Source organism: Prinia subflava, chromosome 2, assembly GCF_021018805.1.
Source record: "Prinia subflava isolate CZ2003 ecotype Zambia chromosome 2, Cam_Psub_1.2, whole genome shotgun sequence".
Taxonomy (NCBI): Eukaryota; Metazoa; Chordata; class Aves; order Passeriformes; family Cisticolidae; genus Prinia; species Prinia subflava.
In genome coordinates, this window is record NC_086248.1 from 11,829,203 (window position 1) to 11,973,381 (window position 144,179).

Sequence of the window (144,179 nt, forward strand, 5' to 3'; positions counted from 1 at the left end):
GTTTCTCCTTACATCTTTATACTTCTGTCAAAGAAAATAATCAAATTCAGGCTATTTTATATGATAGGAAAAATCAAATTCAAGCATTAGTTTTTTTATACAGTTATGCATACTGTATAAAGAACAAGAACCATTCTTGTGTTATTTGGGGACCAAGACGTGTTGGGGTGGAAGGCAAAGTTCTGAAAGGTGGCATTAAAAAACCTGATAACTTTCAGGTAAGGTCGACTCAAGCTTTTAATCTACACAGAGAATTTCTGGTCATTTACTGAAACATGGTTGAATTTATTTTCTCTATTTCATACACAGTAAGATAAGACAGTAGATTTTTCATGTAAGTAAAAGATTTACTTAAGAACTTTTATTTCAAACCCTGAAAGGTCAATAAAGCATTGGATCCACAAACTAATAAAAATCACAAGTGTGGATTTACAATACACTGTTTTCTTTTTATCAGCTGTCCACCTGCAGTCTTACTCTCAGGAAATAAGATGTGGCTTATGATACTTCCATCAAGATATGGACTTCTCTGCACTGACTGTAAGGGAGAGTAGATAGGAAAAAATTACCTCGGAATAATTAATGAGTAGCAGGTTCATAAGGTAGTTTATCCTACTTATGCACTTATTGGTCTGCAAGGTCATCACACCCTGAACTAAAAGGGAAGTTTCCAAGGTCCAACTATCCCAATATTAAGGTCAGAGATTGGAGCTAAATTAAACTTTTGCAAAAACGTTTTAATTTTAAAGTTTTTAAAAACATGCAGAGGTAATTACCAGTGATTCAAAAGCTATTGCTAATATGGTAATTTATAGCTGTGTTCTTTTGAATGTCTCTTTACCTTCTTTGCTACACAAATAAGGTTATTTCCAGAATCGTTCTAACCTAATTAAATATCCTATTATCTCTCAGCCAAGCATAATTCACACCCTATTCTCAACATCAGCCCTGACAAGCATTACAAGAAGTATGCAGTGGAGAACATTTCAGTGGAAAAAGCTGGTGGATCTCAGCTTTCTACATTCAATTACCTGATATTGTGGTGAATTTAAGGAGTGTAAAAGAGAGAGGGAGAGAGAGACAGGTAGAGAGATCACTATGTGATAGGAGGTGGTTTGATAGAATGTCAATTAATTAAGGACAATTATGTTCAGTAAAGATTGCCATTGGTGAAAGATAAAAGCAAAAAAATGTGGTATCATGAGAAGAAAAAGTAAAGAATAGAATTTTAAGCCAGGATTTCCACTTAATCTTTGCTCTGGTTATTTCTTGGATCCTACATATCTGCTACTATCTAGGGATGTAAACAGGAGATTTTATTTGTGATGCTTGAGACAGACATGCACAGCAAAAGGGGCATACATCCACGGAAATGAACAACTTCCACATCACTGACATTTATTGTACCAGACGCCATTTCTTTTTCCTGTCTAGGTAAAACTAAACCCAAGAGGTGCAGCCTGTCTGCTAGATAGTACTGGCAGCAACCAGCATTGTGTCTATTTTTATATTCCCATCTCAAGGATACTTCCATACTCCCAGTATGGGAAAATAAAAAAGAACAAAGAAAGCAGCCTTTTCCTGGTAGTCTTCCAGGAAGGAAGTGGCTCTTCTCTGCCTAGAGGCACACTGGAGCAGAAGAACTAGACTGAAAAGAAAGAGAACAAGACCAAACAATACAAAGAAACAAAACAACAACAACACCTATCGGGAGCTCAAGTATATATGTAGTTAAGAAACCTCAAAATAATTCCCAAGGCCTCTGTTTGACGTGGTCCTTGAAGCCCAGAGTATGTATCAGCATGGATAACCCTGGAAATCCAATACCCATTCTATATGTCCATCTTAGCTATGTCTCTCTCAGCTGCGCATCCTGTTCTCCTAAACATCTTCACAGTCTTCAGACATCCAGGTATTTATACCCTTGGCTTAAAAAGGCACATTATCCCTTCTACCTGCTTGTCATTCCAGCTCAACCTGCTGGGTGCTAATTCTAAAGAATGGGGGTTATGAATCAGACATGTTTCTTTCTGTTTCTTTGCCCCTCTTCTCTTACACATTAACTGAAGAAGAAGGGAAAAAAGTTTTCTCCTTCACTCCGTGCCATGGGACTCAAGTTGGATCTGAGCCTTGCCAGCAGTAGGTTCCTATTCACAGGAAGACAGTGATGCCTGGAAAGGCTGCCTAGAACAGAGGCTAGACAGAATTAGAGACTAAAGGTGGGTATTAATTGAAAGGTCTCCAAAGGGTACACCTTGGGCAGTGCAGGAGCCTCGCAGAGGCTACGCCCAAGATGGACAGTGTTTTTCAGACAGATAAAAGTTTGATCTCTTTGCATATTAGAGGTGAATTGTCCAATTACAGCTTCAGGTAATGAAGTCACCTACTCCAAATTTTCATCCAATTCACTGTTGTTTACATTTTCTCAGGCCTGAGACAGTAAGGTGTCCTTGAGTTTCAGGCCTAGAGAGAAATTGTTTTGTCTGAAAAAAAATGGGAGAAGATTAGCTGGCAGGTTAGGGATTCTTAGAGTTATACACTAAAGCATTACTGATCTGAAAAATATAGAAGTTAAAACTCAAGGCATCAACAGCAAGGATTCATATGGATTTCAGCCTTGTCCTTCAGATGTCCTTGTATTTTCAGGGTATTGCACCATGTATTGTGTGTCAAAATGACACTCAAGGACAATGCTGTAAAACTGATTTTGCAAACCTCGCAGACTACGTCATTCCTTAACGAGATTTGTCTGTGAGCAGTTGTACATTTTTAAGAGTTTTTTTTTTATTTGACTGCCAATGCCTCTAGTATACTTTTGGCATATACCTGAAGAAGAAGTAGGAACTGAATGACATTTTAAAATCATCTTTGGTTTGTAAGAACTTTCAGTGGTTTGGACCTTAGAGCTTGGAGCAGGACTGAAATGAGGAAGGGGGAAAAGAAAACAGAAGGGATGATGAAAGACATACCCTTAGCTTAGTTCAACCTTTCTATTACTGCTACACAATCAATAAACAAAATCATATTCAAAAAGGAGAATATCCTTCAGACATTCAAAGGGTTAGTTTGGGGAGTACTGGTGGGGATCCACCTTTCCATATGGTCTCTTCACTGAGGCACGCATGGATTCTCATAAGGTCTACTTTTTATTTTTTATTTTATTTTATATTTTGTGGGTTTGATTGTCTGGTTTGATTTTTCCCCCACAAATTTCCTTCAAACTGGAGTAAGCTTTCCTAAAACTGTTGGTGGGAGGAAGAAGAGAGAGTAGGGAACATCAGGCTGTCAAAATGATGTGTGGACAAGGAGGTAACTTAGCTTACCAGTGCAGCTAGCTCTGTAGCCAAGGGGAGAAAGCTTGAGATAAACGATCTTTTTCCTCACTGGCCTGAGGCCCTGGAAGTATGCTAGGAATGCTGTTCTCCTTCCAGAGGAGCTGATTCAGTTTCACTCGTGGCGGTTTAGTTCCCACTGTCATCACTCTCGCAGTGACAGTTGCCATAGTGAGTGAGAGCGCGCCTTGCCTGGCTTTGGGTACTAACACAAAAGGCTGCCTGTCTCCTCTGCAATTTGGCAGGAGATCCTTTAGTGTGGGATGATGTGTAGCTGTGCCCCTGCTCGCTGCAGGCCTCTCTGGAGCTTACTGGCACATTCCTGGAGAGAGCAAGCGAGCCCAAGCCGTGCTGACCGGGCCGTTTTCCTCGCAGGAAACCTACCACAGCTTCTGCACATGGCCCGCCTGCTGTACCAGCTATCCCTCAGCTCTTGGTAGGCTTTGTACCTGTTGCAAAAACAGAAAATATTTATTCTTTTGAATAAAGCATAAAATTACTCAGATGGCTGCCAAAGATCCCTTTGCACAAAACCTGACCAATGTTGAACTCAGTGGTACGGAACAGCCTTTTTGATGCATTCAGTAAAAGACTGCACTGCTCTTTTTGGGGGGGGTTCATCTTCCAAAACTTTATTTTACATCATTAATCTCCCTGTACAGGAAGAAACATTAAAAAAAACAACCTAAAAAGATACAGATTTAAAAACAGGGAACACCAAGTCCTCAAGCTGCCATTTAGCACGAGCTGAGGATACAGGCTTTCTCTCTGCAGTGAGGTTAGATGTATCCATCCACAGAGCCAGAAAGTTACTGCAAAAGATCTAGTGTGAGTTGCTATTTCATGTAGGTGATCAGTGCTTTTGTTTTCAAAATGTAATACACTACCCTACAGCACAACGTGGAATTTTAGAGACGGGGCCACTCCCACCTACCAAGGAAACCCAGTTTCTATCCCTTCCTTAGACAGAAAAGTTCAAAGTTTTATTATCCCATTTAGAAGAGTAGAAAACCACCAAAACAGAGGTTTCTCACGGGAGGAAATTTGGTGACTTCCGTAAAAGCAAAGAAGAGTCATTTACCTGTAGTGCCATGGTCAAGGGCAAGATGCACAGATTCCAAAATTCTGAGATGAACAGTGAACCTGGAGTGAAAAGCTGGCACTTCTTTCCCAGTGGAAATGAAAGGATTGGCCTTTTTCAGATCCTGCATTTTAGTATGCTCTGAGAATACCTCCATACTAAACATTTCAAAGAACTAAAATGAAAGGATATTTTACTTCTAGCCTCTGAAAAGACTGTTAACCCTCCATTAGACACTGAAACCTGATGTGTTGAAACATTTCAAAGTCAATTCCAAGGAAGTCAGATTTTTTGTTGTTATTCTTGTTGCAAAATGAAGCCATTAGCATCTATCTACCTCTGGATTTGGGCAACAACTGGACAAAGACATTAATATTTGCTGCTAGGAAACATTAGTTTAAAATATCTTGACTCAATTTGCAAAAAAGTTGTTTAAGCAATTTTCAAGTCTGACTCATTTTGGAACACTTAACACTGATGCTTCTGAAAATATTCTGCTTTTCTGGTTTTGTGTAAATTGCTTTAAAGAAGAAAAAAAATAGAAAAAGCAGAAGAAATGTACACCTTCATTTTACAAATACCTGACCTGAAATGGAACAAAAGAATGGCCCCATGCTTAAGGCACTGAACAGTTATTCAGGAATGACCCTGAGCAAGTCATTTAATCTGTCTCTACTCGGTTTCCATAGAGAAGATCTCTTTTCCTTCCCCAGCAATTTAAGCAGTAAGCTTTTCATGACAGACTTTGTTTTACTTTGTGCCTTTCTATCTGTGTTACATGAGAGAACTTCTTTTTGCAAAAGCTTCTAAGCACCATCTCGTTACAAAGATATATATATAGAATATAAACATAAGGTAAACTGGGCAAATTTTATAATCATTTCTGAGGACAACACTTTAGATTTTGGTAAAACGGGTTTTCCTCTGAATATATTTCTGATGATGTGCTTTAGTTATATATATCAAATATTGCAGAATACAGTTTCATTTGCACACATCTCAGTTTTCTCCACTCTAAATGAACACTGTAATCTGGAAGGATGATCTAATGCCATCCTCATTTGGTGACAGTTTATCATGGGTTATATTCCCTGAAAGCATCATTATTGGAAATGTTATTATTACTGCTATAGAAATTAAATTATCTCCAACAAGGAGCTATACATTTAAAATGGAATCAGAACCCCCTTATCTTCAGCAGTATTTATAAGTTATCTCACTGACTCAAATTAGAATATCAAAGGAATTTGGCAGTGGAAAACAAAGGAAAGACATAAACCTCCTTATGACAAACCTGATACTTCATCCTTGCATGTCAAGTAGGCACTGCCCTTACCACATAACAATCAAACCCCACATCCTCAGCTGATCCCAGTCAAGCTCTGTCTGCCAGCGGAGCCCTGGCCACTCACCCCAGCTGAGGATCTGGCTCACACCTAATTTACTGCGAGCTGTCATGCCCCAGACTATGCAGCAAAGGGTCTTTATTCAGGGATCCTTGTGGCAGTCATGATCACATTCATTGAAATGTGGCAATTAGGATTTCTATGCATGGAAGCAAAATTTTGTTTTGTTTAAGCCAATAACCTGTAAATGGACACTTCAGAAGTTTCATGGCTTAGTATAAAGAGCTGAAATAAGGTAAGTGGGTAGAAGGGTAAAAAATCCACTTTCTTCAACATTATTTATGACTGTATTAAAATAAACCTCACTGTGTAGCAGGTCTGCTGCCAATGCATCACTTGGCAGGAACTGCTCTGAATATTTTATTAACAAAATCAAAACTCAAATAAAAAACTTATGCGCAAATGACATTAAAACTGGCAACATTCCTATTTCCACTTTGTTTTATGCTGAGTCAACTCTGAACCTGAAAGCTCTCCAAGAAAGTCATCATTTGCAGAAATATCAGGATGCAGCCTTTTGCTCAGTAGTCTAAAGGTCAATGTCTTTGCCACAAAAATGGGACATTTGACATCCATGTCCTCTTCAACTTGAGTGGGTTTGAAGTTCTTGTGAGCTGAGTCCTACCACCAGTTGCCTATCCAGTTCCCTGGACAGGAGTGCTCTGCTCACCTCCAGCTGAAGCTGGGCCACTCTGTATACTGTTGAGTGCAGTAAGTAGATAAAGAAGACTTCCATCCGTCTCAAAATCAAGCATATTCTTCACCTCTGACTGTAATGCTCATTATGGAGTCGGAAGAAAGGGGTATGGCCAGGAGCAAGTATCTAGGAATGAAAACTGACACTGAAAGAGAAACCAAAATTCACAGTTGTGAGCTGGGAAGTCCAAGTGACTGGAATCCCCTTTCATAACAGAAAGATCCAAATAAAATTTGAAGTCCTGTAGGAGGATTTCATAGCATGCAATTGTATCAGGCAGCAGAGGCAGTGATATCTGGAGCCTGGTTTGCAGTTCTTGTTCCTCAGGTGCAAAACAGATTAATTAAAAAGGAAAAAGACAGAAAGAAGGCTACCAAGGTGAGAAATTAGAACACCTTCCTCTGGCTGATTTGTAAAAAAAAAAAAAAGATTTTTTTTTATAAGCATGTCAGTACCAGGAGGAGAAAAAAAAGATGTTAAGCTAACAGTGTTGGCACAGGAACAGTTTTATATAAATTTACTAAAAATATACTGAACACTTCACTACTGCATCAAAGGAGTGAGGTTCTGGAATAGCTAGCTATTCAGTAGCTGTTGTAGAGACAACCCCTCCAAACCAAATCAGCAACAAAATTAGTTTTTAAAGGACTTTGACCATGTCATAAAAGAACTGACCACCATAGCTGACTGAGGTAGCAGTGCATGGATTTCTGTGATCCAAGAGGGCCCTTTCAAACTTTCATTACTCTGAATTTAGAAGTTGTTACCAAAATAACACAAACACCTTAAGGTAATTTGAGTACTTAAGCAAATTGGTAGATTTTGTTCCATGTGTCTAAGACTGCTCATTAGCACCACAATGATTATCTTTTATCTGTATTTAAAAGGAAATGTTTTTCCATTTCCCACTGTTAATCTTTCCTTGCTGCCTGTATTAATTATTAATGTCTGTCTTTTAGTTATTTTTTCAGTCTTCTTAAATTTGTTCAGTGGCCAGTTGCGTTTGCCCAAGGGACACTGAGAGATGGATGAATCAGCTGCTATTATTTCAGCTAGAAACCACGTTCTGTATTTGTATTTTGATCTGATCAAGTTCACAGAGCTTAAGCTGTAACATAAAGAAAGAAACTTAAAAAAAAACAAACAACAACAACAAAAAAAACCCCCAAACAAACAAATAAACAAAAAAAACCACAAAAAAACAACCAACCACAAAAACCCCCTCAAACCAAACAAGCAAAAAACCAAAAAACAAACAAACAAAAAAACCCCAAATAACCCCAACCTAAAAAATGTAGTGGCCATCAAGTCATATCTGAATCTCTGTCTACCATACCGAACTGGCATATTTCCATCTTTATCAAAAATGTTATCATTTTGAAGTTTATAATGTCAGGAGACATAAGTTACTTTTGAACTTAGAGAAATCTCTACTGTTCTTCTGCACTCTATCAGTGCCTGAAGGCTTCAGGAACAGTTTTGTGACAGTGGACATGACCCAAGCCCTACGTACATATATGCTGGGTGGCTGCTGCATGTAGTTACCAACACCTTTTGTCTGAAAGTCACTGATTCCCAGCAGAAACAATGTGGGGAGCACACAGAAAGTGAGTAATTAGATTACAGTGCTTCCTTGTAGCTGGAGTTTCTGGTAAGCCCTGGCCATGTTTTGCTTTCAGCAGCAGCTTGTTGGAATCACATTACCCTGTAACAGACCCGGTTCACTTTAGTCATGAGCAGCTGGATCTTAAAACCTCACATTGGCCCATATGTTCATAGTACTTAACAATGATATCTTTTCCCCCCTTCATTTATTTGTAGTAGAAACCTCTTCTGAGCAAATTTTCTAAGATTTTCTTCAGCTTCAGGAATCTGGGCATGATGAGCAATGCATGAAGTCTACTACCTTCTTAATTTTATTTCAAACAGCAGTAAACTCCTCTCAGTCTGAAGAAAGATATGATAATGGGTAGTCATCTCCTCTCACTTATGTACTGCATTCCAGTTAGAGCAAGAAATTGCAGTATAATGGAACAGGATGGAGGTTGTCAGGACTGTGAAGTAAAGGGAAATGACTGATTCATGGACTGTTTAAAAAATTGGCAGCAACAAAGTGCTGGTGAGCCTATGTCCTGGTGTAAAATTAATCCAGTCTATGAAACTTTTCTTGCTATTTCATACATTTAGTACCCTTTTGTAATGTTTGCACATACATAGGCTAAAACTAGGTTTATGCAGGAATATATTTTAAGTTCTCTGCATTTTCAAAAATATTTATGTTTGTCTGTTTTCTTCTCAGAACCACTTGTTCTTTATAAAATTTGTAATGCTATTTTCCAGCAGAAACAAATAAATCAGAAGACCAAGAATATTTTTTGTCCCCTTAGGAAAATTGATATGAACATACAAATAAACAAAATTAGGCTTTGAATGAAGCTACAAGCTAACTGAAACTACAGTTTCATATAGTATTTTTGAATAATCTATCCTTAAGTGATTTTTGAACTATAGGTTTTCAATCAAAAATCAACAGCTGTTTATCAAAAGTCCTGAGATGGAGTAAAATGTTGTATTCAGGTCTTCTGGTTCAATCCTCCTCAATCCAGCTTCCACAAAGAACAACTTTACACCAATTTCATTTATCTTAAACAGTTGGGCAGGGCTGCCTTAATTTAATTTCATTCGTGTGATTTTAATATTATTGTCTCTATTTTGTGCAAGTTTATTAATGATTAAGAAATGCTGGTAGCTATTCTGGATTTTATAGTAACAACAGATGCTACCTGCAACTTTCTAATAGAAATTATTGAAAATTCCTACAAGGCAGTACTAACTGTCCTTAAATATTTGTTTAAAGACTCAAAATGCATTCTTGAAGCTTAGGGGTTTTGTATCCGCTATTTCTATCAGAAAATGTGTTGGATCCCTCTTTTTTTTTGGTTTTGTGGTTTTTCTTGCCTCTTGGCCAGTTTTCTTTTATTTTTTTTCTTTTATTTTTAATTTTGTTTGTTTGTTTTGATAGCACAGCCATTTATTTTAAAGTTTCATTTTCCCCCTAACTGCTGCATAATCATTTTGTTGAATCAACTGCTTTATTACCTTTTCTCTTCCTTAATTGTATTTAATGTAATAATCTTCTCCAGTAACTATCTATCCTTCAAATAACCATTCCTTTAAGATTTTTGTAAGACTTGCTAATCTGTTAATAGGTAATCATTGACCATTAGCAGCAGAACAAAGCCAAAGTTTTCCTCCAGAGAAAGATTTCCAGACATGCTCTTCCAGTACTTTTAAGGCACCAGTTTAATGGCCACAGAGAAGAGGTTAAAAAGTGTTTCTTGTTTATATATTTTTTTTAACTGGATGACAGACTTCAGGATTACCTAACTGTGAGTAATGAATTTATCAGCACTAAGAACTATCCCTAAAAGCACAATGTCATGTGGGGCATCTATTTCTGATGGATCTGCTAAAGATATAACACAAATACTTTTTTTTCCACTTAGAAATATTGGAATTTAAGGAAATACAATTGGAAAACCTGAAATATAGAATTTCTAGATGAACCAGAAAAGGCACAGTGTTTGCTGAAGGAACCTGCTGAACTGAATTTTAAAAAAACTCTCTCAACCTTGTGAATCAAATTCAAAATGAATCTGTCTTTAGTGGAGTCACATAATATATCAAGTTAGAAGGAACCTTTACAGTTCACCATGTCCCATGTTCTGCTCCTCACAGTAATACTTAAAACTGAACTAATCATCTAGATGCTCCTTATCTTTGACAGACTTTGCTACTGTGACCACTCCCCTGGGCAGCCTGTTCCAGTGACCGACCACCCTCTAGTGAAGAACATTTTCCTCATGTCCAACCTGAGCTTTCCCTGTGCAGCTTCCTTCCATTCCCTTGTGTCCTGTTGCTGTCACTGTGAAGTTGGGCTGCACATCTCTAGCTCATAACCCTCTTCCTCACCACCTTCACAGGCAAGGTTAGTTTCCAGGCTATTTCAACCCATCACTTAAGTTTTAAAAAGTGTTCATAAAACCAATGCATTGCAAAACCTGGTTTGGTGTTAGAGGGTTTTTTAATACTCAGAGAACTTTTGTACAAATATAAGCACTTAGGCTTTGGGGTGATTCTGTGAATTGAATTGCATCTTTGTATAATTCATGGTTTGTTATCACTGCTCTGTTCACACCAAGCTGTGTGGAAGTTTACAGGAAGTAACTCCCTGTGGTGCAAAATGCAAATGAGCTTTGCTTTAAGAGCAAACTCAATGTGAAGCAGTGCTTTATGACTTTCCTATCAAGTAAGGTGTTCTGCAGGTATATTTGATACATGCAGTCAGGTAATAATAAATCATAAAACTTTCAAAAGCTTTCCCTTTTATTTGGATTCCTTTTTTTATTTGTAGTATTACAAGCTTGCATATGCCTGTACAGCAAAAGCCAGGAAGCCTCTGTGGATTTAAGCAGCATAATATATTTAACAACAGTGTTTCAGTGTGTGGGAAAAAAGACACTTTTTAATATGGTACAAATGAAAAGAGTGTAAATGAAATAAAAATAATTTAGAAACAAAAAACTATAAAGACAAAAGGAAAGACTACTATTTTTGAAGTGAAGCCTATATTTTTCCAAGTACTCTGTTGGCAAGGGCAACTCCCTTGTGTAACACATTTGAAATTCAAAAGCAGGTTTCTATACTCAAACTGCATCAGTTAGTCTAATAGTAGATATATCCATTTTTTAAAAATCGGTTTTGCAGTCTTAGACATCCCAGAAATCCCCTTCTTTTCCCTACTAAGTGCCCACCAAGCCTGGCACAGAGATGACACATGAAAAGCCACTGCTGTCCAGGGAGAGAGGATGTGTGAGGAAGCCCTGAGCCAACTCCAGATCTGAAATGAATTGCAGGATCCTGACAGTATGGCTACAGATAAATCCCTCCTGTTGATTGACTATTCTCTTGAAGCTGTTTGGTAAACTGGAATGGCAAGCCATGATTTAATGACATTATTGGGAAACTGTTTTAATCAAATTTATAGAATTCTTTTATGATTTGGGGATATATTTACACAGAACTAAGAAGTGTGATGACTTCTTTTTGCTCTGTTGCTTATCTTGTTTGAACTTAAAAGAACAGAATTTCTACCTCAAAGTTACAAACTTTGTTAAATGACTAGATCTAGCTCATTTTCTGTGCTTCCAGATTATCTTTCCTAGAGAGATCTTTGTGCAATTAGTATCTAGAACATATCTGTGGTTTTCTTGTAGAATTCCCCGGGGAGTTTTGTTTATCAAATAACACAAGGCTCTGACAGAACACAAGTTAACAAAACTCCCCTGCCTCATAGGCAGGCTGTGGGAATCAGCAGCATTAAATACCTGAGGTACTCAATAGTCTGGTGATTAGGACCATATAAGTAGTTGCATATTCAATCTCCCTATGGTTAGAACGTTGTTAAAGTCTGCGCTCCGTGTATCTGTGTCTGATGTGACATTTTCCTAGTACCAAATTATCTGGAGACATTACAAGCAGAATTTTGGAAGGATCAAAAACAGCTCGAGTGGCTCACCCAGTCTCTTGTTGCAAGATAAAATGGCATGCAGCTGACACAAAACATCTCAAAGCCCTTGATTTGCTTTAGTGCCTTTCAAAGTACTTCTTCTGAAGAAGGAATATGTGTGTGCACACAGGAGTTATTACCAGCTAGAAACTCTGACTGCTGATATCCCACCTTAGAACACCGCATGTATCTATTCTAAAATCAGATGAGACATTGAAAAAATATTTGAGAGGTATGTTTGTCTTTTGATCTTTATAAATTCCTCACATACTTCTACTGATCGTGACCTTCCTGCTACTTTCAGAGGTGTACAGAAATGAGAACCATCCCTTATGTGCTGCCAATTTTTATCTTACCAGTGAGCAGTGATAATTTTTTTCTTTTTGTACAGGGGGTCATTCACAGGCCTACATGGGAGTCTTAGCTACATCAACCAGAAGAATAACAGAATCATGATTATTAATGTCACATGTAATGGCTGGTCCTTTATATATATAACTATATATAATAGCAAAGTGGCTTGCTGTCTTGTGCATTAATATTGATTTTGAGATGAGATCACTTGCCACTGAATTTACTGCAGCTTTGATTTCAGTTGCAAGTCAAGTTACTAAAGCATGCCTTATTTTTAAGAGCAGGCCCTTTCAGCTGCCATAGAGTATTTCTCAGTGGTTGATGCATAAACTGGTTCATACAGGAAATATGAGATCATTGGAGCTGTTGCAGTTTTGGGATGATGACAAGCCTGATAAGCAGATGAGAAGCACATTTGTAGATGCTCTGTATTGCTTCTCTGTCAAAGCTTTTAATTTGTCCACTTACTCTTTTGCTTGCTTGTCCTCTTGCTTCACCAAGCAAAAATCATCAGACAACTTTGAAGTGGAGTAAGAGCTTAAGTTTAAAAAATTAACAAAAAAGGCCAATGGACACATATTTTTTCTGTTTGCATCCTTTTATGTGAAGAACTGCAATGCCGTGATGTCTTCCATATAAGTTGTGAAACCACCAATATTTAAAGAAAATAATCTATTTGTATTTTCTAATGTATTTTCTAGCAAAACATTTTGTGTGTTCTTCAGATCATTGTCAAAAGTGTTGTATGGTGTAAGAGCAAATCTGACACATTAAAACATATAAAACTGTTATATCTCCCTGTATCTAAAGTAACCAGATGCACTCATTTGATGTCAAGTTGCTGATTTTACTAATCACTGTAACTTCTTAATTGAAATGTTGCCTAGTTCTGAATTTAATACTTTGCTGGAATCTATTGTAGCAGCAATCTTGCTTGTAAAAATTAAACATTCAAACTTGGAATTGATTTTTAGCTGGTCACATGGTTTTTATGCTTTTTAAAAAAATCTATCTGAGCTCATTTTCTTAAATTTTTGTATTAAATAATCTTCCGCTACTCTATTTTGCACCAGGGTTGATGTCAACCTAATAGACTCCTTATTACTCGTTCAAGGAAACTGAAATGGTAACGAAATGTTTGGGTGGCGGTGACACTGTTTGAGTTTTTTTCTCTGCAGCTTCTTCAGGTTATCGTAGAGTCAGTGAAAATCACTACCGAGGAGCCCAAGGGCCTTTCTCTAGTGCATCGTCTTGCTGTAGGTCAATTATCAATACCTGCCAACATCAAAAATTCTAACACAAATTGTTACTGTTTGCCATCTTCTGAAGATTCTTCAACTGGAAAATGTGTGAAAAGCAAAATATAGTTGCCTTTTCCTCTTCCCTGTCTTTTTAATCTTTCTGCCCAGCAACACAATAAAGAAATTGCACTTAAAGTAAAATAAATTTGCAATCTTTCAGAAGGTCTTAATGTGCATGCTTGATGGTCAAACATTCTTTCTACTTCTGACTCTCTTATCAGTTCCAAAATTCTACAACAATAATATAAAATTTATTACTGTTATTAGTAATATCTTCTTTTTTACAATCAATACGCACTGTTTGCTCATATGTGCATACATATGTGTGAGAGAACTTTTGCATATATATATGTGTAGCTGTTTTCATTTCCAAAATCAGCTTGTATTTTCAACCACTGTGGCCTTTCACATATGTGAAAGTGTGTATTTCTGAATACTTATTAAAGTTCCTGAACAATTTCTGATTATTATTTGTGTGTTTTTAATTAAATTCTGCCTCCTGCCTGATCTGGTTCATAACTGTTTTCAGCCTTTTGAAACTGGCCCTTTGAAAATATCAAGTGTAAATATTGCTGGTTTGGACTTCCTTCATTTGAATCATTGCAAATATTAAACAAAAATCACCTCCTTCACAGGCTAATGATATTCTCTATGAAGAATAATTAATATCAAGTAAATTGTTTCATATCCTTGAGATTCTTGCATTTACATTCTTATCCCTGATTGATTTATGCAAATGAGTTTGGGAAGAATTAGCATGTTGTAATGCAGCTTGGGTAAAAGTCAATGCAAAGTAGAACCATTTAAGGAGCAGCAGAAGCCAAGTTATTTCTGAGGTGAGACTCAAGATCAGCCTTTTTCTTAGGAGACCTGACATTTTCACTGTTAAGGTTAGTCCTGCACTGACTACCTGCCCTCCACACTCATGTGTTACCAGCATGCAAGTCTCGTACTTACATCTTTTAAAAGTATTGAGTCTATAATTTTTCCCTAAACACTGTAATACAAATATAATCTTCAACATCAAATGAATATTTTTATGCTCTTAAAGAGATACAAGTCAGATGCAAAAGTGGTTTAGCTTGGTTTGGTTTGATTTGATTTTTGTAACCAAATTCATGAAAGCTGAAAACTTGGATGAGGAAGATGCTTTTCTGTGATGACAAAATTACACAAGTATTTTGGTTTCTTTTGATAAGGCCAAATCAAACAGAGCTCTCAGAATTTTGTCTTACAGTGATAACTGTCAACTTTGGTGTGTTAGAACCATTCTGCAGGAATCTGACATACGTGGAGAGCAATGGAATGGAAAACGTAGACTTATTTTTCCCTCTGAAATATCTGCATTTTGGGTAGATCCTTTGATCATGCATTGAACTCTGAAAGACAGAAACTAATGGTACAGTAGACATAAATAAGCCCAGAGATACCAGCATGTGGTAAAAATTTTCACAGAAAATCTGCTCTTCCCTCTTCCACCTGTCTGCAGGTGCATTAATTTCCAGCAGTGCCCTCCCAGGGAGATCTCCAGGTCATGCTGACAGTACAGTCTGGAGTTTTCTACTCTTCACTCAAAGGGCCTTGGGCCTCACACTCAATGAAGTCCATGGCATCTGCTGGTAAATGTGTCACCAGTTCACCCTTTGATCCACCTGGTTGGGGTTCACAATTGCTTGGTACTCCCAGACCTGAACATCTTCCACTAAAATCTCTCCTTCACAGGATGGACATGACAAACCAAAGCCCACAGCTGTAAAGAGAGCTACAGTAGAAGAAACAGGCTGGTCGGACAGACATGGGTGGGTTTTGCCCAGGTGCAATGCAGAGGAGGAACAGTGACTTAGAGGACCACAAACCTCCATCTGTCACACAGTGGGTGCCTAAAGTGGGTCTACTGCACTCAGCAAAGAGTCAATAAATAAAATAGATGCTTAAACATGTATCTGTTGTGTTTTTGCCTACCTGACTTGTGTGGCCACAAATCCTTGCCCTGGATGACAAGGGTGGGAAATGGACAGGTGTAGAGTCTGGCTGTGTCAGGCATCACAGCTCTCACAGGCTGCCACTGGAAGTGCAGGGAGCAAAGGTGAACTTGGAAATAAAAATCTTGATCTCTGCCACATGAAAAAGACAAAAAAAAAAAAAAAGAGCACATTATGATGTAATTTTAAAGAAAAGGTTTTGCTTCAGCTTTCTTGAGATGAAATTAAAGCACTATATTTTGCAGAAAAGTGTAAGATCTTCCAGCAGAAAAATCTTCAGTCAGCTGTAATGAGGAGATTTCCCAGTTCCGTCCATCTCTGTTACAGCTTTCTGCACTTTGTCTGTGACTTAACATTTTAAGAGGAAAAAAAACTACACACAAAATCTGTGGCTTACTGAGTCATTTACTGGCACAGGGCCTTGTTTAAATATCTTCCTGAAGTGGTTGCCTTTTCTCACCCTTTCTCTGAGGATTCCTAATGGATTTCTCTTCCTGAAATTAGGCCAAGTAGTTTCCTCAAAAGAATTGAAAATTTTAAAGGGTCATTACCATTCCTTTTCAGTTTAAATTTATCTAAATTTAGCTGATTTCACCCATGGATTTGTAATACTCTTCCCCCTGTCCAAATAATGGGTTTGTGATTGTGGTCTACTGCCTTGCCTCTGTTCTGAAAATAACCCAGAACCTCTGTGGCTGTTTCTACGCTGATGGGGCTGGTATTCACCCGTGAAACAGATGACTGCTGCCTCAGTAACACAGCATCAGTTCAATAAAACACTTTTCTCAGTTTCTCACACAGTTCCCTAGAGGATGGTCAAGAAGTGGAGCAGGCTGCTCAGAGCGAGGATGCCCAGCCTCTCTGAGCAGACTCCATCCATCCTTTGAGGGCTCCAAACCCTGCACAGCCTGGTCTGACCCCATAACTGCCCCTGCTGTGAACCCTCTGGAGGTCCATTCCAGCGTGCAAGATACCACAATCCTTTCCTAGGTGTCTGTTCAGCAACTGGTTTGTTTTTATTTTAATACAGTATTAGAATTCATTTATAGTTGAAAGCCTTTGTCTATATCCTGAAATTCAACATTGCTTCCCAAATACACATCTATGCAAACATAGATCACTGCATCATCAAATTATATTTTGAGATTTACTTTGTGTAAAATTAGGTGAATTATCAGAAATATCTGGACACTGTCATCATAAACATAATATTTCTCTTAGAAGCTCTATATAAATTCACTCACTTGGCATTTTTACCCACATGATTCTACTGACAAAGAGCGGTAGCACATAGTGCTATGATATAAATTGCTGTTGAGCTGAAACTCTGTTTTCCCATAATGAAAATCTGCTTCCACTTTTACAGATACACTCTTACCTTTGAATCTAATACTTTCTGACACTGTCTGGGAGAGTCTAACCAAATGTGTTTCTCTAGATTTTTTGTCTTCAAAAAGAGTGTCAAATTTTCTTGTGGCAACTGATTCTCACCTCAGAAACATAAATTAGCCAAGCTCATACAGGTGTCTACAAGAATGAGCACATTGTCCAACTCTACAGGAATATTTTCTTTGATATGTGCCTAAAAGATTTGCTTTGCACTTGAGATGTTCCAAAGCAATTACTTTTACAGGCCTGTTAAGAGGATATTAAATAAATTATAGAATGCCAAATACCAAAGCCCTTGCTAAAGACTTGATTGCACCAAAGTGTCAGAAATTATTATCATAATGTACACACATGTCCAAAATGGGAGGATTTGTAGAAATTCCACCTCTGTTTTTGAGTTCTGTTTTATACATAGAAACACTATTCCAAAGAAAATTCTCTGAAATTTTCAGGCAATTTGCTATGTGTTCTCTTCTGGAGAGAAATATAAATATCCAGTACTGTGAGGATTTGCATACAGTCAGTTTCTGCTGTTTATTTCAATCTCACTACTTCTCATAATTTGTTTAAAAATTAATTTGAGTATAAAACTCCAGGAGAAGTCAGTGAGTGCACTGCTTATATCTTTGGTGTGTGCTAAAAGTTTGCATTTATTCTGCTTAGGCAAACTAAAAATATAACCGGTAATGTTGAAGAGTTGATTTTTACTGGAAGACACAAAACATAGTGAATGTATCCCTAAAATATTTGTTAAAAATAGTTCTGGAGCTTGTAGAAGACCACTTCCAGTTCTATATAAAACATCTAACACATTTATACTAATTATGGTAATATGCAATTACTTATATAAAACCATAACAAAATCCTGGACTTGTGAAATTGGTATGATTTTTGGCATTCATTTCAGAGAAAAAAAATCATTCAGTGTGAATTTCCAAAAATAATACAATAACCTTTGAAAAGTGATAACATACTAGATCTTAGCAAATTAATCTGTAGTTCAAAATATAGGGTAGAAGAGGAAAAAGGTCTTTAGTAGGACTTTGGGTCTATTCTGTGCAACAACAAATGTTCTAAAGTGTAAATTATTTAAAAGTGTTGCGCACGATGGCATTTCTTTAGTTTCAAATCACTGAGTTTTTAATGGAGTCACTTCTGTAGACAGAACTATTTCTGTGGGACGTATGCAAAACATGTCTTCACCAAATTAAAAAATGTAGCAAACTGTGTGATGTCCAATGAGACCACCCACTAACCTAACCTGTCAGGGAGCCATTGACTAAAAAGGACTGAAAAATTCAACCCAGTTTTTCTCTGTCAGCAGACACTAGGGGACCATGAGTCAGGTGAAGACACTCAGTCCTTGATTCTGCTAAATCTACAGAATTGTTTGATGTCATTATTATTTTTCCTTAAAATGCTATATTATATAATACTATATAATACTGGGTAGCTTTTATTCTTTTTGCTCTATCTCAAACAGGACAGATACCTTTATTGGTTTTATATAAAGAAAATATTTATTTTTGTTACATATCTTAATATTCTTATTTCTATTACCTTATATTGCAAAATATATTTTAAAAATTCTTTATAAAAGGAAAATAAATCAAGCCAGAGAGGAAACGTGTCAGAGTATTCCTTTTGATGGTGGGACTATTCATATTATTACAGTTCAGTAATTCTCCAGGCTTGGCAGAATCCAGGTTGTGATTTGTGTCTATCGAGGCACTGGCATTGAGATGTGACATTTCTATCAACAAACCCAGCACCATCTTCTAGGTATAAGCACATTTCTATCAGATTGCTACTTTGAAAAATGTTAAAGTAGAGAACACATACCTTTATATTTTTTCCTTCAATATTTATAAACCTTGTCCCATTGGGCTAGCAGCAGGTTAGTAAGAATAACGAAAGCTTTTCAGTATGTGGAAAGAAAGTAGTCAGTAGCTTTCATTTGCAGCTGTCCCTCATGGCACTTAAATGTCATTTCAAACTTCACTTCATCACCTTGGTGAGCTAATGCGCTCTGCAGCCTCACCAGATGTATTTTTTTGAGATGCAGTAAGTACTTCACATGGCTTCACCCTCACACCCGGCCTCCTGAGAAACAGTCTTGAGTGGTTATTTAGATGTTAAATTGCAGGAGAACTATGGATGAGAAATACCAGTTCTGGTATAGCCTATGAACTAATCTACATTTCTTTCAATGCAGTGAAATGGGGTCACGTAGATAGAAACACACAAACCAGGGACAAAAAAACCTATTGCAAAACTGGAGCCAGATGCCAAGGATATACTTGAAAGAGAAGCAAGCAATAAAACAAGAGAATTATACTGGTAAAATCAAGCAAAACACTTACCTGTCTCTCAAGGTACATTTGCAGTCAAGACTTGATTGTGTTCTGAAATGTATTGCCTATAAATATAAATCCATTGACTTTAATTGTATTTATTTCTGGTTTTACCAATCTGGTGAGTGATAGAGTTTCATGTACTGGTGCCCAACCATTGTCTTTTCTTCTAAGATCAATACTGCCTTTCTATCAGTTGTGTCCTTGGGCTTGACTTCTCACAGAATCATTTAGGTTGAACAAGAGTTTCCAGATCATCAAGTCCAACTGTTAACCCAGCACTGCCAAAGTCCACCCAAGATCCCACCACATGTCCCCAAGTGCTGCCACATGTCTCCAAGTGCCACATTTACACCTCTGAAATATGTGCAGGAATGTGACTCCTCTACTTCCTTGGGCAGCCTGTTCCAATACCTGGAAGCCTTTTTGATCAATATTTCCTAATACCCTGAATCTCCTCTGGTCTCCTCCTCTTGTTCTGTCGCTTGTTGCCTGAAGAGCCCAATCCCCACCTGGCTACAACCTACATTCACGGAGTTGTAGAGAGTGAAAAGGTCACATCTAAGCCTCCTTTTCTCCAGGATAAACACCCCCTGTTACCTCAGCAGCTCCTCATGTGACTCAGTATCTAGACCAGCTCATGGCCCTTCTGGGGACACACTTCAGCACCTCAATGCCCTTCTTGCAGTGAGGGGCTCAGAACTGGACACAGCACTCGAGGTGTGGCCTCACCAGTGCCAAGCACAAAGGGACAATCACTCCCCTGATCCTGCTGGGTCCATTATTTCTGATACAGACCAGGATGTCATTTGCCTTCTTGGCCCCCTGGGCACACTCTGGCTCATGTTCAGCTGCTTTTCCTCTTGGCAACTTTCCAGCCACTCTTCCCCAGCCTGTGGCACTGCAGGGGTTGTTGTGACCCAAGGGCAGGGCCTGGCACTTGGCTGTTGACCCTCGTACAATTGGCCTCAGCATCAGTAAAGACTGTCCAGATCCCTCTGCAGAGCCTTCCTGCCCTCCAGCAGATCAACACTCCCACTCAATGGATGTTGTTTGTGAACTGAGGGCTTCCTCAGTCTCCTCATCCAGATCATCAGTAAAGATATCAAACAGGACTGGCCCCAGTAATCAGCCCTGGGGAACCCCATTAGTGCTCAGACATCAACAAGATGCAACTACATTCACCACCCCTCTCTGAAACTTGCCATCCAGTCAATTTTTCACTCAGCAAAAAATGTACCTGTCCACACTAAGGGAAGCCAGTTTCTCCAGGGTAATGCTGTGGGAAATGGTGTCAAAGGCTCAACTAAAGCCCAGACAAACAACATTCCCAACTTTTCCCTTATCCTCTCAGCAGGTCACCCTGTCATAGAGGGGCATCAAGTTTGTCAAGCAGGAACTGCCTTTCCTAAACCCATGCTGGCTGGGCCCGATTCGCTGGTTGTCCTGTACATGCCACATGATGGAACTCAAGATGATCTACTCCAGGAACTTCCCCAGCAATGAGGGTTGAATCCTAGGATTCTCCTCCCAACCCACTTTCCCCAAGTTCCAGCCAAAACTCTCTGTTCATCTTTGGCTGGACAAAGCTGTTCAGTCAGTTCTCTCCCTCACTAGCTGCTCTTTCAGCACATGAAAGGAGATGAAGGCACCTGTAAGATTTTCTACTTGACATATGTCGTCAGTAGAAGACTTTGATGATCTGGGTAGTTTTTGAGCAGAGCTTCATTGAATTGCATGCATACATGGAATAAATAGGTGTAGAATTACCAAGCAGCTGTGACAGCCTAAATCTGGCCAGACTTCCTAAGTGCAACACTGTCTGGGAACAACTCCAATCAAATCTACCGTGAGCACTTCAGGTGTGGACACCACACTTATTCTACGTGGGAAACAAATGAACAAATTAAACAAAATCCCCAACATTTAAATTTTCTTAAATTTTCAGATGATTTTATAACAATGTTACAGACACTGTCACAGGAGTGTGCTATGCCATCATGCCATTATTCTATAAGGAAATATTTCAAACATAGGCATGCACTTCCTCAAGAATGTGCAACATAAACCCTTTATTATTTGCCTTATTCTTGAAATACACTTTTATAACAGCTCTTGGAGTGGCCATCAAGCATTCCTTTGTTGAGGCAATTTTGAGAAAACTTATAAAAATATGTTAAAAATCCACTCTTTTTGAGATGATTGGACAATAAGTGTTGACTTTGCTGACAGAAATTGTGTCTTGGCAGCAATCCACATGCCTGGAGACAGATTCTTTCATGGATTTGAGATGGAATTGTTCCGGTGCTATCTCCATTCAAACCATCTAGGGGCCTGGACCACAGCTAAACCTCAGATGTACTTATTTAGTTTGCTGCCTACCTAAGGTGTGTCATAACTACAAAGGTGTGTACAGTTCTTTATACCATGCTCATAATCACTGACAGGAGCAGCAGAGCAAATAATGCTTATTAGAAACTTCTGTAAATTAGATACATTCCTAATATCTGAAGTACAATATGTTATTAACTCAGTAAATAAGTAACAGAATATAGGAAGATTTTAACAATTATAATGTATTCCCAAAGCAAGATTAAATAATCTCAAGAATGTGACATGGTGTGTAGCCAAACGGATTTATTCGCAAGCTCAAGTAGTTTAATGACTTTAACAGCCTGTGAGACAAGGCTACAAAATGAAAATCAAATATTGCTTTTTTTGTTTACTTTCATTGTTTTACCTGTTTTCTTCCACTTTTTATCAGCTCTAACATTAAAAATTATAAAAGTGAATAACAGTGATTAAGAGAGCACTCTCATGCAAATTTGCACCTCCTGCATGATCAAAAGCAACACTGTAATGTGCTACTGCTGGCACATAGCCCATAGGTGGATTTTGGTAGTTTTAGAAGGAATGCTGGAGTCAAAGCCACTGACCACCACTCTCACTGCCTTTAACTGTCCAGGTGGATAATGCTTCCTAAACTGAACTAGAAAGAAACTATTTTCTTTTACTTATCCCTTAGATGAACAAAAGATGATCATTAGTCTGTCAGCACTTATGAAACAGTCATTAAAACCTGTCCCCAACTCAGGGGCTCACTCTGATTTTACAGGAATCCCAAGAAAATATTTTCAGTGGAGGGATATAATAATTTCATGGAAACTAGTACCATTACACTCATTTATACTACCTAAAGAGATAAGCTATGTATACTAGTTTAAAATTGGGTTTTGTTTCTAAACCACCAAGAAAAATCACCATGAAAAGGCAAGTTTCTGGTAAAAGGATTGGACAGAATGTCCTGTAAGGGGCAGCTGAGGGCTCAGGGTTTGTCTAGTCTAGACATGAGGAGGCTGAGGGAGGATCTCATTACTCCTGAAGCTTCCTGAGGAGGGCAAATGGAGAGGGAGGTACTGTGGTCTTCCTTGGATCCAGTGGAAGGACACAGGAGAAAGGTTCAGTGCTGAACAAGGGAGGTTTGCACTTGACTTTAGGAAGCATTTCTTTACTAAGACAGTGATCAAGCATTGGAGCAATCTTCCTAGAAATGTGGTCAATGCCCCAAGGATTTAAACCCCAGGGTTTAAAAGACATTTGGACAATGCTGTTAACAAAGTGCTTTGGTCAGCCCAAAATTGGTGAGGCTCTTGGACTGGATGTTCACTACAGGTTCCTTCCAACAGAAATAGACAATTCTGTTCTCTTCTGTATGTTGTAAATGATAATTTTCTTATGGCTTACTATACAGGTGCATCAGGGTTTACATGTTTTTATTTTTTGCAGTGCCACAGAATGCTGTTACAACACTATATTTGAGATAAAAATCCAGCTCCAGAAAACATGATGACAGGCACGTAACCATGGCTGCAAGAACATTCAGTTCAGACATAATTTAAGCAAAACAAAGAGTATTAAGCACCAAAAGGGGCACTTCACATCTTCTGATTGGCATTTGTAGTAGTTTAAAGTATGGCAAACCTGACACCACAGAACAGGATAAAACATTATAATAAGAAAACTGATTGATTAGTTAATATCTGCATAGCACTTTTAAATATGAAACACTGCCAGTTTAATGCTAAGAAAGGAGTCAGATTGCCTGACATGTATAAGCTGAGATGAAAAATAACCCTTCTAATGAAGTAATGTACCCGTTACACTGCAGTATTTAAAATCTCTTTGTGTTCCCTCCAATGATTACTATGGTCAAGCATTTTCTGTTGATCCAGTGAATAAATGATCAATTATCCTTTTGTACAAAATACACAGAAGCAGATACTACAACTGCAATAGATCTAGAGTAAGGTTTATTCATTAGCTAAACAAAACATTTCTCCTTAAAAGGCGTTCTCCTTGAAGAAAGCATATAGGAAATGACAGCTTGCAGCAGCAACTTTCTGCTTCAAGTAGATGGCTAGAGTGATGGGAAGCTTTATGGGAATCCTGAACTCTGGACCAAGGGAAATTGATTCGCTTTAACGTGGTGAATTCCATTTAACAGAGCAAGCAATTGCAAGCCAATACATAAACATCCTTTAGAGTGCTCAGTTTGCAGGGGATAAAAGTAGGGGCAGGGGATAAAAGTAGAAATAATCTATGAGTTTTTTGATCAGACAATTTTAGTAATCTGAATGATACGGTGAATGACCAGTGACTTTCAGGACAAAGGTTTCCAGACAACAGATTAGCAGTTTTTCATAGGCTATCAAAATCTCAATATTCAAGCAAATATTGTCCATATTCTATACTCAGATGTCACTCGCATGACTACAGACATTGCAGTGATGAAGGGCAAATTTTGACAGTAACATACAACATCTTATAACTCATAAAAATTATAATTATGGAATTTTTTAATATAAAATATGCCGCTAACTGAAAGCCTTGCTTTTTTTAATAATAGTGAATTATAGCAGAACTGATGTAATTGCCTATTTTACAGTAGTCAAACTCTGCACTACAAGGAGCTATTATCACATGATTTCTCACATAAGGCTTCACATAATTTCTAAAGTAATCCTTTACTTAATGCTCCATGCTGGGTTTCCTCCTCAGACTAGCTGTTTCTGAGAAATTTCAGACAAGATTGTTTTCCACTTATTACGTTCTGGTAAAGCTTCCTTTCAATAGTTGTGTGGCCCTTTTTTCCTGGATAAAGGCTTGGCAATTTGACAAGTTGTGTGTTTACTATTATGCCACAGAAGTGACAGTGAAGGAGGCCGAGGTAGCAGGCTTTGCACAGCTCTCTCCTGCTGGGAAGGACACGCTGGTGTGGCGGCAGGAGCGCAGCGCGGGCGGTGCGCGGGTGTGTGCGCCAGGTGAGAGGGGGGCCATGGAGCTGCTCCCAGCCCGTGCCAGCAGCAAGGCCCACGCTGCAGACACACCACTGATGCCTTAAACTTTAGCTTTCATATTTTCAGATTCTGTGCTGCCTAGGGGTGTGGTTCTGAACCTCATATTAAATGCAAGTCAGCTCTCTTCACAGAGTAGGGAGACAAAACAAATCCTTCTCCTGCTGAGGACCAAGGACAACTTTCAGCCCAACAGCACAAACAACGGTGGGGTGAAGAGAGAAACAAGAAGGATGAGACCTCACAGCCTGAAGCTGTAATTGGACAATTAAACCTCAATATGCAAATGGACCAAAACTTATAAAAATGTAAGATCTCGTGACTGGTTTGGCATTTTGTGACCATTCTTAGTCCACCCTAGGTGTAGTCCTGGTCAGGCTCTTGTCCTGCCCAAGGTGGATCCTGGAGGCCTTTCAATAAATACCTGCTTTATCCTCCTGGAGGCCTTTCAACAAATACCTACTTTATCCTCTAGCTCTGTCCAATCTCTGACTGAGGTCAGCCTTCCCAAGACATCACCACCTGCAGCATGCTGCCTCCAGCACGCAGCTACCCTGGGCTCAGCCAGACTGCAGGGCTGGTGCTGAATTCGTGCTGAATTCAGACTCTCCTGATGTGATTTTTGTCCAGGTGGCTGAGATTAAGCCAGCATAGGCATGCCAGTCATGCATATCCAGGCTCACACTTTCTGCTCTCAGCCAGGACATGCTGCAGTGACTAAGCACTGATGGAACTCACAGCCTGTTCAACAGCCTTCCTGGAGCTGGCTTCATTTGAGGTTTACCTTTGTTTTGGAAATTGGAGCTATTTTCAGTTTAATAGCAAATACAGCTTGAAAGGAATTCTATATATGTCTGTTCTGATCTCTTCTTTATTGTGGCTTAAGTTATGACCCAGTTCTGTATAAACTCTAGCTTAGTGTCTTCCAGATGGGCAGTAAATCTGGACACAAGGGAGAGAGAGGTTCTCAGCTGCTCTAAGTCAGCACATATCCAGATGAAGTAGCTTGTGTTAAGGGTTATGTATTCCAGGGATTATGAAGCCACAGTTTCTGTAAATTACATACGCAGTCTTGGTGGTTATTTGGCAGTGTGGCAGGTTAGGGAAAATCAAAGGAAAGAAGGCCCGATCTGGAATTCAGTAATGGACAACTCAGGACATTGCAAGGAAAATATAATCTATTTCTTTACCAGGTCGTTAATAATCACTTCTAAGAAAATGTATTACATATTTATATTGAATGTAACAGCTAAGATTTTGGTCCAGGTATAAATTTTAAAAAAATGAGAAAAAAAGTAGAAATAAAAGTATAAATAAAATAAAATGTCACATCAATTCTCTATAGCCACATCACTGAACTATTTTGTTTTTCTGATAAAACACTGCTATCTAGCATAAATGAAAGGTGTAAGTTTAAGGTGTCTGAACTTCACTAAGGCATTCAGTATTGAAAACATGTGATGTTTATGAGCTGAATTTGAGAGGATGGTACATAAGGTACACACAAAATGCAGAAGGAATTAGCCGAAGGAATAGCTAATGACAGAATTATCCTGAAAGGGGAATGAATGATTATGAGAAAGACTATTTGTAAAGTTCTCTGTGGATGACTCTGAAATAGTATTTAATTGAATATTTTCAATATTCAATTGAAATTATCTACATAATCTACATTATTGTAGTGACATCTGCTAATGATACAAACATGAGAGATGTAATGCCTGTGTAGGGACAGGAGTGGTATTTGAGCACAGCTGGGAACCTGGTAAATGCTCTCCCACTTTTGAAATACCGCAGGCACTGACTTGTAAGTGCTCTTTGTTGCTTACTCAAACACAAACCAAATCTGTCTAAAAAAGTAGTTATATGAATAAAACAACATTTGGTTTTCATGCTCCTATTCTGTGAAAAGTTCAAACTATATAAATATCTAATGTCAAAAGAGAACCAAACATGACAATAAACTGAATTAAAATAAATTCTTATGCAGAATAATGCAAAAAGTGTCAAAAATAAGGAAGACATTAGCTCTTGCACCCAGACCTGTGGTGAGCTGAAGTGCATGGAAGAGGATTGTTGAGAGGATTTTTGTAATGAGCCCAGACAGGTAAATTACCTCCATGGTGAAACACACATATTTGGTGAAGCGCCATGGATATCTTTGGAGCCTGGATATATAAAGAGTGATCAGACTTCCTAAAGTGAAAGGAGTTGTTTGGGCCTTACTGCTTAAACCATCAAAGAAGAAAAGAATTTTTCCAAATAAGAAAAGCAGGGTTAACAAAATAAATGTGAGGTGTGAGACTTTACAATATTTAATGATAAAAGACTAAACATTCAGAAGTGGGAATGACTTACAGAAGGAGTAAGCAAGATCACTAAAATGAAACAGTGGAGGGAAATTTAAAGAAGTTTTAAAAGACAAAATTCATGACCCATCCAAATGCAGATGAAAGTGCTGCCAGAACCAAGGGTGAGCTAAAGTGAGAGATCTGACTATTGTTCAAACACTTGCATGGAAAATAAACAATTGTAATTGTACAGGAACAGGGTCATATTCAGCCAGGAAAAAGTCATGCACAATAAGGGCACAGATGCATTAGATTTGCTTTCATATGGACATCATCTTGCAATACAAAAGGGAACTTAACATTACGGAAGATATGCATGAAATGCCACAGGTAATTTGTTAGTATAATTCTGCTACTAAGCCAATCAAAATAGGGAAAATTTTGTAGAACAGAAACATTTACACGGGTAGTACAAAATTACTTAAGGCTCATAGTGTAAACCAAGAAATAGAGCAGATGTGACTAAATAGCTATCTTCATAACTCCAAAAAGTGTGCATTTGCAATTCAGTAATTTCCTTTCAGGTAGTTATTTTGTATTGTTTCACAGGTTTCCTTCACTTTAACATTTTGGATGCTATTTTCAATAGGATAGAAATTACACAGAATTCAGCTTTGCATGATCCTGGAAGGAGTTTAGTCAGATCTCTGCAAGACTTTGACTCCATTCAAGTCTCATTTCGGCCTAGTTGGATTTGCCTAAAACAGAAGCACACCATCCTTATGGATACCCAATCTGTAATGCAGAAAAAACATCAGTAACTAGGAAAGCAACAACATATTTTTAAATTCAAGTTGATTGAATGCAAATAAATACTATAAACTGAGTAAATAATGAATCCTGGACCTGCGCTGAGGGTTTAGAACAGCACTATCCTTCAGAAATATTTGGATTTTAATGTTGCTTATTGTAAGGACATCCTTTTGAGAGGTGACTTTCCTGTGAAGAAAACCTCCACAGAAGTAGGTGTTTCACAGTCAAACAACAAAGAGATAAGTCCCACTAGGCACAAAATGCCTGGGTTTGAATCAGGGCTGTAATATGAATCCCTAGACTTTATAGCTTACACCAGTTATCCCCCACGTTCCTACAAACAGGAGTTGATATGCTGTAGGCAATGAAAAGAAGGAAGGCTCTGAGAGGAAAAAGTGCAGATAAAAGGAAAGAAATATCAAGGAACAACTCCGCTTATATTAAATTTGGGGGGAAATTGTTAGACAGATGCAAAGTTTAAACATTTTAACAAAAACCAGGCCACTCCGTGCTCTCTTTGCGCTAGTGTGAGAACTTCAGTGTTCTGATACCTCCTAAAGTATTTGATGAGAGACTAATAGCCTGACAGGCTAACACTTCACTTCCTTCCAATTAGGAGACTTTAACATCAAAGCCAAGGTCCTCTACTCAGCAAGGGCTTACTTGAATGAATTATAGAGGAGAAAAGTCCAGTAGTTTCTTGGTTGTTTCCCTTGCAGTGACACAGTCCAGCAAAGGCTTTAATAAGATGTTTGAGGTCAAAAGGTTCAGGTTCCTCACTGTGAGCACTAGGAAGCTGCCAGAGTGTTTCAATATGTGTGGTGTTGGCAATGCAATCAGACAAAGCTGAAAACTCTATTACAGTGTCATGTGCCTGACTTCCTTCTGGAGTGCTCTCGTGTCCAGCCAGCAGCCGGGTGTGGGACCTGGAGTACACTGTGGATCTTCCCTGCTGCCACTTCAGCTGCTGGAACAAACCATGCCTGCACCACCTCAGCTTCTGGCTGCCAGGAGGGCTGGGACAATGGCCTCCTCCAGGGAATTGTGCCAATTGGTTTGTTATTGATTGCTAACAGACCTCCAGGATTCAGAGGTTCTCAATGAGAAATTAGGACTGTGCTTGAAATATGATTATTTGAGTTGATAAGATCAAATCTCTGGCAGAATCTAAAAAACTGTCATAAACTGTTTAGCTCCTATTTACATCAAACCAAAAAGTATTAAAATCCCTCTGAGAAAAGCTTAGAAAGTGCCTTGTTTCTTCTTTTTGTCAAAAATATTTTTAGATTTTTTTCTGTACATAATATCTATTTTTACATTTTTTTTTATTTTTAATGTTCCCTACTGTCATGACTACATCTCTCCATCTTTCAGCAACAGCTTTTATTCTGAAGTTTACAAAGTACATGTATCATTGATTGTACAACATAGAACAGTTGACAATGGTTGTAATATAGCAATTGTTTTCTTCAGTAATAAAATGGAATGTGGGGGAAAAAGGGGGGAAAAGAGATAAAGAAAATGTCTTCAGTTCAATCACACAAGGGATTGGATTCACCTCACCTTGCTTTAAATCCTTCGTGGTCAAAGAAGACAGATCAACAGTAGTTAACATCAAATATTCATTCTTTGGCAAACAGCTAAGGTATAACAAAAACCAAAGACCTCTGGAGAGGTAAAAGAAGTGGGAGACAAAAGACCTTTATCAGACACAAAGATATCATAATCAACATCTTGAGAAGAATTTCTACTGTAGAGGATCCCTACCTAAATAATCAACAAATGCTTGGATAAAAATTATTTAAGTAGCAGTTCACTAGTCTCCAAAAGAAATTCTTTCCAGGTGTTAGTTTCCAAACCACAGTATTTAAATCCATGCACTTTACAGACTGCAAAAACAATCCCATCAAAGAAAGTGCTGTTCATTCCCTGCCCCGCAATTCACAGGTAAATCTCTCTTTTTTGAGTTGGTGTTGAGCTTTTCAGTTACTTTTCTGTTTTTATTTTTCACTACATATTCCTAACCCTCATCTTCACAAAAACAAACAAACAAACAAACAAAAACCTAACCCCAAACAAGCAAAAAAGCTAGCAAATCCAACTGCAGTGATACTAACTTGTTTAAACCATTCACATTCCATATGGGAGGAAAAAAAATCAGCTTCAAAAATCAGCCTCTGTGTGAGACACTCTCATAGCAATATTGCTGTAGTCATGAAAGTTTTGGGATAGTATTACTGTTTTCATTTATTTTTGGATTTGTTTGGAAATGAGAGTTCCTAACTGGAATGCCATTACTGATAAAATAAAACTGATGTGTATTCTGTTTCTTGCATTTTCCCTCCAATATTAGCACTCCCCATTAATGCAATTTACTGAAAAACCCTAATTTAAAAAAAATTGCTCAGTAGCTGTAATAAACCAAATACTTTAAAAGATCTGTTTCCTTAGAATTTCTTGATGTATTTGTTAATTTTGTTTCTTTCAATTTTCAGCTTCCTTTCTCAACACACTTGCTTTTCTCTATCCTTCCTTAAATTTTCATTTGAGGAAGACAAAAGAAATAAGATTATTATTTTTCGACCAACAGTTTAGGACAGTGGTTAAAACCAATTAAAACACTTAGCTATCCCTGAAGGATGGGCCTTCAACATGAAGGCTTTGGCCTTGAAAAGACTCCTGGCAGTGCTCATTCAATGTTGTCACACCCATAAAAAATACAAAATTCAGCTTCCAGAAAGTGGTATCATGGATTGCTTCACAGAAGTGTCAGGCCAAGTCCAAGGAAAACCTTAATGAGTTCAGCTGAGTGTTGGAAATATCCAGTGTACATGGAAGAGAAAGAAGGGAATGGGAAGATGTACTCAGCTTCTTTTTATTATTTAAGTTCTTGAAAGTCTGTTTCTTTGTTCCTGAATGACTGTGTGTAATTCATGGGAATTCACCACACATGTGGCTCCCCTGCAGGGGCCCAGCTTCTAAACCACTTTTGATAGAGGAAAATGTTGACAAAGTTCCAGCTGTTTGAAATTCAAAAAACATCTAGTCATAAGGTGGTCTAAATAAAGATCTTTTATAATCTACAGTATCTTGAAAAGCTGAGGTGATGCAAGTGCACAGTTTCTTAAAGGCTTCCCTTTTCCAGTAACTTTTCTTCACAGCTTCTTGGTACAAAAACAAATGAAGTTCCAAAGACGCTTTTATATTTTTCATCAGTCTTTAAGTAGGCTTGTTGAGGCTTCTGACTTATTTTCACACCCAAAGACATTTTCAGTTTGCATCTAACTCGTAAAAAAACCCTGTAGATAAATAAAACTCAATAATAAGAAATTAAAGAAAGTTCCCTTAAGTACTTTAAGAAAAATGCATGCATTGCAGAATGTTCTGATTATCATCAACAGTATACACTTTTTGCCATAAATGTAAATAAATGTTAAAAATTTTTAATTAGTCATCTACTACTGGGTTATTTAAAAAAAATAAGTATAAAGTAATTAATCGCTACTTTCAAGGCAAAATAAGAAAAGCTTTCTTTTCTGTTTTCACCTGTTGAAATCAACAAGAAGTTTCCATAGGTAGATTTTTGAATTTAGAATTCTGAATAATTTTTTTTTTTGTTTTGCAGTGCTGTAAGAGCACAGATAAGACTCGTGCTGATTTTGCCGTACATACATACATTCTTCTGTGCAATAAAGGTTAAAGGTTCTGTGACACTATTCAGATAATATTTATCTGATAACCATTTTTTTTTCTAAGTGTAAATGTGTCTTCAAGGTTTTCCCTTTATTTCAACAAAAATTAACCAAAAGAACTGAGAGTATATTATGAATAAATCCTTGTTAGATATAACTTTAAGCTGATCATGAAACATCCTCTATGGATAAACTTTGCATGTTTTCAGAACACCATGGATGTCCATCTGAGCAAGCTTTTGTGTGATTCCTTGATGTGGCTGGATAAAAGATCATCCTAAGTATTATTTACAGTCCATTTCCATTTCCATACTAATCATATTATTACAGAAACTCAGTCTATATACGCTTGCCAGTCCCCGCTGGTGAAAGACAATCTTTATTACGTTAAAAAATGGACATCAGAAAATTGTTTTTGAAGTGTAATGAAATGATTTAATAACAATGTATCTTCATATTTCCTAAATGATTTTAAAACCTTAATGCACTGCAGGAGTCTGCCTCAATGGCATAATGAAACGGGACAGTTCAGATTGCAACCTGCTGTGTGAGGTTCCCCCCGTGTTACAGAACAGCAGGACAGCTCTGTCTCCTTTCCTTTTTATCTTTCTTTTCCTCTCCTAGTGCTGGGTCATGTTCTCGGAGAAGGGGATGTCACTCAGTATCTCACACATCCAGCTGGTGTTTAATTTGCACAGAGTAAAGATGAGGTACTTAGAACTAAATATACTGCTATAGTTTGATCATGAAAGTTGCCAAAAGATTCAGAATATAGCTCTGCCAACTACAGGGTTAGTGGAAATATTGGCCATTTACTTGTTCCAACCAGCAAATTGGCCTCTCCCCATACACCCCCTGGACATATAGAACAGATATACAGTTTGGCATAAACCTGTATTTAGAGAGAAAGCAGGAGGAAAAGAGATGTGTACACTCAAGCCCACATATGCACTGCTGACATGTTGATTCTATCTTGTCTAAGAATTCAGGCTGCTGTATGGGGAATATGGATGTGAAAAAAAAAGTGTAAGTACACAGCATGAAATAAGTTCACAACAACTTGGGCCACACTTACAATGAACCTTTGGCCTTTGTACGTTTAAATGATCTGATATTCACTGTATTACAACTATTTCCTTGTATATCCATTGGGTATAATCCTGGAGCCTCCTTTTACATGTGACTGTGCCTGGAAACAATAATAGCCTGAAAAGAATATACTGATTGCTGCTGCAGCCTTCTACAGAGAATACTTGCAGAGCACTAACATTCATGAAGGGAGAAAGCAAGAGCAGTTGTGGCTGGAAAAGACTTTAGTAGGGACTCTGAAGTGGTAATATTGACTGACTACACCTGTTAAGCAAATTGTCTCCTTGTAGCTTTGCACTGAGGGAAAAGTCCACCTGAATCTACTGGGCAAGTAACAGCATTAAATTTTAAGTATTATTTTGCTCAAGTGAGCTGAAACACCAGTCCTGAGTTAGAGATCAGGTTTACTAGATATTATACAAATTCAAAATACAAGGAAAATTTTGGTTCCAAACTGTAGAGGGTCTTGACTAGACATTCAGGGCAAAAATTGTCTGCCCTAAATTTAGTGCATAAATTTCTGCACATTATAGGCTCCTGTTTGACTCAAATGGGCATGTCTGGGCATTCCTGAACCTATTTTAGAAGTCTGCTTAAGGATAAGATGGATTGGTCCCTAGAAGGGCCAATCTTTTTTGGTAGAGAGAGACCCTGGGGTGACTGTTTTGTGTGTAGATGGATGAATCCCTACTCATCTTTCCCTAGAGCAGTGCTGCAGCCAGATTAATGTATGTGGTGGCACACTCTCTACGGAGATACATTACTGCATCAGGCTTAATAACGTAAGTGATCCTGCTCCACAAAGAAGGATTTCTTGACTGGAAGAGGAGCCAAAAGTTATTTTAAGTCACATTTTATTTTGTATTTAATAGCAGCACTCTAATGCTCAGTTTTGCTGTGAGGACATTGTATATGTAGCTTTTCCAGTCATTTAATTGACATGAATAATACTTCAGTCTATAGCAGGTTTAATAAAGAGGGAAGAACTTGACATCAGCAGCTAACCTGCAAGTTAAAGACACCTAAAATAACACGTTTTTCATTGCCAACCTGTCCTTCCTGCCCTAAATTGTACCCAATTCCATCATTATTTCTAACACTGGATTGCATCTTTTTTCAGGGCTGCACTTTACGAACACTGTTTAAATAGTGACACATATTGCTTTACTGTGAGGCAGGTGACAGAAGAAGGAATCTACTCCAGACCACTGGACTTCTTGTCAGCTAATTTCTTGTGAAATTTTTCTGATCTAAAGGTCACAAAGATAGTCTTTCCATATATATGAAAGAATCTTAACTCAGTCCCCTAATGGTAACCCTGGATGACTACAAATATTCCAGAACATATTCTCTGCTAGTTTTTTAGACATAGTTTCCTTTATAGGACCAAGAACTATCTGTGCCTTAGCTGTAAGTGTGGAGATACTTTTTCTTCATAAACTTCTACAGCCATGTAGTCTAGTAGGCAACTAGGTGACTTATTTATCTCAAATTATTCATTTTTAATGATTACACTCTTTCTAATATTCATTGCTAGTAGACCCAGACCGGAGGGAATCATAGAATCATTTGTGTTGGCAAAAATCTCTAAAATCAAGTCCAGCTGTTGACCTAACACTGCCAAGTCCACCACTAAACCACATCCAATGGTTTGTCTGTAACCCATATTGCTTTGTTTCAATTCTGCCATTGCTTAATCTTTATTTTCCTTTCAGTTGTTGTTACACCTGTGCTATGAAAGCAAGAAAGGAAGGTAAAATAAATAAATAAATAAATAAATAAATAAATGTGGGAAATATGGTTATTTAATTCATGTTTTATAAATAATTATAGATTGGGAACTGTGATATATATTATATAAAGGTATGTGTGTGTATGCTCAACCCGCACGTTTCACGAACTTCTGGAAAGCACCTCCCTGATCTTCCGGGTTCTAAAAATGGAAGGTGAGAACGACTTGCCCCTGCCTACGTGCGGCTCAATTCATCTGGACTCGCAACAGGTCAAACGCTACGTGCCAGCAAAGACGTGCCAGCGAGGACTTACACCGGTCATCACACACCTCTACGACAGTTACTCAAAGCAAGGACTAACTCTGGACATTAGCATTTGAATATGCCTGGGGACCCTTTCGGGATTTAATGTAAATAAAGTTAATGGCCGATGATTAGAGAAACAATGGGAGGAAGATTGCCGAAGGGAAAGTTAAGGGTATTTAAGTTGGGCCTTTAGGTGGGCAAATTTGTGAACCCAGCTAGAGACAAGGCTGCCAGGTCCTGTGTCTCTGGGGTCACCCTTGGCTCTACTTTTCCCGGGAGAACTTCGGTCAAGTAAGTTTGCTGTTCGTGGGGTTCGTATTGTTTTGTTTTTATTGTTTGAAATTGTTATAATTTGATTCTAAATTTTGTGATTTGGATGTTAATAAACCAAACTATTGAATTTGGCAATAAATTTGTCCTGGCGTTTATAACAATTTTGACGCCCAACAGCGGGGCCAGTTTTGAATATTCTACGGATCCCTGCTTCTGACCAGGGGGCGCCCCGCCGTAAAAAGCGGCCTGGCAGAGCGGGTAAGTCCGGAAGAACGAACTGGCTTTACGAACCCAGAACCCACAACAGCAAAGGGATTAGGCATTAGGACAAGCTAGCTTGGGGGGGCTCGGGAACTCAGCAGGGGTTTTCCCCTGGAACCGCGGTATTGTTTCACTCGTAAAAATCTAAGTGCACGAAGAATCCACGCAGGAAAAGGACCGTAAGTATAGCGTGGTTGAGTGGGGGTGACCAAGTGCTTGAGAACGTGTATGTGCGTGTGAGTGTGTGTGTGAATGAGACGTGATTTATCACGAAGCGAGAGCGGACCTTAAGGTCGCGTTTCCGCTGCTCCCGCGAGGGACACGGCCGACCGACGGGGAAGCGATTGGAACGTGTGATATTTCGCTTCGTGTGTGAGTGTTACCCGACGGGGTGGGGGAGGTCACCAGGGGTCCTGAAGGAAAGAGGACGTCCCTTTTTGAGTTCGGGGACGAGTAAGCCTTCTTGACCGCGACCAGGGAGGTCGCTTAATTTTTTCGGTGGCGGTTACAGAGCCCCGCCGTTAACCGAACATCCACGGAACGGTCATCCGCTGGATCATTAAGTTAACGGCATCGAGTTCGGAAACTCGGGATTTAATTTTTGGTATCCCATAACTTCTGTGCCACGGGGAGTATGGGATCAGATCTCAGCAGAGATCGGGAGGATTCCTTAAGGGAAACACGGAATGAACTGGACTACGGGATAAACTTCTCTCACGGCTCGGTGGCCCCCGTCCTGCCAGCCCCTACCCCTACCCCTTCCTCCTCCCCGGCCTTCTCAGGGGCAGAGTTAGCACTGCCATCCGAGACCCATGCGGAGCCCCGAGCTCAGCGGCCACTCCAGAAACCTCCCTCCCGTTCAAGGAGATTCCCGAGAGGGAATCCTGCCCCCGTTTCTGGTCCTGACCCCGCACCTCGGCCACCGACGCTAAAATATGGAGAAAAAGAGAAGAAGGGTAAGGAAAACGAAGGGTGGAAGAATAAACCAGACAGGTATACACCAGTTAGAGCCCTGGCTAAAACCAGGACCCCCGAAGGAGATCTTGAAGAGCCCGGGAGGGATTCGGGGTGGGACAGTTGGTGTGAGAGCAAGAATGGCCCGGGAGGAAAAATGGGGGAAAAGAAGCATTCCCGTAAGAAATTTGACAGTAGAACAAAACAGAAATTACCAAAGGTGAATTGGAATGCATTAGAGAATAACTAGTGGTGTTGGGAAGCGTGCAAATTAGAAATGCGAAAATTCACGTGAGTCTGCAAAAGGAGAAAAAGATAGAAAAGGGATTAAAAGGAATCTTGCCTACTCTTTTCCTTGGTGGTGGTAGATCTTTTACTTCAGGCTGAATACATTTTGGAGACTCCCTAGAGTTGTGTATTTTGCTTTAAGAGTTTTTTTTCTCCTGGACGAGATCGGCGGAGTTGTTTTTTTTTTTTTCTTTTTTCTTTTTCTTTTCACTAACGTGGGAATGGAACGAAACCCGCCCCTTCCCGCAAGCGGCAGGGCGAGTCAGTCCATGGTTGCCGGGAGACGAAGGAAAGCGGCAGTTTTAAAGTGATTAGACAAGGCTGCCCGGGGCAGAAAACCGCCCTGTAAGGCGAAATAAGAAGCAAAAATAGATAAAAGTATTGAGAGAAGAGACCAAGAATGGGAGCTATACTTATGCGTAGGAAATACCTAGGTGTTTGTTCTTGAAAAGCTGAAAATATATCTTCCTTTTAGTTGTCTGTCTACTGTATGTGAGGATTTTGTGCAAATCAAAAGGTTGATAGTATGGTGGATGTAGCTCGTCTATGTTTGAAACAATTGCTACATTTTGAATTCGGATTGTCAGCTTGAGCAGGAATATGGCATTTGTGTTGGCAGACAGTGTACTGCAAGGGTTTTGTGTGTTTCAGTTTTTCTTTCAAAAGGTTGAAGCATGTGGCCGGTGAAGCCAAAATTAAAGCGGCTGTTGAGAGGCAGGAAACTAAATATTTCTGTCGAGATAGTGTTGGAATGGTAATTGGAGTCAGGATTCTAGTATTAAGTTGGGAAAGTGGTATAATTCTCTGTGTTGGTAGTTACAGGATTTTTCTTTATTCTTTACAGTTCCTATTCTGTATGTATTTTATCTAGTTGGGAACCGGGATTCTTAATTTTAGATGGTTTGTGTTGTCCCTTTGATATTATGTCTTCTTACTTGCTCCTCAATTTGGAGGATGTGAACCTTGAGGTTGCCCTGGTGCCTGTGTTTTTCTGGTGGAGAGTAAGTGATATATGAGAGGCAGCATTTTGTCACCGGTGTTAAGTTTGGTCGGTGTTTGCTTGTGTATTTAAGTTTAATAATACGCAAGAATGTATAGCAAATACAGGAGCTTTACTTTGGGAATTAGGCACAAGTTATCTCGAGTTTGTTTGTTAAGAAAGGCTAAGTTTGTGAAGTTTTTTTGGACTGAAGTAAAAAGCAGTAGTGTTAATGTTCTGATAATTGTACTAGATAAAGCTGTCTGATTACCGGGGCCTGATGTTTACAGTGACTCCTGGCTTTGGAAAACTTCTGGGTTTTAAGTTCCGAATTTAAGTAATGTATGGTTTATTACAGAGTAAGTTCTGCTCTTTGTAATAGTTTCTTCTATTTGGTGTGCTTTGTTTTTTTCTGTCTTGTTAAAATACTCCCCCAGGATTATGGGTGAGGTCTTAAGTTTTTCTCTTAATTTGTACAAATTTTGCTTAAAGTTATCCTTTATTAAGTTGTACTACTCACTGATTGCTTGAATTGGCTCTCTGATGAAGGGAAGAAGTCACTTCAGCTACTGCTGCAGGATTGTATCTTGCCACGCTGAAATAGGGGTCTGCAGCTGATCCTGTCTGTGAGAAATGGTTTGTAGACGAATCTGCATGAGTAGTTGATGGGAACTGCCCCGGTATATTAACCGGGAGTTCCAGCTTTTCGTGGATGTTAGCAATCACACGGCGTATGGAGTTCTTACACAGGAGTGGGCGGGAGCCAGAAAACCGGTGGGGTATGTTTTAAATGGCTTACTGAATCCCGGCTATTGAAATATGAGGCAATTCTGGTAAATTCCCCGGAGTTAGAACTCCGTACTGCTGCTGCTTGAAACCCCGCCCAGTTTCGGTCCTGGGGAGGATCTGAGGAGTGTAGTCACAATTGCTACGAGGCAGTGGAATTACAAACCAAAATAAGAAGTGTCGCCATCAAGTTAACAGCAGAGCTGAAAGGTCCGATAGTGCTTCTGGAATTGTGTTAATTTTGCTGATCATTAGGGGTGGCTGAAGCAAGGGTGAGAAGCAGTTGTGAAGGCAGATGCTTCTTGGAGGCTGAGTGAGAATGGCCATGGCAGGGTGTACATCGAAAATAGGGACAAGGTGGTCCCATTGTCTCACTCAAGTTGCGTTCTTCTTTTGGCTGTGTGTATCTGAGAATGTGCTGAGTAGGGGTCTGGAATATAAATTTGTAGTTCAGTTAATTAGCAGCAGTGCAGACTCATTACACTGAGACTGTAGAAACTGAGTGAGGATGTGTGTAACCTTAACAGCTGATTGTCCTGGAAACTGCTGTTGTCACCGAGCATTGTAGGATACTGGGTTTTATGAATGTTTGTCTGTATGCCAAATCACTCTGAATGTGCTGAGTTTGATTCTTGAAATAAGCCCAAATTGTTTGTGCTCATCTATGATTTTTTTTAAACTGAATTTTTCTTTAAAAAGCTAAAACCTGTGTTAATACTATGGGATTTGGAGTAGTCTTAGTGTTTATTGTTTGCTCGCTATATATCCAGTGGACACTGTCAGAAGTATTGGTAGGATGTAAAAAGAATTGTTTGTATGTTTCAGTATAAACCTCGTTTAATAAGAAGAAAAATTTTCTTTCTGATTTTTCCTGTAACAGTGCAAAAAAGGGGAAAAATTCTGGATTGTATGGTACATTGGGTGGATAGTGAGGTGAGAATCATAGTGATCCAGGGACAAAATTGTTTTTATGGTAAAGGTGTGAATGTACTATTAGATAACTTGTTCTAATATTCAGATTTTCTGAATGGTAGACATGACAGGGATTCTCTTTATACAATATTCTTGTAGTATTGGGCTGGTTTGGAATTTTGTATTAGGTAAATTCAATCTGAGGAAGTTGCAGGATTTCGATGTATATTCATGAGATACAACCAGGAGGTAAAGTACTGATCAGAGCTTGGAAAGCGGTGTCATTAACCCCTCATTAGGAGGGACCCTTTCTTGTCCTTTTAACTACAGATACAGCCATCCGAACAGCTGAAAGAGGCTGGACACACGCCTCCAGGGTTAAGAAACTAACAGCCCCGAGGGAAAACCCCGAATGGAAGGTCATCTCTTCCCCCGGAGATCTGAGGGTCCGGCTGCACCGAGGATGCCAACACCCTGGAAACATTAAGCTGCAGCCTAGAGGAGCCTCAAAGGAAACTTAATAACCACCCGACAAGGAGGACTGAGAGAGGGAAGGGTAACCAGAAGGAAGGTGTTAGAACATCAGGAAGGGTGAATCCGGAGCTCCAGAAATTTAAAGAGAAAGAACTCCAACCCCAGGATATCAGAAACAAATGGCAGAAGAAATATCCATGCGCTGCTCTGAACCTGGATGCCTCTGCAATCCATATATCCATTTCAAATACAATTATTGTCTTGAAATTTGGGTGGTGCACTGCAAGTGGGGGTGGGGGGGCCGCTGGGCTTATGCCCCAGGTGCTCTGAGGAAAAACAGACTCTGACTATGCGATTCTTAAACTGTGCCACACGTTTGGGATTGATAGAACCAAATTATCCCGGGTGGTATTCAATATACGAAAAGGGGTTAAAGGGAAATTGGATCTAAAGGCCCAAGTGTTAGCCACGGAGTGCCGTCGAACTAATGTAGTGCCGTGGGTGGCAGAGCAACTAAAGTAATCTCGGTGGGGAATTTTTAAAAAAGGAGGTGTGCCGTCCAAACCACCCCGAGGGTCCTAGCAGAGAGCCCCTGCTGTCGCGAAGAGAAAAACTTCCCCGTTGTTCGGTTGCAACCCGACAGACGCTGGGCCAGACAGAGGGAAGCCTCTGCAGATCACTCTAGGGAGTGTGAACCAGGCTGTGCGCTCGGTGAAGGGCCAGCCCTGTGACATAAGGCTCCTCCAAAAAGTTACCCCTGTTAAGACACAAGTAACTAGCTGGCACTCAAAGGCAGTCAGGGACATGGGAATTGGAAAGATAGAAGAAAAGCAGAAAAGGCAAACATGGTTCAGGAATCGCTGGTCAGGTGTTTCTCCAAGGAACGGGAAACTCGAGAGAGGAAAACAATTAAGTTAAATACAAAACATGAATTAAAATTATTGACAAAAGAAAAGAAATGGGGGAGTTGTGGGAAATATGGTTATTTAATTCATGTTTTATAAATAATTATAGATTGGGAACTGTGATATATATTATATAAAGGTATGTGTGTGTATGCTCAACCCGCACGTTTCACGAACTTCTGGAAAGCACCTCCCTGATCTTCCGGGTTCTAAAAATGGAAGGTGAGAACGACTTGCCCCTGCCTACGTGCGGCTCAATTCATCTGGACTCGCAACAGGTCAAACGCTACGTGCCAGCAAAGACGTGCCAGCGAGGACTTACACCGGTCATCACACACCTCTACGACAGTTACTCAAAGCAAGGACTAACTCTGGACATTAGCATTTGAATATGCCTGGGGACCCTTTCGGGATTTAATGTAAATAAAGTTAATGGCCGATGATTAGAGAAACAATGGGAGGAAGATTGCCGAAGGGAAAGTTAAGGGTATTTAAGTTGGGCCTTTAGGTGGGCAAATTTGTGAACCCAGCTAGAGACAAGGCTGCCAGGTCCTGTGTCTCTGGGGTCACCCTTGGCTCTACTTTTCCCGGGAGAACTTCGGTCAAGTAAGTTTGCTGTTCGTGGGGTTCGTATTGTTTTGTTTTTATTGTTTGAAATTGTTATAATTTGATTCTAAATTTTGTGATTTGGATGTTAATAAACCAAACTATTGAATTTGGCAATAAATTTGTCCTGGCGTTTATAACATAAATAAATAAATAAATAAATAAATACTGTTCTAAAAAACATCTTGTAAAGTCCAAGCCATAGAAATCTGGAATTTCACCATAACCTTACCCCTAATAGCAATTCCAAGATGCTAAGATTGCAGTTAAGGTGTTGCCAAATTGTCATCTTAAGAACTGATTTCTTCTCTTGTGCATATTTGCATATTTGCACAGATGCACAGCTGATATGCTTGTAAGAAACTACTTGTATGCAGCATGACCTTACTGACTTTTGGGGTTTTTTTGGCTGAGGGCTAGTCAAAAACAAAACACGTAATTTTGTGATGTTGCACATGCATGAGTACAATAATGTCCCCGTTCTAATCAGCTGGGCCAATGCCTTTTTTTTTTTTTAATTGAACAAGAAATTTAAACACCTCAAAGGTGACTCACTCCCTTGAAGGTGTCACTGAAGGGCTGCCTCACTCCTACCGTGCTAATGAAGACAGAGGTGGTTGTGCCTCTCAGATGGGGGTCTGCACTTACACAGAATAACCCCTGGCCGATATTTTGAAGCAGAGTGTAATAAATGACATGAAATAATTCATGTTACTGTGTATATAAAATGTGATTTAAGATATGTTCTGTAAAATAAAATTAACAAGCTGGTCTGGCTTGAAACAAATAAGTTTTAGGATGAACAACAGCCACTGCTGGAATCCAGGATGAACAATACCCCTGCCGGGAACCTGGGAAACACAAAATTAACAAAAGGAAAGAAGGTGGGCCGAGAAACAGATAGGCCCTCTTGGGCAGTGAAACTGTGAACCACACAGCTGTCAAGAATGATATGGATCTCCCATCAATATCGGGGAAAATGCCTCTCCATTCACAAGTCCACCTCCCCATTCAGACTTCCCATTTTTCCCTGGAAGCACCATTCAGCAGACTGGACTGCAGAAAAAGAACTTCTATGATTATGAAGGAAAAGACAGAGGAGAAAAAATTGTGGAAATACTCTGCCCCCAGCTAAATAAACTGTATATAAGGAGATCTGTTATAAATACCAACACAATATTCTGATTAAAATTATAATTTGGTTTATTAACAAAAAGATCGAATTACAGAATTTCGACAAAACCACCCACAGCGGAGATACTTGACTATTTTTACCTGGGAAAATGTCAAGGGTGAACTGGGACGCAGTAGCTGGCCGACTGCCGTCTCCCCTAGGTTCACGAATTGGCCTTGTTTGGGGCTTAGTTTTTATACACTTTATTCCACCTCTGGCAAAAATTTCCTCATAGTCCCTTTGTGTCCAAGCTAGTTACTCACATTCATAGTTGTCTCCAGCTTAGCTGAAAAGAGTTCCTTCTTTCCTGCGAGGTGTCAGTTTCTGGTTTCTATAGATGCCCTGGCTGATGGATGGTAACAGTCTATCTCTCGAGATATGGATGATGATGTTCCTCAAATGCTCGATGTTCCTCAAATGTTCTCGATGTTCCTCAGATGTTCCCAATGCTAGATGCTCGGATGAGGGTGTTGGCTGATGATCTTGATGACTCTGCCATCCAGGGAGGGGAAGGCTGATTGTTTATCTTAATGTGTCTTCTCCTGGTGCTGAGGAGATGGGCCGGTTTTCCTGTAAACCCTTTGTCTCTTTCCGAATGTTAAATTCCAGGGTGGTGCCTGCTTTTGTCTTAACAAATTTTCAAGGCAGACTGAAACTCATATTCACATATATACAGTGATTTTCATAGTTTTAATATGTCACAACCTATAAGAACATGAATTAACATCCCATATTTTTTACAGACCCCTAAAAGACTGGACTTTGGGAACAGAGGGAGTTACAGTGCTCTAGAGGCCGTAGCTAAAGTTCACCCAGTGCCCATCCCGGGACTTGACACTGAACTTCCGATTGCTGGCTTGTCCTAAATTTTTGTTTTGTTAATTCTTTAATTAATAAAAGTACTTATTAATTTGGAATTGGCTGAACATTTATAACAAGAGGAAACAAAATCAGCCCTCCAGCGCATGGCATGGCCCCGGCCAGCAGCAGGGCTGGCCTGGTGGGTGCAGCAGCAGCCCCTGTGCAGGATGGGTGCAGCAGCAGCCCCTGTGCAGGGTGGGCGCAGCAGCAGCCCCTGTGCAGGGTGGGCACAGCAGCAGCCCCTGTGCAGGGTGGGTGCAGCAGCAGCCCCTGTGCAGGGTGGGCGCAGCAGCAGCCCCTGTGCAGGGTGGGTTCAGCAGCAGCCCCTGTGCAGGGTGGATGAAGCAGCAGCCCCTGTGCAGGGTGGGTTCAGCAGCAGCCCCTGTGCAGGGTGGGCGCAGCAGCCCCTGTGCAGGGTGGGTGCAGCAGCCCCTGTGCAGGGTGGATGCAGCAGAATCCCCTGTGCAGGGTGGGTGCAGCAGCAGCCCCTGTGCAGGGTGGGTTCAGCAGCAGCCCCTGTGCAGGATGGGTGCAGCAGCAGCCCCTGTGCAGGATGGGTGCAGCAGCAGCCCCTGTGCAGGGTGGGTGCAGTAGAAGCCCCTGTGCAGGGTGGGCACAGCAGCAGCCCCTGTGCAGGGTGGGTGCAGCAGCAGCCCCTGTGCAGGGTGGGCACAGCAGCAGCCCCTGTGCAGGGTGGGTGCAGCAGCAGCCCCTGTGCAGGGTGGGCACAGCAGCAGCCCCTGTGCAGGGTGGGTGCAGCAGCCCCTGTGCAGGGTGGGTGCAGCAGCAGCCCCTGTGCAGGGTGGGTGCAGCAGCAGCCCCTGTGCAGGGTGGGTGCAGCAGCAGCCCCTGTGCAGGGTGGGCACAGCAGCAGCCCCTGTGCAGGGTGGGTGCAGCAGCAGCCCCTGTGCAGGGTGGATGAAGCAGCAGCCCCTGTGCAGGGTGGGTGCAGCAGCAGCCCCTGTGCAGGGTGGATGAAGCAGCAGCCCCTGTGCAGGGTGGGTGCAGCAGCAGCCCCTGTGCAGCCCCTGCAGGTGCAGGGATGCTGCAGAGCGCAGCTGCCCGGGGACCAGAGCGCACCGGAGCATCCCCTGCCCGACCCCAGCACTCAGGCAGCATCAGATAAGGGAGCAATCGCTGTGTTCACACCTGCTTACATTCAAACTGTCTGCTAACTGCTGACACAAGCTTCTATCTTCCTACTGAGACATCAAGATAAATTCAGAGGAAATGGAGCTGTACAGAAAAAAAAAAAAAAGAAAAGCGCTACTCTTTGCTAAATTGAATGATTCCTCCAGGCTCTGACCAACAGCTTGAGGTCAGCATAAGCAGAAAAGACAAAGGAGAATCCCTCAGGGATTTTTCAGAAGCTAAAATAGGAAATTTGCTCAGCTGTTTATCACCTGAGTTTGACCTCCCAAGCAATATCTTTTTTTTAGAACAAGAAGGCAATGAAGGATTTGGCAATGAACGAAAGGGAGTTCATCTTCCCGACATTTTGTTAGTGACATTCTGAGGCTCTGTTTCTGGCTTACATTTCCTTTGGAGTTAAATCCTTCGGCTTGTCAGGCCTCTTTTTTTTTTTCTTTTTTTTTTTTTTTTCTTTTTTTTTTTCTTTTTTTTTTTCTTTTTGTTTTGTTTTGTTGTGTTTGCTTTGTTTTGTTTTGTTTGAATGAGGTGAGTTTGATGTTGTTTTGTATTTCTCTACACCCATGAACAGCAGTGTCAGATACTGTTTGTCTTTGCAAGGTATGACTGGGGCCGGGCACTACCTGTGATTTTTTTTTTCACAATTCCTTCCAAAAAGGTACATCAGAAGCGTTTTTCCCCCTCATATCTTTTTTTTTTTCTTTTTTTTTTTTTTTTCTTTCCTGTAGTAAATCTGTTGTCATTGAAAGGACTGATCTTACAAGATGTCTCGAATCCTCCTCTCCCATAGATACTCTCACAGAAGCAGGTGCTTGGCATCTCTCAGGATCAAACCCTAAAATGCTAGTTGCCATGGTGACTGAATGTGAAAGAACAATAAAGAGCTGTTTACCACGGAAACTTATCAGCAGGGCTCGACAAAGCACCACAAAACTGTAATTAGGGTTGCGTTAAAACAGCTTTATTTCTGCAGCTAAAACTAGGCAACAGCCTTTGCCTTTGATTTCTTCTAGATATTATCCCTTGCACATCCCTTGCATCCCTTGTGTAAGATCCCACCCAAACTCTAAGTAGATTATAGCAGAGTAGGCAAAAATTAGCATTTTGAAAAATCCATGAAAAAACAAGGCTGCAAAACTGCATGCAAATGACTGTATGAGAAATGATGCTTTGAGAAGCAAAGTGCTTTGAAATATCCTACACACCCAGAGGTTGCTACTCTCCACAGCAATCTGCAGAAGATCGTGATAGTTTAGCATACACATTTGGATGTAAGGATTCTTTTCATATTTGATCGAAAGGGCAATGCCCCAAACAGAACACAGGGTACTTTTCATGTTAAATTTTGGTTGGTTTTTTGCTTCTTAGGATTCCAGTTTCCTGTGTTGTTAGTAATACTGCTGTCATGGCTGACAAGTTAAAACAGATCGTTAATAGTAGTAATCAATGTTAGCTTGGCAGCTCTGTGTCCTGAGTGAATTCGGAGGTGCACTGTGAAAAGCATTTCACAAATGCCTGTGAAGGGAAGGTCTTTACAAAGAAGAGCTTTCGCTTTAATTAGACTAAGCAGATGGTGCTGGAAGGGAAACAAAGGCACACAGAGGTGAAGCATCTTGCTCACAGCTGATCAGTGACAGGTCTCAAATAGTCATTCTTAAATTGTTAGAATTCTGAAGGAATGTCAGTCATCAGCAAAAATGATGGTACACCTTTAGCACTCAGTTTAAACACCGTGTATGGGACGTGTGTCTACAGGTGGAAGGTGATGATATGGAGCACCAGCAGCCCACAGGCAGCTGTTCAGGAGTGTCTGTGTTAGATGTACATCAATGCTCATGTTTCTGCATGTAGGAGTTGCACACTGAGGAAAGTTCCACTCTTCTGTCACAGCATTCAGGAGGATATTGGCAGATTTCAGTAATTCAGCAGAGATATTGGGAAGCCTAATCTAGTCTCATTTATGTGCTAGGTTATGTAATGAATAAAGTAATGGTACAAAAAAAATATATTTAAATAAAACCCTGTATTAAAGATGCCACAGATAATGATCTGCAGCATTCATCCTCCTTCCTCTCCCACCAGGTGTTTTTGTGATGTTTCCATTGTTTCTGCAGGTTGTGTTGCTTCAAACTTTCCTGGTAGTTGTTCACCATGTGAGTCCCAGAAATGTGGAATTGCTTTCTGTTAGTGCAGTGTTTGAATCAGTTAAATCCCAAACACTAACACTTCTATTTTTAGTTTGCAGCAGCAATAGAACAACAGAATAATTCTGCTGGATGTGTAAAAAGTATATCTTTTGCATCATCTAAACCATTTCTTTGTGCATGTAGAAGAAATGGATCATCTTCCAGGCAGCACCTTTTAGCAGTAGATAGGGAATGATCTTCTAAGAAGGAAAAGCTATTTCCTTTGAGCATTCAAATCTTTGAAATTATTTCTTCCACTTCAATGTAAACCTATTGCCTTTGCTTTGGTGTGTTGCAGCTGGATGACAGAGAGGAAGGTCAAATTCTTTGAAGTGATATAACGTGAATTACAAACCAGGTCTGGAAGAGATAGCGGGTGGAAAGAACACAAGCCAGAGCTGATCTCTGCACAAGCTGCAGCTGCTGTCAGTATTTGTACCACTGGTCTCTGATAATTAGCTGCTACGTGAAGTAAAATGTCTGGTATGCCCCAGGTAACTGTTGTTGTTGTGAGAAACTAGCAAAGATAATGATATCTGTTTCCTGCATCATTTCCAGTGCTCCCTCGTTTCCATCCCTCACCTTTGGTAATCACCAGGAAATCTCCTGGGAGTCATTCCTCACCCTTGGCCCGGGGTGCCTTGCCCCGAGGGGCAGGGCATGGGGGAGGCAGTGCCTGCTCATTTCCTGGCACGAGAAAAGACTTGAGATGGAGTGAGAGAGGGAGGAAAAAAAAATACATCCTGGAGCAGTCATGAGTAGGACATGAGATAGGAATTAAATAGATCATAGAGCTAGATCATAGAGCTGCAAGTGATTGTAATATGTTCTCTCCTCAAAAAAGCTGCAAAAATGTTTGTTATTGATTATCTTTTTTTTATTTTGAAGTGATATAACGTGACTCCAGTGCTTAAGTCTCCAAGCTTTCCTGGCAGTGAAAGCAGAGGCAAAGGGCTTCCTCTAAGATCCAAAATACATGGGACTTGGGACCTGCTGCAATTTCACCACTTCACACACAGATGCTGCCTGGTCCTGGTACAGCTATTCAGGACTCCAGGTGAAGTCCTGCCCTATTGGCCCATGTGAGACTTGAAAGGACACGGAGATCCTTGTGTTAGCCCACTCATAATGAATTACACTCACAATGAAGATGATTTCTTATGTCATTTAGCTACACAACATCTGAAATTAATTTTGTGGGAGCAAGGAAGTTGTTCACATTGGGCTTCAGGGGCTGTAGCTCAGTGACTGTTAGCTATCAGAGGCAAATTAGGACAGCATCAAAGACAAAAGAGTTTGGTGCAATGAAAAAATGCTTTGCTTAAGAACAAGAGCAAACACTCAGTTTGGTGGGAGACGTCTCACACTGTTGTTCCTGGTTTAAGTTAGGCTTCATTTGGAGAAATGTTCAAGCTACAATCAGTGATGGCCAGCCAACATCTCAAGTAGTTCACCAGTTTTCAAATGAGGATAATTCTTGTCCTCTACAAGTAATGAAGCAATATCTTAAATCAGAGGCTTGATTTTGAAGGGTGAGATGGATATCATCTTGTAGAAGAGACAAAGTTCTCATGAATGGATGTGTCAGATGAAGTAACAAAAATATACAAGTCAGTGAGAGCTTATCAATTTAACACAATAGGTGAAGCATAAAGCTTCATTATAAATTTTTCTCCAATATGAACACACACACACACTAAACCTTTCTACTACCTACTCTTTTTTTCCTTAGAAGTTTCATTTTCCTCCTTAAGTCAGGAATTTCATGAAAATCCATCCATTTGAGAACTCATAAGGTTCTGTTTAACTGAATGGGCAGCTGAGCCAAGTTGTACCTTGGTGCCTCTGAACTGTATCTCGGACTACAGGATGTAGGGATGGATGGGTCAGTAGTGACAGAAGTAAAGCACTTGACCCACCTACTAGGAATTTGGGATTTTACTCATATGATGTTTTCTTTACAACGAGTCTCCATATGTACACTCACGATGAAGGAAAAAAATCATTGCTGAAACCAGAAAAATAACACAGAAAAAAATTAAAGTATGTGTTGCACTATGTTGAGTGTCAGCCTGTAAAATGGAAGCTATTATTTCTTGGGGAAAACAATCCAAAATACAAATATTCCATGATATATAGAAGTCTGTGAAAGCAAGGGCAATACTGATGGACTAAGGCTGGTGGTAGACAGGAAATTAAACATAAGTTTACAGTGCATCCTAAAAAGACATCTGGGGCTCCATTCAGAAACTTATTACTGCCTCACCAAAAAAAGATCAGGATTTTGTAGGGCTTTTGCTCAAATACTGGTTTTAGTTATTGACACATAGTTAACAGATAAAAACAGGAAAACATCACAGAAATTATTGTGATAGAGGAGAAACTCTCAGGAAAAAGAAAAAAAAGGCAAAAAAGAAACACAATATGTACTTTCTTTCTGCTGCACATTAACTGTGAAAGTCCCACTGAATATCAGCTGCAAGACCTCTGGTCAGCCTGGGTAGAGTATTAACCCCGGTGTGGGGAAGGGGACACAGAAACTCTATTAATATTTGTCAGAAATACAATGTAGGGTGGAGTAAAACAACAAAAGAGAATGGAGCACTACAAGGAGAAAGTGTCAAACAACAGATTCAGAAATCTGAGTTATTTCCCAGATTTGCATAGACTTTCTATATGATGTTGACTAGAATCAACAAATTTGTTTTTCTCAATTCTCAATTTTCTCCTCTCCAAATAACTACATTTTTGTCTTTGTTTTTGGCTTCTAAGATTAGAGTTGTGATCAGTCTCTATCCATGCTCCTTCCCATAATGAGACACAGTCTATATTACTGCTATGACTGCTACCTAATCACTTTCCTTGAGACAAGGGGTAATGTGGAAGAGAGGAAATAAAAGTGTCCTTGTGGGCCCCAGGGGTGCTGCACAACCTGTTGCTACCTTTGTTTAAAACTGCATTCAATGAAATACTGCAAAATTTGCTTTTAAGTGCCCTCTGGCAGTAGGAAATAGGAGACAAGACATGTGCTGACATTTCCATCCTAGGGAAATAACCGTGCAAGTATATCACTCTTTCCAAACACACACTTGCAAATACACTCAAAGTAATCTGGATTATAGAGTGCTAGCAATCAATCTCTGAATATGTTTTTTAAAACCATTAGAAAGTATTATTTCTGAATAGGACAGGAATGAGTGCTATTCTATTTTTCAGTATTTTTGTTCATTTCACTTCAAAAGAAATCCATAGAAATATCTCAAATCACCATATTTTTCTAGTTTTCATTTGATATCAAATTAGGTTTAAGTGGAAAGCTTCTAGGTAGAAAATTTAGTCATAATTAATACACTATCAAGGAATATTAATTAAAGCTCTTCTTCAGACTCCTGGATAAATTCTGCAAGTTTCCCTGTCAGTGATCCCAGAAACAATTTATCTCACAATTAAACATAGTTAGAATCAAACTTCTGAGTTTCCTCATTTGTTGTCTTTCCCCTTCTTTCACTTCTGTTGAGATAAGAAGACAGAACAAAGCTCATAACTCTTTTCTTCCAGAGGATGCTGTTTTAACATATGCTGTGACCTCCAAGGGGGAAAAACAACCCATGTATGCATACACAGAAAAAACAAAAATACATCCCTCAGCTGCCCCCCAGATCCTTACTAAAGCACTAATTCCAGCTTTAATCTGGCTCACATTATTTTCCTGAGCATTCAAACTTTGACAATAAAGGCATTTATAGAGTAAGCAGATTTATTGTTTCACTAAGCACACTGGGCTCTATGGTCTGTACACTTTGAGTGAGCCTAGAAACAACAGTAGAAAAAATGCTAGATTATTATGTTATGCTTCAGAATTTTATGTCAACAAATGGCTTCTACTTTTCTAGCTATGCTACCTGTCTTTCCCTGTCAGCTGTCAATGGCTTGCTTCTTTTTAATGAATGCTGGGCCTTCCAAAGTTCCCCCAGACACACATACATCAAGAAAAATGCTGAGATTTGTCAATTCCCCTAACATCCATTTAGGCTTATTGTCAACATTTATAAATCTATAAGCAAAACATTCCCTTGAGACTGATTCTTTTTGACAGTTAGTTGAGGTAGGTCACCCAGCAGGGGAAATCTTGTTGGTATATGGCAAGGATGTGCTGCCTTTAATGTCTTCTTTTTATCAGTGATCTTTGAGTCATTTGACTGCTTCTAGAGTAGGATTTATCATTTGCCTGTCTGTTAACCCCCTTGATTTTGTAATGGTGTTTGTACATTTATATAGATTTGGTTTGTACTTGGCATGGGAACACAGTATGGAAAGGCATAGAAAAACCTCTGCCATTAAGAGTAACATAGCGGATTTTTAAATTACTATTTCTTGCTAAGGCTCCTGCATAAATGCTTAGCTTGCTGTTTACTTTTTGGTTACAAGTTGCATTGAAACCCAAGACACTTGCTAAGTTAGAAAAAGAAATGTCAAGTAGCTCAGAAATTGTTTTAGTTTAAGTATACTGAGAAATTTTTCAGTTCTTTTAAAAAGGGAAGGGAAAGTACTGCTCTTATGCAGCATTAAGGAAAATGAGGAAACTGATACTGTCAGTTAATGAGGGGTGATATTTGTATTTTACATCTAATATTAGAAATTAAATTTAAAGGATCCCTAATGCACATCAGAATTATTCTGAGATGGCTATCTCAACTTTTTTAATTGCTCGGATATTTAACAATTTACTAGGTTACTAGGAAATTCTCTTGGCATTTTAGTCAATGAAACAAGTTGCTTATTAACAAATATGCTTAGAAAGTCCATTCAGGATCTATACAGAGATCTACAGGTAGAATCAATGCTAGGAAGTGAATTCAAAATCTTTCCAACATCCCTGAACACGCTGATCAATGCAAAGTGTCTGAGAAGAGGTTGAAATAAAAGTGAGAATTCCTAGCCTGTAGAGGAGTCCAGGACAGTGCAAAGCTTCAGAATATAAATGTGTTTGTAATGGTTGAGGTCCAAAGTTCATTCAGCTCAGCAGTCTACCTGCCACAGGAGGAAGAATATAAAGACCAGGCAGGACAGAATAATTTCTCATTTGAGTATGCTCCAGGTCTTCACAACCTAAGGCTGACAGACTTCCTGAGCTGGATGTAGGGGTGTTACAGCTCATCCCTCTCCCCATGTGAAGAGCTGTGTAGCTCAGTTTTGAGCCCCTGTTAACTGTTAACTTCAGTGTCTTAAGTTTGATTTCACATTAAGCAGAATTGTGTGAATTGTCCCTTTGTGAACCTACCATCTATTTGTTACCTAGTTCCTGGGGATCCTCAATGAACCTGATAGACTGGTTTTAAGGAATCTTAAAATCAGCAAAAGAAGAATGGTACAATTGTTCATAGACTGCAAAAAGCATGAAGAATTAAACAAACAAATTGCAACAAAATAGAAGTATAAAATCACTTGAAGCTTTTAGCTGTGTCTGAATGCTTGTTATTAGGAAAAGCAAGTGCCATACCTGCAAAGTTAAAATAGTTAGTTAAAGTCTGAGCTGGGGAAGGAAAATCAAAAGGTTCAGACACTCAATTCAGTGAAGTGAATGGATTGTACATCTGCTTCTTCTCCTGCTAGGATGGGCACACTTTTGAATCCTGGTTCAGAAGTGGTTGTCCCAGGTTCCTGTCATTTTCCTGCCCATCCAGGTTGTTTTTTAAGGATTTAGATGGTTGCTCATGCTTTCAGAAAATCAATGAATGACAGAAAAGGGAAGAGTTACGTGCAACCAGCAAAGCTTGCTTAAGAGTATAGACAGAACTGAACTCAGTATGTGATTTTTCACATGTAAGATATGCAATTTGACTTCAGCATTTCTTACCAATGGTTGTAAGTGAACTTAATACCAACTGTGAGAAATGTCTGGTTACTTGAGATAAGGAAGCTACCAAACCCAGTGTTGTAAGAGGAATTTAATGAGACCTCATATTTGATTGTGAGGCAGCAGGTTTTGAGTAATAGTAGACCTTCTGTGCCTCATCCAACTAATTAAAATTTGTGCCAAAGGCAAACAACTAACAGTGGCATGGAAGGCCAACATCTCAGTGAGGAAAGCTGGGATACACTGGAGAAAATTGCAATATTTGGCAATGGCACTAGCAGAATTTAGTCTTTGTGATGGAGTTTAGTGCCATATCCATAGGGAAGTTCTCAGGGATACCCTTGTAAAGTGCTCAGGCAGCACATTTATGTCTCTGTAGCAAAGAGAAGGGGGAATTGGAGCAGAAAGTGAGGGAGAGAAACTTCAGAGCATGGAGGAAAAGAGAAGCCTTGGAGTTCAGAGAAGGAAAGCAAAGAGAAAGGCATGAAGAAAAATGACCCATGAAAGGTTAGAGCTCACAAAGAAAGGGATCGTGTGTATGGCAATCAGGGGAGCAGAAAGTCCTCCTAGGTTGACTAAGCAGAGACAGTTTAAAGGCATTCAGTCATACTAGTGATTATTAGTCCTTTGAAACCTATTAATCCTATTATGAGGCTGTAGAGTAATTTTAGAATTTAAACAGACAAGCAACTATATTTAAACTTTGCTGCCATGCATTTTCTTCTGCCTTTTTTATTTCATTTCCATGGTTCTTTATTTTCAGTTTAATTTTTTTTTCTCCTTTGCAGATTTTTTGTCTTCTTGTTTCCTTACCTCTCCTGTTTCTTCCTACATTTTATTCATCTAAAGATTAAAGGGGAAAGGCTGTGTGACCTTTACTACCAGCATTCCTCACATTAGGAGGATGGGGAGGCAAAATAAAGCTCCTGGAATCTTTCAAGCAAAGCGGAGTATTATTGCATACACAGTAAAATAGTTCATAAAAAGAATTTAGAAAAAATACAGTAAACACCAGTATAAGCAGCGAAGTTTGGCCTCGGCCCACAAACTCTGCCAGACAGTTGAATACTCATCAGGCAAAATGGCAACATAGCCAAACAGCTGTGTGTTCCTCAGAGAAGCATGTAGAAACACATGGCCTTAGAAGAAAAAGGGGCCTTTCTCTTTAGGCTTACAGACATTCTGCATAACACTCAAATATTTACTCTTTCCTTAAGGAAAGAGTACCTGTAAAGAGTCTCTGTACCTGGAGAACAATTGTTTCATGGACTCTATTTTAGGTAATTAATATTTAGGTAGTTAATATTTTAGTTAATATTCACATGTTTTATTGAATGTGTAATTAGTCTCTAAATTGTAGTGAGGGACACTTTGCCAGCCTGGACACATCCCAGCCCCTAACTCCCCTGGCTGTTGCCACACATTTGTCATCAGTGCAGAATGATCCTTCCCTGGGCAACAGCCACTGTATTTCACTCATGTTTGCTTCCAGTTCGGAGGCCAAAGTCATGAGACACATAGGAAATTATTCTGGATCAATTTTAGTGGCTATATAGTTATATATATTTTATATGTATAGTTTTAGTGGATATTTAGCTATATATGGATATATAAACAGCCAGCAGCTTGCACACCACTTTATAAATCATAGGTAGTGCAGCAAAGATATTCACAGCAAAGAATGGGGGTGCTGTGAAAGGCAGGAGCACTATGCACTGTGATCTGCTGGCATGAGGGACAGCTTGCCAAGTTAGACAAGATCTCCAGGATCTGAGGGGATGACTGGGCCAAAGTGTTCCCAGTCAGTTTGATGTAAGTGTAGGGGGGAGCCATGAGAAGCTGAGGAACACTTCCCTCTCAATCTGCAAAAAAATACATAGCTGCAGGGTTGCAAAAGCAGCAAAGCAGCATTTGTGGAATCCACAAAGGGCAAAGTGCTATTCTCCATAACATGTACATTTATTTTGATGTGGTTGTCTGTGGGCAGCAGTGTATGAAATCAAGCACACGACTGACATTTACATTATGGCACCTGCGCTGCGGTCTGGCAAGGGGCAGAGACCTGAGAGCAAATACAGTAAGCCTTGCTGTCCTCAATGTTCCCTCTTGTTGCTAGGGGTAAATGACAACAAGAGCCAAGCAGTTGTATCAACAGTCCTGTTTTTAAAAGGGAAGGGTCTGATGTGAAACACGTATGACCCTTTCCCCATGCTAATGAATGCCTATGAAGCACATGTATGGGTGAGGATCTCTTAGGTGAGTTCTTACCTGCTTACCACCAATGTCTGTAGTGCTGAAAATGCAGACAGAGGATAAGTGTGAGTCAGGCTGTGCAACTTGCATTCCCAAGACCTTATTAGCCACAAGCACCATTTGCTTGTATTAATTCATGTCTTGGGTTATGTAATAAAAAAAAAAAAAAGTATATTCTATTTCATCTGTAGAAAGCAGTTGAGAGATGAGTGGGGTTTTTTTGTTTTTTGGGGGGTTTTGGGGGGTTTTTTGGGGTTTTTTTTCTCTTTATCTCTTGTAACTCTGGTGGGGGAAGGTGGATGCCTTCTGATAGTAGACCATCTGTTAAAACCAGGTGGGGCAGTGTTTCTCATCTCTTCCACCACTGTCCACCCTCTGTGGGGAATATCTTCTGCAAATGGGCCATTAAGGCTCACCAGTGACATGACACATTACACCATCCCATTGGGAGATGCTCCACCCAGTGGGGAGGAGCCAACCATTCCCCACCCAGATAAAATGGGGACACAGGGACCCCAGATCAGCCAGTTTTGCACTGAATTCTCAGAGGAAGACTGGACCCATCTCACCACCACTGAACCTGTCCACAGGATCATCTCCAAGAGAACCACATCTGTCACTCCAGGAGGAGTTATTTGGACTTATTTGCTTCCAGCACCCTGACAACAGGGTGTCAGGTCATATTCTTGACTCTGTCAGGATTTTCTAGGACTTTTGTTTGTTCACTTGCTTGGGTTTTTTTGGTTTGTTTTTTTTTTGGTTTTTTTTGGTTTTTTTTTTTTTGTATTACTGCATTTTCATTTTTAATATTCCTAGTAAAGAACTGTTATTCTTAGTCCCATATTTTTGCCTGAAAGCTCCTAATTGCAAAATTATATTAATTTGGAGAGAGGGTTTTTTACATTCTCCATTCCACAGGAAACTCCAGTTTTCCCTGACAGATACGTGTTTTTCCAAACCAAGACAATTTATTAATCAATTTCTAGTTTAAAAGACTGTTTGAGAGGGAAAAAATATTCTTTCTACACCACTTGCTCTTATATGTTCTACATTTAAGGAGGACAGAATTCAGATTTCATTTATTTACACACCTAAAAATCCCATTTTCTAACCATGAGTTCTGGATTTTGCCATAATATTAGGCTATCTCAGCTCTTCTGCATGTGTTAATACTTTCCATATGAGAAAGAAGGTACATTTCTGACAGAGTGGTTAGCCATTGGAACAGACTCCTAGTACATTCTGTATTTCCTGGCCTTATCAAAAAAAGGCTATAAACTTTGCCAAAAGTTGTGAAGTTGTTATATTCAGATACAAGTTACTGGTCTCTACAGTATGAAGTAGAAAACATTATTTGAGGGGAAAAAATAAGAGAGACCTGCAATTTGATTAAAATTATTGAACTCAATGATAATCAGTAGACAATGGGCACTAAATATTTTTTAAAAATAAGTGATCCTTTATTATTTAACTAAAAGGGGATTTAACATTTTATCACTGAAATTTATCATAAATATTTCACTATTGTATGCTAGTGTTTAAATGTTTATGGAAGACCTCTAACACAAGAAATTTGGATTGTATTTAGAGTACTCACACAGGACACTAAGGATCTGAATTTAAATATCCACTCCAAATCAGATGGTTAAAAAAACCTTTGAAAGCTAAATATTTGATTTTCTTATATTTCAAAACCAGGAAAGAAATTATTATCTTAAAAAACAAAAGTTATTTCTGTCCCTTGTCTGTCAGAAAAATTTCATAACAAAATCAAAATATTTGATTTCACAACTGGAATTTTGTTTGGTTGACTTAGGTAGCATGTAGCTACTATTTTTCTTTGCTGTAGAAGTGTCTATTTAAAAAAGAACCTGTTTTACTCTGCTTGCTGTATTTTATTGCCAAAATAATGATCAAACTAAATAATCAAGCTTAGCCCAGCATCTGTTCTCTGACAGTGGCCAATGCTTCAGACAAAGGTACAAGAAAATCAATGGTCAATTATGCCCCAGCCCTCCCAAAGCAAATTTTTCCCTCTAATTCTTATTTAGTTAATAGCAAACAGTAGCTTGCTGTTTACATCCCATATGTATACATACATGTAGACATATGGACATATAGAGATGTAGACACAAATATATTTTACATATTTTGTCTGATGGGTCTGAGAGGTTCCCAGTCACCATTCAGAACTTTACAGTCCATCAAAATCCTGTTCTGTACCCAATGTTGACATGTGGCAATGAGTCTCACAGATAACATATACGCTGAAAACATTATATTTCCCCTTTATCAAACAAACAAAAAAATGTAGCCTTTCAATTTAAGTGTACTTCCTCATTGTTTTTAAGAAGTGGTAAGAACATTGAGAAAATACACTGGTGGCAGAGGCAATAGTGGTCAGTTTGGATTTGATTTAGACCTTTGTTCCTGATGTAGGAGGCTTTATCCTTTAGTGGACCAGAAGTAGAGGTTCTCACTAACTTTTTGTGTGTTTTGTAAACCACAATCACTCCACTTCTGTTAAATGATATAAATTTAAGGTTTAGACATCAATGTCCTTTGGTACCAATGGTTAAAGGAAAAAGATGATGCAAAAAAGCATGTTCTAAACCTTAGAGGTGAGGGAATTAATTAACCTTAAGTTCCCTGTTCTCTGAGAGCATCACTACGTCACGTTGTGAAGAGAAAACTGGAGGAAAACTTAGTTATGAATATATTAGTGTTTGTAACTCTTATTTCTACCTTAAATTTTGAACAATACTAAAGCCACTTTTCAATTGTATTTCAAGCAACACATATAATTTCCATCATTAAATGGAAATATTATCACAATCTCCTATAGAGAGTTAGTAATAATGTGTATTTTCAAGGTGTGATTCTCATGGAGCAGGAAATCATGGATGAAGTTTGATCAAGTACATGGATCAAGTATGATCAATGACATAATAATTGATACCTGTTATCTTGTGTGCTCTCTTCCATGTATAGTCATGATAGGCACAGAGGTGTCTTTATAGTCTCAGAAGAGCTGAGAAACAATTTGGGAGTCTCGGGTTTGTAGGAGGTGCTTTCCAGGCACAGACAGGAAAGAGATTTGCATTCTTATGGGTCTCCCAAGGGGAACATTGGGTAACGTGTGACATTTTGAAAGGCCACACTTTTCCTCTCTTCACATGGTTTTGTTTTGGGGGGTTTTTTGGGGTGTGAAAAAAGAGGAAAAGTGTAAATAGTTGAACTCACTAGATACAGAGAGATAGATTCGTAGGCTTTGGATCACAGTTTAGGTACCTAAATAGGGAGCCAGATTCTTAAAAGTCTTGTGCTGTCAGGTGTTGCTAAGACTAGTCTGTTGGGGAAATGGCAGCTGCTGCATCCCAGAACCTGGTCTGTGTGCCACACCAGTTTCAGTGCTCCTCCTATATGGTCAATTAATGAGTTTGTTTTCCCTGATATTTGTGGGGCCTTTGGCATGTCACTGAGGGAGAAAAGAAACATTTCCTATGAGTAATAACAGTAACCAGTGACAATGACTTAAGAATAGAAATACTATTTGACCCAACTTTGAATGTACTATTCACACCACTAAGAGTTGTTGAGGTCTGAAACTCTGAGACAACCTTTTGCTGTTTCCCAGCCTCCAAATCTGAATGAGTGTCCTCTGTTGCCTTCTACGTTACTGGTCCTGTATGAAATTGATGTGAAATTGGTGCAGATAAGACTGGACCCTCTTCATAAAGGATCCCTATAAAGCAGATTTTTCACCCTGCTCTGAGGAAAGCAGAGCTCTTCTGAGCTCTGCACTTAAGCTTCATAAAGGAGGGGCCTAGCCACCATCAGTGGATTCCTGTTACAATAGGATTAGACCAAAAGCTACTACAAAAGATTCAGAATATAATGATACTCCTGATGCTTTCACTTTTGATGCCTTAAAAGCTGTCTTTGCATTATATGCTGCTGGCTCCATTGCACACTCTGGGGCATTAGGGTAAGTGAACATGCAAGGAAAAGGAAAATCAATCTCCAGCCACAGATAATGGAACTACTGGTGCAGATGGTCACTAAACACCAGTGGTTTATAGACCTCACTCTAGGGCTTGAGTTGCTCAGATGATTCCCTGTGGAAAAGAAGGAGAAAAGTTATGAAAAAACATGGAATATCCTTCTCCTTGGGATCATATGTATCTCATTACACTGACTTTTTATCATTTGATTGTAGCCTGCTCTGTACTCACAGCTTGATGCAAGATTGTGAGGGTCTCGGCTTTGTTTGTTTTAATCCCACATTCAACCACTGCTTGTTTCAGGTCTCGGAGACCACAGTTCATGCTGGAAAGTGTCAAACACAGAGCCGGTGTCCATGATGATGGATTGCAATGTTGTGTGAGTTACACAGGGGAGCGCCATTGTGTGCAGTTTTTCCTGTAATTAGCCAGGAACCACATCTTGTTGGGCACATGCAGCCTTTGGAAACAGAGTTTTTATCCTTGCAGTGACCCTGGCCAGAGGTATCACCAAGGTTTCATTAAACACAGCAACAATAAATGCTGATGTTTTTACGTGTAGCAAAAAGATCAGAACGTAATGAGCACCACTCTGTATGGTTTAAACAAGTGAAATACATATTTAGGAAAAACAGGCAAATTTAAAAACATGTTTCCACTTTCCCACTTAGCCAGTCTGATAATTTGAGTTCTTAAGAATAAAATTCAATATCCAAATTCCTTTGGGCTTCCAGTGACTCTTCCTTTACTCAGGCATGTTTATGTATTAATGAATCTAAGGTTTTCCACCTGATTTTTAGAATGGCATTTTCAAAAACACTTAATTATTTAAGTAATAGCAGAGCTATCTCTTCTGTAATGATCTTTGAAAAATCCAGCTCCTGGGTTTTTTCCTTGGGTGGAAGGGGGGGGAAGAAGGATAAGAAGACGAGTAAGATTTAAAGAAAGAATAGGAAGATGCATTCGGAGGACATATTTCTGCAGATTTTTAAAATTTTATATTTCTTTTAAATTTTGGAAAGTTTTAATTATTTTTACAGATTTTACAACCATCACTACATGTATTTTTACATGTAGTGGACATGGAGGTAACTCATGAATAACAGAGTAATAGCTGATTAAATGTATTACAAGTACTTTTTTCTGGTTAAAATCAATGACATTCTCTATATATTGTCATATCACGTGATGGATTAATGAGGACCAGAACAATAGTTACAGAGCTATGCTAATTTGTATTTTCAATTTCATGTGGAATTTCCTTGGAAACAAAACTATTTGCTAAATTATTTTACTGCTTGCTCTGCAATTTTCCTTTATTTTGATATTTAGACTTCATTAATTTTTTAGAATTAAATTATGGAGTTTTGCATATATTCTGCATTTTTTTTCTTTAATGGTTCTTAAAATTAAAATATTCAAGAATGAATTGATATAGATTCTCTTCATTATTTTTATTAAGAATTTGTTGATGCAAAAGTCTTGTTAGAGTCTGGATAATTCAGCTTGTCAGTTTTTGAAGGCCTGTCTGGGTGTTTTTGTCTTCTGATTTTAGGGGGTTTTGGCATCATTTTACACACATTAACACAAACCTGCATTCAAATACAGCTGTAGGGAAGAAATCTCACAAGATTTCAGTAGGTTTTCCTACACAGGGAATGGAGAAAGAGAGACCTTCAGGGGGCAATTCAAAAGTGTGGCTCTTTTCTCTTTCTCTGCTCTGTCCTCAAAGTACTAGTGCAAAATCAAGAGAGTCTAAAAAAATCAATAATAGTGGTCAGAAGCCCAAAAAATATTTCTCACCAAAAGTAATTAAAAAACCGTAAATATTTTAAAAATATACAAATCAGGGGAAATGTGAAATTATATGTTCTGAAAGTCAAAATTATCTGAAAACAAAAGTCCAGGGAATAGGAATAGGAACTTCTGTTTCCTGGAGTAAGAACAAGGATGTATAAGGGATGGGAAATTAAAACCAGAAAAACCAAAATGTTTTTCATGCAGCTTTGTGATTAAACAATGGAATGTAGAGAGTAGATGAGACCAAGTTCTTGGCCAGGTTAAAAAATGGATGTGCATTTATAGGACTGCCAGGACCTCAATTAAGAAAAATGAATAGTTCTAAAGTTTTTTTTAAGCATTCTTAGACCTGTTAGAAGAGAGAATGTGGTGCTGCTGGGGCTGTTTTATTCCTATGTGCTGGCTACAGAATTTTGCTAAGCCTTACATGGTAACAGTTTTAGTCCTGATGGAAAAGGTGCACTGCCATAACCAAATAGGGCTGGCATGGTGCCTGTGTTTAATTTCTAAATAAATACATAAAATTTCAGGTACTTGTATTTGCTGAGATGTGGGCATTGGCCCCAACATAACACAAACCTCTTTGTACATTGGATTCCTCCAGTTTCTCCTGTTGCAGTTTCTCACATGTTGCTACTTCACTTTAGAAGTTTGAGGAAGGAAAGGAAACATCTGGAGCAAAGGCAGAGGGTAAAGAGGTTAACAACTGATGGAAAATAGAGTACTTACCTCCAGTTCAGTAGCCACAAGAACTCCTCTAGTTCTGCATTCCTTTCCACAGGAAAAACTCATACATATGATCACAAAACTCTCAGTGCTTGGTGTCAAAATGCCAAACCTTCTTCTCTTTCTTGTAACAATCTGAATGTTAATTTTTTTGTGTATGTAGGACCCAACTAAGTGATTCAAAGCTGATGCAGTACTTGGTGAGTGGCAAAAGAATTCTGCTCTCCGTTTGAAGTGGGAGCTCAGCAGTCCCAGGGGTGCAAAGGCAATAAACTGGCAGAAACACTTTTTAACTGCATCCCCCAAAATTGACAATGAGCCTTCTGAGTGGTCCAGTTGATAACATTAGTTAATAAAACAATACCAATGATAACATCAATTTATAACACTTATCATTGGAAGGACCTCTGTGATAGGTCTCAACTGGTATTTGATTGTGGTAGTGAGAATAAACACTTAACTATTAAGTGATTTTAGAGCTATTTCCCCCCATTTTTTTCAGGAAACTATGCAATCACTTTGTCTTCAAGGCACTGCTTTCTCTGCTTAAGGAAGTTTTACATTGTCCCCTGTTTTTTACATACTTTAGAAGAGGTGAGAATGATAACATAGCATAATTTAAAATGGAGATGCCTTTTAGACAAACTGCAGTATGCTGTAGACTCACTTTACCTCAGTTTTGATTCCAAAATATCCCTTCTTTTAGCACATTAACTTTGTCAGCCCTGTGTTTTGCTAAGGCAGTCAGGCTGCTCTGGATTTATATTCCCCTCTGAAATCAATAAAATAGTAATGAAGCAACAGTGGACACAGTCAGGGCCCTGCAACAGAGATTCAGACCCCATACTGGGTTAATGTTCTAAGAGATTTTGCAGCAGCCGGATTTTCATTTAATGAATTTCCTCTTTCTTTCCCCCCTTTTCCCTGAACACCCCCCTATTTCAGTTTGCTGCCCTTGCTCTTGTGTGCTTGCTCCCTTTCATGTGACAGCAAGTGGAACTTTACCAGCTGCTGTAAAACAGGGATGTGAGAGGGGCTGAGGGCCAGGAGGGCGATGATGGGTGAATTCTCAGCTGTGTCCGACTGGAAGTCACTGCCTGTCAGCCTGCTGGGGTGTGTGTACAAATGGCATCAACCCCCAGTGCCAGCAGGGATGTGCCTCAGAGGAAAGGTCCCACCAATATTTTTGCATCTCATGAAATGTCCTGGGACAAGAAATAAGGCTTATTACTGCAATGCAGGAGTAGCAATCATTGCTGCTGTACCTAAGGCTGAATGCAATCTTGTTTTCTCTATCCTTGCCTGAAGTGACTTCAAACTCTGTGAAAATATGGCTTCTTAGGCTTCTCAGGCTGAAAACCTCCAGACAAGGGTTGTTTCATTTTGTTAGATATATTGGGGGTCAAAAAGAGTCAAAGAATTTATGATCTTATATGACAATGAAAATTTCTATTTTGAGAAGTGCCATTTCCTCCCCTGGAAAAGGAGAAGAAAAGAAAAATTCCTGTTTCCAGAAATACTCAGAAAGCTTCTGCTGTGTGATCTGCCACGACTGTATTCTTGCCAGCTCTATTACATCTGAGTGTTTTGTCCCTGTGTAGGGAACATCTCTGAATGCTGGGTGTAATCTAAGGCACAGGCACGGAGCAATCCTGTCTCATGTGCAGGGACTCTGACACATCTGGGTGCATGTGGACATGCAGTCCACACACCAGCCACCACATCTGCTCTTGTATAGCAAATCCCACGTTATTTGTGTTTGTTTTAGTCACTGGTAGTCATTGGAGCCCTCTGATAGATATTTCTTTTTGCCTAAAAAATGGCAGCTGGAGAGGCAGGGTCTGCTTCTGAATTTTAAAAGTTGGCAGGCATGATAGATTTGCTGAAACATTGGAAAAGATTGCTGGATCTCAATGCCAAAACATGTAAGCAACACATGGGTGAGAGTAAAGTGTTTGGCAGTGTCTTCTTCTAAGCCTGCATGCACTGCTCACCTGGCTGGGAGAGCCCAGCCCTGCTGCTCTGGGACCACCTGCACAAGCTCCTGCCACTCGAGTCCATCTCTGAAAGCATGGAATATACTCCTCTCATAACAGGTCTACCTTGGATATTCCCAGCACTCAAAACAGGTCATTAAATCAGACTCCTGACCTTAAAAATAGCTTTGAAAGCACAGCACTAGTTCAATTGTCCAGGGCATAAAAATTGTGTACTTTCTTAAATGGCCTATGAGCAACCTTTCACATGGACCTATTTCTGCTACCATAGAAAAAGATATTTCGTTAGGAATCACTGTTGTCAAGCCCACTCTCTTGTTTAATCATCATTGATGCTTTTTGTAGTCTTTAATCCCATTGTGTCGTCTATTTTTGCATATCTTTTTTCACATACACTTTTGCAATGCAACACAGCAATCTGTGCTGGATTGTTAGAGAGGATGGTGAAATCTCACCACTGAATATTTAATTCTCTCATATGGAATTGGACCAGAAAGAATTGAAGAGTGGAGAGTCAAGGGATATAAATCATCTTCTAAAATTATCTCTTTCTTTCCACTTGCAGTAAAGGAAGTAATTCTGGCAACTAGGTTTTCTAAATATGACATGAATAGTAGACTTAGAGAGATCCAGGAGAACAAAATTAGATTGGTAAACTTACTAGGTAAGTAACTGTACTTACTGTTTTCTTGTTAAGTATTTACTCACCAGCTTATGTCAAACTAATTCCTTATTGGAGGCAGATGTTTAATGGGAGAAAAAGAATTTTTTCTCTAGGAAGTTCAGTGATTACCTGGGAAGTAAAAGATCTGGATCTGGCATCCTCTCTGCCCCTCCTACTGTACAACTGGCCAGGAAAACATCATGGGGGAGCACTAAGTGAAAGTGCATCTCACTGCAACACACAAAAAGGACTGTGTAGGGTGCTTTTCCTTATGCTGTTTATATTCATTTTAATCTATGATATTAAAATGAAAAATGCATGAGGATCCTCTTGAGTAAGAAAATATACCCTCTTCTTTTCTTAAGTCAAAGTAGAGGAACCAAAATAATCTGTTTGGCTCACAGTGGACTATTTATCATTGTGGAAATTAGAAAAAAAGTTCCTGGGAAGTTCCTTTTTCTGATGGCATTTAACTACATGTAATTTTATTTCATTTGTGTTTCCCTACCTGTGTATGCAACACTGGAATGCAACAGGGATAAGTTTTAAAAGTAGGTAAGGTAAATGATGGTTTGATAAAAGTTAAACCCTGCCCAAATATATCCAGACCTGTAAGATTATAGATACTTTGTCTCTGAATCCTACTTGTGGCACAGTCTGATGGTCACAAGTCTGATGGTAAATCCCTTGTTTTGCAAGAAATATTTACATGCATCCCTGTCCTGTGATAAACATCAGACATCCTTAGTACAGCAAATTGGGGTTTGACATCCCTGTATCTTGAAAAAGAGGAGGACTGCTCTCTGTAATGAATAGATGCCTTTTACATTAAGATACACATTATTTAATTTATTCTGACAGTTTTAAATGGAACATAGCAATCAGGATATTTTTAAAAAGATTTTTCTTTTATTTAATCTGAATAGAGAACAGCTAAAGACATTCCAGTCTTTACTGAGGCACAACTTCCACCGTGTTTTAAATCATTTTGTCAAACTATAAAATAACAGAAGAAGGCAAAAAACCCCTCCAATAAAACAGATTTACACACACACTTAAAAAAATATAATCAGTAGAGTGTATACCATGTCTTTTAATAGGGATAATACTCATGTGTTTAAAGTTATGCATGTTCTCAAGCCTTAGTGAGAGCAAGGTTGGACAAAAATCTCTATTTTTGTATGTCATGCAACTATGTCATATAGAAGTGCTTGGTATTAATGATCACACAAGTTTCCCATGTGCAAACCATACAATTACAAAATGCCTTTGGTCCTTTTTGCTTTTCAGAAATGTGTCCCACAATACCCCGTCCTCTGTTTTTAGATAAGAATAGTGGTCATATATAGATTTTTTAAACTCCAGCTTAGAATTCATTGAATTACCTTTTCATGTTGACTTGCACATGTATATTTATTCTTTAAAGCCCCATTTACTTTCTTGCTTTTTATATAAGCAAAAAATAATTTTGTAGCTAAAATTGCTTTCTGGTACAGTTTGATTCAATCAGCTTTTAACTGTGCTGATATTTACCGGATGGTCATAAAAAGAAAGCAAAGTGAAAATGACAAAAAGCCCCATGTTTTGCAGAAGTTCACATTCAGTGCATCCAATCTGCAGTCCCTGGAGACAATAAGAGAAAAGAGCAGGTCTGTAATGCAGCTGCCAGTTTAGTGATCAAACCCAACAGATTGCTGTCTGGCCAGATCTGGTGTCCAGATAAAAATGGCATTCATGCTAACCATCTGCCTACAGGTCAGTGGGGACAAAAATTAAAAATAATTACCTCTAATGAATGAATAGACAATGGCAATCCTGTGTGAGGTATGGTATCATCTCTGTGCATGCACACACAGATCTCACACACATATTGAAGAGTCATTGGGTTATTTTTAAAGAATGCTCTCAGCTACACTCTTAATTTATGTTTTACTTTAATTGCCTTACTCTCTGGCTTTATGTTACTGAAGTTTTTAAATATACAGCTGGTTTATAGCAAATAAATTGCACCAATGGTGATACAAATAATTAATACCTCGATTATGTCCAATGCAAGACTCAAAAGTCAGCTTCTTACTTCTAAAATCCTAAAATCCAAGTAAGCAGAATTCTAGACTCCTAATCTCCAAAAAGGGAATTTGGGCTATTTACTTTCAGGTACAAACTCTGTGGAGAATCAGGAGCCTTGAAAGAGTTAAGCTGAGCACTGATTACTGCATCTGGAGCTGCTTGGAGGGGGAAAAGGGAAGGTCTGGACTGGGGTGTGGAGCTGCCTGGGGCTGTCCAATCTGGCTCTCATATCTACAGATCCAAACCCACCATTCAGAGTTGCAGCTGGCATCTATGTGTCACAAATTCGTGTTTTTTCAGAAAAGGAAAGGCTTGTATGTGGTGAAAAATACAATAAATCATGGAGATTCATGAGCGTCTCTTCTTAATAGCCCCTGAAATGGGCCTGCTGTTACTACAGAGGGACTACATAGTTGGTAGTGTAATTTCAAGAGATTGCACTTTTTTTCTTTATTTCTACAGTTATGGAACAAGATTTATTTCTGCATTAACAAATATGTTCTCCAAACAAAATTATTCTACTGTCTTCTATACTAAGCAGCCACTAACTCATCATTTTTCCCAACTATCCTGGAACCAAATGTGCCCTGAAGATATATTCCAACTTAACCAAAGTGCCTTCTTTTTACATCTCCATATAAACAAATCTGAGTGTCCATGTAATTAATTTATTTGTAGAGGAAGCCAATAAGAAGCTTTTAAGAAGATTTTACTGCTGTAAAGCCTAAGGCTTTGAGCAAGCTAAAGGATACTTGTGCCTGTAAGAGGCTTGTAAGAGCCATTATTGACTTCATCTAGATTTAAATTACCTCTTTTCTACATATGTATGTATTACATATATATGTAAAAAGGTGAGTTAATTGATTGTAATAGCCAGGAACGATGGAAAACGTACAGGGAATATCTGTGCAGAAATATGTGCCTAAGCTTTGATAGAAAAAACGTGAAACTGCCAAGAAACAGCAGTTTTCTGAAATCAAGGTGAGCTTGGCTTCTTTATTTGACCTTGCTCTGTGCAAAAGTTTGCAAGAACCTCTAAGCTCAAGCAGGTTGTTATAAATTAGATCTACATCAAAGAAAGATGAGCTGTTTTCTCTCAGCACTCAACATCCTCACCAAGTGAAGCACTCTGCCTGTGCACACCCTGCTCCCAAAGACCCTGCTCACAAGAACCTACCTTGGAAAGATTCAGAGCTGCCTCTGCAGGCTCAAAGGAGCCCACACTGCAGAGGAATTGCTCTGTATAATCAGCTCCTATTTTGTATCAATTGAAGTTCAAAGCCAAGATATTCGGGGCTCATGTCCTTGTCTACAGCTCCCCAAGAGCAGCCTTGCTCCTGTCAAACAGAACCCAGCAGACATTTCCTAGCAAGGTGTGGTCAAACTGCTGAGCTGTGATTTTTTTTAAAGGCTGCTCAGGCCATTGTTTTGTTTTTAGTAGAATATTTTGCAATTGAAATCACAGCTATAAAGAAAAATGAAACAAAAAAATACCACAACTCTTAAAGTTCAAATCAGTGCTAATTTCAAAATTGCCTTCAAATGCTGTTTATTTATTTATTTGGAATTTTTATCTCTGCACAGTGCAGAGAGCAATATTTATGCATATCTGAACAGATGTCCACAGATATTTATATATGAAAGAAAACATATATAAGAAAAAACCCGTTATATTTCGGAGTGAATTAGTGATTATGCATGTGACTCATTTTTAGGATAGGATGAAAGAATTGTGTGTGGCCAATGCCACTGCACTGTGTAATGCACACAGGAGGCACTCAGACATGATAGAAACTGAACTGTAATATAAGAATCTGCACATAATGAAGTAGAGTACTAAATAACTTCTTTAAATATTATTCACAACATTATGTTATGCCTGTCACCATATAAGATCAGGATCTCAGAAATCCACAAAAAATATAACTGAGCTGAAAAAATTGTTTGCAAAACAGCATGTTGAACATGTTCTTCTTTGCAATTTTTTTGACATTTCTTCAAACAAATCAGGTTGACAACCAACCTAGCAACCAAATGCATTTACACATAGCCAGTCCTCAATTAATTCAGTAAAACTGAAACTGGAGACTGTTGGAAGTTTAGAATAGGAATAACATTTCCATGTGTATGCTGTGAAAGAGAATGTATACACCTTGGAGAAGTTAAATAAGTCAAAAAAGTAAAAAAAACCAAAAAAACCCAAAAAAACCACCAAAAAAACCCACCACCACAAAAAAAAAAAAGAAAAAAAAAAAAAAAAAGGAAAAACAAAAAAAACAAAACAAAACAAATTTGGACACAGAGTTTGAACTCAGAATTCATTTTTAGAAGTTTGCCAGCACTTTTGTCTCTCCTGGAAATACAACACAGACTACTTTCCCTTCACATGTATTGAACAGATGTAAGAACTATATGAATGAGGAAAAGTCCAATTCTAACTTAACTAAATTATTTATAGCTCTGTAAATATGTTAGTGTTCAATATATTTTCTTTATTTGCTCACTATATATGTATTCTGATTTGTCCCAAATCATTTTATGGCTACTTGAGATGTTTTTCCCTTCCCTGTGGAGGAAGGAAGAGATTATGTCTCCTTTCTGAGTGATAGGATGTGCAAAGCCTATTAATGGTGAGTCTTATTAGCACAACCTGTAACAAACGTCTAGAGAGTGAGAGGTGGTAGGAATAAGGCCAGTGACAACTTGCAAAGAGCCTGATGTTTGAGAGGAGATTAAAAAAGTGTTGAGAACAGGCAGCCAGGCATGGAGGAGGTGGTGGAAGAAGGAGACAGCTAAAGCTCTTCCCTACAGACTCTGCTGTAGCTCAGAAAAAACAAATGTCAGTAGATATAGAGAGTTCACTCTGTCTTCGTCTGTGTCAGTCCCTATATTTTCAAAGTATCTACTTCTAGATTTGGTAAAACTAGCTTTAAAATTTAATAGCTTTGCCCCACAGGTTTATTGAAAGAGAAAAAAGGCTTTATAGTTTCATCTAAATCACAGGCATCACATCTATATATTCTCTTTTTATTGATTGGTGCTTTTAACTCATCCCTTTTAAAGCTACCTACAAAGAGAGTCTTTCTTTGTCCCATACAGTGAGACATAGACTTGGCAGTGCTGGGCTAATGCTTGAACTTGATGATCTTCAAGGTCTTTTCCAAACTAAATAATTCTATGATCCTGCAAGTTCTCTTCTTTTGTCTTCTAGTTATTTCTCATGCACTAAATCTCATGTTACTGTCTCTCCTGATTTTCACATCCTTTCAGCTGCTGACTAACCAGGTTCTTATCCTTTTGCTGACTGCATGTTTTCCAGGAAATGAAGACCATTTGCTTGAGACAGCAGCTGGTCCTGTGCTCTAAAGTGGATTTTCTGGCTATGCAGTTAGCATTCGTCCATGCAAGCAGTGTCCATCCCCACCTGGTCACACAGTGTGGCACCAGCCACAAAGTTCTCCTCTAACAAAGTAATCACTTTGAGCTGTACACCAACTTGTATGTGATATAATGGTGACCCCAGAGCACAGGCTTTTTTTAGGTAACATTTGCTTTTGGGGACTCAGTAATCCCAAATGATGTATGAGGAGACATTTGTTTCTAAGCTTTTGTGCCATGCTTGGCACAAAATTGAAGCCTGCGACATTTTATATGCAGTGTTACTCATACTGCCCATCTAAACCTATTGTTGCTCACTGTTAATGCCCAAGGCAAAAGTTTTGCCCAGCTTCTGCCTGGGCATCCTGCCATCTCAACAGATGGGTATGAGTGTGACAATCAAGAAAGTATGTTTGTTCATCAAACAAGAGTGGTTGGGGCATTTTTCCCAGTTGACACCAAAAACAGCTGTCTGCCTTGAGCATGCTTATTTCTAGTTAAAAAGTCTGTGATATATTAGTAATTCCTCTCTGAACTATGCAAATTGTCAATAAATAAAAGCCATTTACAATTAGCTGTGGTTACTATGTTTGAGGCTACTTTTAAAGAGTGGCCTCAAACAAGTGCTTATTTTTTGCTTCCAGAATTAGGAAGCGAGGACCAAGTGTCCATGACTCATTTGAGTTGCAATTAAACAGAACTTGAAATGTGTTCTCAGTTCCTGTGCAGCAGGCTGTCCTCTCTCCTGCTCGGTGAGGTGACGAGGACCTGTGGTACCTGTAGTCCTTTGTCATCAGTGCTGTTCAAATACTCCCTAATCCTAAATAAGATGTTTGATTTCCGTTGTCCAAAGAGAGGGAAACATGAAAGATTTACCTTTTTTTTCCAATGAATAGCTTGTTTAATTTCATTTTAACAAAAAGGCAGTTATAAAGTCGTTTGTGGTCTACAGGTACACTTCAAAATATTTTCATGTTAGAGTAACTCACTAATTTTCTCATTTCATAATCTCCACATGTAGCCGTCTCATATTTATATTCCTGGAAAAGGTTTTAGCCAGCAGCAGAAGGGAATTAAAAACCCAACATTGACTCATCTACCAAGACAACATCAGTTCTGCTGTTTCAGGGTGTCATAATGATCTATATGCTTGAGATCTTTGTTGTATAGTATAAAGTGATTTATAGACGTCATGTCTATACAACCCCAAGCACAATGTTTCTTCATGAAATTATTTACTTGCCATTTGCAACTTATTATCACAGATAGTCAAAATTTTTCCTCCTGTAAATTGCTGTTATTGCTTACTAAAGTCAATGAATTCACATGAGTTAAAAATTATGAATATATCCTAATGTGCCTCAGACTACAGCCACCATTGCACATAATGAATGTTTGAAATCTCTGTTGTTCCAAACTATTTTTGAAGAACACCCCAGAAAAAGAACTGAGACACCAAGTTTCAAAGTTCAAATCTCAACAAGCATGCTTCACCTCAAAAGGTCTGTGTCACAGTATGAGCACTGACTGCAGGATACATAACATGCACATATAAAAAAAGAATTCATGGCATATTGTGGTTTCCCACACCGAAACTTTGAGGGCTGATGTTATACAGAATGTTTTCATTTCCCAGTGTTTAGGAGAAGAAGCCCAAGTATAAGAAGAAACAGAATATATGGGGCCACTGGGCTGTCTTCTTAGGATGACAACACTCAGTTTTCTAAGGAAACATGGCACTGTATCTATCACACATCCACATTTGGAACAGAGAGAGCTGGAATATTTACAGTGATTCCCCTGGGAATCAAAGCATTAATTCACATGGCTATTTTCCCACAGGTTTAATGGGGAATATCTTTGTCCTTGAAAATCTGCCAGGACTGAGCCAGGCTCTGCAGCATTTACATCTACAGGGCTGAGTAATCAGAGGGGTGAGCATGCTCCATCTGGTCCTTGCCATCCCACTAACATATGCAGGTTTTGGCTTCACCTAGGAGAGGCAAGCATCCATCCCAGTCCCTCTGGACTCTGGGAGTGCATGGCATGTCCACCAGCCTGTCCTCATCACCCGATTTTCCTGAGTGCCTTGGAATAGAAAAACACTGAAAAAGGGAACTCAGGTGACTCTGGAAAGGATACTGGGCAGGAATGGGACACTGGAGAAGTACTGCCTGTCTGGTTGTCTGGTGAGTGAGACACAGGCATTCTGCAGTCACTTTGTGAATGGAATAAAAATTCCCAGGGAGGGGAAACTAATCCTATGCACTTTTTTTTTCCTTTTTTTTTCTCTTTTGTTAGTCAATATAGCATAAAACCTTTTAGAGGGTTGAGATGATATTGTGTCACTGTATCACAGGCATACTTGCACAAAATGATGAAAGGCCAGCAATTGTAATTTTCCTTGTCTCTCAGTGATTAGTCTCTGATCCTCATCAAATATGGAAGTGGGAGCTTTCTTGAGTAAGCTCATTCCTGAGCTAAGTGAAGCTATTTTAGCAGAACCATCCAGGAAGAAAGGTGGAGCAAAACTGTTGTGAAAGACAAAAAATTCAATCTCCAATCCTTTCTCCCATCATCCATTAACAACAAAGTTTAAAAGGGGAACCTGCTCCCAGTTTCATGAGGAAACCAGCTTCAGGACCACCCAGAGAGCTTTATTCCCTTCTCCTTGTCTAAATCACACAAAGAAAAATAAACAAATGAACACAACATTTGCTTTCTCATCCCTTCTTTTCACTAAAGGGTCAGGAAGGTCGGGATCCTTCTTCTGCCATCTCTGGACACCCTCACCCACTTCAACAGCCAATCCAGATGGATCATGGCCTTTGAAATCTTAAATCCTTTAATCAGTTTCTCCAACTTTCTCCGTTGGCTCCTTTATGTCACATTCCAGGGCTAATTCAGGTACCTTCATGCAGCCTAGGATTTGGATGACAGGAAACACATGGGGAAGTACAAGTCCAGAGATTTGTGCAAGCAGTGGGTTGATTATCCTTAGCTTCATTAGGGTTGCTCAGCAACCTGAGCCTGTATTAATCATGTCAGAGCAGCCGCATCCTGACAAGCTATCGGCACTGCCAGGATACAGAGCCTTCCCTCACACTGCTGAGAAAACATTCCCATGAGCAGTCCCTCTGCTTCCAGAGAGGTAATGGGGGAATGAAATTTGGACTTGTCAAAAATTTAATGAAGAATTATTCTTACTACAGTTATGAGTCCAACCGGAAAGGAACATAGGATGTTGCACAAAGGACTTTTTCAGTGACTACAAAAAGAGCTATGAAAAGCAGCACTTGAAATATTAAATACTGCAGCTAAATGATCTAGGTAATTAAACAAGGGGTAAAGAATTCCTGAATAGATAGATCACTGGCTGCACAGCTCATAGCTTTTCTATGCCTGGAAAGATGGAGACAATGTATTCTTGAGAGATTCATCACTAAGTTCACAGTCATCATTTCCAGCTGGATTTTTTCCATTTGATAATTTTATACAGTTAATCAGAGCTCATCAAATACCTCAGAAATAACATTCAAGAACTTCAGTTTAAATTCCAAACAGCTTCCTCATGTCTTTCTATTTCTTATTAATATGATTATGTTCTCTCACAAATGTTCTTTTTTTATCTCATCTTTTTAATGATTTCAAATTACCAGCCATTCAGTGGAGCAGCACTTCAAGTAGCATTACAGAACAAGGCTGACTCTTCCATGAACTACCCTTACACTGTGGAGCCAAACAGGAATTTCTGTGGACTCACAGATATTCAGTATTGACGACATCACGCTACATCTGGTGCTTTAAATTTGAGGCAGGGCTTACTGAAGAATTACTGAAAAATGGATTTATATTTTAGTAGTGGCAATTCTGGACTTTATTGATATGTCGGTGAAATGAATGATGTCAGCCTTGTAAAATGAAGTGAGGATTTATCAAAAACCTTGCAGATGATTTTAGGACCCCATCCCTAAAAGTCTCTGCAGACAGTACAAGTAACAAAGTCCCACTAAAGTCAAATGGGATGCTGGAAGAACCATAGGGATTATTCCCTTAATACAAAGACAGTGAATTTTGTGTTGAAACACTCTAGAGGAGATATCCTCTATAACCCTTTTCTCTAAACACACCAGCTTTAATAATAAATGGAAGGCTTGTGCTCCAAATCTTCTACAAATGACACACTGGCTGCTACTATACCAAAGGTGGAAAACTGTTGAGAACAATTTGGTTTGGTTTTGGTTTTGTTTTTTGGTTTTTTGGTTTTGCTTTTGCTTTTGGTTTTGGTTTTCAATCCCTCACTTCATGGAACAGGAAAAACTATCATGTAATTACAGGGAAATTTGCTTAAAACAGGCAAATAAACTCAGGTTTCGAAAAGCGGTTTTGAAACTAGAAAATATTTGGCTCCTATACTCTGCACAAAGAGAGAAAGATTTCTACTAGTTTGTTCTTACTTGAACATATGAGTATGAAAGAAGCATCTAAATCTGAGAGATCATTGAGACAAGAGGGTTTTCTTCTCTGATTGTCTGTTCGTACAGTTTTGCTGAGGCTTCACATGCTTTCAACTAAAGAACACTTCAGGTCATTGAATGCTGTGTGTACTCCCACACACCATTTTTTTTTTTAAGTTACAAATACTGAAAGAAACCACGTACTGAGAAGGAAGACTGCTCTAGGCCCACTTCTTTGCAGGACAAACTCCAGATCTCTGAGTGTCCATTAGATTTAAAAAGACACCTTAGATCTGTGTTCTCTGTATTTCCTCCTCCCTTCCCCCTCCCAACTATAAAACTAGAACAGTGCAGTTTTATTTGGCAATCTCTATTTAAAACCTGGACTGTACATTAGGATGGCTGGGTTCTGCCTCATCTTATACATAGTATTAGCATGACGATCTTTTACTTTCAGTTTAATTTTACTTATGCCGCAAACAAGTTAAATTTACAATTTCTAAAAGAACTTGGGCTAGCCAATAGTCTTGAGCAGTTAAACATCTGAAGTATTAAAACAAAGAAATGTAGCTTCCAGTAGTGGTGTGGTTACTAATTATATGGCTATGGGATAAATTCTGTGTTATTAATAGTAATAGGAAGAAATTCTTTACTGTGAGCCTGTTGAAGTCCTGTTTTCCCAGAGTAGTGGTGAATGCCCCATCTCTGAAAGTGTTCCGTGCCAGGTTGGATGGTGGGACTTGGAGCAGCCTGGTCTGGTGGAAGGTGTCCTGGCCCGTGATAAGGGGGACTGGAATGAAATGATCTTTAAGGTCTGTTCCAATACAAACCATTCTATCATCCCATTTATTTCTAGTTTAAGGAGGGATCATGTTGCTTGTTAGAGACGTCCGCAAATTTTTACATTGCATTTTCTTTCTCTGAAACCTAAGCAAAGGTAATGGAAATCTGAAAATCAATATGATGTGTATATGTCGTGTACCAACATTTCAGATCATTACCATGTTATTAATCATAAAAATAGAGTATTGTATCAGCATAATTACCAATTGAGATATATATTTGTCTCAGTACACATAGAGCATGGATAAATCTCATTTTCCATCTCAAGGTCTTTTCATCCAGAAAAGTGAATCCACTTGTTCATGAAATTCCTCTTTTTTTCTGCTTTTATTTCAACCAGTCTTTAATCTTAGGCATTAAGATAGAATATTTTCTCAGAGCAAATCATCTCTGTCTGCCAGCTGCAGGATGTCTTTACTTTCATCTGAAGAATATATCAGGGCTAGTGTCAGAGTTAAGATACTTGAGGGGGTGTATCTACCACCTTGTTGTATTAGGAGAATTTTAAGTTGGATTTTCTTCTTTATATTGACTTTAAACATGTAGAAAACATCTAGCAGGGAAAGTAAATAAGTTTGTGGGGTTCCCTGCCATGCATTCTATCACCTGAGTGACCATGTCTGACACTCACAGATCAGTGTTCAGGCAGCTCAGTCTATTCTACTCCTGCTCAAGGGCAGTGTGGACTTGCTAAGGGTAGAGTTTTCTCCTCCACACCCCACATCCAGGCACTGCCCTCTGCTTGCTGCATACACAGAGGTTTAAGTAAAGTGAAACAACAAAATAAACATAAATAAATAAATAAATAAATGCCCCCAAGTAAAACACAACACTTTGGGGAAACTATAAACCTCTGAAAAACTTGAGTTAAAAAAAGAACTTTTGATGGACTGACTCTGGACACAATGCAAGACATATCTAAAGAAAATTCACAGAAGTGTCTCATTTCTCTTTTCTCTTGTGGTCTATAAACAAAAGGGGATCCTGATTTTCAGCTCATGACATTATTCTCCTCATAGATGTTCATGTGGGGTTACCTCATGAACTGGCCTCCAGGGGAAGCAACTTCTTCTGTTCTTTTATGCCTAACACTTGAATCTCTTAAGATGGACAGAAGAGTTCAAAAAGACCAAGCTCTCCTGTCCTTTCTTGGGTTCATCGCTTCCATCTGGCAGCTGAAGTACAATAGCTGGGTGGGGAAAAATAGCTAAAATTATTGCTGACCATTTTGCTTACTGAAATATCTCTCAGAGGCATCTGAAATTAGGTTCACTGACTTTCACAATGGTTTGGGTTTGGAAGGGGCCTTTAAAGGTCATCTAGTCCAACCTCCCTGCAGTGAGCAGTGACATCTACAAGTGGACCAGGTTGCTCAAAACCCTGCTTTGTCTGACTTTGTAAAATCCCTGAGAAGTAGAGGACTCTTGAAAGAGGGAACTGAGGATTTCCTACATCACCAGAACAAAGTAAGCTCAAATTGTAGCAGATGAGTTAGTGTGGGTGTCCATGACTTATCCCATTGCCTTAGTAAGGACCATGTGTCTCTCTCTTCTCTGAGTAAGCTGAGATCTCATTTCTTCCAAACTGGCAGTGGGACAGTGCAGACAACTTGGTTCCACAGAAAAAAATTCATGAACCTCCTCATGGAGAGTTTACACATAAAACCCTTTAAAACACCCACAAAACAACAAATCAAAGTATCTTTGCTTCCCCATCATACTTTCCATCTCATATACATACTTTAATGGGGAGTAGTACATTGAAAATACAGATGTATACATAAGCCAACCTTGAGTTACTCCAGGCTATGTAATATAATTACCAGTGACCTTCCTTCTCTGACTTTTGGATGGAGGAGTCTTTCCTCTCTTGCAAGTGCTCTCATTGCAGAGGAAAACCCATCAGATTTCTCATTCCTCTGTGTCCTCTGCTATCCTTGCCCTGCTGCTCTCACTGGAGAGCTCACCCCTGAGACATTCCCATGCTGGTGGGAGTGGAGGAGTGCAGAACTCTCCAGCTCCACCCTCTTCCAGAGGAAATGTCATGAGAAAATGTTTTCTTGAGGTCTTTGCTGTTAAAATGCTATGAGAATGCTTGCTATCATGTGTGCATTTTTATGGCATTTTGACTGGAAATAATGTGAGAATGTTCTTTCTCACATTATTTCTAGTAGAAATACCCTGAGAACATTGTTGTTTGTGATATTTCTACAAAATGTTCTTTGAGATTGGATGTGACTAAATTTGCCTTTGTAATCATGGGTATTTTTTTCTTTCTTTCAGCTGAAATTTGGGCAGCATTTAATTTTTCTCTATTTTAAACATTTCTTTTATCATTAAGCTTGTCTAGATTTGTGCCAAATGAAGCCTTTAGCTGAAATAGCTGATTTCTTTCTTTTGTGCCCTAAGACCTATCCAAACTGAATCAGAGGTTAGGAAACCAGATTAAACTCCACAGCAATTACAGTATTTATAGGATTTTCTTCTGAGATGAAGTTGTTTCGACTGCCCTTTCTGTTTCAAAGTGGACCCACAATAGGGTTGAATAAAACTGGAGGAGTAGAGACCTGGAAGAACAAAGACCACATACTGTAAAAAACCCATTCTAATTAAATCAGAATGAAAACAGAAGAATGCTTTTCCTTTCAGAGAAACAAGTAAGTGACCTAGAGAAACTTATGACTTGGCAGTCTACACTTTTCATTTTTAAAAGACAACTCACAACTTTTAAAGGAAATAAATCCTGAAAAAAAATATATGTCAAGTCAATCAGCTATTTATGCCATTTCCTCCGATCCTGATGTTTCCTTCATGAATTATGCACTTTCAGCTGCCACTACTCACATATGTGGGCCCTTGTGGCATGTTTCCCAGGACCAGCATGTGATTACAGATCATAAAAAATGAACATACACATTGCTCCTTCACTAAAGGTTGAGATGCACAGTTCCAAATGCTCCATGTTAGAAATGTCTCTTCTATTTGAAAAATAGCAGCTGTTATTAAAAACATCCATAGCTATAATAGCCTCAGCTATGAAAGCTTATCACCGTAAAGAATTAAGAAACAGATGCCCCTGAAGAATGGAATAGGTAAAGTAGCCACTAAGAGTTTTCCCATAGCCAGAAGGTGGTGCTGCATTGTAATGTAGTTGCAGGGGGTCAGGTTTGCATCTTTGATAATTCATGCTGTTTGATGCACTTTTAAAAAGTGAAAGAGTAGAAGAGATTAAATCATCTGAATTGAGCTCTGGGGTAGTGTTCAGCAGAGGTAAAATGAAGCATAGAATTTAGTTCCTGATTATTAAATCCTGTGGTTGTGCTGATGTGAGACTGGCTTTCAGCAGAAGCTTGAAGTTCTCTCTCTATTTCTTTTGTGGCTGGTTTTATTAAACTCTCCTGCTTTCTTAACTCTTCTGTTTCATCTCAGGACACTGAACAACACAGAAAAAGAAAAATCTGGTCAATCACCTTGTGATGTGTTTCCTTGAAAAAAATCTTACTTCTTGTAGTATATTGAATAATTTTTGCTAAGGAAGTTTGAGGTTTTTCCTTTTGTTGAATAGAAGCTGAGATATTCAGCTCCAGGTAGAAACTGTGGACCTCGATGAAACTCTGCAAGGCTTTGCCAGCTGAGGTGGGGCAAACTCCTTTAAGAGGAGGAGAGGAGGAGAGCAGCTCTGCTCTCACGTCGTGCACAGTGGGGAGTGGTGGTGTGCAGAGGGTCCCGGGGGCCAGTGTGGGTCCCTTGTCTGCTCCTCAGTCATGCTGCACCCTGGTCTGCATGGAGGCATCTGCATTACTTAGGATCATGAACGAGCTTTTGAAACATACCTGGATTGCCCCCACTTTCTGCACCTTGCTCTGTTGTGGAGTAGTCCTGGAGAGCAGATGGTGGCTGTCAGTAAATGGGTAGACGTGGTCTAACAGCCCAACCTGTGCACTGCTGCTCCTGGGGACAGTCATGACACAGGATTGCTTCCTTCCCTCCCTCTCACCCTCTCCCAAATTCTGCAAGCCTGGGATGTAGGCCCTCAGCACTTCTCTCCTATAGATTCATTCCTGTTGATCTGCTTTAGAGGCTCATATAGCTCATGGGTACCTCTGCACATGTTCTCTGATAAGAAAGATATCTAAATTTGATGTGTGGGGTTTTGGTGGTTTTTTATTTGTTTTTGTTTTTATGTTGTTTTAATGGGAAAAATGTTAGTAAGAATCAAGCAGCTGCCTCACGGGAATAAAGTTTTGACTGAGAGAGAAATGACCCTGACCATCAGAGCAAATCATCTCAAGGACGTGGAAAATTATTGCCAAGTAATGCCATTGTTGTTTGCATTACTGAGGCACACTGAAGTCATGGGCCAGCACTCACTTTTACAAACTACTAAAAAAAAGTGATGTTTTTCACAGCAAGGGAATGAATCTGGAGGTTAAAATTTTCCATGGATTAAAGGAGAGACACTGTAAGTTCATGGAACTGAAATCCACTGAGAATTAATGAGTGCATAAAAAACACATCCAGTTCAGGAAATCACTGGGATGAAAGTAGCTGGAGGCTGGGAGTGAGGGGGATGGGCAGATAGATTTGCCCTCTTCCTACTATTTTCTAATCACTTCTTTGACCACCTCTCTGGCTGCTTTGAGGCTGATAAGAGGTGGCCCTCTCCCCTGAGATCAACTTCAGCCCCTTTCAGGCTTCATCCCTCCCAGTGCTTTCAGGAGAGCTGCCTGTGCAGCTCCCCCGAGTTCAGCTCCAGCAGCCTCTGTGCCACTGGGAACCAAAAGCGGATTTGGTCACCTGAACTTTCAGAAGAAAATTTTCCAGCAACTTATTATTAATTGGGCTAATTTATCCTTTGCATGACCTTTCTGAGTGATGGCTACTCTCACATCAGCATGGAACCTGTGATTATGCAGTGACAGAGATATGCTTATGTCAGCCATGGAGAGATTATCCAAAATGGAAATCCCTTTTCCACACGAGATGCCACCTTTGCACTGTGCATAATGTCTTTGACAGGTTGTAGAACTTTTAGGGATTAACTGCAGGTTTTTCCCTCTAATTTAGGGTGCCAGAAAGCTGCTTCCAGTTTGGAAACATACCAGTTGTTCCCATGGGGACTTCTAAGATGTGCAAAAATACACAAAGATTTTGACAGAGATGAAAAATAAAGCGTATTTTCTTTCCTCTAACAAGGTCATGTATTCTGACCAGCCTTAGGTAGAGTAGCTTCATGAAAACTTTGAGTTTGCATAGAAATTGATATGGCTTCATTTTTAGTGATTTTTTTCAAGTTCTCTCTCTATGCATATATACAATAGCTTTTAAAATCACCAGATGCTTAATGACTGCTTTCAATTTGAAAAGTGGCCCACAGTAGATGGAATAGACCTAACCATTTCCAAAATCATGGCAATTTATTGTCTCAAAAAAAAAATTAATTTTGAATAATGAGGGGGAAAGCTGAACCTTACTTTAGCTTACATAGTGAAAAAAATGGGCAAGTTATTTGAATAAAATATTATTTAAAACATCTAGAGATCTAAGACCTTTACAGTCAGAGATCATGTACAGCTTGGGGTAAGTGCTTGTGAGGGAGTTTCTTATTGCTGGAAAGAGAGGCCCATAATGGAAGTGGTGACAGACCTTAAATTAGTGCAGTGCTACTGTACAATAATGTGTATTCTCAGTGCCATATGGTTGTGATATGCAGCTGTTTTCCTATGATGATTATAAATTTGGATTGTCTGGCAGACATTACAGAAGGGAAAGGCATCATTGATCATTTTATCTATCCACTCTGGGTCAGTGAAAGATCATTGCTGCCAGTCTCAATTTCTGGTTTTTAATTATTTGCATTACTGTGGTGTCCCAAATCCCCAGGCAGGTCAGTGTCCCCTTGTTCTGTGCATTACACACATTGGGGTAAGTGTTGCTTGCCTTGAAAATGCAGAGCAGCTAATGTGCAGATGTACTCAGAGGCAGGCAGAAACTGAAGCCAAGGTGACGCGAAATGTGAAGGCTGCTAATTCTTTGCTGCTTCACTCCCTGTTCTTTTATTATCTTTGTTTGCTTACCCAGTCACCTTAGCTGGCTGTAGGCTCACAAGCACCCTGGCAGACCTGGTGTGTGGAGAAGCAGCTCCCTGTGAACACATGCAGAAACACAAGCAAACCCGAGTCATTTGTCTGAGACGCCAGCAAGACAGAGCATCACAGGGAAAGAAGTGGGAAGGCAGTGTCATGGGACAAAAGAGTGTGTAAAACACATTTGCAGAATTACTGGGACTTTGTGCCATAAAATGGTAGAAACCCCACAACTAGTGGGAGCTCGTGCTGTCCAGTGCAGACCGTGTGTGTAACACAGCACTGTGCCACAGTGACCTGTCACTGTATTTTCTCAACAGGGCTTATTAGCTTGGGCACAGCACTGTCTGACGTGGGAATAGCTCGTCAGATGTGAACTGGCTCGGCTCCAGACAGCTCAGAGCATCCCTGCATCACACGCCCCAGCACACCAGCTCTGGGATTAACTTGAAGAGACCTCACTTGGGCCTGTTTTAATTGGTCCAAAAATGATAAGAGGTCCACATTGCTCCTCTTATCCAACTCACTACAGCTTAATAAAGAAAGTTATTTCTGATGATTAGACAGGTCTTTTCCTTTCAAAAAATATTTCATCCCAGTATAAATTAATTGCCCTTCAAACCCAGAAGAGAGTCCTTTGAAAAAGAGACATCCTGGCAGGGCAAACAACCGTGTGTTTTGTTGCCATTTGAGGGGACTTGCACTGAAATCTCAGCCTTTGCTGCCTTTCTCCTGCTAAGGAAGAAGTACCTCATATCACAAACCAGCAGCCCCTTCAGGCAATTGCCATTTAAAGAGTGGCATTGATGGACTCTGTAAGGAGTCCTATTCAGTGCTCTCTGGCTTGGCAGCATGATGTCAGTGATGTGGGCGGCAAACCCCTGAATTTGCTTTGATGGTATTTGTGCTCTTTTTTTTTCCATTTTTCACGAATGAGTGATTCATTTCTTTAAAACAATGTGTTTGGAAAGCCTGCCCCGCTAAGGAATTGTCTACGCAGTGGGGGAGGCTTGGAACATTGTATGTCCTCATGGAAGTACCAACAGGGGTTGTGCCAGATCCTTAGTGCAAGAGGTAACAGGGATGCTTGTATCAAAGCCAAAGCTCCATGAATCAAAGGCGCTGACTCTCAAGCACAAATGCCAGCATTTGGGCAGATAACCCAGCCCGTGCCAATTTGGGGTGAGAGAAGTGCCCCAGACTAATCCTGTGGATTCAAAGAAATGCAACATAATCAATTTTGAGTATCCCACAGCCTTGAGAGTCTTCGTTTATAGATATTAAGCAAAGAAATAAGGGTAATGATGTGGGCTCATTTCCCAAACAAGACAAAGCAGAAAAATTTGTGTTAAAAACTGATGTTGCCTCATGATCATGTTCTAAACCACAGGGGGATGGGGAAAGCAGCCGTGGAAGAAGAAACTGTGGATGTCAAATCACATTCTTTGCAAGTGGATTAACTACAACATAAATGCTCGTGTGGCAGGTGACCAGAAGCAGATTTTGGCCAGTGTGAGGGCTGTTGGATAATCCTGTGCCATCTCCAGTAGTAAGCAACTGACACTCGACATTCACCAGCAGGGTGATTGAGACTGCTTAGATTAGGCTAAGGCAAAATGTTATATGCAATGGAGAAAACATGACACTCATGGAAAATCATCAATTATCCTATATGCACAGTGGAGCTGGAGGCAGCATTAGATTAAACTCTAAAATCAGAGTCATGTCTGAGCTGTGGTTCTCAATGAAATTCCTGGATTGGGCTGAAAATTTTGTGCCTGTGTTCACTTAGAAAGAAAATGTGGAGTCCCCTTCAATTCAGAGGTGTGTAATCAAGAATTTCTTGTTCTCTTAAAAAGGTAGCTAAAAACAAGATTACTGCACAAGTTTTGCATAACATTTCTGTGATTATAAAGAGAAGTGTGAACACAGCTTCAGACAAATACAAGTATCTTAATAACTTAACTTTGCATTTCATATAATGTCATACCTGTGTGACTTCACATCACAGCCAGCATCTGGTTCAAAGGATTGGTCCCAAACAGTAGGAGAGAGGACTTTGTGTTAGCAATGCCCAATGCAATCATATATCTAATCAGTATTTCCTTAACCCTTTTTTAGCAAAGTGCTTAGACTGCTTATTCAAAATGTCAGGAAGGCCTGACTCCACCTTCCTCCAATGTTTAAATTTCATAATTCCTGCATGACAGGACACATTGGACTGGAGAATCTTAATGCCTTCTAGTAAAAGTAAGCCAATGGGCAGGTGTCTAAATTCAGTATCAATATTGCTTTATTTCTGTTTAATGTGTCCTGGATAGAGGTGGATGTATATGCACTTCACAGAATAAACATGGAGCCTGGCCTGCATCACTATTAAAATGGTCTGCAAAATTCAGTAAGTCAGTGCTCAGTGACACATTTTGGAATGATGAATTTACTGAGACAATTTCATGGACTCTCTATTCCTACAGGGGCAGAAAGTGCCCTGTTCTCCTCCTCTCGTTCTCTCTCCCAGAATATCACAAGTGCAAGAAGATGCTGTCCACAACAGCTACTGTGCCCTAGTTTTCCAGCTCAGTTTGTCTGTTGGGTTCCTCAAGCTCAGTGGTGCTCAATGACAATAGAGAAAACATAATTCATAAACATTCAAAAGCAGATCCCTATTTGTTCTGAAGTTCTATACACACCATAAAGTAAGTAAATGCTTTGAAATCAGACCTCCTTCTTTTTTTTTTGGCTCTACAACTTGGTACTCCATGTGCAGTGAGTAGATTTTCCTTCTGGTTTTGACCATAAATGTCATTACGAGTCTGGGAAACCTGCCTGGTTGAAAGTGTTGTCAAAATGGCACATGCAAAAATTCATTTTCTAACAATCATTTTGTTAGGAATTCCCCAACACCACCCTTAAGTTACTTACAAAAGCATTTTGTATTCTTTAATATATAGAATATTGAGTTTTTCAGTGCAAATATTATAGATATTATTTTGAGTAATGATAGAAATGTATTTTCAAGAAGACATAGTTCTTCCGTGTTCACAATATTTTGTTGAAGAATGAAAAAAATCAAACATTCTGTAGAATAGAAATTATGAAAAAAGTTTACTAAAAATTTTGTTTAAATGATATTGAGTTGATATAATATTAAATATTGCTTTGAAAATTTAATGTTTATTCTTATTTTTAAAAAACAGGATTTTTTTAATATTTGGGACACTCTATTTACATAATCAAATCAAAATCAATGTACTTTCCTATTTTACAATAATAATACATTTAAAAATCTCAGCATTGACATATTCCTGACAAGAATTTTGGTTTTGTGGAACTGTATCTTCTGGTGGAAGCCAGCATAGCTCAAAAATTTTCAGTCAGCTTTAGAAGTATACATAAAGACAAGTGAGGCTGTGATTTTCAACCACTTGTGGAAATGAAAATCATATGGATCCAATTGAAGGCTACTGAGATTTGGGTACCATTTCCCAGAGGATCCCTTGAAAACTCTGAAAGAGTGTCTCAAGCACAGTAAGTACTTGCTGCCTATTACTTGTTAAAAATTAAAAGTGTTGGAGGCACATGTCTAGGAAAACTTGAAGCACTGTAGTGCTGTAGAAGTCTTTAACTTCTAAGGAGCTGTAGAATATTTTCTTTTGCAAATCCTAATAGATAGATTATTCCAATTAATAGGGAGTAGGAATTTCATTATATGTTATATGTTATATATTGGTGCTTTGTGATTTCTGCTACACACTTGTATCTCAACAAAAAAAAATACAAACAGCCGTTTAATTCTACATCTTAGAATTTTATTGGAACTCTATGAAATGGTTTGAAATTTTATTTGAAGTTCAGAAACTGATGTTAAGTCATCAAACGAGAGTCTCTGTCTTTATATAACTGATTGCAATTCATTCTCAACTTCACTTGTGTCTCCCTGCATACTAACTTCACAAACACAAAACTTCCCACTGCACTTTTATTCACAGGCTTGTCAATCAGGTGCTCACCGTTCCCTTAAAGTTTAAGCCTTATTAACCTACACACTGGATTTGACTGGTGATAGGCCACAACAAACAAAGAGCACCAACTCTCAGGTTCCAAATCCTGTCATCCTAGTTCAGAGGGTCCCTGCAAACCCCCTGTAAGAGATGAAAGGATCAGTCAAATGTCTGATTATTCAAACACACAGGCAATGAGGGCACATTGTGGAAAAAAAAAAAAAAAGAAGTTAGTGGAGTCCCCTGCTGATTGAGATATCTTCTAAAAAAATAACTTGTTGCTGATCTTTGTATGCAGATAGCATTGGTTTCTAGCCCAGGTCTTCATGGGATATGTCAAATGCACACTGGAAACACCATGTGGAAGGTCTGGACTGAACATATATTTGGCAAATACTGTTAAACTGAATTCACCTCATGCCAGTGTTGCCCAGCTACAATAGGAAGCCAGCACGTCAGCTACTTCAGAGGAACTGAAAAATCACTGCAATTCTGGCAAGAACAAGTTTATTTCATTCATTTCCATATGTAATTTCATAGTTTAAGGCTTCAGTAAGGCATACATGAATGCCCTGATTTGGTATAGTAGAGAGATTATTTTATTACAACAGTAATGCTCATTAATGGCTTAGGCATGTTGGCCAAATGTAATCCTGCTGACTAAGCATCACTCTGTTTTTCAGGATTTTCATTCCTGTTAGTTAATATTAGGGAACTGCTCAGAGACCCTACTCAGGCATGGGACCTTATACATAAAAGGCAATGGTCCTTTCATGTTTTATAAGTACAAATCTAAATAATAGCTATGAACTGTAGAATGCAAAGTAGAAGAGCTGAGGGAAAGAGAACAATCATGCTAATGAAGAAATCTGAAAGGTTGGGGCTTTTTTACAATTATTAAAAAAACTTTGGCCTTGAATATGAAATAAATCAACAGAACAAAAAGCAAGAAACTACCATTACCATGAAGGCAGACTAAAAACCAGAAGCTGAGCCTAGGTTTTCTCCAAAATATTTGCTTGTATTCCTGCTTTCCTGCCCTTTTTTATTTCTGTTTTCTCCTAAGTAGAGAATAACAATAACTGCAGGACTCCAACAACTGTTGAACCTGCATGAAACAGCATTCAGCTTCTGACTGTAATGGCTTATGAGCTTCCCACTGAGCTAACTACCAGTTAGTAAAATGTAAATGACACAATAAACAGGGCTCATGAGAGGATCAGATCATATGCACATTTTTCCATAATACCCTTTGAGAAGGGGGAAACAAGTGCAGGTTATAGCTGAATAGTGCAGGGAGCACGTGGCAACTTGTCCTTTATTCTGTCTACCAAAGCAAACTTTTTTTTTTATCCTGAGGGAAAAAAGGCATAACAAACTGATGGCTAAAATACTTTTTTCACTTAAAAACTAGTTTTCCATCCCAGAGTAATAGATTCAAAATCCAGATGGTTTTACCTACATGTCTCAGGACAATGAAAGAAATTGGGGTAAATAAACAGTGACAAATATCTCATCAGGATATCACTTTCTTGTAAAACGTTGAGTATCCCACTTACAAAAATATTGTCTTCTTCCTGTGTCATAGTGGTATAATCCAGATTATTTAAAAATGTTTTATTTCATATTTTAATATCATACTGCATCAACTCTCAAAGGTTTATTAAAATGTGCATCTTTCACTTGTTTTCTGTAATCATTCAATATGTTTGACCATTTCTTTAGAAAATGATAACGCTCAGATTTTCATCTGTTTTCTGTGTCAGCTACATCTTAATACTTCTATCCTTTAAGAAGATTCCTGCCCATTCAATAAGCATGTTAAATAAGGGGTAAATGTATGAATAAACTGGTTCTTATATGATTCAGAAGCTCACAGCTAAAAAGCAACCAAGCATATACAAGTAATACGCTGTTCCTCGGGGAACACAATACTTGTACCATAGCTTTGGCTTTATGTTTCAGAGCTGGACTGAGCCTGAGAGATGAATGCAAAAGATAAAGAAGCATTGTAAGGTCAGTGACTGAGCTCCTCTTTTTGCTAATCGGCTTCCCTTGTTATCCATCCAATTTACTAGAAGGTTAACCTTTTCACTACTGATAGAAATTAGCTAATTTTTTTTTAATGAAATGGCCAAGGTAACAAATTGAACTTGTTGTTGTTCATACAGCTCTGTAATAGTAAATGAGATTTAAAACAAACAAACAAACAAATAAATAAAAATTCAGCAACTCAGCAGCATTTTTCCCTCCAAAGAGCATTCAAATGCAAATGGGTTTACATGAAAAGAGGTACCAAGCTTTCATAGATAAAATATTTCATGGAGATAGAGCTTCCAAGGCCATGGAAAGAATGTCAATGTCACATATTAATTAAGAACATATTTAAGATGTATTGACTTGGAATTTTCCAAAGGAACATATTCCTGTTGAGAAATCATTTTCTTTTAAACTAGAACTTTATATGGAGATCCTGTTCCAAATGTCTTTTAAATGTTAAATGCATAGAATATTGTATTTCAATATTTTTTAGATGTAAAATTCATTATCAGGGTTGAAATTTTTGCAAAAGTCAGTTAAAAAAAAAAAAGCAGAATATTTATATATAAGTGGATCAAAACTCATTATGTATCCACGAGCTTTTAAGAGGTTTTCCTTTTCTTCCTGGATCAGGACAAGAAAGGAAATTTGTTGAAAAAAGGGGAAAAGTTAGGGTTTTTTAAAGTTATATGCTGTATGTCAAGGTAAGAATGAAAATAAAAAAAAATTGAATCAGGATGGGTAACCCAGAGATGAGGGCTTTACCAGTTAAAAGACCAAGGTTGAGTGCTTGGTTCCATCACAAGACATTTTGGTGGCTTTTGCCCAGACGGTCTTTCCACGTTCACCTGTCCTAAACTCATGAAAGCAGTGAAATCTCTAGGTCTCAGACAGCACCATTTGTCCCCTACAAAAACACATACAAGGAATTAGTACCTCTGTTCTAGAGCATACACAAAGGACTGCCCCAAAAACTGCCTTAAGATGAAGTGGCAGACGGATACAGGCTTCTTAGGAAGTGCTGTCTCAGGAGAAGGACGGGTCCAAAGTTACAAGGACTTTGAAGAGGCTGACAAGAAATAAAAATCCCCAGAAGGACCTCAATCATTGGATGTACCCCAGCTATGGCTAACTTACACAGGTAGCACTAACTGCAACCACCCTGCACTGCAGTGTCTCGTGTTAGAAAAAGAAGATGATGTGAAAAAGACACGTTTTACTCAAACATCCTGGTTATTAGTGGGGTCCTCCTGATATCTCCTACCACAAAGGATCAGTCTAAAGGTTAATATCTTAAGTAAATATTAGCTCTGTGGACACTACAGTGATAGAAGGGAGAGAGGGAAGTGCCTTAATTCAGAAAAAGATTGGGAAAAAATGTCTATATTTTGCCTTTCATAAAATAGGCATATCAATGCAGAATATTAGGGAGGAGAACATATGAAAACACTTAAAAAGTGGTGAAAGAGATGTACAAGAGAAAACAAGAGAATTCAGGATTACCAGTGATTATGAGGCGTATTAAGCAAATTCAGCTCTAAAGATGAAGGAATTGATGTACCAGAGAAAAAGAAAATCTTAGTGGTTGTTCCATATTGAAAATTAAACTTTCAATGATCTAAAAATGTGATCTTAACACTTATAAGAATAATATGAATTCTTAAATGCAAAAGATATATTTTCTAGGAAAATATCCATGGGCACTTTTTGTGCCATATTCTATCCCAATGGTTAAAGAAGAAAGTTGAGAACTTTTATGAGAATTAAAACAAGCCACTGGACTTCAGTCATTCCATTGACTTGGCTTGCAACTTCAGTCTATATGCTTTAACCTTCTCTTTAGCCTTCAGTTCTCACCATGATACAAAACAACTTTTGGATGAATCTCTAAAAAATTTTTATTCTTTAAGCCAGGCTTGGTTTTAATTATTTTTCTTAAAATATTTTAAAACAGTGATGAAAAGAAATTAACTGTTATGTCTTTAATCTCAAGAGTAATAAAAGCATTTGAATAGGTGTATTATTTATATAGACTATATAGGTCTATTATTTATATACACTGTTAAGAGTATAGAGTATAAAAGAAAAAGTTAAATATTTCTAAGTATCAAGTCAAGATGAAGATCCTTAGGCAGACAAAATGGGAAAAATCTTTGGGATAGTTTTCAAATGAGATAAAAGGGAAGGATAATGGAAAATTGTAGGAAAGTGTTCTGAAGTTTCAATTTAGGATCTCCACATTTAATAAATGTTCCCACCCACTCCAAGATTTATAAACCTAATCTGGCCCTTTGTACCTTCTGAGGACAAATTATTAATGAGGAAATAACTTCTTCTTCTTTGCTTAGTAAAAAATTTACACCAGTTTTGGACGTTTAATTCCAAAGTGCAGCATTTAGGGGTTTCATTCTCCCCTCAGTTACGTACTGCAGGTGCTTGACATCTCCTGAGTACTGCGACTCGTCATCTCAGTTTGGATCCCCAACAGTTTAGCCTTACTATTTTGACTTAATGTTGGCATTTATTATAATCATGGATAATTATGTATAATTATAATTAAGCCCTAATCCTCCTCAATTACACTGACATAAATTAGGCATAAGGCATAATTTAATCAAAATTAATGGATTTGCACCAGTGCGGAGCTGACACAAGGATAAATCCAGATCTTGTATCTTATTATGAAGTATAACATTCTAAATATGCCAGAATGAACCCATCTTATGGGTAGCTATTGTTCAGTTACATTAAATGTTTTTTATTCGTTGACTGTCATTACCAACAAAAAGAGAAAAGTGTATTGGTTCAGAAAATAAAGCAAAAATTTCAAAGGAAAAACTGAAATCTGAAAGAGTTTCAACTCTTGTACATAAGAAAAAACATTTTTAAGATCATAGGGATGTTTATAAAGATTACTTTTGTTAAAAAATATCAAAGGAGAATTCATTCCCTTGGGCACTTTAAATGTATGTGGTAGAAATACATCCAGATGCTAACTTTTCTGGCTGACCAAGAATGGCCTTAGAGAGGTGGTTGGGGAAATGATCTTTTACAAAACATGAGATACAAAGCTTATGTTGTTGAAAGGAGAAGCATGTAATCAGCTAAAGAATTCCTGAGAAAGACCAAGGGCAGCAGATACTGAAACCTTGAACTTCCTTACTTCAATGCATTTTTTGCATGCTTCCTGAAGAAAGGAGCAACCAAGGGAATTTATTAACTTTTAACTTAATTAGGTAGATGCCAAAAAAATGTTCATTCCTGGACCACTCTATTTAGACATTACAACCTTCAAAAAATTGTAGCTCCTCTCTAAGGACTCCAGTGAAGATTTTTTTAAAGAGGTTATGTGTACTTTTTCATCCTCTAAAAATGACAAAAGAGAAATTTTAAATTTTTTAGGTGTTCAATTTCATGAGCACATATCTAAGGCAGCAGACAGTATGGTGTGTGTATACGTGTGTAAGTTTAATTCAGATGGTCTATGGAAATCTAAAACAACCCTTTACAAAATAATACAACAGTCAGTTCCTGTGAAATCTAACAGATCTCTCTCACACTCACTACAATATATGCAAACATACTTTTTTTCCAGCTTTGATTCCTATTCATTGTTCTCTGTCAGAGAATATTATAACCTAACCCTAGCTTTCCCAAGCAACATTGTCAAACCTACAACATAGAGTTATGCTCTCCCTTACCTTACCTGTGTAAAACTTAGGTTTGTTTGTTTTGTTTTGTTTCTTATTGCAAAATTGTTGGTGAAATAAAGAGGGATACTATTTTAAACTTTTCTTTTCTTAAGCTCACAAAAAACTGTCAGTAGAAGCAGCAGAACTCAGATTGCCTGTTCCCCCCTAAGATACAGCCATTGTTTCACATGGTGTCTTCTGTGTCAATCAAAACAAGATGAGGAGAGGATGTTGTCCCTGGCAATGGGAACTCAATGCTGGCCCTTCAGCCTGACAGGAGTCGTGGGCTGTGTACAGAGCTAAGAAAGAAAACAGATTTTAAGAACCACTTCTACAGCAAAAACAAGTTATAGGTTCAGAACAATCACTCTATGCTAAATCATAATCAGATTAATTTTATTCACTGAGTTGATTTAGAGTGTCAACATTGCAAAGAGGGTTGAAACAAGTCCTGTTAATATAAAGTAACTAGTTCTCTAATCTAATTCACTGGCTACTGGTGGTGAATTCATTGGACTACTTCCAAATAAATTAAAATGTGTGGGAATTAAGAGTAAATAAATTAGAAAAGCTGTCAGACTTCCTCAAACCACAGCCTAGAACTCCAAGACAGAATTTATATAGAATAATTTAATTTTAACAACCGATTCTTAAATCCATTCACAGGCATTGTCTGTTGCACATCTTTGCAGGTATAAACATTATACAAAGGATAACACATAAAGGAGGGCAGTACTGGGAGAGCAGTAAAAACCCACCTGCAGTAACTCCCATGTAACTCCCTCTGCACTGCTGTTAAAGAAGGGAGATTATTTTGTCTACATGCTGCAGTTGTGTCAGCAGTCTTGTATCCTTGCTAGCAAATCCTACTATTAGCTATCAGTGTAGCAGCCCTTTTAGTATTGTCATCAGCTGCATATTCAGTCTCCAAATCAATAACTTTAATCATCTTTATGGTTGTTCTTTTATTCATGTCTATTGATTACAGTAGCACAATATAAAAAGACATCGAGGAAAGGAAATGACAAAAGACCATTGGAAAAAACAAAACCAAACAAACACAACAGAGAAAACTTTAAATAATTTTTCCAAAGTGCTGTCTCTGAAGGATTTTGATGCATCAGGCATTGCAGGCAATTCAATAATTTATCTAGAGGCCTTGGTAGACTTTTACATAAAATATATTTCAGTAACATCAAGATTAATATAATTTTGGTGAAAAATGTATATGAGGATTTTTCTTAACCATGCAAAATAAACAGCAGATAGTAACTGAAAGACAAATTAGGTTAACCAGCATTATTGAAAAATGGCTTCTGCTTCACATTTTTTCAGTCACTGAATAGTTAAGATGCCCAAACCTTTATTTATTTTTAAACAAAATTACCTAGCATGTCTGAAATAATTCAGTAGACTACTCCTCTGACTAAAACCACATTTTTGTACATAATTTAAGAAATTCCTGAGTTATTCTGTAGAGATTATCTTGACCCTGAATCTAATTTCTCAAAGGTAGAAGATACCCAATTATTAATTTACTCATTTGTTTAACTCCTTTTTGAAAGTTAGATCTTTTTTTTTTTGGTCTTGGGAAAACCATTTGCTCCATCTCCTTACCATCCACTTAAGAGCAAATCTTGAGGTCGTGACAGAAATTTTAATCTTCTGCTTCTATTGTGATTATAAGAGTGTCCTTGGGGGAGGGGGAAAGAAACTCTAACAACAACAATGACTGACCAAAGAAACAAACAAACAATCCCAGAAATTATGTTGCATTGCAAGAATTAATCTCAGAATTTTGGTAAAATTTGGATTACCTTTAGGCTAGGAGAACTTCTACAGTAATCTTTGGTAAAGGCTGTATCTGAGCAAATCAGAGTCTGTTAGCAACTTCACATGGGTGTCAGAAAACACTGAATTCAAACGCTTAGATTCAAACCCTCAGATTTAAACCCTCAGGAAGCTCTTCAAAAGGTTCATAGGAGTTTCTATAGAAGATAGGATTTTGAAGAGGTACATGCACATATATAGACCTTGCCATTTATATCTGTTCTGAATAGTGAAAGAATAAAATCTATTTTGATGTGCTGGAAATCAAAACAGCTTCCTGCATGTGATTCATCCATCTCTGTTACATTACACAGAACTGGGTAAAAACAAGCTTTCTTTATCTTCCAGATTAAATGTGGGCATCAGGGGGCTAAAAGAACAGTTTTCTCTCTCTCTTTTTTTCCCCAAACATTTTTTTTACCCTTCTTCATTGGAAACATAATGCTGTCAGCTGTCTTTGCCATCTTCCAATTTCAAGTTCTCTCTCTCCATCTGTGTTCATACTTTTTTTAACTCTTAATCAGGTCCTGCAGTGTCTTTGTATAGGAATTCATCATCATATGGCACCAATTCAGACCTGTAACATGAATAAAGGTTGGTATTTATCATAACTGCTGTAAAGGAAGTGCCTTTAAAAGGAAAGGGAGCATGTAATTCCCTGCCATTCACTTTCTCCTCAACCTTTCACCTTTTAATCAGTAGCCATAACCCAAGAAGATCTCACAATAGAAAGTTAATTATGAGGTCATGAAGATGAAAGCATCTGACTTGCATTTTATAAAGGTACTTTGCTTTTAAATTATCCCTGATTTACCTGCATGAAAGGAAAGGAAGTTCCCAAAGATTATTCTAAATGGACCAGACTTTCAGATGCCAGTATTTCCAAGTGAAAATGGAAAGGCGATCCTGTCAAATGTCCTTTGAATATTTCTTAGGAAGGAGGATTCCATTTACCAGTATGACCTGACTCATAAATTGAAGATATGTCCATGGATATGAGTGTATGGAGCACTCAAAGACAACACTCCATGGACACTGCACTGTTCATAACCAGAAAGGTATCTAGAGTCAAAAACTCCAGAAGTTAGGTATTTGTATCAGCTTTGGGAATCTGGTGCGTACTATTTAGAACTTCAGAGAAAGTGTGTTTGAAGGTAATTGTCCCATCTGTCTTAAAAATCCTAAATTTATTCTGTCTTAACCTTTGCACATGTTGAAGGCAGCAGAAATAACTGCAGAAAAAACTAGTAGTTTCTTTTATAACAGCTAGTATCCAGGAAGGTAAGATGGAAAGTTTGCCAGCTGTAAATAGCAATAACATGTATTCAAAATTGTCTTTTTTTACATAAGCACAAAGATACTCTGTTCACACAGTGGTTAAGGTAAGCACCCCAAAGACAATCAAATAGTTGAACAATATGTTAATTTTAGAGCTATCCAACCTGAATTACCAGACTGCAGAATACATAGTTTGTCCATCTGATCTGAGCCCTGTCAACTTAAAATGTACCCTCTTTGAGAAGTGAGGGTTGCTAGAAGGAAAGAGTGGCTCCATCAGACAAAGGGGCTGTGAGCACCTCTGCCCACTGGCCTGCTAGCCTGGACAGAAGTGTCAGTGCACAAGGGCCAAAGCAGGAGGGCAAGTGGAGGCAGGGAACAGAGAGAGGCTGCCTGGGGCCATCACACTTTCCTGAAAAAAGCAGCACTAGTGGAAAACATCTTTTCTGCATCCAACACATGAGCACTGGAGAGGATCTTGAGGATAAGACATTTTCTATAAGCAATAGTGTCTTTTCATTGAATTTCCATATGAATTACTGATTAAGAAGCAGACCGTATTTCCCTCTCTTCGTAAATAGTACAGTGATACCAGCTTTCTATGATGTTATGATTGGCTGCACTGTTCCTCTGCTAATACTGCTTTAAATTGTCTCTACTTGGTTATTAATACTGCTTAAGTTGTTTTTGTTTCCTCTAAGGGATGAGCAAAACATTTTCTTTGGACTTTTCATGACAGTTAATGGTAGAGGATGAATGGAAAAAGAGAGGTTGTGATTTGAGTTGGCAAAGTGTAAATTATACATTGCTTTTCCTGAAATAGGACTTAATTCTGAGAACTAAAATCAGCAGTTATAAGGAATTGCTGTTCTTGTAGAAGCAAACCCAGAATGTCTGCACTTGATGGAGTACCTTTTAGCAAGTTTTTTACATGAATAAGAAAATGTTTTGTGCAAAAGAAAATTTTCTTTATAATCTTATAGAACATGAGGTTGGCTGCACTATATAAAAGCAAAGAAGCGCAAAGCTTAAACAAGAGTTTCATGTCTTTGACATTTCCTTGAAATGCCTTAAAATCATCATTTGATAGCACTACCTCTTTCTGTAAAACACAGATGCTAAGTGAATGTATGAGTTCAGAGAACTATACTTATAATGCTGCATGAGGATCACAGAAAATATGAATTAATAAAAAGAAGAAACAACAGCACAAAGCTGATCCAAATGTAGTTGATGTAATTTGTTTTATAATATTACTGTTCCATGAAGACATGGAATAATGAAACTCCCTTTCATTGCAATATTATCAGTTCAGCTGTGACAGGAAGCCCTCTGGATACTATTCTCACAGGCTTCGTGTTCACGTTTTCAGATAAAGGGAGTTTCTGATAGGTTTTGAAGTTAGGCATGATTCAGACTGGAATTTGCATGAATGAGCAATAGTGAGTTTATAATCTATGCATCTGGTAATCCGTGCTCCTATCCCTCCAAACAGAAACAAGCCTCTTAAGTTCACCATGGATCTTGGATGTTTAGTAATTTAATAGGCTTAAGCTTTATTCCTTCAAGGTAATTGTGCAGATACATTTAATAAAATACACTCAACATTGCCAGCAAACATTCTAGATAAATGAACACAAGAAATGTTAGATGCAACTTTATTAAACTGTTAATCCTTGCTGGAAGGCTTCCTGGAGTGTTTGAGGGTAGTGTTAGTAGTGATGATAAACTAATTTGCCACGGCTCTTAGGTTCATGTTATCTTTTCTTATCAGCCTAAGGCTAGGTCAGAAAAAAAAATTGGAAACATTTGCCAGAGACAGCAAAGTGGCTAATTCAAATACCATTGCAGAGTGCCAATCCATCCATGTCTCCATGACGGTTACTTTAATGGTCCATTTAATTCTTCAAAGCAATTGAATTTCCAGACATATACTGATAAGGTGATACACCACACTAGTGTTGCTAGAATTTATCTTTTTTACATGCAAGACAGTCTAATTTCTCCAATGCAGATTGACCTAAGAGCAACAAAAGGCTTGATATTTTTGCTTTTGTGCTTTTAAAGTCAAATAACCTCTAAAATTGTGGGTATTGTGGCTTTGACTTATTTTGTTTGGTTGGATTTTTCAGTCCTCCTAAGACAGTAAGGCTCAAAACAATAAATAAATTGTGGAGTAAGACAAAGAACAAAATAGCGAATCACCATCTGTTCCTAAATCTAACAATGTGTGTTCAACTCAATGACAATGAGGAAGTAACTCTCATTACCTTCAGCCTGTGGGGTTTACAATACCCAGGATCTCTCAGATCTTCCACTGTTTGCCCTGATTGCAAGATGAGGGACACTGAGACTTCTGCTGTCTTCTACAGTTCCTTTCTATGCTGCTTCGCAAATTCTGCTCGTATTCCTTCTATGTTCTCATGAAGTCAGTCCATTATTGGCTGAAGTTCCCTTGATTTTTCTACTCTATTTTATCCAGTTTGGATTCCATAAAATCAGACAAACCTACCTGTTTACAAAGAAAAAGAGTGAAACAAGACTTCTAGATGATATCTTGAGTCTCTTGCCAATTTTTAGCTCCTGCATTAGCTCCTTCCATTCCTGTTGGATTTACAGCTATTATGTGTCATGATAATCTGCTTCTTATAGGGTGTGATGCTTTTATAATAAATATCTTCACTTATATATATTCAAGTGCAGGAATAGATGAATATAATTTTCAAAATCTGATGACAATTTCCAAAAGGTTTAGCATATTATATTGAAGGGAATTGGTGCAACAGCAATAATGACAGCTAGATGTACCAGAATGCAGTTTTCCTATGTGGAAAAAGACAGACTCTTTTCTATGTAAGATTTTTACCTCTGATGTTTTAGTAAATATTCTTGTGTAAATTACCTTCAGCTGAAATATGGTTAACAAATATTCACTCAGATTTAACAATCAGCAGAAAATTATGATTGTGTATAATAAATTTGAAAATACTGAAATATCTTATGTATGTTGTTACATATTTTATAATTTTTCTAATGTCTAATTTAATTCACGCCAGTAACATAATAGCAGTCCATGAATACAAACAACCTTTCCCAGTTGAAGATATACTAAGAGTAATGGCCTTATTATCAAGAAAAAATATTACATTGCATTCAAAACTTGACACTGGTGAAATAAAAAGTGGAGTTACTTTCAAGTCTACTTCCACTTGAAAGTGGAAGTACTTTCAAGTATATCTGAAAACATTTTCAAAATGTTTTTAATCTCTGTACTTAATAGTTTAATTATTTTTGAAATCTTCTCAGAAAGGCATTTTTCACACCTACGTGTTGGCTCAGCAGAAATTTATTTAACCTGTGACTTACTGTTTTCAATAAGAGGTCAAACTCAGATTAAAAACTTTAAAATGTATGTACCAAGGTCCCATCACAAATGAAGTATGCTGTATATGCTTCTGAGATACTAATGAGGGTTGATAGGTTTGATAGGTTGATAATTTAGGGAAAAAGGTTAATAAAAATGTTCAGGTTTTCAGAACCAAGGTTTGATTATAGTATCAATAGTCTGGTTTGCTATGGTCGTTTCCCCTTGTGGAGCACTATTTCATGAGACTCTGGTATTAGTTAACACTGAAAAATAATATAATTCCAATAGAAATGAAATATTTTTTAAGACTGCTGAGAAACAGCGACCAAAATGAAGAAAACAAGAATTTTATCTTTAAATGGACTGGAATGTTGTCAGTAATGTATTAGTTTCCCTCACTTACTGCCTTGCTCCAAACTTCTGCAACCACTTTCTTTCTCCTCAGAAAAAGCATGATTTGAACAGTTTCATTAACAAAGCAAGGGTAAAAACATATCTCGAAATTCTGCATGAGTACTTTTCAAAAATTTGGAAGACCATTATTAAGATTAAAGATTAAAATTAAAGATTAAAAGACTAAAACTTGTTAAACCTGGGAAGAGTGCTGCCAGCAGGTCAAGGAGATGATCACACCTGGTGATGCGGCCACGTCGGGAACGCTGTGCCCAGTCCTTGGCTCCTCGGTACAGGAGGAACATGGAACTCCTGGAGTCCACTGGAGGACAGCAAAGATGTTTAGGGGACTGGAGCACCTCATTTGTGAGGAAAAGCTGAGAGAGTTTAGCCTGGAGAAGACTGAGGGACAACCTATAAATCTGTGTAATTATCTAAAGGGGGGGTGTCAGGAGGATGGACCAGGGTCAGCAACAGGACAAAAGCCAAGGGGCAGAAACTGATGCAAAGAAAGTTCCACCTGAACATGAGGAAGAAATTCTTTACTGTGCAGGTGACCAGGAACTGGAACTGATTGGCCAGGGAGGCTGTGGAGTCTCCCTTACTGGAGATACTCAAGAACTGTCTGGACTCATCCTGTGCCATGTGCTCTGGGATGACCCTGCATGCACAGACAAGTTGGACCAGATCACTCCACTGGTAGTCCCTTCCAAGGCTACTGCTGTGAAATTAATATTGAGAAGCTGAATGATATAAATACTTGTGTGAATATATGTATTTTATTCTAGAATAAAATAAATATTATAAGACAGGTATAAAACAGAGAAGGTAATTTTAAACAAATTAAATCTAGAGTTGGATCAGCTTTCTTTGTCTTCATCAAAATTTTTGTGAAATTGATAGAATTATTAAGTGACTAATGTTAAATAAGAAGGGGAAATTAACTAGAGGAAAAATATCAGCTTTGGAACCTGTGAATCATTTTCATTTTTGTGCTTTAATCAAAATACGTTTTCTTGCATAAATGTCAGATTGGCAAGTTTCCCTTCTAAAGTAATGCTCTGACTTAGAAGAGTCTCACCTTAAATATAACATTACGCAGAAGATCTAGTCTGGGACTTACCCTATTATTTTCTTATTTTATGAGTGAAGCCAGGGAAATATGAATCTAAATTTTGTGGAACTCCTCATACCTTGTATAAGGCACACTGAAAACAATAAGGGAAGAAACACTGAAAGGTGGTGGGGTTTTTTTTGTGGGGTTTTTTTGTGGGGTTTTTTTGTGTGGTTTTGTTGGGTATTTTTGTTTTTGTTTTTGTTTTGGTTGGTTTTTTTGGTGGTTTGTTTGTTTGTGTTGCTTTGTTTTGTTGTTTTGTTTTTTTGTAGTAGTTGTTTTTGTTTTGGAGGTGTGTGGTTTTTTGTTTGTTTGGTTTTTTTGACATGGGTGTTGCTTAGTCAAAAGGAAAGTATAATTATCTTCCTTAGTTCTCACACTGGAGTTTTCAGTCAGAAGCTGTGGGTACTTTAAAAAGTAAGCTGCAAAAACATAGGAATCTTATATTACTTAGGACATAAACTTGTTTTTATGCTGTTTTGGGCTCAAATGTACAAATTGCTGGACTGCAATAGGTACAAGTCCAGTCCTTCCTGCCTTTCAGAAGAATAATCTGGTCCTGATTGCAAAACTTTCTTGCCTACACAGAAAATGTGGTCTAATGACCACATCGTATCAAGACCTGACATTTTGGAAGGTTTTCCCAGCTCCTGGAAAGGCCTTTGGCAGAACCTCTTGATGAAATCCTCCGGACTGTGCTACACAGGAAATCAGATGAGATAGTCTTAACAGTCCTGATGGTTTCAGTATAGAAGCAAGTTAGACCTAAGTCTTCTTAGAGAATATTGGCTTTGGGACAGAAAATCAAAAACTTCACTGTCCTTGCTGCCCACTCTCCTGAGCACTTAAGCTTATCTCACTTTCAGAGAAGGTTTGATGCTTTGGGGAAAAAATGTTCATCCTTAGTTTATTTGTAATGTAAATACACTTTGCAAATAGAGAAATTAAGACCTTATTTTGGGGGGTTCTCTACCCAAAGTTAATGAGTGAAGTGAATGCAAAGCTTCTCAGAACTCAATAGGGAATAGCTCCTGCATTAAACAAATACTGTGGATAACAGGGAATGAACACTCTTAATGTGCTACAACAACAGGAGAGCTAGAGACTTACCCACATTTCATTGTAGAGTCTCCATCAGGATTAGAGAACTTTGTTCCTTTAATTAATACAAGGCAAAACTTTTACTCCATGGCTTCTCATCCTCTTCTGTCCTTTTTCATTTCTTTTTAACATTAGTTCTTTAACAAATCCTTCTTTTCAGAGACCAAAAGCTGATATGTTCTGGGGAAATGCCAGCAAGATGTTAGAGATTGGCACAACTAGCTACTGTCATTCTATCAAGACAATAGGATTTGAGCGAAAGGGGTAGAGTTCTCCATGCAGAATTTAGCTGCTTAATCCTCTCTTGTGGGCTGGCACAAAATCAACAAAAGAAAGAAACCAAATTACCCAGCTCTGCTTTGGCAGATTTAGCCACTGTCAGCAGGCCAGAAGTTAATTCCCTCATATTCTTGTTTGCCACCAACTACGGCAGGCCTTGCTGAGCCAGCTTTCCTGTGTAAATCTGTCAGCTGAAATGATGCACAGCATGAAGAAGGAGAGAAAGGACATGCAAAGAGTGTGGTCTTTTTGCCAAATCAAGTCCCCAGAAGTCAGGGGCTGGCACTGGAACTGCCTCCTTGCCTTCATCCTGAGTGACATTTTTGACACAAGATGAGAAAGATTTATAGTTTCTTAAACCACCATCACACACACACACGTTTCCTTGCCAATAGTAGGGATTTCTGTTGCATTAAATTCTGTGCATGGGAGGCTGTTTCCCTTCTGGCACTCAGAACAAGCCTCCAGCTGCTTAGCATCTTTCTGAGACTCAACAGTGTGTAGGGTGTGATATGTTAATAATGAGGACTACACAGTCATCAAGGCCAGTAAAGCTGCAGTGAAGGTAGGAGATGCATCATCCGTTTGCTCTGTCACAAATACTCACTGAGCAGTCACAGGGCAGTTTTTATTGTGCCTTTTATTGAGTGCCCAAACTAAGCTCTTGGGCAGATAATGTGACATGGGGGAATCACGTTGTGTGTCATCCATTATTCTGCTGCTCCCTCAGAAGTGAAACAGGAACATTGCTGTGAGATGAGGTAAACTAGGTGCAAAATATTTGCAGCAACATGCAAAACAAGTCAAATCACACAGCGTTTGTCTTTTCATTATGAACCCCAAAATGGGGGTTGCTTCATGAAAGTTTTTACTTTCGGATGTTTCTTTTAAAGCAAACAAAATCCTGAAAGTTGGAAAATTAGCAAGTGATTCTTCACTCTTCCTTAAGAATGAAGTGAAGGAATACAGATCTTTGTTTTAAAGGTAATGATTTTCACATGGAAATCACAAATTTTCAGGGATTTCACAGGTTGTTAGTGCAAAAATGGACATTTTCTTTAAGTACTTAATGAAACATGTTTGACAGAATGAGCAATCCTGTAAAAATGTGGATCTGTGTGTGAAATTCTCAGGTAAATTATGTGTTATCTGTTCTGTCTGACTTTATTTTTGTACTGGAAACATTTTTCACTAATAGAAGACGAATATATGCTGTGTTTGACGTACTAAGATAAACAGTGCATATTCTAATGCAAGCAATGTAATTCTGTGAGTTGTTCTTAAGTTCTGATAATTTCTGTTTCAGATTACATAAGTGCAAAATGATTGTGCAGTACAATTAGAATTTTATTTTTTGCCTGTGTTGAGACAAATCTTTAGATGTTCATCACAAACAGGTTTATTGATTGTAATAATTGCATGAAATGAAAGGATAGATGAAGTATTGTTCTCTTAATATGTGGATTTTTTTCTTGACCTTAGCCAGCTACTTCTAACTATTATAGCATCACCTTATGCAAGTGCCAGACTTGGCACTTATGGCTACTGAATCTAAACATTAGTAGGCAATTTCCTACTATTCATGGTCACCAAACCTTGACACAATCAATGGAAAACTTGCTGCAATTTCTAAATTAAAAGGACAGAAAACTAGTATAAAAACTGCCTCTCATCTATTTTATTTCTAGCTCTAACCCAAGACAGATGTTCAAGTTATTAAAAAGCACTATGGAAATGTTGACCAGAGAATTACAAACATTCTCAAGCAGGTTAACCTGGGTAAAACTGAGATACTACCTAGGAGAGACAAGTGCAAGATGACTTACAGAGAAATAATCAACTGCATAAATACAGGTTAGGGAATATTTGATGGATGGGGTTCTAGTTCTGCAGAAAATAATGCAATTTATCACTTGTTATACCATATTTTTTGTATTTTTATATACCCTCTTTCAGCATTAAAACTGCATCTTGGAGGCAGTTTAAAGAGGAAAGAGGTGAGATCCAACTTTGGCCTCAGCTCTAAATGTAAGTATTTCATTAAAACATCTGACTCAGAAGTGAAATTATTGCATGCTTGCTCTGTAGTTAATGGAGAGAAATTGTCTTTTCCAGAATAAAAAAATTCTTGATAAGACTTTGGAGATCTTTCCTAACTGTCTCAACAAGGTGCTTAAATTTGCATGGAATAGGTCCAGGTCTAAGCATCTATGGAAACTGAATTTTAGAAATCCTATAGCCTTGTTAGTTATCTAAGTGACTTAGGTGAATATTTTAAATGTGCTTCTGAGCTCCCATGGAAGCATTCCATCTAAACTCCTGGGGTCCCGTAGAGGAGACAGCAGGCATTTTCAAGACATTGGATGTGTTTGCCTCATGTCTGTGACTGCAAAGATGTTTCAGTGATGAAGATGAAAACCAACTCATGATGTAAAATTTCTAAGGTTGCAAAGTTACATTAGGGACAGGGTTTAGTGGTGGTTTTGGCAGTTCCAGATTAACACTTGCACTCAGTGATCTTAGGGGTCTTTTCCATCTTGAATGACTGATGCTATGAATCGAATGCTGCAGTGCTGTGTTTGCTGAGATGTCATGCAGAGGTCACACAGCCTTACCCATTGCATGGATGGTGCTTTTCTGCACTTGCTATCCATGCATCATGCTGAGGTGCTTCTCAGGCATGTTTTCTGTGTTTTCCTACATGATACAGACACACTTAACTGCTCAAGAAACAGCCAACACAAATACATTCAACAGAGAAGATCATCACAGTCCCCTGAGCCTTAAATTTCTGGACACCCCTGTTGGGCACCTGGACATCTCATCCAGCTGGGACTCATACCTCACAAAGCCTTGGAGAAGGAGGGGAGGGAGGGATGTTGTCTGTAACAACAGCCTGGATGTTTTGTTGTAAGCTTAATGTAGATTAAGAAATGCTTCAGCAAAACAATGCAAAAATGGTTCTGTCTGTAGAGAAGCCTTCCCTCTTGCTGTCTAGTCAACAGGAGTGCATGGATGTAGATGAGAGCAAGTTTTGGCTCGCATAGTTTGAAATCTATTTGAACTCTTGAAAAAATAAGTTTTAAAAAGGATTTCCTTCCTGTCAGCAGAAAGCCACAGACATCAGAGGAAGACAGTCAACCACATGTGTGTTTCTTTTTATGCTTCCTAATCAGATGTAACGATTGCTCAGACTGTATAGATAGTTTTTATTCAAGGATGTGCATTCCTGAATCTTAGGACCCTGCCAAGTGTAAAAGCAAACAGAAAAAGCCACACATGAGGTGATATATGCCCTTAGGCTTTCCTGACTGCATCAGGGCTGAGGGAATCTAACAGAGTTCCTCTTCCATCCTGGCTGTTGTAAAGTTCTCAGGAGAAACCACACCTGGCCTAGGTCCAGTAACTTTCCCTTTACTGGCTGGGCCAGTAAATTACTTTCCTGAGAGCCAGAAAACAACTGCAGAAGGAAATGCCTATAAATAGGTCTGCAGAAAGCCTAGCAAAGGTGACATCGTGCATGACTCATTCCACCATCCATGGTGCTGTTATCACCAGTGATTCTCCAGTCTGTTACTGGGATATCAAGGGAGAAATTTAAAAGTATATTAATAAGATGAAGTGCTAAGGAATTATCAAAAATTTTATGTATTTTTTATGTAATAAGCTTCTAACTATAGTTCACTTTTTTTGGTCTGTCTGTAGTACAGATATCACAGCTTTTGCACATGTAGCTGAGCTAGTTCAGGTGTTACCACAAAGTACTAACAGCATTGCAAAACTGAGTAAAGATGAAGTGCCAAACTTTTCACCCCATTTTTCAAGTAAATATTGCAGCTTTATGAAGCTCTATGTCATCACAGACTGGTACCAAGAGTAAAACATTAAAACTTAATTAGGTATATCTACACAATTTGTATTATTCTGTACATATGATCTGCATTATTATATACTCTATACAACTTCATATCCTAATACTGTGCTGGTAGACAGCTGGTATCTTTGGTTTCTTAAGAAATCTGAAGCACTAAAATCACTACTGGACTGAGAGTCAGGAGAGATGGGATTTATTTCTGTGGTTTTAAACTCATCTGTATTCTTAAATGTACAATTTCCCTCTGCCTTTCCTCTTCTCTGTTGACTGTCTTTGAAGAGGGAAGGCTGGTGCAAACACAATGCCTATTAAAACGTATTAATTTTTGTGACTCCAAATCAGCTTTTGCAGGTTAAATCCTATTCCTGGCTAGTGTTTGCACATTGTTTCCCTGCTGTGCACACAGGCACCCCATGAAATAGCATAAAGAAATGGATTCTATTCAGGCCTGCCATTAGTCATGACTTTTGCATCAGGAGTCACAAATGTGTTCTTCAAAGTGGGGGCAAAATTTTCTCATGATTAATATTATGTTACACTTTTTCTGCATTCTTTATGCATGTCTTGGGCAGACAAAGTGACATCAGTTGTCTGAAATGGAAGAACTGATCTTGATCTTGTGACATCAATAAAATTTCTATCTGCTTTTGATTCTGAAGACATACGAGGACAGTAGCTCTCAAATATCAAATCCATCCTATATCTTAGAGGATATTAAAGCTGTCTGCTGCAAATGTTCAACTTGGCAAGCCTAGGCAAGGAAAAAAAACCTGCTACAATTTGTAGCTGTGAGTATATGACCCAGAGAATAAATAGCTAAAGAAAATCTAGATTAGTAGCATGAACTATTTTTAAAGTGAAATAGGCTTTTTTTTAAGCCCAGAATTTTTAGAATGTCAGCTTCAGTATAGCCACATTTCACTGAACTCTAATATTCTCTTACCTTTGACCAGTGGATTCAATGTTGTCTTCGTATGTTGGTTGACTTTACTGAGATTGTTTGAAATCATTGAAACATCAGTCATTTAAATAAACACAATTAAAATAATACCCAAACTATGCTGCTTGACACTGCTCTCATTTCCCAAAGAGGAGACACTACACATTGGTGTCTGTCTAATAGAGCCACAGCATCCTACTGAACAAAATGTACCCAGGGATGTTCTCAGCTGTGGAAGCCAACTGGCACAGAGCACTCTGTGTACATCGCAGGAAATTCCACCAGCAACCAAACTGCCCATTGGGAACAGTTTCTGCCCATGTTAAATCCCGGGAATTTTCGGGGAGAGTGCTGGATACCTGAGATAAAAGTTCAGAACAGGGACCATTCTGACAATTTCCTAGTCTAGATCACTGAGTAGCAGTACCACAAAACATGCCTTGGCAGTGTTTAATTTATGGGTATAGATGCAGCTAAGGAGGGATACAACTTCTCTGTGTTCTCTTTATAAAGAAAAGGAAATGGACTTGGTTTGGATGCAATTCATCCTTCACTTTCAACTCTAGTCATATAGAACAAGTTGAATAATCAAGCCCTGAAGGTGTCTGTTAATTTTCATTGTCTGTAAAGTGAACCTAGAGAGACTTCCTAAGATACAGAAGAGAAATTTAAAGGCATTAATCTCCCTCATATGATTAGAACAACTACTTAGTGATGATGCACAGCCAGCAAACATTTTACTTTTCCAGCATATGAGGCTAACAACTTGGATAGCAGCTTCTTTCAGGCACAAAATCCAGATTGACTCCTAGTTTTCAGATATCAAAAGGCTTCTGTGTAAATAATTTTTTGCTTATTTATGTTTGCAGTACAGGTTTTTCAGGAATCTGAGAGAAGCTGTTATTTTTTGCAACTGTGGTATGAGATAATTAGACACACGGCAGTAAGAACTTGTATGATGTTGAGTTTGAGAAGAAAAGTAGGAACATAAGATCAGGAGAGAACTTTAATGATACAGAGACCAGTCCCCTCTGGTACAGGCAAATCACAGACACTACAAAATCCCTTTCTGAAATATTTATCTGTACAAGTAGATATTTGTTCCTGTGTTCTTACTGAATGATTGAGTCAAGTAACTTCCCTTCTCTGGTTTTTACAGTTTCTTCCAGTTTCCAGCTGAAATTTATGCTTGGCTATTCTGTCTGTACTTACTCTTGTGCCAAGTTTGCCATTTATCAGAAATAATAATTTTCCTTCCCTGCTGCTAGCCTCCATGACATCCTTGTGGAGAGAAATCCTATCTTCTCTCAGTATTCATTTCAGTGAGTGATACCAGTGGAGGTCTTTAGGTCTACCGCCTGTCTAGTCTACCTTCTGTGTCTGTTCCACTTGAAATCAGGTTTTTTTGAACACAGATTTCAAAAAAAATGAACAGTTAAAATTTCTCTAATTCTTTGCAAAATTATTTTAGCTCATTATTTATTTCATTTGGAAATTAGCCATCAAATGCATCTGTTCTCATTTGTCTTTTCTACAGAGACAGCTTACTCAGTCTGGAGGTTATCATGGTGCTTATTCTGTTTCATTTTAATATATTAAGATCTTTGATTTTCTTCTCACATTTGAGGTATGACCATTTCCATCCCATTTGTTTTAGATGGGGGCTTTTGCCCCATGTTCAACTTCTTCATGATCTTTTAGACCTGTGGCAAAAAATGTATTATTTCAAACAAAGTTTTATTATCTTTAGTCACATTCTCATTCTGAGCAGCAGAAGTTTTGTTTCTTCTTCCTAAGGTACTTTCACAGCTGACTGTTTCAGCAACTGCAAGGTTTAACTGATCTTTTAAGTCAAATCTCTTGCTTTTACTTATTTCTATGACATAAAGTTTGTATATTTGTTCATTTCTTCATTCTTTACGGTTCCTCTGCTTAATCCTCATATTCTTTTTGGAAGAAGTGGTTTATCCATTTATCCATTTTTCCACTGACTTTTAGGTGTAAAATACCTAGCAATGTAATTTCTGACCCTTTTTTCATGTTACAGTTACAGTGTATGAAATCTAGTAGTAAATTTTATATAAGTTCTAAGAATTATTCTTGAGTATTCTACTTTAAAACTGAAAATTTTAGTTACTGACTTAATTTCATCTGTTCGTGTAATTTAAAGTGAGTAAATTCATGATGACTTTACCTAAAGTTGTTTTCTACAACTACTGGGCTACTACTAATGGGAAGAGAACATCGTTTTTTCAAGGTTCCATTACTTTGGCAAAATTTTGCGTTAATTTTTGTCGCTATACTATCATTAGTAGATTTTATTTTCTAACTTTTATCTGTGAAGTAATATAACATAATTACTTCTTCCCAGTATTTATCTTTCTGACAGTAATAAATCTCTTCCCTTTTGAATCCCACCTTGGGATCCTGCAGCATAACTATGGGAATGAGAATCCTTCCTTGAGTCAAAGGAAAATCTGTCACACCTGAGACATTTTGACATAAACATTTAAGGTTCAGTGAACAAACATATCTCTACAGAACTTTGGTTCATCAAGAACTTTCCCACCAGTTCCAAACACATCCCTCAGCTAGATGATATAAACTAATCAATCACAGACCTTGCAAACGACAACCAGACAAACTACCAAGCAACTGACAAACAAAGACTTGTTCCTCCTTCTATTGAATGTCTCATGTGAATTCCAGTGTTTTCTGCTTTTTCTTGGTCATTTCTTTAAGTTGTCTGAAGCATTTGGTAAAGAGGGAAACTATGTGGAGTCCAACTATAAAAAGCTGATGGCAAGCCATTTTTTGTTTTGAGAGCTTCCACAGAAGGAAACCATATTAACATCTAGAAAATATAATAAAAGTTAATTTTACAATATAGGACTGGTGATAGTCAGCAGTGTAACACATGCAAATTGATCTGAAGTAGCAGCAATGTGTGTATACTTGTCAATAGATGCATACATACATGAAGGACAGAGAGTCAGGACTTAGGAACTTGAAAAAAAATGGGTTAATCCATCAGTATTTTTCCACCTCCCAAAAAAAGAAGCCTACAGCTTGTGACATTGCTACATAGCTTGATATAAGAAGCATAGAATCATAGAAAGGATTGGGCTGTAATGGACTTTTAAAGGCCATACAATCCAACTCCCCTCTACAATGAGCAGGGACATCTTCAACTAGGTCAGGCTGCTCAGGACCCTGAACAACTTGACCTTGAACTTACCCTAGGATGGAGCATCCACCACCTCTCTGGGTAGCCTGTACCAGTGTTTTACCACTATCATTGTAGAAAATTTCTTTGTTATAGCTAATGTGAGCCAATCTTCTATTAGTTTAAAATCATTACCCCTTGTTTTATTTCTACAGGCCCTGCTAGAAAGTCTGTACCCAGCATGGTCTCACTGACTGTAAGTGAAAGATCAAGACTAGTCCCTGATCCCAAGACACTGTGGTGTCCATTGTGTGTCTATATTGATTAGAGACAGCTCTTTCACATCCATTACACTTCTCTAAGTATCTCCTCTGGATCATGCGCTTTATGTGATCTTTCTTACACTAAGATATAATTATAATTTTTCTGTGATTTCTAGGTCAAAATGTACAAATTAATGGGAAAGGTGTGGAGCAGCTGTCCAAATGATATTTTCATGGCATGATACTTAGGATGTGTGCTGCACTGGCTGGGGTGACATACAGGGCATATAGAAAATGGCTGAGATTGCTTTGACATTGCAAAGCTTACTGGGAAAAGACCAAATGGCTCTTCAAAAAAGACCAGGTTCAGGTTCATACACACTGCAAGAGGTCTTCTTTATATTTCTGAAATCCTGTGCAGGCTTGGATCAGTCAGCACCTGAGCAAGCTGACAGCCAAGGCGTGCTGACTTCCAAGAATCCAAGACTTGAGGCTGTGCACTGATGCTGTTATTTAGTTAAGTGGTATAGCCCTGGGCTCTCTGCTATCTCAGATCTTACACTTCTTATTCCCTTTCATTAAAGTCTCAAACCACTTCACAGAGAAATCTTGCTTTACATCTTTAACAAAATGTAAGATTCAGCTTAACTGTATCCATAGTCTAAAGAAGCTGTTTCAGGGCTGGAACAAGGATGTCAGCTTGGGTACATCTCTGCTTGAACTGGTGAGTCCAGACATAGCTCCAGTCCTGTGATGACCTTCTGTCTGAGTTGAGATCACAGACCATGCTGATACTTTCCTAGTGCCTTTTTATGCTTCTAAGTAGACAGTAACATATTTCTGTTGAATTTGAGTGACAACTGATAAACATTTTTTACAGCTGTATTCTAGAGTTGCATGAGAAATAATGAAGATCATGGCACTTTGGAGAGGTCCTTGGTGATTGAAAAAAAGCAGATATCTCTCTTATCTTCTAGAAAGGCCAGAAAATATTTTTAGGACCAAGAGCTGATCATTACCTCAGTCCATAGAGACCTGATAGAGAAAATAATTATGAAAATATTTTCTAAACATATGAAGGGCTAGAATACTGCTGAAAGCAGTCACCATGTATTTAAAAAGGATAATCCTGGTTCAACAAACTGGCAGTGATGAGCTGAGGGGGGAGCAGTGGGTATTTATCTTAACTTCAGGAAGGCTTTCAATATCCTGTCTCGTCATGTTCTCATTTATAAACTAGTGAGGTATGGACCAGAGAAAAGGACAGCAAGGCCAACAGAGTATTGCATCCATTAGGTACTTCCTTGACAAGAAAAAAATTAAAGACCTTAAGCAACTTAATATGACTTCGACTTTGGCCATTGCAGACTAAAACACTTTTAGAGGTCACTTCCAGTTGAATTTACTCTTTACTTACTCTAATGCCAATACTGTTAAAGAATATAGACAAAAATCGAGAACATAATTTTCCCTGGTGTTCCACCAGTTCCAGTCCAACATAGGTCATCACTGAAAAGTTGTCAAATAATAATTGTTTTGTGGTTTAAGAGTTGGAGAGTAAGTTTTTTCACATCTACTTCAGGTGGTAGAGGTTCAGCGAGACTACTAAAAGCTGAACCACATGGAAACTATGGCTTTTGGTTTTTATATTGTAAAATATTAGTGGAATTCACAAGCACAAACCAGATTATGATCTGAATTTATCCCTTATTCATGCTTGGGATGTGCTGAATAGGTCTTGTGCCTCTGATAGATGTGTATATCCTGGGCACAGAACAGAAACCTTTGAATTCCAGTTATATCTATGATATTTTATGGAATCTTCTGAATCTGGTGGCAAAAACTATTGCTCTCCTTAATAATTTACATGTACTTTTAAGCAAATCTATCGCCCCATGAGAGGATATGTGTTTGTGTATTTAAGACACTTCATACATGATTTTTGGAAGAGGAGGGCTATATTCTAATATTTTTTGTAAAACCATAAACCCAAAATAATAATTAATGGCTTTGTTGAGAACAAATGTACAAACTGTACATTTTTGTACTTTGTTGAGTACAAAAATGGTATTTTGGGTAAAAGAAAGAATTGGAATTGAGATTTTTCTTTTATTGGGCCTTTTTGCCTAGTGCAAGAGGCTTAAGCATTAGACCCTTCTAATTTAAATGATGAAAATAGAGGAATGGAACTTAGCAAGGTTTGGGCCTTGATAAATTCACAATTTCTGAGTGCACAGTTCACAAGCCATCACAGCCCAAGGACTGTTCCCAAGAAACAGTTTGGACTTACAGTGGTAAAAATTGTTTAGTACTGCAAACATGGAAAAACAATTTCATTTGGCTTCTGGACACTTGATGTTTATTTTATTGTAACTTGCTGTTTGTTAGCAGAAAGTGTCTCTCTCCTGGTAAACTTCTGGTAAGCTTCTGGCAACATCTGGCAACCAAATCTTAAGTTTTGGTAAGATTCCTTTCCCTGGCTTTTCCTGATTTGAAAAGATAGCCCCAGTGGCTATTATTGTAATTTTTTCCACAAAAAATAAAATAGAGCTTTTCTCACTTTGGATCTGGCCCACACCTGAAATTAAATAAGTCTTCAGCAGGTTCAGCTATTTTCTGAATTGAGGATTTTGGTGGGAAATTACATAAAAACCAAACAAACTGGAAATGTTTCTCCATAGCTGTTTTTCTGACACATGCTATATACATATACATAGAATAATATTTTTCTATAATATTTATATTTTTATATCTATTGATAACATCTACTTTTTGTGCTTACCAGGTTAAGCATCAGCCCTGGTTAGAGTTACTTATTCAGAACAGAACTTAGTTATCACGTTGTTTGTGCATGTAATTCTCACTGTTTTCCACAGGCATCACATAACCCAAAACAACAGGATAATTACGTCCCTGGATTAACTCCACTTATTGTAATGAAATTATCCCAGATTTACACTGGCATAACTCAGAACAGAAGTTGACCTCACAATCTTTACACAAGCTGTGTCTTAACCCAGCAAGATTTTGGTCAATCCCTTTAAAATATAGAAAATTCCCATTATAATAAAAGTCATAAGACTATAGAGCATGACCCTCAGCTTTAACAATTCAGAAGCTCCCAGGGTCTTTCCCCTCTTTAAAGAATGAGAATAAATTCTGACAGCTGAATAAATATAAGGGGTCTAGTGTCAGTCTGAGGAAACAGGTTTTCATTTTGTCACAGATGACTTTGGTTCACAGGTTCTCAGTGGAAAGGGAAATCAGCATCTACTTAACATGGGATTAGTTGTTGTTCAGAACAGCCTATGGTCAGAGAGGAGTAACCCCTGCCCCACAGTTACTGCAGTACAGAGCAGCCAGACACAGAAAACCTTTTCATACCAATGCAACATGGCAGATTCACCTTCTCCTACACTTTTTGTCTCTTCACTAGGTTCTTCCACACACTATTACAGTGTTATACATCCCCTTACCTGCCAGGTTAGCTGAGCTCAGCCCACTTAGTGTAAGGTCACAAGACAGTTTCTGTGTCACTGATACTTGCCAGTGATTTCTAGGAGGGGGTTTGTATTGGTTGGTATTTGGTGGTGGTGGTTTTTTGGGGTTTTTTTGGTTTGTTGTTGTTGTTGTTGTTTGTTGTTTTGGTTTGTTTAATAGGGTTGTAAGTATAGAAATAATTCTAAAACTGTTAACTTAGTCTTTCATCAGTGTTTTAATATGTTTCTGATATTATCTTTTGTATTTAAACAGATCATTTTACATTACATTCAAGATGTTTACATTCCCCATAAGGACAAAGGAGCTGATGCTTTCTGAAAAAAAACCCCTTTCTTTCTTTATGGATGCATATGAGAGGGAGAGAAGGGTTTGAAACCTTAATGCTGATGGAGGCCCTTCCATTTTTATGAGTATTTTAATTTATAGCAGGCATGTGCTACTGCTCTTTTCTTCTCCTTGTCTATTTTAACAGAGAATGAGGAGCCAAACTTCCAGCTGAGGGTCTTAAAGCTCATCAGGGCATTTGTTGCAGGAACATGTCATAGAACAGGGCATTTAATTTTTTTATTTTCTTCAGCACTTTTTGCCATCTGGCTTAGACACCACTCTGTTCGTGTCCTCCTATCATCTGTGCCATTGTTCACCTAACTCTGTCCAGGATTTTTAAGAACTTTATTTAGACCTGTGCTTTCTACTCCCATTTGAGTTATCTAATGTTTAGGTCCTGAGGTGCCTTGTGCAGCAGTGGGAGTGCAGCTCAGCTGGGCAGAGCTGCTATTATAAAATAATATACAGAGTTGTTGTAAGGCACAGTTCTCCAGGCCCTCCTGTACAGTTTACAACTTCTGCAGTCACATACTCAAACATGCATCTTGAGGAATGCAGCCAAAACTCTACCTAATGTAAGCTGTAGTAAATAATTCAGAATGACTAATTTATTTCAGAAAAGAGCCATGATATGGCCATGAACAATATGAAACAGAGAGAGACAGAATTCACTGAATACATTGTTTTCTACTGATTACTTGTTCAGCTTCAGCCAGCAAACATCACTGCTGATTTGCATTATGACAGAAAAATTAATATGAGTAGAGTCACTCCTTCTTGTATCTTAGAGTCCTTAGACCATGAAAAATATCTAGGAATGTGTGTGTTCTTTCCCACAACAGATGCTGAATAACAGCTTGTAAGTAAAAAAAATGTTATCAAAGTCAGTGGTTCAAAAAATGCATGTGATTTTTTCCTTTGAACACATTTAATATATAACAGAAGATTAAAAATTGTAACAGAGGGTTAAGCTATATATCAATCACAACTTTGATTATGCAGCAAACAAAAGCTAGCAAATGTTGACTTGATACAAAACATTTTGATCTAATAATATCTCTTTACCTCTAAAACTTCAGAAAGTATGATTTAAAAGCTCTCAAAGGACATAAAATTTCTTCCACTGAACCCAGATAGTCCAGAGCAGCTTCTCAATCACCAGCAATGGTACAGTAAAGTAGGACAATTCATCTTGGCTGCAAGTCAACCAGTGGGCTTCCCAGTAGATCCAGAGCCACACACAGCTGGAATATAGCTGAAGGAAGGATGCATGGCTAATGTTAATGAGATAAACAAACACAGTAGTGGGAAAGAAATAATTGTTTACACATGTGGAAATGCTTGTATTGCACGTTCAGCGTCCACATGTGGTACATCTGTGCCACAGGAAATAATCAGGTACATTTTACCACCAGGCTGTGTGAATGCCCAGAACCACTGAGACCTCCGTGAAGTCCTTACTGATTTTCTGACATTATTGCTCCTCACAATGCCAGCAGTGCAGCTTTGCCTCTGTTACTTTAGATTGTCTGGTGGGGCCACTAGGTGCAAACAGAGGTGAGGATGGGTGTCAGACTCAGTAATGTGCTTGAGAGTCCAGCAAAACAACATCTGTCAATTAATAGGTCCTCATTTGGTTCCTGCACTAGACTCAGCACAATAGCAAAAATTATGTTTCCCACAGGAAAAAAGCATCCTAAATAGAAAGGAAGTGTAAAATTCATTGTGAAACCAAGAAAAATATTCTGTCTTATGGATCTAATTTTTAGCAAGTTTTCTCAAAAATAGGTGAATAAAAGCAAATTATCTATTTTTGCTTCTGTTTATCTTTCCCATAACTTTTGAGCATCCTGGGCAGAGCCAATCAATCTGATAAAGAAATAAAAGTTTTAAACAGCTCTTAAAACATCTGGAAAACAGGGTCAAAAAGAGACCTAAAAGTCTCTTTCAGTGCTGTGATTGCAAAAGAAACAACAGCAGAACTTCATAATTCAGCAGAGCAGGTATCCAACTGCAAGTGTCCAGCCACTGGGAAATTCCACGCAGAGCTTGCAATGCTCAGTAAGACACAAATCCCACAGGAGATCATGCTTCATTCAGCTAAGAAGAGTAAGTAATTTATGGAGCTATGTTTCATTGCTTGTTGGAGCTCTTAATATAAATGAAAATATATTCCCAATCACATGCAGAGTAGATTATTTTATTTGTGTTTAAGACATCCTTAGTTTTAAGAGTGCAAATTATGAGCTATCATCAGTACAGTATCTTGAATTTTAATCCTTTTTCTTTGCTATGTTATGATCTTTCTTGTTGATTCTTAAAGTATATTTTTGGTAAATTATTGATTTTTCATGAGAGATTCACTGAAACCTTTGTAGTTTACTTAATTCATGTTACAGTCTCAAATTAACCACTACACAATATACCTACGGGAAATTATATTTAAAGATTTAAATATTCCCATGGAAGGCAATAATAAAATAAATGTATAGCTCCTATTTACAAATTCTTTAAAAATATGGCAAATCTCAGTCAGAAAGACAAAATTAAGCATGTCAAAGGTATTTTAGCAGTTCTTGTGCAGCCTCTAGCACAGCGAGAAGCAACTCAGTAACTCAGGACAAGAAGTCAGAATCAGTTGATACAAAGGGTCTTCACCTAAAATGCTGATAAAGTGCTTATTAAAACATACATATACCATGCAAACCCAATCTTGCTGTTCTGTAACAATCAGAATTAAACTTTTGTTTAATAATTTAAGAATTAAGTATCGATAATCTTAAATTTCATGGGAATTTTCACCCAAAACAAGGATTATGGGATTTTGGTTTTCTTTTATTTTGAAAGAAAGGTTAATTTACAACAAAATCTATGTCTAGTTGCTCTAAAGAGAACCACGTATTTGGATGGTGACAAAAAGAGGATTGAAGCATATTTTCAAATTGTGAGTCTCCCAGATTTTTGAATCTCCCAGATTCCCAGGTAAATCAAAATATTCAAAAAAATTTCCATGGAATGTACACAGACAGATTTAGGATTTTCTTTTTTTTATGTTTTCTGTCTTACAACTTGCAAAGTGCAATAACATAAGAGCCATAGCATGTAATTCTGAATTACTATGAAATTCTTTCATAATAATTAACAAATAGTTTCTTATAATTTCTGGCCAAGCTGGAGATGTGTTTGAAAAGGGTTTGATTAGAATGAGCTAAAAGGCATCTCACCACCACCCACTACTACTTTTTAGCTACTACTGTTTTTTTTATATGGGACTGCATCGTGTGAACCAGAAATCTGCAAGATGCCTAAAGTCACCACAGTGTCTTCCAGAGCACAATGGTATACCTACTGCAATAAGTAATTAATCTTGGGCTCAAGATTTCCTGATGGGAGCCTATTGACCCCAGCACAATAGATGAAAGTATTTTATCCTGTGTGTTCCCCTACTGACCCCTTTGCCACCTTTTTTCATGCACTGTCTGCTCTCATACCAAACGAAAGAATTCATCCTTCACTCTGATATTTGGTGTCTGCCTGACCCTCTCTTGCTCTGTGGAAGAAGATTTCTTGATTTTGCTTAAGAGGATCACTCAGTAAGAAAAACCTAGCAAAGTTTTACCATACAGTGACAAGCATGAATGAGCTCAGAAGTGTCAGGGATGCTGGGCTTTATTCACAGCCCTGATCCCACACAGTTTTTAATGGAAAGCTGCATGTCACCTCTGCACCTGCTGGGAGCAAGGTTGGGGAACAACTGGGCAACCTCAGGACTAATGAGGGAACCTGCAAAGGGACCCCAGTGCAGGTGCTCACAAATCACCATCGTGGTCCTTCTGGGCTGGCAGATGCAAGCTTGGAAAAGGAACATTTGAGCTCTCTGGTACGTGAAATACTCATAAGGGTGGGTGGTAAAATGAATATTCTGTATTAACCCCAGTGCCTAAGCCACCTCTAAACTGGCCCAGAGGGTGCTGCTATAGGCAGTTAAACACACAGTTTTTGGCCATGAGTCCACTCTTGGGGCTAATGTCCATAACAAGGTTTAAAAAACTACATCTAGGCTAGGTATCTGAAGTGAACCAGATTTTTAGAGTGGCCCTTCAGTGTTTTCTCTGCGGTGTCTCAGGCTGCAAAACCAGGAAGTGAGGTACTAAAACTGGTTTCCCAGCACTGATAGAATATTTTGTCTCCCAGAGACATGGAAAAGGTGGACAGTAGCTTACAGACCCCATCCAGCAGTGCAAGGAGTGTGTAAGTACTGCTGTTTTCAGCTCTTGGGAAAACAGTGCAACAGTTTACATTGGCTCTTGCCAGCTTAAAAAATTAAAGAGCTGTTTCAGACTCTCCTGTAGCTGCAATTACCCTCTGCTGAAAAAGCTGTGCTGTAAATCTTCAGGGTCCTCTGACACCCAGTGACAGCAGACCTCCTACTGTTACCCACAAGACACTTCAAAGGCCATCTTGGATAAATATGTGAAAACTGTCCTAAACTCTTACAGTAGTCCCAGAGTGAATGTTCCCTCCCCCATTCCTACCCATCAGGCTCCCATCTACTGTAATTGCTTCATCTCCCTGCTCCTCTGTGCCTGTCGCTGGGAATATTTTCCAATGCAACATTCACTTTCCCACACAGGCTTGGAAGAGGGTAAAGAAGAAACACTGATGAATGTTTCCACTGCAGATAATCATATTGTCATTAGAGCCCTCAAAAGAATTCCAGTGTCTTCTACATGCAATTAATAAATCACTTCAGGTCCAGATCCTCAGTTCTCTAAATTAAAATAACATTCTTGTCATTAGCAGTAATCTTCTCCTTTAAGCCAGCTGCATATCTGGATTACCTGAACTCAAATGAAGTTTGCTGTTGATTTGAGCAAAACAAGAGCTTAAAATCTAGCTTTTTCCTCTCTTTAATAGTCCCCTACTATCTACCATACAACAGCAATACAAGCAGAAGGCTGAGAACAGAGTTCTCTATAAAAATGTAGCTTGAGTAGTCCATCTGAACAACATAAAGGGTTGCAGTCCTGGTTTGAGGGTGACCTGCAGCCCCCTCAAAAGGGTGATGACCAGAAGCTGACCTGCAGAAGATGCTGTGACCTCAAGCCTGGATCTGCTTGTTCTTTCTCAGCTGGCAACACGGTGGGCAAGTGGGAAATTCTTGATTGCACTCTGCTGATTCAGCTCTGGAAAATATATGGGCAAGAGCAGGTGAATGGGTAAGTCCAAGGATCTTTAGGAAATAGAGACAGTGACACACAGCTGTGAAGGGAGCTGAGGTACATAAACATGGAAAAAGTTAGGTAGATATACATGGAAATGTATAAACAAGTTATTTTTTTTGGAATATTTAAAGAACATGGAGAAGGGATGGTGAGGAGAGAAATGCTGGAGAAGGTGTGGGCAGGCAGGAGTGTTGAGGGGAGAAAGCAGTGGGAGGGAGGGATATTTAGTTCACTTCAGGGCCCAAATAGTTCTTCTATCGTCCTATATGTTTGTGTACATCAATACCTACATGTGAGTTCAGAAAAATGTGTAAACAATAAAGTTTTATATTTCACATGTGTCTTTTCCATACTTCAGAAGGCAGTTTTATGTACCACCTGTGCCCTTCTTCCATTAATTTTCCGAGTAATCTCTTTTAAATGGAATTTGGTCCTTTGGTCTTTTTCTCCTTGGCTGAAATGTCACCAATTTTCCTGTCCTGCTAGCCAGCCTCTGTCTGGAGCAGACACTGATGATGGGGACTTTGATCTAATTTCTTTGAGTAACTTGTGTATTTACATAAGGTTCATAGGGTTTATTCACCCCAAGAAGTTACAGCAATTGCCATAAAATATTTGCATTAATTACCAATAGGTAAGGCCTGGCCTCTGGAGGCAGGTGTCTTAAGAGATTGTGTTTCTGTGAAGCTCATGCAATACTAATTGTTTGGCAGAAAGTTGAAGTCCCTGACCCAGACCATGAGTTTTGCAGGTGGAATTCTCTGAAGATGAGATTATTCACAGAGGTAGCAGAGCCTGGTGGGTGGGTGGTCTTACATGTCCACTGGAATGATGCCTTTAGCCTATCAGTGAGAGAAAGGAAATGTAGGAGTTCTCCTAAGAGACAAACGTAGAGCATAGAATGATTGTATAGACACACTTGTTCTGTGGCATCTTTGGGTCACCTAAGAGGAATTTCATCCTTAGTACTCACATATCACCAGTGTCTAACACAAAAACATTCTTTCTTGACATCGCTAGATGATGCAACCTTATTCACAATTGTAAAATAAAGGGGATTACTTAATATTTATAACATTATCTACTATGCAGTGTGCACACGCCACATTTTCCTTTCAAATGTTTTGTGCTGTTCTTCACCTTTTTTTTTTTGTAAATCAATGTCAAGGGATTAGTGACACAATAAATATTCAGTGAGGTTAGATATAAACCTCGTTATATCTAAGGTACCAAATTCTATCTAAATCATCTCATTCTTTCATGTTTTTGTTTTTGTTTTTTTTTTCCCCCATGGGCCAATGTTTCCTAATATGAATTGGACTGAATTGATGACTTGTCAAGATTTTGCATCACTGTATGGCAGAGTACTAGGCTGTATTTATTTATTATTTTTCTTGTGCAAATACATATAACAACTCACCTGCTATGGACTGAAGATCTCTGTCTCCTAATGTCACAGAATTCTTTTAAGAAATCTTGTCTGGAGTCACTGTTCCTAAATGATAACAATCTTTTCTTAGTTTAGTTTTACTGAAAGCAAAAAAATAGACTATGTTCATGTTATATAGACATTTGCAGTAGCATGTCTGTCCATAAATTAAGCTTTCCTAGTCCTTTCTCAAATATTCAAGTCATCTATAAAATATTTCAGAAAAAAATTTCTCAGTCATAAATTAGTTTGCTCTGTGTCAAGAGCTGCTTTTAGACATGTTTGAGCAGTGAAAAGTGTTAAAATTATTCAGCTGGATAATAAATAGCATAAGAGCAGTTGGAATAGTATTGTTTGCAATATTCTGCTTATAAAAGATGTCTATATCTCACTCAGAGTGGTCATTCTGGCGACTTACCCAGCCAAACTCTTCCACCCATAGTATGAAAAATGCTTGGGTTTATATGCAAAGAAAATAAAGTTCTAGTGTAATTAGATTCCTCAAGCACAGGAAAGAAGGTTGGAGAGGTTCTGAGCCTCAACACCCTTCTCTCTATATGTGAACATTCCCAAAGCAAATTCCCATGGAGCCATTCCTTTGCCAGCTCAAGGCCATAAGTATATATCAGGATTCTGGTGCTTCACTGGTCTGCACTGAAGACCTGAAGACATGACTCCGACCTTGCCAGGGCTCACATGGAAGTAATTCTTGTTTCTCTTGTCAAAAAGAGCAGTGTCAATATCCTACCAGAATAAAGAACAAAGGAGAGGAGATTCGAGGAGAGGAGATTCGAGGAGAGGAGAGGAGATTCGAGGAGAGGAGATTCGAGGAGAGGAGATTCGAGGAGAGGAGAGGAGATTCGAGGAGAGGAGAGGAGAGGAGAGGAGATTCGAGGAGAGGAGAGGAGATTCGAGGAGAGGAGATTCGAGGAGAGGAGAGGAGAGGAGAGGAGAGGAGAGGAGAGGAGAGGAGAGGAGAGGAGAGGAGAGGAGAGGAGAGGAGAGGAGAGGAGAGGAGAGGAGAGGAGAGGAGAGGAGAGGAGAGGAGAGGAGAGGAGAGGAGAGGAGAGGAGAGGAGAGGAGAGGAGAGGAGAGGAGAGGAGAGGAGAGGAGAGGAGAGGAGAGGAGAGGAGAGGAGAGGAGAGGAGAGGAGAGGAGAGGAGAGGAGAGGAGAGACCTGCAGTGATCATCTGGTCCAATTATCCAACCCCTTTGTGGATGACCAAAAGTTAAAGCACATTATTAAGGATATTGTCCAAATGTCTTTTAAGCACTGAGAGGCTTAGGGCACAACCACCCCTCAAGCAGGTCTGTTCCAGGTTTTGCCCATCCTCTTGGTAGAGAAATGTTTCCTAATGTCCAGTCGACACCTTCCCTGCAGCAGCTTTGAACCATCCTCAGGCACCCTTATACTGGATATCAGAGAGCAGAGTTCAGCACCTCTCTCTCCATGTCACCTTCTCAGGAAGATGTCAGCCTCTTTTTTTTCCAAAATAGACAACCCCAAAGTCCTCAGCTGCTCTGAATAGAAAAGGACAAATTTATCTAACTGATGATGGAGGTTGCCAGTCTGCTGGAAATAAATATGTTCTTGTTCTGATATACATGTTCTTGGTCCTCAGTGATAGAAAGCATTTTAGGAAGAAGCTTCTCATATGGGAGAGGGCCAAGAAAGATTTTAACTTTTGGAGACATGGAAATATAAGCTCATGATTAAAAATTTTGGATCAATACATACAGAAAAAATGGAAGAATATCTGAGTGTTATTCAATTTCTCTCTTTGTTTCTAGTATTGAACATTTCAGTGGCAGTTGAAGGAAGACCTATGTGAATCAGAATATGTATTATATTTTTATAATATTTTTATATATTATAAAAGCCGAATGCAGCTTTTTCTTAACTTTTTGAAAAAACTTCTTAGTCTGATTCTGATTCTGATTCTGATTCTGATTCTGATTCTGATTCTGATTCTGATTCTGATTCTGATTCTGATTCTGATTCCACACAGAATAAATGAGTGTGTGGATTTTGAAAATACTGTGCTGAAGCTGATGTGCATTGATGGGAGAGAGATCAGACAATATAGGGAATTTTTTCAGACTGTTAAAGGTGTTTGGCATCATGACCTTGTCTGTCCAGGGATACAGTATTGCAGGAGGAGCTTTATGACCTGATATTAAAAAAAAATCTTTCTAATATTAAAGCAAGATCAGATCTCACACTTTTTTCAAGAAAACTTCTTTTCAAAAAATCTCTCAGAAAAAGAAAAGCCAAATAAACAGTACCTAATTTAATGCAAACATAAAGAGACAAAGTATTCTAATGTTCATCACCTCCTTTAGTGATTCTTATAAATTATATTTTTTCATGAGAAAAATGTAGTTAAATGGTTTCTCAGTTCATATTAACATAAAAGCTGACCATTTCCTGATTTACAGATTTTGTGTGTCCTAGTGACTGTCTGAGATTAATGTTTATTTTTTTCAAGAGATGAATTATCTTGATACTGAGATTTTAAATTTTTCATTGACTTGAAGTCACACTAATGCACCATTAGGCTCTGGAAGTTGCTAATTTAAGTGATCACAACAGAACAGAGTTCTCCTGACTGACTTCACAGTTCATTGCTGGGTAGAAAGCAAATAGGAATCACCTTCTAACCTTGAACAAGGATGAAAATGCTGGTTAATGAGTGCTCAATACTAAGCATGTACTGCTGTCCAGGTCACTTCTCCAAAGTAGATGTAGGGTTTTGTGAATTCCTGAATTTATGCAGTCTGTACTGCTGCTGATTTCTGCAAATAGTCTGCTCAAAGCTAGGTAAAATATTCATATTATTTTCTGACATGGAACTTTTCTCTTCTTGTGCCATATTCACTGAACAATTAATATTTTTTTCCAATTCTGAAATAGTTAATTATGAAAATTTGCCATAGAAATCCATAATCAGGAACTTGGTAAATTATGAATATTTACACCTGGTCATTTAAATATCATGATGTACCTAACTTTACCATGTTAAACATATCTTTAACTAGAAGTCTCAGAAATTTAACTCTTCAATTTTCAATGTTGCTAGTTTGAGTAACCACAGTAGTGAAAGAGTTTAAGCCTGAGACTGGTTGTTCTCTGCACTGGTGGAGCCTGATCAGCTGTAATCAGTTGTTTCTGTGCATCTTTGCTCTCTCAGGAATACCCTTTTCACCTGTGATGTTATTCTTTACTCTGGACAGCAATAGCTGTCTGTGAAGGGATATCCAAACCATGTGTTTTATAAAGCATGTCATTGCCCTAAAGTCTATAATTGGAATCTTCATACTTTATTTTAGTAATAGTTCATGATAGGAAGAGAGCTAGGAGAGGAGGGAGACAGGGTGAAGGACTGAGAGATTGGGAGCATCCGGCAGGGATATGAGACAGTTGCATCCAAGTTAATCTTGGTTACCAAAGTGCAGGAGAGTGTCAGCAAAGACATCCACATGGGGGACACAACATATGAGGTTTTGTAAGTAGGATGTCACATCACATCTAGGAAATGCTGATAAATTCTCTCACACCACTGTGCTGAATGGACTTAGTGGCTACAGATTTCAAGAATTTATTTTTTACATTTTCATGGTGTATACTTGATTAGAGATGGAGAACACTTTAGAGAGAAGGAAGTTAATATTTTCCCTATATTATCCATGGTTAGCAGTATTTAAGTTTTAGCCAACTTGCAACCTTTGTTTCTCATCAAATGACACTTAATTTTTCTTCTCCTTACTGTAGTCACAGAATAATTGAAATTGCTTTGGGTTTTGTCTTTCATCTTCACTCAGAAGAAAAAAAAGACATTCTCTGTATTTACTCTATTTTGTCTTTTTTTTTACTTTGGATAGCCAGGGCTGCGTGGAATATTCCAGGTGATATATTACAATGACTTTTTAAAATGACATAATTCCAATTCTGAAAAAAGTCCCTCTACTAGGATGATTCATAACTATCACTTGTTTTCAACTCACAATGCAATACTTATCAGTCTGTAAAGTCAGATTGAGCACAGCCAAAATTACATTTGCAGACACGTAAATTAGGAACGGAGTCATAATATTATCCTTAAATTAAAATGATGGGACTAATTCAGACAAGGGTTGGATGATTATCCCTTATCTCTGAACCTCTGACATCTGAATGTCTGAATTTCAACAAACCGAATCCGAATTTACAATTCACCTATTTTTGATTCAACATTTTGAACCAGAACAACTCCTGCCTTTTGTGCCAAATTTGTTACTAAAAATACTCAGTGAGGTCATTAAAATCATTGCCAAGAATAACCATATGGAAACCTTGTTGGCAAGTTTTTCACATGAAGCTTAAATAGCCTTGAGAACCTGTCTTAATTTTATTACAATGCTGCTGTTTGATACCAAACTTTTTGCATGTGACCAACGCTACAGGGACACACTAATCTGGCACAGTATTATGGGGGTCACTGAAATTGTTTATCTAGAAGTTCTGTTTTCTCATAAAAATCTATAAATTTGCATTATACCTAAGATGAGATTGTTTGCTTTTTCCAGGATCAGGCTACACTTTAGATATGCAAATGAATTTGTGACCCGTATCTTCTACTCATTTTAATTATATCATTTCAATAAAAGGTGTGAACAAAAGGCTTTTACATTTCTTTAGAAATTGCAGCACATATCTACCTGTCTTTAAAAGATGCAATCAGCCAGATAGTTTTTGTTAAGAATATTAACAATTATATTAAGTAGCAGTGATAACAGCAATCACAATAAGTCACAAGTAATAAAGGGATACACATGATCTTTGTGTCAAGAGGAATATGAGGTCAATTCAATTGATTGTTGCAAAGACTCTTGGATCAGTCCAGATAATATAATAGAAGCATTATTTTTCGACAGCCAATGTATTTTGTAATTGCTGATGATTTTTGAGATATAAAAGAGAATACTAATCTGCTTAAACTATCATTATTTTTTCTCAAAAAGAGTAGTGTTTTAAATTAATAAATCTGTCTTTCATTAATACTGTATTAATTTAGGAACACAATAATCCTGGGGCTCTTTTATTCAAGAATGCCAGCTTCATAATTTAATGACAAAAAGGAGAATAAGAATTGAAATATGTTGCTCATCACTAGCATTAGGAAACAGAAGTACCTTTTCACATTTCTCCAGCATACTTCTCCCTCTGAGGATTTTCTCTCACAGAACTCAGAGTACAGTTAACCTCTCACAGTCAATAACTGCACACTTGAATAAATCAAAATTAAGCCTAATTCATTTCTAACCCTACACTCAGCAACAGTAATGACTGAGTATTTGTGACAAAACTGCAGAAGGGAGCTCATACTTTAAGGGTCCAAACATTGCCCATGTTGAAGAAAATGGAAAGCTGAGGTGACCTGATCTGCCTCTGCCCATTAGGGACTTTTTGATAGTCATTGTCTTCAAGAAAAATAATTGCTTCCCAAGAATGCTCAGCTAAATCATTTTATTAGTGTGAACTGGATTAAGGTTATAGGAAGGTCCCTCTTGCTTCTTAACCAATAATATCTGACCATGCATATCAAAGAGTGGAGGAGGCAAATTATTCATTATTTCAGCAGCATAATGAAAGCATAAGGGAGGTTTAAAAGGACGCTATCTGCAGCAGGAAACTGTCAAAGAACGTGGGAACACAGCCCTCCTGCATTTTTGTTTCAGCTCTGTTGATCAGAAGATTGAAAGGCCTGCTCTACCTACAGGGGTCCTCTGTTCAGGCCCCACAGTGCAATTATAATCCGTCCTCACCTCCTTTAGAATGACAGCCCAAAAACAAAGCCCAGAGCTTTTGTACAGCTTAGCATTCCTAAGAAACACAAATCTTCATTTCTTTTTTTTTTTTTTTTTAACTGTTAAGAATTAATTTAAATTGCTCTTATATAATATCAAGGGATAAAACAGCTTAAAATTATCTAATACTTTTTAAGGGCAGATTTTTTTCTACAGAAGGATCAATTGCTCACTGCCACAAGGTAGGGCAGCTCTGCTTTTTTCTTCTTGCTGCCTCCAGGAATAAGGGGTCCAGTTGGCAGTATTTTGCATGACACCACATAATTTCATTTTTTTCCTGCTATTATTCCTGTTGTTTACACATGTTAGTGACAGAAATTTGCAAGTAGTTGTGTCCTCAATGGCTCTTGCAGCTAATCTTGCCAGATGTCTGCTTTTCAAAGGATGTCTAAAAAGTCATGTACCTCCATAACTAACATGTATACTAGATCACTGTAAAAGCTTTAAATGGTAGGAAATTTGATGGCCTAAGTATATTAAGAGATGCAGGAGACATAGGAGAAAGTAATGTTTTTATAGCTTCCAGCAGCAGAGTATTTTGGAGGCCAGTTTTAAAACAACAACGGCAAACTACTAAGTCTACTAAACATATTGTCTGTTTTATGTTCCTTCAGCTGGACCACCACATCATTGTGGTTTTCTGAGGAATGCTGTAGATTGCAGGATTATAGAAGCTGGGAAAATTCTGTGTTTAACATAAAATGTTGAGGCTGCATTGCTTTACCCAGCACAACCCAGCACCAAGGAGGCTAAAGTTAAGTGTCAGGTTCCATTGCAGAGTGAGCACACAGAATGCGTTTGGCCAGCAAACCTCACATCATGTGTGTGACCTGTAAATGCACATATTTGTAGAAGGTTAGACAAGATTCCAGGCTGCTTGAAAGCTTGAGTGGGTGAGATCAATGTGGGATGCCACAGTGAAGTTTTGCTGTGGATGTGAAAGTCTGCTTTGGAAATGTAAGACTGAGTGATAGTAAAAACCACGGTAATGGCACAAATTAATTTCAGTATTCTCATCCTCTTATTCTTATTTCTCATCCAGGACAACCTAGAATTACTTTTAGGCTGATTTGGGAGATTTTTTTAATACCTTAAAATGTGGTATTTTAGCTACAATGCCAGGAATGAAATATGGCTTCCAAGAACACAAATGTATTTACAAATCAGGTTATATCTCAACTGTTCTGATAGTTACTAGTAAGTTCATGCTATTCTTGTTTCACTTAAAATTGACTTAAACTATTTGCTTTACTTAGCAATTGCTTTACAATTTCTTTTTAATTGGCAAAGAAATTCTTACTGTGTGTTTAATTGAGTGGTTAAGAACCCTTTAGGAAGAATGCATTTAGCAGAATCATGCTTAAAAAGGGAAATATTTTAGTATCCCTTTCAAGATTTATTTTTGGGGAAGTATAAAGGAACGTAAATAAGAATCAGGCTGCTCAATCATAAAATCAGTTCTTTTTGGTCTGTAATAGATTGACTTCCTTTGTTTGAAAGGGACAAAAGCATATTATCTTATTCTTTTTCACATATGGTTTATCTCTTTGCCCTCTAAATGACACCAGTTGGATGGTTCATGTAGGGTACCCAGGAGCCCCAGGACAGAAGGGAACCAAGCAGTGAATAGCCAGCAGGGACATATCAAAAGCCAAGTGCTGGGTCTGTCATTTATTACGTATGCTATTACCTTTGGAAGCACTATGCCACAGAAGATCACTTCTGGAGCAATAGATGCATTCAGGGATTTGGTGGAACATCTGTTCCTGATATATTTCTGCACCGGAACCTGAAAAATCTGAAGTGATTCTCTGAACTGGCCAGCAGAGTCCCACCAGCAAGGCATTTGTGGGGAAATGTTCAGAAATGTGGCATTCTTCCAACATGCAGAAACCTTCCTCTTTGGGATAAGGCATTAACTATCTCTTGCTACATCTTAGCACAAGTATTTAGCAGGTGGGACTTTTTTGCTTTATTTTACTTTCAGTAATTCTACAGGTTTGCATGTCAGAATGGATGCAGTGCTGGACTGCTTCAAATACCCGGTTCAAACACATCCCTTTCTGGAATTCAGAACACCTCTCTGACAGCCCTTGATAATGTGCAGGACCAGTCAGACTCCAAAGGATAGGCATGCCTTAACACTAAGTGAAGGCTCAAATCAGATCAAGCTGTCTTGGGGAAGTGTAAGACTCATGGAGCTCCATCTTCCATGGGAATATCAGGGCCTACCTGGAAAGCCAGGAGTTTTAGCTGAATTTGGACTTTTTTATAACTTGTATATAATTCTGCAGAGCTTCAGGACAGAGACGGCTGAATGAGCCATGGTAACTGCAGGTTTATTTCCACAGTTAATGAAATAATTGTGAAAGCTTTCCAGAATCCTGTTCTACTACCCAACACCCATTTTGAGAGTCTAATTATCTAGACTCTAAACCTAGACTCTAAAACCTACTTACTGATAGAGTTTATGGGGAAAAAAGAGCCTGTGGACACTATTTGTTCCTGTTAGAGCCAATAGAATTAATCTTTTTCTAGGGTTTCACTTTTGCTTTAGTTTGGTTTTTCTTTCTTTATTGGAAATAGAGCTAATGAGCTTTTAAGAAACTCAAATATTTCAATTTCAATTTCAATTTGAGCAAACACACCATGGCCATAATTCACAGTGTTTGTGTTTTTAGCCCTACTGTCATCAAAATATTACCTATTATCCTGAAAGGTCAGCATGAGTCAGCATTTCCAGTTTCTTTAATAATTTTTAATAACATTTTTCTACAATGTTTCTCAAGTTAAATGCTTACAGTTTTTCACCAAACACTCTTGAATTGAACAAAAGCACATCTATGAAGATATATGAAGTTATCTTACATTTTATTTCCTCCTTTGTACAATGTCATCTTTCAACAATAGTTTCTTCAGAACAGCTTTTCAGGTACAAAACCTCTCAAGATTTTAGCTTTTAAACAGAATGATAATGTCATCCTTTCACTGTAAACTGAGGGATTTGAAAGAACAAAGCTGTAGCATTGACCCCCTCAAAGGAGCTGAAAGTTGAAAGCCAGAAGGAACATCCATACATAATGGTCTGGAAATGTGTCTCTGTTTCCTAATGCGAGGAAATTGTCTTGTGATGCATTCAAATAGAAATACATCATTAAGAGTTGGTGGACTACCAGTACAAAAGTAGGTATTTGGGTACTACACAGATCTTCCTGATTTTCTTTGTTCAACAGCTGTTTCAGCTGTAAATCCACTCTATTTTTATTAATAATAATAATAATTTTTATGTATATTTACTCTGTTCATATTAGAAAGCTCCTTTGGTTTATGATAGATTTCAAGAACTGGATAAACCAAAAGCTGTTTGTTCTGTGCCACCAAGAGACCAGATTGCTTGTATGTGAGTGTGTGTGTATATGTACACCCCTGTTCTCAAAAGGAAATCTCAGTTTCTGATAATATTTAGGTTGTTCAGGTCAATCTCTGCTCAGCCAAGTCAGCCAATTGCTCCAGCTACGATGGCTACACACATCCTCCCAGAAGTCCATAACTCTAATGGTCTTCAGGCATCTAAAGTCTATTCTGTCTCCAGAGTCCAAACTGTTCTTTGTATAATAGCAAAATTATATTCTTAGTTTGATCCTCTCCACTCTCCCTGTGGGTATGAAAACTCAAGACCCAGATCTGGCACTCTGCATCTTTCCTTTTTCTGATAGGACTAGAGCAAGACATGATTGGATTTTCTCCTGTAAGATCTTAGATAGTGTAAATACCAAGAGGATCATTATTTTTTTTCTAAATATTTCTTGCCTCTGAGAAGTCTTTCCAAAAGATTCAGAGACTCATGAAACTACCACCAGCTTGTATAAATTGTTAGAGCTCCAACCACACCTAGACGTGGACAACATGTATTTCATTCCTGTATTTCTGAGGCACGAATGCCTGCAATCAATGCAAATGTGAATCCATTTCTTTCCATATGTGGTGTTGGGAGGGTTGCATCCATATTCTGAGTATTGTTTTTCACAACCTACTAGAAAGTAACTCACAGCACAGGTTTTTTTCCATGCTTTGAAACTTTGTCCTGAATGCAGAGATTTACCTGGACTGAATGCCTTCCATATCTACTTATCACCTGTGTCAAATCTATTTCACCTGGGAAACTTATGATTTGAAATAAATTCTTCACCCATTTAAATATGAGTGAAAATGAACTTTTATTTGTCCATTAGCTAAAACGTATTTGTCTGGACATGTTCTCATCATGAATCACTTTCAAGTGTGAATAACTTAATGAAAGAAGTGAGACAGAGCATAATTAAATTAGGTGATGAATGTGTCTAAAAATGCACAAAGTATTCTTTGATTTTCAGTTTATTTCAGCATTCTGTTTTGAGCTTGTTCCTCACAATAAGTTTTAAATCCAGAATAGAGACAAAGGGTGTTCAAAACATGAGAAATGAGAAGTACTCAGTTTTTTGGCAAAACAACACACTGTCACAATCACAGAGTTTGTTCTTGAGAGCCTAGATTTAGGAGTTAGGAGTTGAAATTCAGCTTTTTAGGCAAAACCAATATCAATTAATTTCCATACCAAATATGCCAGATATGTTGAGATGTTGATATATTACTGAGAGTCACTCTGAAGACCAAAATGTTCTGTCAAACTCTCAACTGCTGACCAGCCATGGCCAGAAGATACATTCTGGATGCATGTGCCCTGGTACATCCAGGGCCTGGCATATTTGACATATCACCAGGCAGCTAAAACAAGTTCTCATACTCTGTCTATGTGCTTATAAGAAAAGTCACAGACTGTGATGTGCTTATGCCACGTGTCCTGGAGCCTGGCAGCTCTGATGGAGACACTTCAGCTTCTGTGCTGTGGAATGGGCACCTTTGTGCCTCTGAATAGGTCCATGAACTGGACAAGGTCTAAAAATACCATTGTACTGTTGCTGTTATTTTGAAAAAAAAAAAACCTACTGGTTTGAAAGGAAGAACTATCTGCTTCCCTTAAATTAGCTTCCTTCTCACATCTTCTGCAGAAGATAAAGAGGCTTCTGAAATTTTAGGTTAGTTGGGTTGGATTAGAAGTTCCTCATGGGTTATGCCAGTAAAAAAGTCAGCTGCTGCTAATGTTGAGGGGAGGAACTGCTTATGCTGATGAATAGTGCAAACATGCTGCTCTATATCTTGTCATTACAGTAATATATTACATGGAGATAGTGCTGGAGGCAGTCACTCTGAAGCACTCCAGTCAATGAAGCTGCAAAACATTACTGCTTTGTGAGAGCTCCTTAAGCCTTTCTGTTTGATTGCTACAGTCATAGACTTAGCATCAAGCAGTTGCAGTCATGTGGGTGCTTTTAGTACCTTTTTTTGAAACATTTTCACAAAGGTAATTTGTTGCTTAAGGCTTTTGCTTCAAATACATATTTTTAGCTCTGACATGCTAGTACCTGTAGGGAGAATAAACAGGTTTTATTAAGCTTTAGCAAGGCTCTTCCCTCTGGCAAGAATTTCCCCTGCCTGTTGATGATTTCATGGACAGAGGAAATGACATATTTACTGTTTGCAGCCTGTCAAAAGAAGGACAGTTGTAGCAATATTATGGTGAAATTTTGGAGATGGATTGAAAAAAATCAAGCTGAAAATTGCTATTCATTTTTTAAGAGGAGCTCATTTAGCATGTTGAGAAGTGAAAGAACTGATTCATTGTTTCTCAGCCCTTTTGAAGTTGTGTTGATATTTTCCATGCAAAATTAACTCAAAAGGCTACTTCCAAGAGATCTGTTTAAAATCATGCCTGGCTTCACTTTTCCCCATGCCAGCTGAAGCAGATGTAAATGAAGATCTCTGCTTGGTAACACCAGATTTCTATTGCTGTGCCAACAGAAGTAGGCTTCAATGCCCATGCTGACAGAAAGTAAAACTGGAGAAGAGTTACAGCAGCACAAACCACCAGATCTTCCAATTCCTTTGTAGAGGGGAATTTAGGCAGGGAATATTTGTGGCCAGGGCCTTGGGGAGGCACTACAGGATGTCTTGTTTAGATCCAGGAGGTAAAGTCCCCTACTATAACCTGTATGAAAGGTATCACAAAGGTTGCTGTACCCTCCCACTGCCACAGATATGTCATCAGTGCATACAGGAATGAGTCAAATCCACTGTTTGAAAATTGCTTTTAAATTATTTTTTTTTTACAGATAAAGCTTATGAAAAGTTAAACAGTCTGCTTTGAAATGATAAAAAAGATACTTCCAGAGCACGAGTTCTTGCCCTCTCAGGCACTCTTTGGACAATCAGAGTAACTCTTTAAAATCAAGGGTAACATCCATAACAACACATGGCTTGTTATACTGTGCAGCTTAATCAACCATAAAGTGATTCCAATTTGAATATGTTCTATTTTAATTGGCAATTGTGTTGTTATCAGTGCTTACAAATAGAAGTCAGAGTAGCCATGATAACTTCTGCCATGCTGCTCTGCAGACTAATTTGAGCTATATTAAAGGATCTTTATTATTCAAAGTAGAAATCATTTTTAGGTGTAAATACTATATCAGGGTACAGGTTTCTGGATTTGAGAGTAGAAGTAGTAGTGGAAAACTAGTAAACACAGGTGAAAGTCAAAAAAAATAAACCATTTTAAATTTTGGTTGGTTTGCTCTTCAAGTACATTGACAAATGCAACAGAAGGATTATCTAACCTTATATCCAATTCTGCTCGGAGAATGAAGCTGGATTGGACCTCCTCAGGTCCTCCCAGTACGAATTGTTCCACTTTTATAGATGCCAAAACCAAATAAAAGGCCAGAAAAATTCCAATTCTTCAGTATGATTCTGCTTTCTGTATGTTGGTTGTGACATAGCATAGAACTCCTAATTTTCATTGCTGTTAGCAAAACTGCACAGTCAAAATTTCTTTGTGTTATATTTGGTACACCTAAGCAAAACACAATGTAATTTAAAATTCTTGATCTGTTACAAGATCAAGATTCAAGATGCTTCTTACACAGGAGGAGAGGATGAACTTCAGTAAAGGTATGTATGGAAACTCTGTCCTCTACTGACTTTGTGTTTTCCTTTGATCAAAGAGAAATTTCATTCATTACAATGATGTAAGATCACCCAAATTGTCAAACTACAAAGGAAAACATTTGACATTTGATACCCCTGACTAAAATTGTAAGAATTTTCTTGCACAATTAACCTCATTTTCTTACCCAGCATTCTGGAATAAATGCAAGAAAAATGTCAACATAGACACTGTGAAATTCTATTTACCAGGTGCTCTTTATTTTTTAATACACTGTCACCAGCTGTCGTATTGCTTTGATGGTTATGATACAAAAAGATATTCTAAGAAAACAGAGGAAGGAGCCATTGCTCCCCTGTATGCATTCTTTTAGTTTCATGGATTGTCATAGCAGTAATGGAATCAAGTTAGCCATCTCCTCACTTGAGACTGCTCTATAAAGATATGCTTCATTACATCCTAATGAGGGAAAGAAATCTTGGGCTATCTTTGGAAAAACATAGTTTTAGGGCATGGAAGACAGGTGTTTCTTCAGCTCTTCTTTGCCTTCAAGCAGAAGGATGGGAAGGTCAGAGCAGCTGGCACTGGACTGCAAGGGTATGTCAGGCAACTTTGAGATCTTAGGTCAACAATAAACACAGAGTAGTAAAACATAAGATCATTGAGTTCAGGTAACACTGTCAAATAACAGCCTCTACAGAAGAATCACCTGGATTTACAAGATAACATTTATTCTATATGCCTAAATCAGGGTACAGGATCGAGGGCTGGTATCTCTCTGTGTTTCCATCTTCCCCAAGGTGTTTCTGAACTCCACAGTTCACTGCCCCTTCCCTGCAGTGCAGAGTGAGGCTTTTGCTATGTAAACCAAAGTCAGTCTTTGGAATTCCATAGGTAAAACTATTTATCCACACTACCTATCTCTACTGTGCCTTAGATTAGCTCCATATAATTTGATATTATGCTTTTTTAGTTATAATCCCTTCCAGAGGAAAATATCACACTTCTTTCATGAAAAAAAGTATTGTCTAAAGGTTGTGCATAAACAAGCGGTGGAATTAGCTATTTAAATTCTGGAAGTAATAACAATCAAAGTAAAAATAAAGATATATATATCTTCAAAATGAAAAGAAAGAAAAAATTTCTTATCTAGCAATACCATATGTCAGAACTATTGCCTATCCAATGCACCACATATTTACTATATATCCATTAGTGTGTATGTGTAGACACTGTGAAATCAGGAATTCTTCCCAGGATTGTCAAACTAAAAACTTCTTTCCAGTGATGCATCACCTGATGAAACCATTCTCCAGATTGGTGATTGCATGAGAGGGAAGATTTGAGCCCTGACTAATCACCGTTGAAAACCCAGCAATCCATTTATTGTTGTGCAGACCCAGGTGAGTGCCAGGCTGCTCCTGTCAATAAGGTGGACAAAAAGAAGCTGGATAGGATAAACAGGACAAAACAGGACAAAACAGGACAAAACAGGACTTTACACTGGAGATCAGAGGCATCGAAAGCACCTTCTCACATAACTGCCTTGTGGACTGTTGAATTCCTGGTTTCTCAGTCGTGTGCATGGAAAGTGATCACCATGCAGTTCCTGTGGTCTATCCTTCAGAATTCAGCAGTCAGTAAGCATAAAGAAAGAACAGATTGTACAAGAAAAGGGAACATATATAAGAAGCATGGTAGAAAGGGAGCAGATTGGCAGGCTGCATGCTAAAACATCACACAATAATCTGAGCAGTTCCAGAAAATGTAAGGAGTGTGTGTGGTCAAAAACTACAGATCAGTTCCCTCAGTGTTGGTTATCACTTTTTAGGTTAGTCAATTATTAACAGCAACAATCCCATGAAATAGTTACTTTTTGTTCTTGTTGCTATTGGGACACTCGTCAAAAGACAAAAAAATGACCTTTGGATTTCCTAAATTTATTCCCAGCCACAGCTCATTTGTCCAGGTGCCTGCCTTTCCTTTATTTTTAATGCTTTCATGATATTTGCCTGTGGACATTTTAGGGAGTAGTTATGCCTCCTCATCATCTTCTTCTGGCTAAGCCTGTCAAATCAAGTTCTTCCAACATAACAAATTCTCTCTTACTGATTATCTAAATAACACAAGCACAGGTGATTCATACATTTTAGGAAGAATCATCCTTTTGCTTCAGCTACTCTGTGCTGTTCCAGCTGCTCTTGAGTTGTAGTCTCTGACTTCCTCATTAACAGCTTCATGAGCTGCTGTGGTACTGGAGGGAAGGGATGCTTCTGTCCTGCCCCTGATAAAATCTTGTTTGCCTGGAATGAGAGGTAGCCAAGGAAACGGAATGATTTTCTTTTTCCTATTCAGCACTTTCATCAAGCTCTGAAGAAAGCTTTTCAGCAAAGGGTCCCTAGTCCATAAGGACAGCAGGGGTTTCTGCACTAGATTAATACTTTGTAATATCCTAAGCTGCTTGAGCTTTTCCTGACACTTTAGGGAAGCAAATGAGGTAGACCAGTTTTGGGGGTTTTTTTTTGCCCTCTATTACCATAATGATTTCATCAACAGGTAAAGGAAGTCCTTCTCTCTCCTTTCCCTTTGAGATGTGAAAGTGACAACATCCCCAGAATGCCCTAACCTGCTGCTTCTCACCCTAACCTGAAGAACGTGTTTGTATCATATTAACAAACAAGTTGTCACAGAAACTCTGTGTTCCAGCCCTTTTTTCAACCTTGGCTCTGTCACATCCAGTAATGTGATTCTGAGACTACAGGTCCCTCACTCATGGGAAAGTAGCTCAGTGATTCACAGAATAATATTAATAGTCATGAATCAAAATATGTGTCCATCTCTCAATACAATTAAATTGCATCTTCTCACTTCTGCACTGTCCTTCCCTAAATCAGAATCAACCTGACTGCTGTGCATACATCTTAGGAGTCTAAAATGCTTTTTATTTCCACAGCATTGTGCCTTCTAATTTGCTATAAGATGTTCCAGAAGGTGACTATTTCTGATGACTGTGAAGGATTCAACACTCAACACATCTTCCTTTCTTATAATGTGCAATAAGGATGCATTGATTTGAACCTTTTGCAAAAATACAGGCCTTTAAAAAGACATGTTGCCTGCAAATCTGGCATGCTAATTCCCCATGTGTCATTGGTTCAACATACAGATACTCAATAGTAAATAAAACCCAAGGTTTACAGAAAAGGATTTCTGAGTAAGTTTATTAGGTTAAAAACTGTTTTGTTTTGGTGTGCCACTGTTGTTGTTTTTTCTTGGTCCCACATGGAGAGCAAACATGGCCTGGAAGAGTGTTATGTCAAGTACCTCCCATCATGCATTGTCGCTGCTCAGTGAACTGGAGTCTAAAAAAAGTAATTCCTCATTTTCATCTTGACTAGGATTCCCCTTTTCTTTGCTGTGAAGCTGCACTAATCCTTCATTCAGTGCAACCCACACCCTCTGGTTCCACTCGGAGTTCTCCCTTTCTAACATCATTGTATTCTTTATCTGGGCCTTCTTCTTCCAATAGTACTCCTTGAAAGCTCTTTCACAGACAAGAAAGGACCAGCTCCATAATGGCCAAGTTGGCCCTTTTCTTTTCTCTCTCTTTTTTTTAAGCTTCCGACTGAGCTTTGCTATTTAATCTTCTTGAGGCGTTCAAGATGTCACTTGCCTCTGATGACTATAGACAAAAGGGAAATCCATCCAACTTGAATGCAGTGTATACTTGAATACATAGGGTTGCTTTGAAGAGAGTTTCTTGAAGTCTCTGTGTTTCATTGGCTGTCCTGGTGGCCTTCATGCAGGTCTTTATGTGAAATCATATGCCCTTTCACAGATCACATTTCTTAGAAAGTTACCTGAATTTATTCACCTCGAAAGGTTATCAGGTGAGATATAAATCAAAAGAGATTTTTTTTTTTTTGGTTGGGTATTTTTAATAAGCTAATGAGAATTCCTTCCTTACCAAAAGTATAGGAACACTTGATGCTTTGCGGATGATTTGACTTCTGAATTGGCACATATTTTGCAGGTAGCAGTTTTATATTCTCCCTTCATGTTGCTGCAAGCTGAAAAAAGGGAGAAAAAACAGAGGGCAGGGTGCAACAACCCCTTTCTCCAGGTCCTCCATTCCCCGTTGGAACACTAAAAAATTAACATTTGCTTCTCTGTAATGTATTATGTCAAGACTGATTTTACACTTCCTGTATTTTAGGAGACCTGAAACGTTATTACAAGGTATTTTAGTAATTGTTATGGACAGCATAGGTAAAATGTATTTACTTATAAATGCTCTATATTAGATATATTCTTTAAAGGACCCTGGTTTTCCTGAAGTGCTGAATGCCCCAAGACAAGTAACACTTTAGCTGCTGGTTACCTATGAATATTTATACAGATTGACAACTGGCTGATGGTGTGAAGGATGTGGATGAACAGGTATTTGTCCATACAGCTTACCAGTCAGTATGGATTGCATACTCTTTGTATAGATTCAGTTTCATGAATTTATTTTTGTGTCTCATCTATAGCTCAAATTCTAGAAAAACAGCAAAACTGGTAACATTTATTGCAGTGTGGATGAAAGTGCAAGCACTTTTGGAAATAAAGAATAGAAATTTCTACATTAAAATATGAATCTACCAATTCCTAGCATTGGTCAGGAGAAGAAAACTCGAGGTCTTTGTAGAGATATATACAACTTTTCATTTCCCATATCAATCATGAGAACAAGTTGAAGTTCAGATAATGGCCAGTTCCATTTACCCTAATTGTGAAGGACTTAGCCTGACTGTTTGCATTACAGACTGTGGCCACTGGGTTCTCAGTAGGGGTTTTCGGCCTACTCCATCCCGTAACAAACCCATGTTCATGCGTCGATTCAGATCCATCACCCTGAGATAAACTGTGAATATTGCCCTTTGTCCCGCGCTGCATTCTTTCATGCATTGTGTAGTGACTATTTAAGGATTTAAAGGCTCATTTGCACAATTCTTTTGTCAGCAGCCTGGGTGCAGAATGAAAAAGTGATGGCTTCTCTGTCTGGGTTATGCCCTGAAGCTCTTGTGAGAGGAATCTACATACATAAGTTTTTCTTACACATGCAGAATGTCAACACTAAAAAAAAAAAATGACCTGTCTGTTTCTGTAGCTTAAAAGGTTATGGGTTAATATAAGATGTGATTTGTTTTCCTCTTTTGTGGCATTTAAAAAAAATCAACACTTGAAAACAAACAGTAAAGGAAGACAGAAACACTGGGTATTTAAAAATTCAGCTGATTAGGGTTGCTGGAATTTGCAAAATAAATCTCCTCCTCTGAAGGAGATTGATAACATTAATAATTTAGATGCTCTCTATTGCTGAGGAAATGTAGGAAAGATAGCATTTCAAAGGTTCATCTCATCTGCTCATTATCCATGTCTGTTTTGTTAATACATGTTTATTTAAACAAAAAATCCTTGAAATTAAAGTAGTTTTGTATATAATGTGTGTGCGTGCATGTGCATGTGTCTGTGTGTGTATAAATGCTTATACATTTGCTTATTTATTTAAGAAAAAGATCTTGTTATACTTCCCCTCACAGCAAAGTTGGTTGGAAGGTTACAGAAAAGGTTAACATTTGGGAAAATCACCTCCTTGCACTCTAGCTGAGAACTCAGAAGGCTGTGCTAACTCCATCTGAACAATTTACCTGCCTTATTTATTATATCAATGATTTTTATTTGATAGAGATGGATGTGTCATTATGCTAATGAAATTTACAGTAATTTCTCACAAATAAGCAGGAGTTGAAAGTGGAGAGCAAAGTCATATTTTAGCAAACTCAAGCTGTTTATCTAGTACACCTGAATTGTGGAGGAATAGCATTGCTCTTTTCCATAAAGCATTTTTCATTAAGATTTATGACTCAGAGTGCTTAGGAATTGAATGCACTTCTTTTTCAATGTTTTCTAAATAAATTATTTTGTAACATGTCTCATATCTTTTGGTCTGAAAAAAAATGTGTGACGCAAGTGGCTCATGCAGTTGCTAAAAACCTTGAAACACGCAAGATTGTGGCCTTCAAAGTAAATCTGGTTGATATTTTTAGGCTATTATAGCCACAACAATATGATTATAAAAAATAAATACACTCTTAGCATGTACTATTTATCTATTTTCCACCTACAAGTTATTAACATTAGACTGAATACTGAGTTCTGTCCAGGCTGGTCTTAGTTGGACGTGATCTGATTTAATAAAACTCCAGCTGTTGTTTAAAAATATTTTGTTGAGGTGTTCCAGTTTTTATATAAGTCATCCATCCCCTCTGCTCTGCAAACATGATGAGTTTTTATCACCCAAATGTTCACTTTTCCCGGAGTTATTAAACCATTTTCTAACCTAATGTGTGTGGTCAAAGTCTCCAAAGATCCCATATTCATCAAATTTCTCCTTAAAGCTTCTCTTTGCTGGAGTCCAGGCACCATCTGGTAACAAATGGAGGTAAGTGATATGTCTGAAATTATCTTATTAGTGACAGCAGTTGGTTCAATCGAGCTACAGCCAAGGCTTACAAGCAGTGTCACCCTTGCTAAAGCTTCTGACTATTGTGGTGACCATGACTTCCTCCTGTCTCTTTGTCTACCTGCATGACTTTGATTCATGTTTAGCCTTGGGTTACAGATCACAGGTTGAGTGGCACACGAGCAGACACAGATCTGCAGGATCTCAAGGACTAGGAATCCTTGTCATTGGAAGGATGTGTAACTGCCTCAACAACCAGTTTTAAATCCACTTCCAGTGAAACATCTGCCTGTTTGATCTTAACATAGAGATTGTTGCATTATGTTGGGGTTTTTTTGAACCAGTAAAGACAAGAATGTAACTGCTTTGAAAACCAGGAATTAATAATTTGTAAGTATTTTTAAATGGAACACATTAAAACTACATTTACAATGTAGTAAGATTTTTTTTCTCCTATTTGTTGAGCTTTAAATAGGATGTTGAGAAATAAAAAGCAGACAAATTTTGAACTGGATACTTCTGATAGGATTGCAGATCCTTAGAAGTCATGTAGAGCCTGGTCTCCCTCTATCTGAAGATTTGTCTGTCATCCTTAAGTGTAATGTCAACTGCTGGTCTCCCCTCCAGGGAATTCCGTGAACTTTTATGCTATGATGCATGCCTCGTTTAAACATTTGTATTACTCTTCTTTTTTTATTACATTCCTTAGCCTGAAGATATGCAAAATCATGTGAATCCCAGTGTAATGTGCTCTCTGACAGACTGATGTCACTGACATGAGGTAGCCTTTGAACTCTGGCTCAGGGTCCTGGCTGTGAGAAATGGCTCTACCAGAGATGATTCTAAATATTACCCCAATTTCAGAATAATGGGGGCTGAGCTCTGTCTTGAGCCCACTACTTCAGTCGAATGCAAATGACCACTTGAAAATCTTTGTCTCCAATGTGTATTGATAGTTCATACAATATAGAAAATATTCTGGTGTCCAGGAGAGTGATAAACATTTATTCCTGATTTCATAGAAATGGTGAATGGTTCTGGATTCTGCCAGCTCCTAAATTGTGCATAGGTCTGGGAGAGCCCTCGCTGACTGCCAGAGTCCAGACTAACAATATCATGACATGGGTGACAGAGTTCCAGAGGCTTGGATCTGATACATCCACCTACAGTAGTATGCCCACAGCCTGAGAACCGTATTCCAGGGTGGGAAAAAAAGTTCAGGTGAAGGAGAATGAAGTCTAAGAATTTCTTACAGTGCTATCATATTGCTGATAGGAGCAGGGCGCCAAGCAATGGGTGGAAGAAATATAATACAAGGAGCAGTAAAGACAGCAAAATAAACTAATTAGCATAAGGTTACCTTTCTGTTTTCCCCTGATTGCTTTAGGCAGCTCCCCACCAAACATGCCATTTTTTTGGCCACCAGTCAAGAGTGCATTACTACAGAGGGACTCTTGAACTCATCTGAGTAAACACTCTGTGTTCCTGTGCCCCTCTCCTGCTGTCGTCCAAAATGTTCACCTGATGTAGATCCCTGTCCCTCACACAGAGTGCTCAGACCACTTTCTCAATAAGTTCAGCTTATTGCCCAGGCATGCACATTGCTAATAGGTGCTTAGATGTGTCCAGCCTGTGTTAGAGCCTGGGACTTTTCTGCATCCATGTGAATCCTGGCCATGTCATGCCCATTGGACACTCTCGTGCAAAACTGTGCCTGAGTTATTTTATTTTTCAGATCACACACAGTCTAGGTGTCAGATTCAAGGCTGTGAATTCCCTCAGCTATGAATTTTAGTGAATCCCTTTACAGCTCTTGCCCTGACTGTCTAATTCCATTGACTTTGATAGGAGTTATGCATTTAGACACTTCCACAAAGGGCTCTTAGTGGAATTTTTTAGATGTTTATATATAAATATATATGGGTTTAAAAACAAGGTCTGTAAACTGTAAATCTTTAGTCTATAGCTGTGGTTTAATTTGTCTTCAAAACTACAGTGTTAGAGACACTGTAGAAAATATGTCAGCATGAAATATAAAGAATTACATTTATTATCCATGTTAGTTTACTTTATTATTCTTACACAGCGATGCCTTTAGAGTAAAAGAAGTTAACTAGAGGCATTAGTATTCATAAATATGTATTTTGAGGGTATTATTTAATTTGTTTTATTTTTTCATGTTATCTCTTCCACCTTGCCCTTTCAAACTTTATTTTATTTTTACTCTCACTTTGTCACTTTTAACTGATAATATAACAATATTTGCATTTAATAATTTGCATAATATAATTGTAACAAACTTTAAAATAAATGAAAGCTTGCAGATTACAAAACTGCAGAGCTCAGCAATGTTTAAGTATACACAGAGAAGAATGATGCTGATAAGGCAGTCTGCCTTGTTAATTAGTGGAGTAAAATCTGGTTCCTTAAGCCACAAAACAAAGCTAATTAAGACAGAAGAATTTGAACACAAATTGAAAGTGATCTTTTTCTTTTTTTTCCCCAGCTGTAAAGAGTTTTCCTCTAAAAGTGGCATATATAATACAGTGTATCTTGGATTTATTCCAAGAATTGTGAGCTGGTGCAGAAGGCCACACTGGGATTAACAAATGCATAAAAGAATTTGCACCAGGAGTACAGCTGGAAATAAGCAGTGTAAGATGACCTAACATTTAATTTATGCTTACAAGAGGAAGAGAAATATACTCAAATTCAAGATGGAAGACGTCTAACTCTGTTCTGCTTTAAACTGCAAGAATTTGAGAGGCATCTGAAAAACTTATATTTCATTCTCATTGCAAAATGCCTTTTTTGTGAGCAGAATTGAATTCTTCAGCCCTGATTTTGCATTTTAAACTTCCCTATGATATGAAGGGTATTTCTTACCTGAAGAAATGCTATTCTATGTCTCTTTCTTTGAAGTATAATAATCTCTTTTCTTCTTGTCTCAGCCTCAGCATGCCTCTAGTCATCTCCTGCCATTGACACCCAAACTTGAGGCCTGTTCAGTTCTCTATTACATTTTGATATATTTTTCCTGAACTCTTGTGTAAGTGTCTCTTTCCTACACTCCACCACATGCCCTCTCTGTGGTCCTGGAGGCTGCATTTTCTAGCAACATTCCTCACATTATTTTCCTAGACAATTCCTTTGTTCTTCCTTGGGCATCACTACTGCCACTTGTCCACTTCTGCTCCTTATTCACTCTCCTAGTCACCTACCCTCTACCTTGGCATCTTCCTCTAGTCCTGGAAAGACTAGTATTTTCCCAACAAATTCTTGGGATTACTAAACCTAACCTGTCCTGGCAACACTGCAAAACCATGAATCTGCTTGCCAAGGTAACACTGATCTCCAAACCTCCAGAAGGTAGAGGAAAACCAAATTGTTCCTCCTTTCAGGGAGAAAATACATGAATAAAATTCAGCATTTGGACCCAATTTGTTGGCTTTCAACCATCCTTGTACTAATTTATATAGATGTATCCAGAAAGTTTGAAGAATGAATGCCTTGGGCAGCTTCAGTGGAGATTACTGTAAATCTTCATTGCTAAGTTATTCTGGGAGCAGACAGAAGTGGTGGCTAGCTTGGCATCACTTTACATTACCACAGATGTGAATTTTAAAATGAATACAGGGAGTTAGCACAGCCACAGATAACTGACTGTGGTACAGTAGCAGAATAAATGATGTTTAAGAAGAGGGCATTCATTGGGCAGGATGCTCCTAAGACACAGCAAATCTTCATCCTTTATTCTATAGCTTGATAAATATGTTAACAAAGACACAGAGTGACCTGAACTTTGGGTGCATTTGCCTTCAATTCTGAGACAGCAGATTTTCCTCTTGCATCACAGATTTACAGCAGAAAGGACAGTGTGACTTTTAGCCACTGCTCCAAACTGTTCAATAAGGAAAGCAACATGTGGAGAACCTTCATTCTTCTGTACCATTTAAGCATAACTCAGAAGAATAAGAAATTAAGAGTCAAGGTTTGACTTCTCACACTTTTTCCATAGTTGTATGGCTGTACACTTTATTATCACGGGCTTTTGTTAATGTAAAACCGGCTAGTTCAATATCTGCAATATATATATTTATCATATTCTTCATCTTTCAATGACAGAATCCAACTAATTATGGCAGTAATGTCAATAAATTAATTGTGGAGAAAACAAAGTTCTCCATCGTTGTCTTGACCCCTAAACCAACTCCTCTCCAAGTTAATAGAGATTCCTTTATTCATTGTCCCAAAAAGTTACTGTGAGAGTGCTGATATGGAGTATGAAATCTTTTAATGGTAAAGTTAGGTAACTACAGGTGGCATGACAAAAGGGAAATCTTGGAAGAAATCTTAAATGACAGTGAATATGTGAACTTATATTCCATTTATTTGATGTTCTGTCCAGCCAAATACCACTGTTTTCAAAAAGCAAACTCAAGAGAAAGATTATTATTATTGGCAGGAATTTTGTTTTAAATTAAAGATATACTTTCAGATATAACTGAAAACTGTGTGCCACTAATCAGAGCCTATTTGCTTCTCCTTTCTCACTATTGGCAAGTTTAAAAGCAAAATCCTGCATGTTTTCTAGCAACATATCCCAATCTTACTTCTTCCCAATAATTCACATGGAATGTGCAGTTCTAACAACAAAGACAAGCTGTCTGAAATATTTTATCTTAAAATGTTCCTGCTGTTTGAAAGATATTTTTAAACTCCTGTCCTCTCGAAAGACCTTATGGGGTTTTTTTCAGACTTTCACAACATATTATTTCAAGTCACCTTTTGAAGACAGAAAAGCCCCACGTTCTTGGAAATACACAGTCTAGGAAAGGAATGCTGGGCTGCACTCATAAATAGCTGGTGGGACAGGAGTAACCCCAGGGGCCAGTTTGCTGCCTTGGAACCAGAGAGCAGTGGCAGGGCTGCAGCTGAACAGAGGTCTTGTCAGAGCCACAGAGTAAATCCCTGGAGTGGGCTGACTGTGGCTGACTTGAATTTACTGATTTACATTCTCTGAGACAATGTGTGGTTTCTTCTAATAGTTACATGACCAGTTCTCTTAACTATTCATCATCCTGAGAATATGCTATTATGAGCCATTTCTAAATGAGTCTTAAACATAAACATAATACTTTGTTTATTTTCCTCTTTCATTTGTGATCCAAAAATAGACACTTGAAAGCACCCACAACTTCCCTTGTTTTAAAGGCAATTTCTTTCCAAATTGATTAAATTAGTTCCATGATAAAAGGCTCAAGATTAAAAAAAAAAAAAAAAAAGTTGGAAAATACCACTCCAGATTACCATTTGTGTACACCTTGGGGAGCTGCCATGGGCAATGTTTACATAATTTACTTGAGCCCCAGTTGAGAAGAAACATCCTTAGCAATGAATATCATCATCTTGTTAGACTGTGCCTGAAGTCTGGAAATACTTGTAAAAATCAGTATTAAAAATAAGGCTAAATTAATCTTTGACATAGGTTTAAGAACATTAAATATATGGACTCACCAGACAAAAATAAACTTTGGATCTGATATAAATTTTCTTCAACTTTTCTGGTAGCAGAATGGAGGTAGCATAAAACCACATCTCTTATCCTTAGTCACATGAAAAAATAACATTATATCAAGAATAATTACTCAGTTAAGAACTGAAGTACAGTGTTTAAATAGTAAGAAATAATTCAATAAATTAAAAAGCAGAATACTTAGGAATTGCAAAATAAACTGTTGTTTAGTAAAATGCCATAGGGAAAATGATAATAAAATGCATGGAAAAAAATTAGAGTCATGAAAAATTAGGTCATCTGCATCTATATTAGTTTCTAAATATTTTGCATCAGTGTAAAGTGCTTTGTCCACAGAGGTGTAAGCCAAAAAAATATTGACACACTGGGAGGATCTTTGCTGTGACTTCTGTAATATAGAGATGTTAACAGGGTAGTGATAGTTTATATCGTTCTTGCTTTGATAATGCCTTTAATTTTGTGAGAGTTGATGAGTAAATCTGACACTGGGAGAGCCTGGCAAGCCAAGTCAAAATGTTTCTGCTCAGTGTTCAAGCAGAACAATCAGCAAGTTCTTTTTCTCTGGCCACTTCAGGCCAGCATGAAAGTGGAGTAGCAGCAGTACAACTGTCTCCTACCCTTGGCATCTGAGAATACAAAAAGGGATGCACTCAGATGTCATGAGGAAAACGAAACACCATGTGTGCACTGCAGAATATAAGGTTTATTAGGTATTATAATTTAATTTACCCAACATCAGGA